A 144,179-nucleotide genomic window follows, 5' to 3' on the forward strand; every position below is an offset into this window, starting at 1 on the left:
GATGGTTAGATTTAGAGATGATGACTTGATGCCTAATATTGTTGATAGGGAAAGGGATAAGAGAACCATGCTAACAGCATTTTTTGATCAGAATAGAAACGATGAAACAGCAAGGGTACATTTGTATAAAGATTTTCCAAAACACTATACTTGGAATGGAAGCACACGCCGTTGGAGTCGTCGTTTCGGTAAAAAACAAAGAGGTCGTATCGTTTCCGCTAATCCAGCCGAAGGAGAAAGGTACTACTTACGCCTACTTTTGTCAAATGTCAGAGGGCCTACTTCTTTCGAACATCTTTGCACAGTTAATGGTCAACGGTGTGCGACATTTCGGAAAGCAGCTCTTGAGTTAGGCTTAATAGAAGACGATGAATATCTATCACAATGTCTCGAAGAAGCCTCTACGTTTCAGTTTCCCAATGCTCTTAGAAGGTTATTTGCGACCATAATGATTTTTTGCGAACCTGGAGATGTTCGAAAGTTATGGAATGACCACTTTGATTCACTATCTGAAGATCATCGGTTACACTGTCAAAGTATAGAACGAGTTCAAAATATGGTTCTTACCGAAATAAGTGTCTTGGTACAATCCATGGGTAAAAATTTCAATGAATTCGACCTTCCTAAGATAACTGACGATGTTAACTTACAAGATGCAGGTTATCGTGAGTTACAAGAAGAGTATGGGATTGTTTTGGAACCTGAACACTTGAGTGCCAAACATTCACTTAATCCGGACCAAAAAAATGTGTTTGATGAGATCATGATGCATGTTGATAATGATCTTCCAGGCGTGTTCTTTATTGATGGTCCAGGTGGAACTGGAAAAACATTTTTGTACATTGCCTTGCTTGCTGAAATTCGGTCACGTGGTCTTATTGCTCTCGCAACAGCTTCATCAGGTGCAGCGGCTAATAATATGCCAGGAGGTAGAACGGCTCACTCGAGATTCAAGATTCCTCTTAATCTTGAAAATAATTCAATGTGCAATATTAAAAAACAGAGTGGGGCCGCTAAACTGATTCGCTCTGCCAAAATAATCATATGGGATGAAGCGTCGATGGCTAAACGACAAGCGATAGAGGCAGTCGATCGTACATTCCAAGACATTATAGGTGTTAGTCTCCCATTTGGTGGAAAGATAATGGTTATGGGAGGTGACTTCAGACAGGTGTTGCCGGTTATCAAACGTGGCACTCGAGCACAGATTGTAGACTCCAGCGTACGAATGTCACCTCTTTGGTCTTTGACTAAGAAGATGCGGTTGACCATAAATATGAGAGCGCTGAAAGATCCATGGTTTTCTAAATTTCTTTTAAGAGTCGGCGATGGAACTGAAGAACCAATCGAAGGAAACTATATCCGCATACCCGATGACATGACAATTCAGTGCAACAACAAAGAAAACGCTATAAAAGAATTGATCCATGCCATCTTTCCATCAATTGAAGATAATGTATATTCTTCAGATTATATAATCTCTAGAGCAATATTGTCCACTAAAAATGATAGTGTTGACGAGATTAATAATCAAATGATTGAAATTTTTCAAGGGGAGGAAAAAGTTTATTACAGTTTTGATGAAGCTGAAGACGATCAGCGCAACTTCTATCCGGTCGAGTTCTTAAATTCGCTAAATGTTAGTGGATTGCCGCCTCATAAGCTTCATTTAAAAATTGGATGCCCAATAATATTGTTACGTAATATCGATCCATCACATGGCCTGTGTAATGGCACGCGGTTGATATGTAAGGGTTTCATGCGAAATGTTATTGATGCGGAAATTGCAGTTGGTCAACATGCCGGAAAAAGAGTTTTTTTGCCAAGAATCCCTATAACCCTTTCTGAAGATGACATGTTCCCATTCAAGCTGAAAAGAAAACAATTTCCAATTCGACTTAGCTTTTCCATGACGATTAATAAAGCTCAAGGTCAAACAATTCCGAACGTTGGTATTTATCTACCGGATTCTGTATTTTCACATGGACAACTTTATGTCGCGTTATCAAGAGGGATTTCAAGACAAAGTACGAAGGTGTTGGTACATCTCGCCAAAGAATTCAAACAACGCGGAGTTTACACATCAAATGTTGTCTACCAGGAAGTGTTGCGTGATTAATTAATCGCATCCTTATCAAAAAGAAGGTAAGTTAGTAGATGTTGTGCCTTATTTGCTTCCAGAAATTACCTTTTAATTACTATTTTAAATCACTGTAAGTGTCTAACATTTTTTTTATGTGTTGAAATCTGGTACAGTAGAGGAGAAGATGCAAGAAAGTCATAAGCGAACGGATGTATTGGTAAAACAGGAAGAGATACAAGAGACTCCCCACATTTTGTTTTTATTGTTTTGTCCAGCTACTTGACTATTTTGAACTCTTCTTGTTTTTAATTACATCTACTTCCTTGTTTTGTACTCTTCTTGTAGAAGATCACCAAAGAATCGATAAACTAACAGAAAAACCAGTGCCATCATATCACGAATAAGAAAACTAACTTAAGTACTATACAATATATTACGAGACGACGGATAAACTAACGGTAAACAATTATACTATTGTAAATTGCCACTCCCGCCGCATCGCGCGGGTACGTGACTAGTATGTATATATATATATATATATATATTTAAAATAGCTCAGAAGTTATACCCAAGATTCTACCAGGAGGCTTTCTAGTTGAACCCTAAAGTTACAAAGTGAGTAATTCTCCTTTTTTATCACCTTTTTGTGATACAAATATATTGAAAAATGCTTTCCAAAATCCTAAATGTTTACCAGTTATACTTACAGTGATTAAATTTTTATATTCTGTAATAACTGCCGGTATGGGAGGTTTTATATATTACTTGACCCTCGTTACTATTGGTCAAAAAGTTAGCCAATAGTAGCATGACCACAAGCACAGGGGAACTGTGCCCCAATAGCCCTATAACTAATATTATTTTTACATTGCTATATTAAATCATTGAATATATCTTATAAATTTATATAAGATATGTTGAATGGGCAATATGAATTTTGTAATAATAATATAATATATTTATGTAATAACTATATTAAATTAGAGAATATAGTAATATATTCAATATGCTATCACGTAACTAAATTTATTATTGTCTAAACTTTACACATATTGAATATATTACTAAATATCATATTGAATATCTACATTATCATTGAAATATACAACGGGAATACCGTTATTTTTGTATTTTATATGTAAATGAGAATATTTCAACTACAAGTAACAAGGTGAGATATTTGGGTGGCAACCGATTGGTGGGTCTTTGGGGTTGACCGAATGGTTATGGGTTGGGTATAAATGGTATTATTGACTGCATGGATCAATGTGTGTATAACCCTTTCTGTGTAAATGTGTCATGCATGCATGGTTATCATATTTGTCTAAAAGGATAAGTTCAAATATGAGTGGTTAATGCCATATTTGATTTATCCTCCATATACATAAACCATCACATTCATACATACGTATGTATTTGAGTAAATGAAAATGATAATAATTTTAATGGAGCTATTTGTACCTAAAAGCCATTATTTAAACGTCATATTTTATAAATCTTGTAGCTTCAATGTAACTTACTTGAATATATACTACTACATTACTTTTAGTTGAACTATTTCTACAAATATAATATGTAATATACTAAATTATTACATGTTATATTTGACATAAATGTATATCGTAATAAAATATGTCAAATATAATATATTCTACTTTTAATATATTAAGATTATATTTTAAATCTTAGTCATGTTAAATATATTAAATAATAATATCAAAATTATTTAATTAGTATATTATATTTGATAAAGTTATAGCTATTAATTTGATAGAAAATGATATATTTCATTTTCTGGGCTGATTGGTTTTGTGCTACAGAAAATATATTTGACCAAGTAATGTCATGAGACACTACTAAGTTCAGAGTCACTAGTTGAGAGAATGATCAACAGTGTGAAATGGCCAGAGTCACTAGTTGAGAGAATGATCAACAGTGACATAACCAAAGTTACAAGTTGAAAGAATGATCAACAGTAATATGACCACAATTACTAGTTGAGAGAGTGATCAACAGTAATATGACCCGAGTCACTAGTTGAAAGAATCATCAACAGTGATATGAACACAATTACTAGTTAAGAGAATGATCAACAGTAATATGACCCGAGTCACTAGTTGAAAGAATGATCAACAGTGATTTGACCACCGTCACATGAATCGCCTAGTGACCAATATAATAGTAAGATATACTATATATCTATTACTTGATAAATTCACTATTGGACGAAAGTGAGCCAATGAGTGATATGACCACTGTCACATCGGAACTGCCACCATGTGACAAATACTGATTGAGTTTTGGGTAAATATAAACAAATATAAACACTCTTAATGCTGTAAAGTAAAACAATATATTTTATAAAAAAATAGAATGAACTCGCCAGTATTTATTACTGATAAAATGTTTTCAAAACACGTTTCAGGTAATTTGCTGTAAAGATAATAGAAGCCAGCTATGGAGCACTGAAGGCTTAAATAAAGTGGCTATAAATACCTGATTAAAAGAAGAAATTATATTTTATTTATTGGGGTTTATCCCTATAAAAACAATTGAATGAAATATGGGTTTTAGCCCATTTGTTTAATATTAAAAGTTCGGTGTTTTACAAACTCTGAAATCATTTCCTAACTACGATCCTGATGAAAATTTTTCCGCTCGTAATTAATAAACACCCATACCATCTGACTGGTTCACGGCTCCCGCTCCCAGGGTGGGGTCGGGGGCTGTGACAGAAGGTGGTATCAGAACCACTTGTTTAAGCTATTTATGTGTTAGGAAATTAATACAAAGTAACCTATGCGTTATTTTTGTATATTTAAATATATGTATATATACATGCACATATGATTCTTGAAAGTATTGTTTTGTTTTAATTATTCTGTGATATTAATAATTGAAAATGTTTGCAATTCAGATGTCGAATGAAGTATCACATAATCCAGAAATTCATGCTAATAATGAAAATCCTTTGGATAAAAATGCTATAGAAAATCCAATAGCCCAAGGAATAGCTAATGTTTTACCTTTGATAATTAAAGCTGTTAAAAACCCCGTAGAACCCACCAAAGTTGTGAGTAGCAAGCACACTCGTGACGACAGTTTTAGCCATAGTTTCAATGGAGGCAATGATAATATTATCAAAACCCCATTTCCCATGAAAATGAAGGCGATGACTCTCGGGTGTACCTAAAAAGAATTTCTAGCTTGTAAACCAACTGAGTTCACGGGAAGTGAAGGAGCCACGGCTGCTCTGCGATGGTTGGAAAAGACGGAAGCTGTTCTTAAAATCAGCAAATGTGCCGAAGAAGATAAGGTAATGTATGCTTCCAAACTCCTTAAGGAAGAAGCCTTAGAATGCTGGAATACAACTCTTCAGGCAAAAGGAAGTGACATGGCGTATGACATGAACTGGGAAAAGTTCAAGGAAATGGCAGAAAGGAAATTTTGTCCTCCTTACGAAAAGGAGCGAATGGCTAACAAGTTCCTAAATCATAAAATGATAGATGTAAATTGTTGGGAGTATACGACGACGTTCTTCGAATAGACAAGAATGGTACCAACTCTGGCTTCGCCAGAACCCGTACTAATTTCTCGTTATATTTGGGGATTAGTTAGTGAAATCCGAGACATGTTCAAGGCCGCTAGAGCACAGACTATTGAAGAAACAGTTGAACTAGCTAACATCCTGACAGATGGACTAATCCGCACAAGAGAAGAAGACAAGAAGAAAGAGTTAGCCCAGAAAATTTCTCAAGAATTCAAGAAGAAAGGAACTGAACCATCATTGGAGCAACCTACCTGTAGAAGCTCTAACAAAAAGCATTCAGGAAGATATCGTTTTAGGAGAACGCCCTACTGTGATTTCTGCAAGATGACCGGGCATATAGAGAAAGAGTGTAGAAGGAAAACTAATATTTGTTTCAATTGCGGAGAAACGGGACACATCAAACCATATTGCCCAAAACTGACTAAAGCACCCGACAACCAGGCAAAAACAACAGACGGAGCTAAGAGGAGAGCGCGAGCATTCATACTTACTACGCAAGAAGCAGAAAGGATTCCAGACGTAATCGCTGATACGTGATATCTAAGTTAAGTTATTATTTGGCCCTAGTATAAATCAAAGTTATTAAATAAATTCATCTTGTCAAGTACTTCATCTATTCAGAACCATAATAGACTTGTTTGGTCTTTACTTTCATTAAATCATTTACTTGGTTACGACACCTTGTGGTGGCGTTTTCTTTAATTTGAAACTTGAGCTAAACTCATTTTCACATCTGATGTACGGATATATTTAAATAATTTATGTTGGTTCATTATCTTAAAACAGTCTTAATACAATTATGTGTTAAGATAAGAGTACACACATTCGTATTATATTCTTGTGTTCCTCTAAATATTCTTTCATCATTGATCAAAAATTCTATAATATTCATTTGGTCTTTCATGAACAATTGAAAATCCTATTCGAAATGAATACCCAAATTTATTTCATTAAAACTTTCAGTTGATTAAGAAAACGGTGAATTTATTCGGTGACCGTAATTATTGAACTATTTCGATCATTACGACACCTTACAGCGTCAGTATAAACTTGTAGCTTGGGCTAGTCATAATCATACAAATCATTCAAAACCACGTATGTCTTTCCTTTGATTCATCATTCAAAAGTAGTCTTGATACAATTATGTATTAAGACAACGATACACTAAACTCTATTGTATTTTGGTGTATCCTTGCAATTCAAAATTCAATAAATGTCAACACACTGATTTTTCTCTTGTTATGGTACGATAGTTGACAAATCATTTTCGTGCTTTTATTTCATTTTGAGCTTGTTGATTATGAGTCTTCCACAGTTGACAATCAAATTAAATTTTCCTTTGACAATGAATTCTGTTGATTCTAAAAGTCATTCACAACTTGTAAACATTCAATTTAGATATCTATTGATCATATATCTCTTTTGACTTGAACCTAGTCACCTTGGAAAATTATATCATTTCACCTTGTTCATTTGACATCGATTCCTAGAAATAATTCAGTTGAACTATCGAGCCCTGTTTATTGTAAAACACGTATTCATTTGAACATGTCAAGATTCTGTGTCATTTACATTAAATACTGTTCTTATCGACTAAGACGTGACATAACTTTAAGAAAACATGGTAGCCCAAATCTCGATGACGAGATTTAAAACAAGGTGGGGAGGATGTAACGTTTCATATAAGAATTATAGATTGTTTAAATTTATTAACCACTAGTAACTAGTTTTATTTTTAATATAAGTAGTTATTTTTATCCCGCGCGTTGCGGCGGGACCCAATGACTACAAAAGGCGTGTCAACAACGGCAAACAGATACCGAATATCAAAACATAAATAAAATGACGTGGTAAGGATAGTCACTCCGTCGTAAAAAAAAAGCGATTTTAAATAACCTAATATATAATAACAGGACCCGCACGTCATACACGTTGGAAATTCGGTTGTTTTCAGTTCAGTTATTACGGTGCTAACACGTTAAAATATGGATGAGCTCGGTACCGGTAACGACAGCGAAAGTACCGATCCGGAAAATCATCAAAATTAGGTACCGGCACCGAAAATGCTTGGTACAATAAAGTATGGTATTTGAAGGTAAAAATCAATAAATACAGGTATGGTGCTAGACCGGTGTCGAACCGAAAGTAACGATTCTGAAAACGCCAAAAAGTGGGTACCAAATTGGTACCGAAAATGATTTGGTATAGTAAATTTGGTACCGATACGATACCGGTTCGTTTACAGGATTTGATACGATTTGCTCATCAATATTCTAAATATCCAAGTTAATTTTACATGCTACAATTCATTCATTACAGAAAAAAGACAAAAAAGAAAGCAAAATAAGTTGTTGTGTATATAAAACCTCATTCAAACGAAATACAGTTTACTTACTGTGTGTATGAAAAGTAATCTAAAGGGTGCAATTACTTGCATTGCTCCGTTGCTACAGGATTTTATGAGCTCGTTACCAACCGGTACCGAAAATACCGTTACCGAAATCCCCAAAAGTGGGTACCAGTACCAAATATACCTAGTATGGTACGGTTCGGTACCTGTCGGTACTGGTACGACATCGGTATTTGAGGGTAAAAACCAGTGAATACCTGTGCAGAACCGGTACCGAAAATACACTGGTTTGGTAAATTTGAGACTGGTACCTATACCCGATACCATTTGCTCATCTCTTAATAATGTTACTATTTATTCCATTCTAATTTTAAATAATTCTAATTCTAATTCTAATTTTAATTTAATAATAAGAAATCACTATTCATTCCGTTTGTTTATTATCATATATAAATTATTCGACCCAAATAGTTTTAAAAACTATTTTATATATAGTTGGTTGGAATGTTATACTAATTAATTGGCCTGTATATGGGTGACCTTTCTATTAAAATAAAAGTATATAATTAGACAGGTAGATTACGGGTAAGTTGACTGTTAGAAATATGAAGTACCTAGACGGGCCTAGGAGCCGTTAATAATTAAATTATAAAAATACATGATATTTAAACTTACTCTGTTTTTAATGAAATTTGGTTCAAAATGTAGATAAGAATATTCTCGTTTTCTAATGACATATTCATTGTTTTATAAAACGTCATATTTTAGAAGTTATAAGCGTCAAATAAATGAAGCAGTTGAATTAATTATAATATATATATGTAGATATATTAATAAAATAAAAATAATTAAAAAAAATACAAACCAATGCATGAAATGTGAAGTCCACGTATCCATGTTGCATTAAATTCAAGGGTGTAGGTGTATTACTTTTCCTTCACTCCAAATCTAAATTGTAGTATAAATATAGATACATGCCTTCTTTGCATTCTCCACATCCTCTATCGCCTATCGCCAACTTTCCCTGTCACTTTCTAGATAATATTCAATTTTTGTTGGTATTACACCCCTAAATACTACAAAGCCTTGCCCTGTTTTAAGTGTTTTAACTCCCGATCACTGATACCCTTTCCGATTGATCTGGATGTCACACCCCGACCACGTAAAACAACAAAACGTGGCGGAAACGTCGGGGAGTGTTGTAACAGAATCATTGTTTCACAACCATGGAATAAATAGTTTCGTTTTATTGAATTATTGAACTAAATGTTTTGATACAAATTAGATAAATACAACTATTATCCTCCAAGTTTTAAAGTCACTAAGGCCTTGTCCATTCCTATGTGAGAATACACCAATATCATCATCAAGCATCATCAACTATTGTACCTGAAACACATGTGAAAATAGGTACGTCAGCATAAAAATGCCGGCGAGTACATAGGTTTTGTATGAGTTTCAGATTCATGGCCCGTTTTACATGTTGCAATACTTATTTAAAAAATCCTTGTTTTGAAATGTATAGTATTGCGACATAATTAACCAACTCAAATCAAATTGGTTACAGTTTATAAAATCCCATAGCCATGATTCTTAACTTCAAAACATTTGTTTAGTTAAATCCAGATTGTAAATCGTTTTTGGAATAAAAACTCGAAAAGTATATATATATATCGTGGGAAAAATACCTTGTAATATAACTTTGTTTTGTTAACCATTGCCCAAGTGATCTAGATTACGCAACGATATATAGTGTTAAAAGCACTTATATATAGGAAGTACCAAAGGCTGGTCAAACTGATAGTCAAACACTTGTTTGACTATTTAGACTAGAAAGCAAATAAAAGAATGAAAGAAGGCTCACCCAAGTCCTTGCTATCTTTTCTACAAAGAAGACAAGTCCCAAACTCAGTTGAGAGAGCTCGAAAGCAGATGTAAAGAAGAGAAGGGAGGAATGAGCAAAGAATTGAGGAGGTTGGCTTGCTATTTATACTTGTAGTGAACTCACAAGATCATTTCAAGTATTTGTGTGGCCAAAAAGGATTAAATCATGGCCATACAAGTGTTACAAGCTGATTAAAAGCCTTGGAGAGGTGTTAACTTGCTCATCACACCAAGAAATTACCAAAACAGCCCCTGAATTTGCAACAGAATGCTAAAAATCAACTTTCTGGTCGCTGGGCTGTTCAGGCGCCCCGCGTAAGAAATGGGGGAGGGCTTATGCGCCCCGCCTGAGCTCCCCAGATCAGCAAAAGTTTCAAATTTGGCAGTTTTAGTCCCTGCATGCATTCGAGTCCATTTCAGGCCTTTTTGACCCTCGTTAAGCCATTTTCAAGGCTCTACCAGGTCAATAAAGTTTAGAGGACACAAAATGTGCTTGGAACACTCTCGGATGTCGGCTCGTTTGGTCGTACGGTCGCGTTGTTCGTTAAATTACGACGAAACTCGAACGGACGCGAAAATGAACCAAATTAAGCGATGAGTGGAATTTTTGCATGCCGATCACTAACATAAAAATATTTTAGTGTGTTCAAAAGTTTTGGATGTCCAGATGTGGCCAGAACGTAAGATATGCGCGAAAATGCAAACTTACGCCGTTTTTGACACTTTTAGTCCCTGTAAGATCATGTAAGCATGTTTTTGCACACCGAACCTATCAAAGCTTATTTCTAAGCCATGTTTAGGTTATATATGGTATGTTTAACTTATGATCAAGTCCCAGACTGTACGTTTCCTTACGAAACGGCAGACTTTTGCAAGTTGATGCAAATAGTTCTGTAAGCGAATAAACTTGATTTCGGCATATCAAACCATCCAAAACTTACTTCTAAGTTATGTAATGGTTATTTAAGGTGTGTTAAGCCTATGTCACTATTCCAGAGTGTTTGTTGCATTAAACTGGTTATATTTACGCATCGGATCGTGTATAACCTCCCAGAAAGCGATTTAAAGCCCGAAATTGAACAAGAATTGATGTGTACAAATAATACACATATTTTCGCAAATACCAAGTATGGAACAAAAAATTTCATTGGTTTGGTATTTGTTTGACGGTCATAGTGACACAGGTGTCACAGTCTCCCCTACTTTAGGAAATTTCGTCCCGAAATTTATTCGTAGGAGTCTGTCTATGACTTTGTGTCAAATAACCACCAGAGATATGCAAGGCATAAACCTGTCATTTCCTTAACAGACATTCTACAGAATTGAAAATGAACGGACGGAGTCATTTTCAACAGATGCTTTATCAGAAACGGAAATGAAGGAAAATCAAACGGATATTCATTTCCTCAACAGATAATCTTCAGAAACGGAAATGAACAAACATAGTCATTTCCAACGGTTGCTTCCTCAGACACAGAAATGAAAAAGGATAATCAAACGGATATTCATTTCCTCATCGGATAATCTTCAGAAACGAAAATGAACAGACGGAGTCATTTCCAACGGTTGCTTCCTCAGAAACGGAAATGAAAAGGATAAACAAACGGATATTCATTTCCTTCAACGGATATTCTTCAGAAGCGAAAATGAATGGATGATCCATTTTCCTCAACGGATTCTTCATCAGAACGGAAATGAAGGATTAAACAAACAGATATTCATTTCCATTAACGGATATTCTTTCAGAAGTGAAAAATGAGTGGATGATCCATTTTCCTCAACGGATTCTTCATCAGAACGGAAATGAAGGATTAAACAAACGGATATTCATTTCCATCAACGGATATTCTTTCAGAAGTGAAAAATGAATAGCTAGTTCATTTTTCTTTAACGGGTGCTTCATCAGAATCGAAAATGAACAGGGTTTACTATGGACACATGACAAAACTCGCTGTGATTTCTGTGCACTAAATTCAATAATTATGTAGGCCTCCATAATTGCGTAATTCCTTGCACAGTCTGCACAGTTTGTTTTGTAATGTGAAAGGGATTGAATTTGAACAAGCTTAAGACAGCATTGATTGGATCAACACATAAACGCATAAATGTTTTTCTTGGATTTGTTATTATCTTGTTATTGATTGCTATAAACTTGACGTCGATTTGAATATGGGCATTCGAGGTATACCAGGAACCCAGTCGATGGACTTCAACGTCCTCAAACATTTATCTGAAAAGATAGGATGATCTTCCAAAAATTCGATTTTTGATTACAAAAAAATCACCACATTCGAATTAATGTATACAACAATTGAGGACTTACGGAAATACCCTTAGGTATCCTATCAAGGATTGGGTATTCGACCAGAGTTGTAACTTGCGCCTTGTACTTCGTTTCCTAGAAGGAAACGTGTACTTAGGATTTTCGTGGAAGACGCAAGAGATCATGAAATGGAATAAAATTGGGGGTACGTCTGTTTTTTAAGGAATGCGACTCCTTGATTGTCGGTGTTGTAGGGGATATGTTGTTTATACATGCAACCATAACAATATATTGAGATGTATAATAAAAAGCTTTATTTATAAACAACAACAACTGTTTCTTAGACCTTGACAACAAAAGAAAATAATACAAAAAGCTTGATTATTTCCAAACAGTGTTGTCTTTCCGTCGGTCAGATGCTCATCCCTGCGCTGGATTTGCATTAGCAAGCCTTAGGCAATTTCTTTGGAAATGGCCATCTCGCCACAGTTGAAGCAAGAACCTGGTGGAAAACGACCCTGAGCAGGATTGTTGCCAGCTTGATTTGGTGCAGCTGCAGCTGGGCAAACTCTTGCTGTATGGCCTATGAGTCCACAAACTTGGCATGTGCGGCACTTCACACCAACATGATGATGTAGGCTACATTGGTTGCACAAAGGTGCAGTTCCGTTGTAGGGCTTCCTAGTAGGGGGTTGAGCTGGTTGGTTGGGAATGGCTTGATCATTGTGAGCAACCACGGCGAAGTTCTAAGAAGCCTTTCGCTTCTTTGACTTCTTGGAGGATTCAGTCTGTTCATCCCTTGGTTTCGATTCCTCAACCGGTTTCTTGTCACTTTTTCGGAAAAGTTTACCTTTCCTGATCTGAGATTCAGTCAAGGTAGCGGATAGCTCAATGGCCTGTCTAACTGTAGTGGGATTACTACCAGTCACAATGTCCTGTACTGAGTCAGGGAGGCCATCAATGTACTTTTCGATTGCCTTATCCAAAGGATTGACCATGTTTGGGCATAACAGACTTAATTCCTCATAACGGTCCGTGTAGGCTCGATGCTCACCGCTTTCTTGCTTAAGATCGTCAAATTCCCTTTCCAAGACCCTGATCTCATGACGAGGACAGAATTCCTTCATCATCAGAGCTCGAAGCTCTTCCCACGTTTGAGCCAGTGCCACATTGGCACCCCTATCTCTCACCACACCGTTCCACCACGTCAAAGCTCGTTTCTCAAAGACACTAGAGAAATCTACCTTTCGCTCATTTGGACATTGAAATGTCTGAAGGTGCTCTCTAAACTCTCGAACCACTGCAGAAGTGCAGTTGCTCCTCGGGACCCAGAAAACTTTGATGTCTTAGCTGAGTTGAATGTCTTAAAGGTGCACTGAACATTGTTATTGTTATTGTTTGCCTGATTTATCTGGGTGATAAGGTTCGGGAGTACAGCAGCGATTTGCTGAGTGATTAAGGCTGCCAAGGCGGCATCCTGAGCTTGATCACGCCATGGAGGCATATTCTAAAAGGGTAAAGAAACATGAGGGAAAATTAGTGAGATGTCATTGGATATTCAAAACTGGATGTGAAGAATATCGACAAGGCATAATGATTGTGATCATTTGTTCGTTACTTAAAACAAACAAACGACACTGAGTCAAATCAAAGTAAGTAGGTCAATATAATGTATCACTGAAGACATGCTCGCCTATAAGTGAACACTCACCCCAAGAGTTCCCAGGTAAGAGTGACTGGTCCGATACTGCGGATTTGTACGAACACTATAGCCTTAGACAGAAAACTCAGGGTACAGGCATTCACTCTTCCAGTTCGCACGTGTTCACATTATTTAGACCCAAACTTTGACGAGATTTTGAAAACTCAAAAAACAAAACCCAAAGATGAATCAAACCGGAAGGGTTCAAAACCATATAACAGAGGGTTCAAAACCTTATAACAGAAGGTTCAGAACCTAGTAATTAATCATCCAAGAATAGATGATTAATTTTCGAAGCGGATTCGTTATTATGTTCTCGTTGTGGTTATCACCTAAGGATAGGTGACGGTATTGTTTTATGACTAAACGCAAGTAAACTCGCGTTAGGGTCCTAGGAAGGTTATAGTCTAGGTCAAAGCATTACTAATTGTCACACCCTGGCTTTGCGGAAGCGTGGTTAATTTGGTGTGACTTCTTAATACCATAGCTTAATCATAACAAGCTATATGAATTAAAATATGCAAGATCATCCATTGATAATAAAATAGTAAAACATTATCTTAACGGGTTAACACCCAACAATCATAACTTGTCTAAACATTACAAATGCAAACTTAACATAAACATGATCCAAGGACTGTGACTTGTCCAGGAAAGAGTCACAAGCCTCGAACCCTGGATGACCTCGGGCCTAATGCAGCGGAAAACAAGCCATACCGCGCCAGATCGTTAATTTCCTGAAATACATGTAAGTTGAAAAATCAACAATAATGTTGAGCGAGTTCATGCGATAGTGAGTAAATAAACCTTTATCTTCATCAAAAACCTGGTATGTAGCAAATAAGGAAAAAGAGATCACCAATGGTTTGCAAGGCCATTGATATGTGTGAAGTGCAAGTAGGGATGACTCAAACCTAGCGGATTTATGCGTCGGGCACTAAGTCACCCCGAGGTCCGTTATGCTGGACCTGGGGCTGGGCTCGCTACACCCAGATAGATCTACCGCTCCTGTCCCTCGGTCCTACTACGAGGATTAATGGCCTCAAGTTGTGCCTACCCACTCACATGATCTAAGTAGTAAACCTCCTTACGCTAACCATACCATGTATCAAGTATTCAAAATCATAGTAACATGTATTTCACCCCCGCAGTTTATAAAACTGAAAACAGTTAAGAGAAAAGGGGGACATGAACTCACAGTGAGTGCGTCACAATACCAAGTAATCCAAATATCCAACTGCTGCGCAACGACCTACATGTGCTAATTCTATTAGACGGATGGCCGTGCTTTAGCTTTATAGTTTACATTTTCGGGAAACAGTTAGACAACCGTTCCGCGTATATACTTGGTAGAAAATCTCCTTCCCAAGGATGGTGGAATTAATACATGCGTGTTTATAATATTAAGTCTCACTTAATATACTTTATTTCTCATTCCAAAATATAATTATTTTTCTCAAAAATAATATATTTTCTCTTTATATAATACTTTCCAAAATAATATGTTGACGATATCTGCATTTATGAATATTTCCGGATAATGCGTAAGTTACGTTTTGGCGATTAAGTGGTAATAGTAATTACCGTTGTAACTTATATGTTTGTCGTATAAGCGTTTGTATTATTTTGGGTTCGACAAAGTTAGTAAATATTATTTTTACTCTAAAAATAATATTTATACATTTTCACAAAATAATCATAAACAGTGTTGTGAAAAATATATTTACCGAATATATATTTATCACGTTTAGTTTTTGTGAAAACCCCACCTTCGAATATTTGTAAATAAAGTCATGGCGAAATATATTTGAAAATATGTCAAAAGTAGTCTAACACTTGTAAATAATTCTAAGTGTTATATTTTAGAAAATTTCGCCAGAGTTTCCCCTGTAACTGGAGGTGGCCACGCTTTCAAGCGTATCATTTTCTTTTACAAAATCATTCCAATACTTCTTTAAATCAACCAATCAATTTCCGATACTTCAAACTAGTTCCAACACATTAAACTTGTAGACTAGTATGTAAAATCACATTATTACATGAACTTGTAATTTTTCTAAAACTATTGTGTAGATCTCGTTATATTTAGTGAATCTCTGTATAAAATAGTTTAGTCTTGCAAAAACCCCGTTTTTGGAACAAATCACTCTTTACAACTTCCCGACAATTTTTATAAAAAATTTGTTATTTTGTCGGATCTTTCGTTTCACAAGTTTCTATACACTTGTAGTTTTAAAAATCACCTGTGTTAGCATATTATCCAACTTATATAAAACATGATTTTCTCGACACCTGGTTCTACGAATGTACCACTTATACATACGTAGATCGGCTCGTTTTAAATACTATTTTACATGTCAAAACACTTTTACACAAGTTCATGTTTCCCGTGTGGTGGAGTTTCACCTTTTAACCCTTGTACCAAAAGAAACAAGTGTATGTCAAGATTCATGATCTTAACAAAGTCGGGTTAAACGATGATAAGAGCCACCACATCGTAGATCGGGTCTCTACAACCAACATATTCGAATACTACGACTTTTACACGCGTTATATGCTTTTAACCAACAATATTCGAGTTTTAGTAGCCTTTAAAGATTCAAAAGATGGGTTACCGACTTTTAACCGTTAAAAATCCTTTTAACCACTTTAGATACGATCAAGAACAAGTTTTAAATGTTATACCTCTAGCTCGGGGCTAGGGAAGAATCTAGTCGGAAAAGGCGTGGATAAAAGCAAATGAACGTGGTCCTTTAGCTCCCGCTTGCTTCAAGCTTCCTCGTACGTGATCCCCGACACTTGTGTGCACTTGGAATGGCAAGACAAGAACCGAAAGTATGATGGATGGATGTGGGTGCTCTCGGCCGAGAAGAGAGGGAGCAAGAGAGAGTGAAAGTTGGGTGTTTAGTGTGTGTGAACTTGTGTGTGAGAGAGAGGTATTTATAGAGAAATTTAGCGCTATCGTCCATCGGATTCAAGTCGTCTAGATATCCACGTAATCTATTAAAATAATAAAAAGGTGTACCCTCTAGTTCCATTAGAATGGAACCGGCCTAAAGGGGGTGGGGTCACCCGGTTGGATCTTGATCGTTCAGTTAGAGTTTAGTTTGGTTAAGTCGGTTAACTTTAGGGATTAACCCCGTTAGTTGTTTAATGCGTTATAAAGCGGGTGTTAGGGTAATCAGGGACCCTAACTGGCTTAGAAAAATACCAATAATATTTCTGGCAATATTTTTATGTTCCGGGTATAGTCCGGTCGGATAGTAATCCGTTAAAGTGCTTAAGTAATCCTTTAAGCGTTGTAAATAATATTTTTAGCGACACAATTTATTCTGCAAACTGTCAGAAATAATTCCTCATGTTTTGGCACTTTATTAGTTAGCTAGAAGCTAGTATGTAAATAAAAGTGCTGTGTTTTGTGCTTAGAGTACGTTTTAGGCACATCCAATCTCTGTATCTTATTCCTAGAGACGCAATTATACAACCCTTGTATCCCTACACACACTATGGGTGTAGTAAAATATTTCTGGCTCATTCAGGCCTTTAGAGGCAGTGTCTGCCTGATGCTGGCTATATCAGCATGTTCAATAGGTTATCCGTTCAAGTGCTACTTTGCTTTTGTGCATCATGTTTGTCACTAGAGTTCAGTAAGTAAATAATGCAGTGACGGAAAAATCAAAGTATGATGCAGATATGTACAACTATCAACAATCAAGTAGCAGTTTATCAGATATCTCAGTTAAGCACAGTAATTAGGCAACAATTAATAGTTAATTAAGTCGTACGGATACCTGGTTTAGTGAGGGTTGTCACATTCTCCCCCCGTTAAATAAATTTCGTCCCGAAATTTTAAATTCTGCTTGTAGAAGCAGGGTTCTCAGGAAATAAGTGGGGATATTTCTCTTTAATTCGGTCTTCACGCTCCCAGGTGAACTCAGGACCATGTCTAGCATTCCAGCGAACTTTGACGAGCTTGACACTGCTCCGGCGGGTCTTGTTCACTTTCCAATCCGTGACCTCGACAGGTTCTTCAACGAAGTGGAGCGTGTCATCAATATGAATTTCGTCGGTAGGAATGGAAACGTTAACTTGAGTTGGACTTCTCTTCAGATTGGATACATGAAATGTATCGTGAACATTATTCAGTTCGGCAGGTAGATCCAACTTGTATGCTACGGTCCCAATTCTTTCCAAAACCTTGAAAGGGCCAATGTAGCGTGGATTCAACTTCCCACGCTTCCCAAAGCGTGCCACACCCTTCCAGGGTGATACCTTCAACAAAACCATATCCCCAACCTCAAACTCCTGAGGTTTCCTTTTCAGGTCTGCGTAGGTCTTCTGACGGTCACGAGCCGCGCTAATGCGTTCTCGAATCTGCGCAATCTTATCTGTAGTTTCCTGAACTACATCGGGACCTACCAATTGTCTATCACCTGCGTCAGACCAACAGAGCGGCGACCTGCACTTGCGCCCATATAACGCTTCGAATGGCGCGGCACCAATACTGGTGTGGTAGCTGTTGTTATATGAAAATTCAACCAGAGGTAAATGCTTATCCCAGCTACCGCCTAAATCCATCACACATGCTCTCAGCATGTCTTCCAACATCTGAATCGTCCGCTCACTTTGGCCGTCGGTCTGCGGGTGAAAAGCTGTGCTCATATTCAGCTTTGAGCCAAAAGCTTCCTGGAAGGATTGCCATATCCTCGATACGAACCTCCCGTCTCTATCAGAAATAATCGAGAGAGGTACTCCATGGCGTGTAACAATCTCTCTCATATAGATTTCAGCCAATTTGCTTGTATGATCCTTCTCGCGGATAGGCAAGAAGTGTGCTGACTTCGTTAAGCGATCCACTATCACCCAGATAGTGTCATGGCCTTTTGGCGTTCTTGGCAACTTCGTAATAAAATCCATGGAGATTTCTTCCCACTTCCACTGGGGAATTTTTGGTTGCTGCAGAAGTCCCGAAGGCTTCTGGTATTCCGCCTTAACTTTGGCGCAAGTTAAACATTTGCTCACGTAAATAGCAACATCGCCTTTCATCCTAGGCCACCAGTAATAATCTTTAAGATCCTGGTACATCTTATCCGCTCCAGGGTGGATAGAGTACCGCGACGTGTGAGCTTCATCAAAAATAACCTCTCTTAAACCACCAAACAGAGGAACCCAAATCCTTTTCCCAAAACACAACGTTCCTTCCCTGTTTGGCACCAAAATCTTCTCCATCCCACGGAGATATTCTTCCTCAAGGTTTCCCTCCTTGAGAGCTTCCTTCTGTGTTGCACGAACGCGTGAGGAAAGGTCGGTCTGAATTATCATTTCCATAGCCCTAACCCTTATGGGCTTGATCCTTTCCTTACGACTTAGGGCATCGGCGACCACATTCGCCTTCCCTGGATGATACTTGATCTCGCAGTCGTAATCGTTCAACAACTCGACCCATCGTCTTTGCCTCATGTTCAACTCCTTCTGGTTGAATATATGCTGGAGGCTCTTGTGATCTGTGAAGATCGTACACTTTGTACCGTAAAGGTAGTGTCTCCAGATCTTTAAGGCAAAAACCACTGCGCCTAACTCCAAATCATGAGTGGTATAGTTCTTTTCGTGCACTTTCAGTTGGCGTGATGCGTAGGCGATAACCTTTTGACGTTGCATCAGCACACAACCCAATCCTTGACGCGATGCGTCGCAGTATACCACGAAATCATCAGTGCCTTCCGGTAGAGCTAAGATCGGTGCGTTACAAAGCTTATCTTTCAATATCTGAAACGCCTCATCCTGTTTGATTCCCCAATCAAACTTCTTATCCTTCTGCGTGAGGAGCGTCAACGGTTGAGCGATCTTTGAAAAGTTCTCGATGAACCTTCGATAATAGCCAGCCAAACCCAAGAATTGCCGAATCTCGGTTGGCGTCTTTGGCGTTTCCCAATCCTTGATCGCCTCGATCTTGGTGGGATCCACGTGGATTCCATCTCCATTCACCACGTGCCCAAGGAATTGCACCTCACGTAGCCAAAACTCACACTTAGAGAACTTGGCGTACAACTGTTCTTTCTTTAGCAGCTCCAAAATGGCTCTAAGATGCTGCTCATGCTCAGCCTTCGTCTTTGAATAAATCAAAATATCATCGATGAATACGATCACGAACTTATCCAAGTATGGCTTACAAACTCGGTTCATCAAATCCATGAACACTGCAGGTGCGTTTGTCAAACCAAACGGCATAACCAGAAACTCGTAGTGCCCATATCGAGTTCTGAAAGCTGTCTTCGGAATACTCTCTTCCTGTATCCGTAGCTGATGGTATCCAGATCGAAGATCGATCTTTGAATAAAAGCTTGAACCTTGAAGCTGGTCGAACAGATCATCGATTCTTGGCAGGGGATACCTATTCTTGATTGTCAGCTTGTTCAACTCCCTGTAGTCAATGCACATACGGAAACTACCGTCCTTCTTCTTCACAAACAAAACTGGAGCTCCCCAAGGCGAGAAGCTTGGTCGGATAAAACCCTTGTCTAACAACTCTTGAAGTTGTGTCGACAGTTCTTGCATCTCAGACGGAGCGAGTCTATAAGGTGCCTTAGCCACAGGCGCAGCGCCTGGAACTAAGTCGATGCGAAACTCCACTTGCCTTTGAGGTGGCAAGCCAGGCAAGTCTTCTGGAAAGACTTCCGGGTATTCCCTCACGACAGGGATGTCTTCGATCTTTGGCTCAGCAGCCTTCTTATCTACAATGTGTGCTAGAAAAGCAACACATCCTTTCTGCAAACACTTCCTTGCTTTCAGGCAGCTAATCATCCTTAACGGCGTCTCACGCTTTTCCCCATGAACAACAATGGTCTCACCATCGCCGGTCGGGATACGAATAATCTTCTCGTGACAAACTATCTCTGCCTTGTTACTCGATAACCAATCCATCCCTACTACCACGTCGAAGCTTCCCAACTGGACTGGTAGTAGATCGAGAGCAAACTCACGCTCTCCCAGCTCGATTACGCAACCTCGAATCACCTCGTTAGCTTCTACTAACTTCCCATTCGCTAATTCGATCGAGTATGGAATATCTAACTTACTAGCGGCTAAACCAAGCATGTTTCTAAATTCTAACGATACGAAGCTATAATCGGCACCAGTATCAAACAAAACGGATGCATAGCGTTGGTTTACAGGGAACGTACCAGTGACAACATTGGGATCCTGGCGCGCTTCCCTGGCTTCCATGTTAAACACTCTTCCGCGTGCCTGGTTTAACTCTGGGCAATTCTTCTTGAAATGCCCTTGATCTCCACAATTAAAACATCCGGGCCTCTGCCCGTTTCCACCATTGTTTCCAGCTTGATGGTTTCCCTGGTTCCGATTCATGGCGCCTGCTGGGTTAGCAAGATTGGCACGGTTCCCATCACCTCCCAGGTTTCCTTGTGGGCGGTTCCCAGCACCACCACGGTTGTTCCTATTCCCATTTCCTCCTTGGCCTCCCCGGCCAGCACTAGCCCAACAAAAATCCTTCGTATGACCAGTCTTCCCACATGATTCACAAACTCTCAGGCTGCAACGACCAGAGTGATGTTTTTGGCATGAGTTGCACTTGGGGTCTGCACCCATGTATCCCTTCCCTTTCTTTCTACCACCAGCTGAATCTTGAGCTGGCGCACTCGATTCTCCCTTCTTAACCACCATCCCGATGCTTTGCTTGAAACTTGAAAACTTTCGCTTATTACCACCAGATGACTCCACATGAGTCTCCTTCTTCTTGGGCTCAACCCCATCAAACTTGTTCAACCGAATTGCCTCTTCGGTGAGGGCCACACTCAGATCAATGGCTTCTGTGATAGTCGCTGGTTTGGAAGAGGTCACCATGCTGATTATCTGAGGAGCCAATCCCCAGATGAAGCGTTCAATCCTTTTGAACTCAGGCATAACCATGTAGGGTACCACGTGCGACAAATTATGGAACCTCTGAACATACTCAGCTATCTTCGAACCTTCCATCTTTAGGTGCCAGAATTCGGTCTCTAACCTCTGGATTTCAGCGCGAGAACAGTACTTCTTGCACATAAGTTCTTTCAACTCTGTCCAGGTCAGTGCGTAAGCTGCGGCTTCGCCAAGGGTCTGGACCTGTAGATTCCACCAGGATAGGGCTCCATCCACAAATAGCCCTGAGATGTAGGTGACTTGCTGATCCAATGCGCACTTGCTGATGCGAAGTACGGACTCGGTCTTCTCTGCCCAGCGGACGAAAGCAACAGCACCACCTGTGCCGTCGAAGTTTATGGGCTTACAGTCCAAAAATTGTTGTAAGTACACCCATGCGGTGGATTGTTGTTGTTGCCCGTGTTGCCAGAGTTGCTTCCGCTCATTCCTCCCTAAGAGGCAGCATATTGAGCAATAGCAGCAGCAATGACTTGCTGTAATTCGTCCTGAGTAGTAGGCATCGGCTGAGGTTGTCGTCTTGGCGCCATCTTCTAAAGATGTATACGTCGGTCAGGCCATAATAAAGCGTACGTATATAGTAATAATAATAGCACATAACATCTCATGTTATCAACATATCACACACAACATCCCATGTCCCAACATCCCATGTCACAAATATCATACATACAACATCCCATGTCCCAACATCCCATGTTGCAAATATCATACATACAACATCCCATGTCCCAACATCCCATGTTGCAAATATCATACATACAACATCCCATGTCCCAACATCCCATGTTGCAAATATCATACATTCAACATCCCATGTCCCAACATCCCATGTCACAAAAATATAAATAAGAAATCAAGTGCATCAGATATGGTGAGAATACCGCGATTGCTACATATATCGAGACCATAAAGTGTAGTAAGTGTGTCATACAACCATCAATCAAATAGGGGCTACATCACCCCTGTACAAAACTATATCACATCAGTATCACATACATCCAGTACATCAACAAATATCAACAAAAATCAGTATCGTCAGATGGTCTCCAAAAGGCTGTGCAGTCACAATCGCGGTCGTCTCACCTACGTCTACCACTATGGCAATGAGCTCTATGCGGATGGGGGTGGAGGAGGGGGAAAGTGAGCGTAGAGTAAGCGGCGTAAATGAAGCCAATCCTCCTCCATCGCCTGCTGAGTGCGAATAACAGATGCAATCTGCTGCTCCAAGGTCAAAAGTCGGGCAGCAAAGTCAGGAGGTAATGATCGAAAAGGCTGAAAAGATGAGGATGTCTGACCAAGATATGGACCTAGTGATAACTGAGCTCTCTCGAGCTCCTGGAGTCGTTGTGTATGGGAGTCATGCTGATGGACAAAGGACATCAAGACGTCCTCTATGGTATGTCCCATATGGAATGGATGATATGGATCAGTGGGTGGCATCGGTGAGGAAGATGACCAAAGCAGTGGCGTGCTGGTGGGATCGAATGGTGCTACATGAACAGAAGATGGAACAGGTGTCATCTGAGGTACGAAAGGCATAGGCATCGGTATGTGCCCAAAAGGGTGGGCTGAAGAGCCCTCTCCAGGCCCTGCTGGAGGTACAAACGGTGGGATCTGAAATGAAAAATCAGTATGCTGTGCCTCAGTGTGGTGTGGTGGAAGCGGTGGAACATCCTCGTCAGCCGGTATCCAACCGTGCTGAGCCTCCTCATCGGGTGGATCCATATGCTCTGCAAATAGAGCGTGCTCAGGCTCAATGGGTACAGGATCAAAAGGAGCAATGACAGGATCAACATGATCAATATGATGGTCAACAGGGACGTCAGCAATCAAAGGTGGGTCAACAAAAGGATCAACAGCATGATCAGCAACTAACAAAGGGACATCATCAACAGGAAGATCGCCAACTGGTGGGTCAGCCAAAACGGGCTCAATAGGAACGTCAGCATGTACCAAGTCATGCTCATGCACAGGATCGAAAGCAGCTGCCTGCTCTGGGGCTACGGCAGGCTCCGGGTCATCGAAAGCCATGTCAAAATCAAACTCTGGATCAAAGGGATCGATAGGATCGACGGGATCAACAGGGTCCTCCATATGCTGGTCCATAGGAATATACTCAATATCGCGGTCAGGATCAAATCCTGGAGGAAAAACGGGATCGGAATCCTCAATATTGTCGTGCTCGAACACAAAGCTCGGAATGGGGGCGGCAGAAGATGCCTGATCGGGGTCCGAGTCATGAACAAAATGCTGCGTGCTCACCTCGTGAGACGGTACAGATGCCACAGACTCAAAGGAGTCTGGGACTGGTGAGTGGACGGGCGAGTCTCCAGCTGGGGCATCAGCGATCATCAAGAGACCGCCAGCGGGTAAAGGGGCTGCATCAGGAACCACGTCCTCAAAAGGCTCGTCCTCGTAGAGATCAATGTCGCCGTCAGCCTCGGCATCTGGTAATAACTCGTGTGCTGGGTATGAAGCAAGGGGAATCGGAGCTGGAATCACAACAAGGGGAAGATACTCAGCAGGTGGGTCATCGATAGGCTCATAAGCACCCTCGGGTAGAGCGAAGGGCAAGGAGTCATCAGTATGCTCATCAGCGAAAGGTATGGGTGCCGGAATCTCTGCCAGACGGCGCTGAAGGTCGTCATCGTCCGTGCTCGTGTAGTCTGAGGTATGCACCTCATTCTCCGATGACACAATGTCATCCGACACTATGGGTAGAGGTCCAGTGGTATCTGAGTCTCCGGTGCCTGATGTATCCATGTGTCTGTAACACAATCACAAGTATGCACAAATAATCAGTAAATCAGGTAATCACATAAGTTACCACATAATAATCACATAATCCTCCTAGTCCCACTAGCCTCCCAGCCTCCCAGACTGTCCTTCCTAGTCCCACTAGCCAACTTTCCCAGCCTCCCAGACTGACTCCCTAGTCCCACTAGCAAACTTTCCCAGCCTCCCAGACTGACTCCCTAGTCCCACTAGCAAATTCTCCCAGCCTCCCAGACTGACTCCCTAGTCCCACTAGCAAATTCTCCCAGCCTCCCAGACTGACTCCCTAGTCCCACTAGACAACTACCTCGATCCATTAGATCGAGCCTCGGCCTCCCAGACCGAGCCTCAGTCTCCCAGACCGAGCCTCAGCCTCCCAGACTGAGCCTAAAAATAATAAATAAAATATGCTCAACATTTGTTTATAAAAACGTTTTGGATCTGGACTTAAGTGGTATGCAGTGAAAATGTTTTCGTGAGAGCCCTAGTGATCATAGTCTAGACTCGAGAAGGAATCCTAGTTCGCTATGATCAGAGCTCTGATACCAAGCTGTCACACCCTGGCTTTGCGGAAGCGTGGTTAATTTGGTGTGACTTCTTAATACCATAGCTTAATCATAACAAGCTATATGAATTAAAATATGCAAGATCATCCATTGATAATAAAATAGTAAAACATTGTCTTAACGGGTTAACACCCAACAATCATAACTTGTCTAAACATTACAAATGCAAACTTAACATAAACATGATCCAAGGACTGTGACTTGTCCAGGAAAGAGTCACAAGCCTCGAACCCTGGATGACCTCGGGCCTAATGCAGCGGAAAACAAGCCATACCGCGCCAGATCGTTAATTTCCTGAAATACATGTAAGTTGAAAAATCAACAATAATGTTGAGCGAGTTCATGCGATAGTGAGTAAATAAACCTTTATCTTCATAAAAAACCTGGTATGTAGCAAATAAGGAAAAAGAGATCACCAATGGTTTGCAAGGCCATTGATATGTGTGAAGTGCAAGTAGGGATGACTCAAACCTAGCGGATTTATGCGTCGGGCACTAAGTCACCCCGAGGTCCGTTATGCTGGACCTGGGGCTGGGCTCGCTACACCCAGATAGATCTACCGCTCCTGTCCCTCGGTCCTACTACGAGGATTAATGGCCTCAAGTTGTGCCTACCCACTCACATGATCTAAGTAGTAAACCTCCTTACGCTAACCATACCATGTATCAAGTATTCAAAATCATAGTAACATGTATTTCACCCCCGCAGTTTATAAAACTGAAAACAGTTAAGAGAAAAGGGGGACATGAACTCACAGTGAGTGCGTCACAATACCAAGTAATCCAAATATCCAACTGCTGCGCAACGACCTACATGTGCTAATTCTATTAGACGGATGGCCGTGCTTTAGCTTTATAGTTTACATTTTCGGGAAACAGTTAGACAACCGTTCCGCGTATATACTTGGTAGAAAATCTCCTTCCCAAGGATGGGGGAATTAATACATGCGTGTTTATAATATTAAGTCTCACTTAATATACTTTATTTCTCATTCCAAAATATAATTATTTTTCTCAAAAATAATATATTTTCTCTTTATATAATACTTTCCAAAATAATATGTTGACGATATCTGCATTTATGAATATTTCCGGATAATGCGTAAGTTACGTTTTGGCGATTAAGTGGTAATAGTAATTACCGTTGTAACTTATATGTTTGTCGTATAAGCGTTTGTATTATTTTGGGTTCGACAAAGTTAGTAAATATTATTTTTACTCTAAAAATAATATTTATACATTTTCACAAAATAATCATAAACAGTGTTGTGAAAAATATATTTACCGAATATATATTTATCACGTTTAGTTTTTGTGAAAACCCCACCTCCGAATATTTGTAAATAAAGTCATGGCGAAATATATTTGAAAATATGTCAAAAGTAGTCTAACACTTGTAAATAATTCTAAGTGTTATATTTTAGAAAATTTCGCCAGAGTTTCCCCTGTAACTGGAGGTGGCCACGCTTTCAAGCGTATCATTTTCTTTTACAAAATCATTCCAATACTTCTTTAAATCAACCAATCAATTTCCGATACTTCAAACTAGTTCCAACACATTAAACTTGTAGACTAGTATGTAAAATCACATTATTACATGAACTTGTAATTTTTCTAAAACTATTGTGTAGATCTCGTTATATTTAGTGGATCTATGTATAAAATAGTTTAGTCTTGCAAAAACCCCGTTTTTGGAATAAATCACTCTTTACAACTTCCCGACAATTTTTATAAAAAATTTGTTATTTTGTCGGATCTTTCGTTTCACAAGTTTCTATACACTTGTAGTTTTAAAAATCACCTTTGTTAGCATATTATCCAACTTATATAAAACATGATTTTCTCGACACCTGGTTCTACGAATGTACCACTTATACATACGTAGATCGGCTCGTTTTAAATACTATTTTACATGTCAAAACACTTTTACACAAGTTCATGTTTCCCGTGTGGTGGAGTTTCACCTTTTAACCCTTGTACCAAAAGAAACAAGTGTATGTCAAGATTCATGATCTTAACAAAGTCGGGTTAAACGATGATAAGAGCCACCACATCGTAGATCGGGTCTCTACAACCAACATATTCGAATACTACGACTTTTACACGCGTTATATGCTTTTAACCAACAATATTCGAGTTTTAGTAGCCTTTAAAGATTCAAAAGATGGGTTACCGACTTTTAACCGTTAAAAATCCTTTTAACCACTTTAGATACGATCAAGAACAAGTTTTAAATGTTATACCTCTAGCTCGGGTCTAGGGAAGAATCTAGTCGGAAAAGGCGTGGATAAAAGCAAATGAACGTGGTCCTTTAGCTTCCGCTTGCTTCAAGCTTCCTCGTACGTGATCCCCGACACTTGTGTGCACTTGGAATGGCAAGACAAGAACCGAAAGTATGATGGATGGATGTGGGTGCTCTCGGCCGAGAAGAGAGGGAGCAAGAGAGAGTGAAAGTTGGGTGTTTAGTGTGTGTGAACTTGTGTGTGAGAGAGAGGTATTTATAGAGAAATTTAGCGCTATCGTCCATCGGATTCAAGTCGTCTAGATATCCACATAATCTATTAAAATAATAAAAAGGTGTACCCTCTAGTTCCATTAGAATGGAACCGGCCTAAAGGGGGTGGGGTCACCCGGTTGGATCTTGATCGTTCAGTTAGAGTTTAGTTTGGTTAAGTCGGTTAACTTTAGGGATTAACCCCGTTAGTTGTTTAATGCGTTATAAAGCGGGTGTTAGGGTAATCAGGGACCCTAACTGGCTTAGAAAAATACCAATAATATTTCTGGCAATATTTTTATGTTCCGGGTATAGTCCGGTTGTTCGGTCGGATAGTAATCCGTTAAAGTGCTTAAGTAATCCTTTAAGCGTTGTAAATAATATTTTTAGCGACACAATTTATTCTGCAAAGTGTCAGAAATAATTCCTCATGTTTTGGCACTTTATTAGTTAGCTAGAAGCTAGTATGTAAATAAAAGTGCTGTGTTTTGTGCGTAGAGTACGTTTTAGGCACATCCAATCTCTGTATCTTATTCCTAGAGACGCAATTATACAACCCTTGTATCCCTACACACACTATGGGTGTAGTAAAATATTTCTGGCTCATTCAGGCCTTTAAAGGCAGTGTCTGCCTGATGCTGGCTATATCAGCATGTTCAATAGGTTATCCGTTCAAGTGCTACTGTGCTTTTGTGCATCATGTTTGTCACTAGAGTTCAGTAAGTAAATAATGCAGTGACGGAAAAATCAAAGTATGATGCAGATATGTACAAGTATCAACAATCAAGTAGCAGTTTATCAGATATCTCAGTTAAGCACAGTAATTAGGCAACAATTAATAGTTAATTAAGTCGTACGGATACCTGGTTTAGTGAGGGTTGTCACACTAATAACCTAATTCCCTATAACCATTGGCTCTGATACCAGCTTTTTTGTCACACCCCGACCACGTAAAACAACAAAACGTGGCGGAAACGTCGGGGAGTGTTGTAACAGAATCATTGTTTCACAACCATGGAATATATAGTTTCGTTTTATTGAATTATTGAACTAAATGTTTTGATACAAATTAGATAAATACAACTATTAACCTCCAAGTTTTAAAGTCGCTAAGGCCTTGTCCATTCCTATGTGAGAATACACCAATATCATCATCAAGCATCATCAACTATTGTACCTGAAACACATGTGAAAATAGGTACGTCAGCATAAAAATGCCCGCGAGTACATAGGTTTTGTATGAGTTTCAGATTCATGGCCCGTTTTACATGTTGCAATACTTATTTAAAAAAACCTTGTTTTGAAAAGTATAGTATTGTGACATAATTAACCAACTCAAATCAAATTGGTTACAGTTTATAAAATCCTGTAGCCATGATTCTTAACTTCAAAACATTTGTTTAATTAAATCCAGATTGTAAATCGTTTTTGGAATAAAAACTCGAAAAGTATATATATATATATATATATATATATATATATATATATATATATAGTGGGAAAAATACCTTTGTAATATAACTTTGTTTTGTTAACCATTGCCCAAGTGATCTAGATAACGCAACGATATATAATGTGTTAAAAGCACTTATATATAGGAAGTACCAGCGGCGTATCCACTATGCTTTTAACACATTACACCTGCCCCATTACCTAATCACTTCCCTAACCCAACGGTTCAAACAGATTTCAAACGGTTCATGTCAATCAATGGTTACAAACGGTTATCATAATCCAATGGTTACAAACGGTTCACATAGTCAAGTGATCACAAACGGTTCACAGGATCAAACGGTTACAACGGTTTACAATGTAAAACAATGTGTCCATATGCTGGATGAGCATATGCGACGAAATGTAATATACGGAAATCAATATGCTAGCATGTTAAGTGAACATACATAGCAAAACATAATGAAATCATGTACGGATAGTGTACTATTGAACATAGTAAGTATATGATATAAAAACATGGGAAACATGAAAGTATCAAGTAGGCACATGTGTTCCACCCCAACACAGTTTGAAAACAGTAAAAGAGGGGACTATGTACTCACCTGAGGGTGCTTAGAAGTCTTGAACAACAACCAAGCAAAGCTAGAGTGATCAGGGAAACAAACGGCACCCTATATAGGTAACTATGTAAATAACCGGACCTAAATCGGGAGATAGGATAGAATGAGGTGTAGGATCGTTTCGTGACCCGAACGAGTCGTTCAGAGGCTTTCTCCTTGGTTTCAGGTGCGGAATAACAAGAAACTAAGGTAGAAACAGCACAAATATCACTTTAACTACTTGTTGTATAGATTTGACGCTGGTTACAACTTAAATCTCGCACCGGCAGAACCTCGGCACGATTTCACCAAAACGTTACAACTACTCTCAAGTCAGATCGCTCATAGGTATTTATAGACAGCTGAGACCGCTTATTGGACAGGCCCAATAAGCGGTCCATGTAGTTGACACATAAGCGGTCCAACTAACATGCAACTCGAGCGGTCCAGCAACTAACCTTTTGAGCGGTTCAGACCTTTGTCACTCGAGCGGACCAACATGTCCGTTCGAGCGGCCCATGTTCCTAAGAGCGATCCAATCATTATACAACTATACAATTTCACTTTCTCATATTTACAATCATTTACAATCATTCTTATTCTAAAACTCTAAGACTCGAACGAAGATGTAGTCGACAGACAACTGCACCAACAGACTCCCCCTTGAATGTTGACGGAATCTTCAGTGAGAGTCTTCAACAAGACATTCTCGGATATAGTTCGGTGTTCTTCAAGAATTCTGCCTGGATCTAACTTTCTTTGGCTATAACCTTCATCAGACTCCCCCTATCACTCTGCTAGGATAGACGTCTGGGATTTTGTTACCACCATCGAAATTATATCCTGGCTTCTCTCTGTTCAGCTCATCATCTCTGGTTCTGATATATTTTCTAGCTCTCTGTAGCAACAGGATCAGAAACCTGCAAAACTCAACCATACTATTACAAACTAATACACTTTGAAATTCAACTTAATGAATCAACAAATCATATAAGAAAAATTATGAAGATCAAACTGTAGGTTACCATTCAACTTATTCATCAAGTTAATGAACCAAATTTGCATTTCAAATCTTCACAATTTAACACTCTCTCCCAAACCAAACTGACTGTTCATCAAGTTTAGTCTTTGAGATTTTGAAAATCAGCTCTTCACCATCAGTTGTCGAAAATCTTTTTGGATTTTTTTTTTAAAAATATGAAACATAAATGCAAAAATAGAAATTAAATGCAGAAAATGAAATATGTACAAACATATTTTTGTGAGTTTGTGTAAGAGGATCATATCAGTTTTTGAGACATAACACAAGCACCGTTAAGCTTTTAATCGTTTTAAGTTCTACACGATTCACATTGATTGACGATATTGTTGTCCACTTAAGCTCAATCTAACAACTTTCGAAATGCTTACCGATACGTTTAAGATATATTAATTATGCACTAAGTTCTTATGGACCCCACGATCTCAGCATATCCCCTCATCATGCAATACACTAACTCAAGTAATGCCTTTAAACTTTCATCAACTGTGATATGTGCGAAAACAAAGCAGAATGTTTAAACATTAACAATCAGGTCGATACTTCCGTATACGCAGAGAAAGTCCAATGTTTAAACAAAATAAGAAAATAAAACAAGTTGAAGTTGTTTAGGCTTTAACCACCAGGTCGATACTTCCGTATACGCAGAGGAGGTCCAAAGCTTAAACGAAACACCAAAGAAAATAAAGCAGAACGTTTAGGCAACAACATCCAGGTCGATACTCACGTATACGCAGAGGATGTCCGATGCTTAAACAAAATAAAGAAATCAAACAAGTTTAAATCTTTGCAAAATGAAATGCACAATCACAGCGACTTTTCAGCAAAGTTGTGAAAGTTCACAAACTCAACCAGTTTTATGCTTTTTGGCATTCAGCGATTACCGAGTAGGCACACAGTCAAGAAGGACAAAACTAAGTACTATGCTTTCAACCATGTTTCCCACTAGAACTAGGCTTTTACATTTAAGTTTGTATCGTTATCGCAAATCTACTAGTCTAGCTGAGCCTATCGTCACATCATCAGTGAGACCGTTTATCACATTTTACATTACATCTCTTTAGCATGCTGTGATAGTCCACTGATTTACAATCATTTCCTCTTTTTCACAACAAAACTCATTTTTAAATTTTTAAATGTTTTTGAAATTTTCAAATTTTCTAATTTTTTTTAAAATTTTTCTCCCCCTAAAATCAAAATATGTTTCAATTTTGATTTTCTGGGAAAATTTGAAACAAACTGTACAAACTTGACAACATGATGAGAATCACTTCAATTCTCCATCCACCTGGCATAAACAATCAGAACTCCCCCTCACAACAAACTATTTTCCCATTGTGATTTCAAAACACTTAAGTTTGTTTTAATCAAAATGGTTTTTCCGGAGAATATAAGTTTGTTTACCAAACAATTTAGGTACGGGGTTACTTCATCATCTCGTTTTCTACACAAAAGTAGGAAAATCCAAGTACAAGTTAATGTCCTTGATTTACCATATGCAGTCCAGAATCCTCTGTACCACTTGTAAAACATTCACAAACACAACCAAACCTCTTTACCGTTTGCATGATTGACGTTACCGAATAAAATTCAAGAAAGATGCCGATTCATGATCCACGATACCATCTTGGGATCTCCGGCAATTCCTGCAAAAACTTCAAACACAGATTTTTAAAAAAATGCCGATTCATGCTCCACGCTTACAAACCTGGGAGCTCCGGCAAGTCAGGTTTTTCTATTTGAAAAGTTTCACCCAAGCCTGACCAGCCTTGGGTGATTTTGAATTCTTATTCAACAATGGTGGAAAATTTTCCTCATCCATTGTTAAATTAGAATTCTCGACCTTTACCTCAACACATGGCTCCTCTGGCTTTACCATTCCAGAATCATTGCCTGAATGTGGCTTGTCTGACTTTAATGAGTCAGATTCATCGCCGACATGTGGCTCCTTTGTTTTTGAAGAAACAGATTCATCGCCAGGAAGTGAAAATTTCACTTTCTTCTTTTTCTCCTCTTTTGTCCTCAGATTTGCATCTGATGAATTCGACTTGCTTGACTTTGTAGTTGAGGGAGTTGATTCATCAGAACTCTTCTTCGATCTGTCGGATGAACCCGAGGACAAAATTTTCTCGAGATATTCTCTCGCTTTCTTTCTCTTCTTTCTCAGTCGGTCTTTCTGCCCTTGAGACAGCTTCACTTTTGTTTCTTGAACTTTAGATTCTTTGACCTTCTGTTCTTTGACATTTTGGCCCGAAGCTTTCAATTCTCTAGGCTTGACAACGACTGGTTTCTTCTTTGCCATTTTCTGAGAATTGGCCCTCAATCTTTCATGCGATCTCCTTGGGCAATCTCTGGCAATGTGACCTCTGATATTGCAATTATAGCACTTCCTGGTCTCATAGTTCCAATATTGGCAGTTAACAGCAATATGCCCCTGATATCCGCAGCTGTAGCACACCCTGTTATCATACCAGTTACCACCTTTTTCACACCAAACGCTCAGATCATAGCATTGTCTGGCTTGGTGATATTCCTTCCTCAAATGTGCTGGTTTTGACGCTTTAGCACTGTAGTTCGTCCTGCACACAACAAATTTTGAATTTTCATTTTCTATTTTTTGTAATTTTTTCTTTTGATTGGATGATCGCACTGATGAGTTTTTCCCTTCATTTTTAAAGTTTTGATTCTGTTTTACAATCTTCTTCACAGGTTTTTGCTTAGAGCATTCACCTTTTTCAGTTGATTGCAGAACAGTTTTCCGAAATTTTTCTTTCAACTTTAAAAACAATTTTTGTTTTTCTTTCTTAACATTTTCATCATCAGACTCTGTCACAGACTCATCTGCTGAATAAAAATTCTCATTTTCCTCATCAGTTTTATCATCACAATCTTTGACTTTGACTTTGTCAAAGTTCGTAGCCTTTTCACTCATCGGAACTGAATTGATCGGTTTTGGACAAGGAATATTCAACTTGTCAGATTTAGTCGCAAAACTGATCAATTTCTTCTCAAGTTTATCTATCTTGGTCCTGGAATTCTTAGCTTCTTCCTCAAGCTGAGATATTCTCTCAAGATGAGACTTGATGGAATTTTCATTTTCAACCTTCAAATTTTCAAGAACAGACTTTTCATTTATCAAAATTTTGATATGTTCCTGAAATTTTGATTCATTGGCTTTTAGATTCTTGTTTTCAAGCTTTATCCAGAAATCCTCATCTTCTGACGATTTCTTTTTGCTTTCAATCTCTTTCACTAACTCTTTGATTCTCTTTTGAGCGCTTTCACCTTCTTTTTCAAGTTCGACAATCTTCTGAAGATGGGAATTTATCATCTTTTGTTTTTCAATGTTGTTTTTACTAAACACATTTTTCCCATCTTCAAGAATTTTCACTTGCCCCTCAAATTCTTGATTTTTCAAAGTCAAGCTGTTAAAATCAATCAACAGTTTGTCGTTTTCGGCTTTCAACTTCTCACAATCTTTTTCCAAAGAAAGAATCTGTTTTTCAGCAACGTGCTTTTCGTCTTTCAACTTTTTGACTTCAGATGCCAAACTTTCTATGTCTCTCACGAGTTTGTCATTATCAGTCTTAAAGTTATCGCATGTTGAGCACATTGTTTCATTCTTCACCGATTCTTCAGCTTTTGGAGATTTTTCTCCATTTTCCATAAATTTACCTGCACAAAAGAGTTTAACGAAATCAAGAGGATTACCAACATTATCAATATAACAACCTCGTTTGAAATCGTATTTTAGCACGTTTTTTGCTCTGACACATTTAGCAACTCTTTTGTACATTTCCTCAATCACATATGTATCCAAATCTAGCATGTTATACTCCAAAACCTTAATCATCTCTTTCTTTTTTTTTACTGACTTCAAGTTCATGAGCTTTAAGTTTGCTGATGAATTGATTTAGAGGTAGTTTTGAAAAATTTGAGTCCTCTCTTAAATTTTTCAAACATTCACTCCATTCAATTGGTAATGCATCTGCAAATTTCTCCAATTTTTCAGCAGTTGACGGATATATCTCATGATCTTTCAGATAATTCAGTAAAACATCATATCGGTCTTTAAGATCATCCAACATTTCGTCTTTCAGACACACGAAATATTTGAACCTTTTTGCCCAACCATCTTTGCTCACTTTTCTATACCCCTCATCTAGAAATCCGTTATTCCAGTTATTAAATCTTTCGAAATAATAATTCTCCTGTTCATCAAACATCATTGCCATATTTCGCAAAACAGAACGACACGTGTTTGTTGACGAATACGCGATCTAAATGTGATAGAAAAGCGAATCAAACAGCAGTTATGCCAAATAAGCGGTCCAAATAAGCTCTATAAGCGATCCAAATTAGTTCGAATAAGCGATCCAGAAACAATTCGACCGGATGAGCGATTCTAACCGACCGGATAAGCGGTTCCAAACTATGTTCGAATAAGCGATTTACTATCCGTCCGGATGAGCGGTCCACACTCGTCCAGATGAGTGATTCACAATGTCCGGAAAAGCGATTCAAGGTCGATCCGACCGAATGAGCGGTTCCTAATTCGTCCGGATAAGCGGTCCAAGATGTCACACCCCCAAAATTACCACCTAGGGAGTGTCCCTGTTAGGCGTGTGACGACTAGCAATGAGCCACCAATTACATTGAATCACAAGTTTGAAATAAAACTTCATTATTTAAAGATACTAAAATCCCAACATACGTTATTCAAAACCATACGTTTAGCGGAAGCGTTAATGTAGCGTAATATAAACGTTATCCAAACAAACATAGTAAGTAAAAGTCTGATAATATATCCCTCGAGCAACCATGACCACTCGCGCCCTCCAGCCAGCAAGTTCCTGCTTTCAAAGTACCTAAGGACCTGCGAGCATGTAACACACGTATCAGACAAAGCTGGCGAGTTCACAGTTTTAGAAACGTTTGTTACCCGGTGTATGTAAAACAGTTTAATACCCAATGCAAGTAATATTGTTAATATCTCATTTCCAAACACGGACGGCTCACGGACTGCCCTTCCCACGTACTCCTATCTAGTACTGGGCCAGACTGGGTCATTAGTTCACCTCCGTCCTCTACAGGCACGGGGTGAGGGTGCCAAACCTAAGTAGCGCTACTAACTAATACCCGATGAGGGACTTACAAAAGATGATAGGTGAGAATATTAACCAATATACCCGTTTTTACCCAAAGACTTATCCCCCCATGGGATACCCACTGACTGTCCCCAACCACTGGGACGCATGCTCGAATGTAGTGAACTCACCTTTGGTTTGCTCGGTAAGATTGATAATTACTTGTTCAACAATGTTGGTCAATCAAGCCCTATGATGGTTACGTATAACAATCAGTTCACGTACACATAACTTGCATGATAAACACCTTGAATATTATGCATAAGATCTCAATATACGCCCTAGTCATTTAGTGCACGTAATGGTTCACAACTCAGATTCATGTTCCCAACTATCAACTAACAATGGTATGATCCGACGCTCATCACATATTATGTCACAATCAATGTTTGGGGTTACGCATAACACATCGATCACATATTCTTCGTTCACATTCCACGAGTTACATACCGGTAAAACATATAGCCACATTCGTATTCTAATTACCAATATAGGTAAGCAGGTTTCATGTGTTACATAAACAATAATCCATCAAACATGCAATGCCTATTGTGTACGGCTCATCAGTTCAAATCCCATCAAGTGTGTGATCAACTCATGTGTTCGGCCCAACACCTGAAACCCAAATCATAAAATAGTTTTCACTCGGCCCCCCTACACTAATCGGTTTACATATATCCTCAAACAAGTACTAAATCGAAGAGCCAATGCACCCCCCGAATTTCCGGCCCAACCCATATCGTCCTGGCCCAGCCTAGACAGAAGGCGGCCTGTCGGGTGTGTGCGTGAGACCATATTTGCGGTTCAAGGGCAATCCATTGAAATGTGTCCCTAACTATTATTTATTTCTTGCAAGCACACCTTTCATATTTTCAGGATACATCAGCAGTGGGATCGAATTTCATGTCAGAATTATTTGGCAATTTAGTCTAGTGTGCATGTATTCCACAAGTGTAAGGATCTAAACCATAACTGTACGTGCCGCCATTTATCATTCAAGTCTTATGAAATTTCCATCCCATTGGACCTCTAATTCCACTAGTACATCAAGTTTTATTTTATAGATCACTTCAATCCTATTAGGCCTTTAACTCCACTAGTACATCACATCAAGTTTTTATTATATAAATCACTTCAATCCCATTGGACCTTTAAGCCTCAAAATCATCCACTTAACAATACAACAGTAGCCCACATGTTACCATCATTAGTTCATGCAATTTTCAATACAAACATGTATCATTATCATGACAATCAAGAATAGTCAAACCTATTCTATCACATATAACATAAACATATATTATCACATAAAATCACATGTTCATGCCATCGATAAAACCTCCAAGAAATTAATACAAACGTTTAGTATACTAACCGATGACAAAGGCACAGGTTTGGTTTCGAGCGTGAAGAAGGGGGTGTCTCCTGTTGCCGCAACTCCAAGGAAATTAGGGTTGATACATTGATATTGTGGGTTCACGTATTCTAATTTAATACTAACATCAAGTGGGCCGGTGGTCAAGGTAAGACAATCTAATAATATGTCAATAAACAAGGTGGGCCGAGATTAATATTGTATGCGCAAGTTCACATATCCTAATCTAATATTAACAATCCAGAGTGGGCCGGTCATGCTTACTAAATAAAACAATGATTTGGGCCGGTTGACACAGAAATATGGATCAGTATTTGGGCCAAGTCCAACAGTTATTGATTGGCGTTACACGTTATGCTTGGGTCGAGTTCGCTCAAGTATGCTACGCGTGCCGTTTCTTAATCAAACAAACACACACACAATGCACAACGACTAAATATGTTAGCACGTTTAACAAAGTCACGATCGAATAGATAAATCAGAACAAGAACGGAGAAGTTACAAAACCGAGGATATACTAACCTTGAAACTTCAAGTTGTCACACAAGAGCTTGTTCAAACGAGCGGTTCAACTTCAGTTCTAATTTTGATCCACTAAAACTTTGAATTTAGATCTGAAACTTTCTAGGGTTTATCTCGATACTATTTCGCACAACCTGTGAAAAATTGAGCAAATTCCGACCGTGAAATCTTCTCGAATCAGAAAAAGAAGGTGTAGAAGTAAGAAAAAGTGATGAAATCCGGCTAATTTCTGCAGAGAACCTCCTCCTGAGCTCTGATACCACTTGTAGGATCGTTTCGTGACCCGAACGAGTCGTTAAGAGGCTTTCTCCTTGGTTTCAGGTGCGGAATAACAAGAAACTAAGGTAGAAACAGCACAAATATCACTTTAACTACTTGTTGTATAGATTTGACGCTGGTTACAACTTAAATCTCGCACCGGCAGAACCTCGGCACGATTTCACCAAAACGTTACAACTACTCTCAAGTCAGATCGCTCATAGGTATTTATAGACAGCTGAGACCGCTTATTGGACAGGCCCAATAAGCGGTCCATGTAGTTGACACATAAGCGGTCCAAGTAACATGCAACTCGAGCGGTCCAGCAACTAACCTTTCGAGTCCGTTCGAGCGGCCCATGTTCCTAAGAGCGATCCAATCATTATACAACTATACAATTTCACTTTCTCATATTTACAATCATTTACAATCATTCTTATTCTAAAACTCTAAGACTCGAACGAAGATGTAGTCGACAGAAAACTGCACCAACATGAGGTTCTATAAATCAAACGAGTAATTAAACTCATATGGTATGATTTAATAGACCTTACATTCTGATTGGAAAGTCTACCTAAGTGTTTTTGACCCGTTTCGACACATTATTGTAACATAAGCTACTATAAGGCGTCGTTAGCGTAAAACTATGTTCGGATGGTTAACTATGTGCTATGCCAAGTCTTACATGCCCAATTATCCCTAAACATGTTACTAAATCAGATTATATGTCAAAAATAAGTTCACATAGGCAAAATACGGATTTTAGCTTCAAAAGGGCATTTTGGTCATTTTCCTATGGGCATACAAGCTAACTAGCAAATGACTAACCAATCCTATGTGATCATAAGGTATAACCTCAGTGGTTATTCCCAGAAGCAACTATGATCACTAACTAAGCTTGGTCGGATCCTAAAGATCGACCAACCGGGTCGGGTTCGAAAGTCTAAGCGGTTGTTTAGACCGCTTACCTTACGACCCTAAACAAGCACTAAACTAATAGTGTCGAGCTAAACATGTTAAAACATGTTTAACCTATTGATTTGGTATCAAAACAAAGTGTTTTGATACACTAAAGTAGTTCCGTTGCAAAATGCGTGCTAAAACGCATTTTGACCTAAACTTTGACTCGACACTACACCTAGCGAACGTGGTAATCAGCGGGTATAATCACTAAGGATTATAACCAACGTGATTACAATCACGTTGCAAAGTTCAAACGAACTTTGCGTTGACCAAAGGCTGGTCAAACTGATAGTCAAACACTTGTTTGACTATTTAGACTAGAAAGCAAATAAAAGAATGAAAGAAGGCTCACCCAAGTCCTTGCTATCTTTTCTACAAAGAAGATAAGTCCCAAACTCAGTTGAGAGAGCTCCAAAGCAGATGTAAAGAAGAGAAGAGGGGAATGAGCAAAGAATTGAGGAGGTTGGCTTGCTATTTATACTTGTAGTGAACTCACAAGATCATTACAAGTATTTGTGTGGCCAACAAGGATTAAATCATGGCCATACAAGTGTTACAAGCTGATTAAAAGCCTTGGAGAGGTGTTAACTTGCTCATCACACCAAGAAATTACCAAAACAGCCCCTGAATTTGCAACAGAATGCTAAAATTCAACTTTCTGGTCGCTGGGCTGTTCAGGCGCCACGCAAAAGTTTCAAATTTGACAGTTTTAGTCCCTGCATGCATTCGAGTCCATTTCAGGCCTTTTTGACCCTCGTTAAGCCATTTTCAAGGCTCTACCAGGTCAATAAAGTTTAGAGGACTCAAAATGTGCTTGGAACACTCTCGGATGTCGGCTCGTTTGGTCGTACGGTCGCGTTGTTCGTTAAATTACGACGAAACTCAAACGGACGCGAAAATGAAACAAATTAAGCGACGAGTGGAATTTTTGCATGCCGATCACTAAAATAAAAATATTTTATTGTGTACAAAAATTTTGGATGTCCAGATGTGGCCAGAACGTAAGATATGCGCGAAAATGCAAACTTACGCCGTTTTTGACACTTTTAGTACCTGTAAGATCATGTAAGCATGTTTTTGCACACCGAACCTATCAAAGCTTATTTCTAAGCCATGTTTAGGTTATATATGGTATGTTTAACTTATGATCAAGTCCCGGACTGTACGTTTCCTTATGAAACGACAGACTTTTGCAAGTTGACGCAAATAGTCCCTGTAAGTGAATAAACTTGATTTCGGCAGACGAAACCATCCAAAACTTACTTCTAAGTTATGTAATGGTTATTTAAGGTATGTTAAGCCTATGCCACTATTCCGGAGTGTTTGTTGCATTAAACTGCTTATATTTACGCATCGGATCGCGTATAACCTTCCAGAAAGCGATTTAAAGCCCGAAATTGAACAAGAATTGATGTGTACAAATAATACACATATTTTCACAAATCCCAAGTATGGAACACAAAATTTCATTGGTTTGGTGTTTGTTTGAAGGTCATAGTGACACAGGTGTCACACTGGAGCCCCATAACGCATGTCAAGGCTCTGCCCGACTAAGTTCGTTGGGTTCTATCTCGTGAAATAGGGATAAGGTTGAATTAGGGTTACTATACTTAACACGGGTGCAAATATATATATATTTAAAATAGCTCAGAAGTTATACCCAAGATTCTACCAGGAGGCTTTCTAGTTGAACCCTAAAGTTACAAAGTGGGTCATTCTCCCTTTTTATCACCTTTTTGTGATACAATTATATTTAAAAATGCTTTCCAAAATCCTAAATGTTTACCAGTTATACTTATAGTGATTAAATTTTTATATTCTGTAATAACTGCCGGTATGGGAGGTTTTATAAATTACTTGACCCTCGTTACTATTGGTCAAAAAGTTAACCAATAGTAGCATGACTACAAGCACAGGGGAACTGTGCCCCAATAGCCATAGCCTATAACTAATATTATTTTTACATTGCTATATTAAATCATTGAATATATCTGATAAATTTATATAAGATATGCTGAATGGGCAATATGAATTTTGTAATAATAATATAATATATTTATGTAATAAGTATATTAAATTATAGAATATAGTAATATATTCAATATGTTATCACATAAATAAATTTATTATTGTCTAAACATTAGACATATTGAATATATTACTAAATATCATATTGAATATCTATATTATCATTGAAATATACAACGAAAATACCGTTATTTTTGTATTTTATATGTAAATGAGAATATTTCAACTACAAGTAACAAGGTGAGATATTTGGGTGGCAACCGATTGGTGGGTCTTTGGGGTTGACCGAATAGTTATGGGTTGGGTATAAATGGTATTATTGACTGCATTGATCAATGTGTGTATAACCCTTTCTGTGTAAATGTGTCATGCATGCATGGTTATCATATTTGTTTAAAAGGATAAGTTCAAATATGGGTGGTTAATGCCATATTTCATTTATCCTCCATCTACATAAACCATCACATTCATACATACGTATGTATTTGAGTAAATGAAAATGATAATAATTTTAAATGAGCTATTTGTACCTAAAAGCCATTATTTAAACGTCATATTTTATAAATCTTGTAGCTTCACTGTAACTTACTTGAATATATACTACTAGATTACTTTTTGTTGAACTATTTCTACAAATATAATATATAATATACTAAATTATTACATGTTATATTTGATATAAATGTATATCGTAATATAATATGTCAAATATAATATATTCTACTTTTAATATATTAAGATTATATTTTAGATCTTAGTCATGTTAAATATATTAAATAGTAATATCAAAATTATTTAATTAGTATATTATATTTGATAAAGTTATAGCTATTAATTTGACAGAAAATGATATATTTCATTTTCTGGGCTAATTGGTTTTGTGCTATAGAAAATATATTTGACCAAATAATGTCATGAGACACTACTAAGTTTAGAGTCACTAGTTCAGAGAATGATCAACGGTGAAATGGCCAGAGTCACTAGTTGAGAGAATGATCAACTGTGACATAACCAAAGTTACTAGTTGTAAAGTGTGCGGGTCGCCAAGTTGTAAAGTGTGCAGGAAAGGGCATAAGGGCGAGTGTCGCTTCAAGGATAAACCATGCCCTATATGCGGGAAGACGGGGCATACGGCTTCACTATGCCCAGGAAAAGTTTCGGTTTGCTACAAATGCTACCAGCTGGGCCACAAGAAATTCGAATGCCCGGACTTGGTCGGAAAGAAAGATGGCAAAGAATCGCAAACAGAGGCTCAAAAGGCAAAGGCCAGATCTTTCCAACTAACCGTGACTGAAGAAAGATAGAACCCGATGTGGTCTCAGGTATATTCGCAATAAACTCAATTCCTGCATGTGTGTTATTTGATACGGGTGCGAATAATCCTTTGTTTCACATGGATTTATTCGACATCCTTCTTTTCTATTAACGAAATTACCTATGCCCATAGAAGTTGAAATAGGAAATAACAAGAGCTTTATAGTATGTGATGCATGTCAAAACTGCAAATTGAGTATCGATGGCGAAGAATACTCAATAGACTTAATCTCGATGTCGATGGGAGAATTCCAGGTGGTTGTCGGGATGGATTGGTTATCCCGACATCACGCAAAAGTCGTGTGTTTCCGTAAGGAGATAAAGTTAATGGCTCCGAGCAGAAAGCATGTTATTATCTATGGTGAGAAAGGAGGTAATCCCGTGATATGTTCGATGTTAAAGGCTCACAAGCTTTTGATGTGCGGATGTAGAGCATTCATGATATACGCAAGTGAACCGGAGAAAGAATCGCCGAAAGTTGGAGATGTACCAGTGGTGCGAGACTATGAAGATGTGTTTCTGGAAGATTTACCGGGAATACCACCCGAACGGGAAGTAGAATTCGGAATCGAATTGGTTCCGGGCACAAAACCTGTAGCTAAGGCGCCATATCGACTCGCGCCATCAGAGCTACAATAGTTGATGTCTCAGATTCAAGATTTGCTTGACAAAGGGTTTATAAGGCCGAGTGTGTCTCCGTGGGGCGCACCGGTATTGTTCGTAAAGAAGAAGGACAGGAGTATGCGAATGTGTATCGATTACCGGGAGTTGAACAAACTCACGATGAAGAATCGATACACGTTCCCGAGAACTGACAATTTATTTGACCAACTACAAGGCGCAAGTTGGTTTTCGAAAATTGACCTTAGATTGGGATACCATCAACTAAGGGTCAAGGAAGAGGATGCACCAAAAACGGCCTTTCGTACATGGTACGGGCATTACGAGTTCCTCATGATGTCCTTTCGGTTGACAAATGCACCCGCGGCTTTCATGGACCTCATGAACCGGGTTTGCAAACCGATGTTGGATAAGTCGGTAATTGTATTTATCGACGACATTTTGGTATACTCGAAGAGTGAAGCCGAACACGCGCGTCATCTACACGAAGTATTAGAGACGCTCAGAAAAGGAAAGTTATATGCAAAGTTTTCAAAAGGTGCCTTTTGGTTACGGGAGGTGCAATTCCTCAGGCACATTATCAGCTGGTTTTGAATTTAGGTGATCGAATTATGCACTCGGATGAAGATCAAGCATGGAATAAGAACCGAACACACTACTTTTGATGCTTCCGCCGTGATCTGTTTTTTTTAGACTATGTGAATCTTGTAAACACTAATTACTTCTTTTTGAATGTTTTAAACTAGTTGTGAAGTTAACTTGAATATAACAATCATGTATTTTGTTATCTTAACCAAGTTTTTATAATGACGCATATTTCATTAAAAATGTGTTGTTTAATATTAAAATCTTATTTTAATGAGACGGGTCTTACATCTAGCCAATTTCTCGACCTTGAAATATTCACGAATGGGAAGGAAATGAGCTGATTTGGTCAATCGATCAACGATCACCCAAATACTGTCATGACCAGAAGAAGTACGAGGGAGCTTAGTGATAAAATCCATAGCGATGCTCTCCCATTTCCAGACAGGAATTTCTGGTTGTTCGAGCAAGCCAGAGGGACGTTGGTGTTCAGCTTTAAACTTCGAACAAGTGAGACATTTCGCAACGAAGGTGGTGATATCTTTCTTCATTCCAGGCCACCAATAGGACATACGCATATCTTGATACATCTTGTCAGCACCATGATGAATAGAATATCTCGATTTGTGTGCCTCCTTTATCAGAAAGTCTTAAAGGTTATCACAATTAGGAATCTAGATTCGATTGAGATAGTATAGGATACCATCGGATTTAGACTTAAGATCTTCTTCAACACCACCTCGTATCTCGAGGGAGAGACTTCCCTCGACAACGGAGGCGTATTGAGCTTCACGAATGCAATTTTGAAGATCATTAACGAGTTGGAGATAATGAATACCCTTTACATGAGTTTTACGACTAAGCGCGTTGGCCACTACATTCGCTTTACCTGGATGGTAGCGAATTTTGCATTCGTAGTCGTTTAAAAATTCCACCCAACGACGTTGACGCATGTTCAATTCCTTTTGGTTGAAGATATGTTGAAGGCTCTTATTGTCGGTGAAGACCACACACTTGGTACCATAAAGGTAGTGTCGTTAAATCTTCAAGGCAAAAACAACTACGCCAAGTTCAAGGTCGTGAGTAGTGTAGTTCTTCTCATGTATTTTGAGTTGCCTCGACGCGTAAGCGATAACTTTGTCTTGTTACCATCAGGAAGCGCGAGAATAGGAGCGTTGCAAAGCATGTCCTTGAGCGTTTAAAAAGATTCCTCTTGTTCGAGACCCCAAACAAAAGGTTTCTCTTTTTGAGTCAAGGAGGTTAAAGGAACGGCGATTTTCAAAAAGTTGGAAATAAAACGACAATAATAACCAACAAGACCAAGAAACGAGCGAATTTCAGACGGAAACTTAGGTGCGATCCAATTCTTCACAACTTTGATTTTAGCGGGATCAATGTGAATACCAAGTTCCTTGACAGTATGACCAAGGAATTGAACTTCTTTTATCCAAAATTCACATTTAGAGAATTTAGCATAAAGACGTTTAGTACGCAAAAGCTGAAGGATAAGACGCAAGTGTTGCTTGTGCTCTTCTTGAGTCTTGGAGTAGATAAGAATATCATCGATGAAGACGATCACGAAACGGTCCAAGTACGCTTTGCACATGCGGTTCATCAAATCCATGAAAACAGCAAGTGCGTTAGTCAAACTAAAGGGCATGACCACGAACTCGTAATGACCATATCGTGTACGAAAGGCGGTTTTGGGTATGTCTTCTTCGAGAACTCGAAGTTGATTATACCCAGAACGAAGATCGATCTTTGAAAAGCAGGTCGCGCCTTGCAATTGGTCGAAGAGATCGTCAATGCGAGGAAGAGGGTATCGGTTTTTTATAGTAAGCTTATTGAGCTCACGATAGTCAATACACATATGGAAAGACCCATCTTTCTTTTTGACGAATAGAACGGGAGCGCCCCAAGGAGAAGTACCAGGGCGTATAAAGCCTTTATCAAGAAGCTCCTCAAGTTGGCTTGAAAGCTCTTGCATCTCAGAGGGCGGTAAACAATAAGGAGACTTAGCGATAGGCATAGCGCCAGGCACTAAATCGATGCGAAAATCGACAGAACGAGCAGAAGCCGGACCAAGAAAATCGTCGGGAAAAACGTCAGGGAAATCATGTATAACAGGAACGTCACTCATGCTAGGGCCTTTGTCCTTCTTTTCCACAATGTGGGCGAGAAAGGAGAAGGTACCCTTGCATAAGCGTTTGTTCGCTTGAATACACGACATAAGCTTGAGACCTTGAGAAGGTTTCTCGCCATAGACGTGAAGTGAATCACCGTTTGAACGAGGAAGGCGAATGAACTTTTCAGAACGAACAACTTCAGCACGAACTTGCCTAAGCCAGTCCATACCTACCATGATGTCAAAACTACCCATTTGAATAGGTATGAGGTCAATGCGAAACGTATGATCGTTAAGAATCAAGGAACACTTAGAAAGGACAAAATCGACAACGACGGATTTACCATCAGCGACTTCGACAGCGAAGGATCTTGGCAACTTAGAGCGTTCCACTTAAGCAATGGTTCGAATTCTACCGACACAAAACTCTTATCGACGCCAGTATCAAATAAACACGAAGCATAAACATGGTTCACAAGGAACGTCCCAGTAATGACTTTGTTTGCATTTTGTGCCTGAGCGGTATTAAGAAGAAAAGTTCTGCCTCGAGCTGGTTGTTGTGCATGTTGCTACTGCTGCTATTGCTGTTGTTGCGGTGGTGGCTGATTGCGTTGAGGGTACACATTGGCGAGATGATTGAGGTCGCCACATTTAAAACATGCTCGCATAGGAGCAACTTGAGCTTGGTTTGGAGCATGGTTTTGGGCTACAACTGCTTAGTTCTGATTGGCCATGGGTGGTGTGTTGCAGTGTTGAGAAAAGTGCCCATATCGATTACAATTGGCGCACTTGCGGCATGGAACGTTGGCAGGGTGATGGTATTAGCATTAGCCACACTTGGGTTGAGTCCTAGTGTAACCTTTGCATGGAGTTTCAGTGTTGAATACAGCAAGCATGGATTGCAAGGGTTTAGGGTTTGGCGGAGTGATGACCGCACAGTTTTTGCTTGAAGCTTTCCGCTTCTTGCCTCGGTTTTTCTTGGTGGTAGACGGTGTTTCGGTGGGTTCAGTGATGGCTTGGTGTGCATTTTTCAATGAAGCTTTCGCGGCATTTCTACGCATGACATGGTTACTGTTAAGGCGAGGGGCTAAACGAAAGGTTTCCTTGATAGTTGTTGGGCAAGCAGCTTCCACGAGGTTCATGAAAGAATCGGGTAGGCAGTGGATGTATTTGTTGATGGATTTCTCAAGGGTATCAACTTGGCTGGGATAAAGGATGCTATGTTGTTTGAAGTGGAGGGTTAAACCATCATTGTCATCCTCGATTTGCTTAAGGTGCCAAAACTCATGCTCTAACTTCCTATGCTCGTGAGGCGGACATAATTGTTCTCTCATAATCTTCTTCGGTTCAGCCCATGGTAAAGCGTGGGCGACATCCTCACCTCTTGTGCTTCGCTCAAAGGTCCACCAATCAAGACCTCTTTATCAGAACACCCCTGTAGCGTTTTGGGTGCGCAAGTCATCAGGATAACCACTCTGATGGAATGTGATCTACATAGCGTCAAACCAAGTTAGTAGTGCGGTGGCACCATCCTTTCCTTTAAACTCCAAAGGTTTACAAGCCATGAATTACTTGAAAAGGAATGGTGTCTTTAGTTTCTCCACCTTGGAATCAACAGAACCATGGGGCGAATCCGAGTTGGTTTGGATTCAGCTCGAGGTATCACTCGGGCCATCTGATCGGCCATTTGTTCAGCAATTTTGAAATAAAACTCGAATGGTTTATATTGTTAGAGAAACCTTGTAATATAACTTTGTTTTGAAAGCACTTGCCCAAGTGATCTAGATAATGCAACGAAATATAATGTGTTAAAAGCACTTATATATAGGAAGTACCAGCGGCGTATCCACCATGCTTTTATCACATTACACCCGCCCCGTTACCTAATCACTTCCCTAACCCAATGGTTCAAACATAGATCAAACAGTTCCAAATGGTCCAAACAGTTCAAAAAATTCACATAGATCAAACAGTTCCAAACGGTTCAAACAGTTCAGATAATTTTTCACACCCTGACTTTTGCGGAAGCGTGATTTTGGTGTGACTTTCTTAATACCATTGCATTCAATCATAACAACACTATATGATAAAACCATTAGATGTTTATCCATAAATTATGTTTGAAAATACCTCAGCCTAATTGTTTAGAACGTCAACTTCAAATTTAAATTACAACCATACAACATGTTTGAAAGAGTTCACGAGGACTCGACAAAAGACCTTAAATAAAACCGAGCTTAGAGACATGTATCTCGTCCAGGATTAAGATACACATCCTAAACCCATTGACTCCGGATGACATCTCTTTATTCATAACGCAGCTTGGAACATGCATACACCCGCCAGATCCACTTAATTCCCTGAAATACATGTAGTTTGAAAACATCAACAAAAGTTGAGCGAGTTCATGTGTTGTGTATGTATATGAATAACCTTTAAAGTATGTCTGTATGTATGTAGAACCATGGTATGAAAGCAACAAGGAAAAACAGATCACCAATGGTTTGCAAGGCCAATGGTATATGTGAAATGGTGCAGGAAAACTCAAACCTAGCAGATTTGTCTCCAGGAATAAGACATAGTCACCACATGGGCCACGTTGGTCCGCATGGGTGTGGGCTCGCTACACCCAAATAGATTTATCACTCATGTCCTCGGTCCTACAACGAGGATTAATGGCCTTAAGTGTTAAACCCACCACTCACATGATCAAGCAGTACCCTTCCTTAGCTGACCATACCACATAAAATGTTCGTAAACAGTTTGTAACATGTATTTCACCCTCGAAGTTATAAAACAGAAAACAGTTAAAAGAAAAGGGGGTCATGAACTCACAGTTTTGCGTCTTCGGTACTCGTAACCCAAATCTCTTCAGCAAACACGACTCCCTACAATGTACTAGGGTCTATTAGACGAACGAGCCGTGCCTTGCCTTAGTATTTACGTTTTTGAGTTACGTTTCTTTCGATATTATCCCAAGTTATAATTTCTTGTCAAAATAATGATTATTTTAACTTTAAATTATATTTAATTTTAGAATAATTTGTTAAACAATATTTCTGTAACAATACTTCTCAATTATTTATACTTATATTTCCTTCCCAAGGATGGGGGTATCTCATACATGTATCTCCGTATTCTTGTATTTTGTTAAGTATACTTATACTTAATTTTTAAATGATTATTCCGGAATAAATGCCCAAATTAATGTATTTTCAAGTCTAACTTGGAAAATATATTTAAACTTATTGTAGGATCGTTTTCACGACCAAATGAGTCGATCAGAGGCAATACACAACTGTTTGAGAGGCGGAAACAGACAAACAGTCTAGAATCAGTGAAGAATTGAGTAGAAACAGAGTATTTCACTTTAAAACAAGCTTCTCTTTCAAAATAGACTTGATTACACGGTGGAATTACAGAAGCACTTCGTGACACTCTGACTAATTCCGTGCCAAATGAGAAACTAGGACACCCTATTTATCGACTTGTAATTCTGCATGGAATTACATGTTCTGGTTCAAACGAAATTGTAATTCCGCATGGAATTACACATTCCATTCAAACGGAATTACTTAATGTAATTTCGTGCAGAATTACATTACAACCTTTTCATGCGAAATTACATTAAACACCCCTAAACTTTACATATTTGACATATTTGACCCCTATACATTATGACCTAGACTTAAGACGTAGGCTATAGACATCGTGCACCAACAAACTCCCCCTTGGATATTGCCGGAGTCTTCAGTCTTGGTCTTCAGCATTTTCCTTCACAATGACCTGAACTTCTCTTCCCTTGGCTTAGGCTTTTTCATCAGCAGTTTCCTAAGCTTTTCGTTCTCATCAACCTTTTTCTTCTCTTCAGCAGCCATTCTTTGATATACTGTATGCCTCAGCATGTTGTCTCTGTCTTCACGAGCCTTTCGTTCTATCTCAGCTTTCAACTTTTCTTCTTTCTCAATCTTCCACCATTTTGACGACCATTTGCTATCAGCATTAATTCCCTTCTGAAAGCAAATAGACACAACTCTCTGAAATTGCATCGCCTGATCTCTATCTTCAGCTTTGAACCAGATTTTGTTTACAAACAAACATTCTATGTCTTTAGCATAGCAGTTCACCAACCATAGCGGATCATATACAAAGATTTCTCTAATTTCATTCTCTGCTCTGTATGTAATCACAGCTTTAGTCGTTATACAACTGTATACCCAACACACAAAACCTTTATAGAACTCTTCTTCCATCTTTGGCACTGGAATATTCTTCATCACGCTTGGTTTCTTCACATGCAGGATTGTCTCTTCAACTCTAGTCACTGGATCTACCCTCTTTACTTTCTTCGGGTAGTGAGGCTTCCAGTGTTTGAATCCCTTTAAGGCTTCAAATTTCATCAGACCCCACATGGGTACATCAAGCTTTCTAACAGGATAATCCAGCGTTCTAACTTTCGACAATTCTTCCACATCCCACCAGGGTAATGATATGATATCATAAAGATATGCAAAATGTTGCACACCATATTCCCTTCTGATCGCATATGCATTCACTTGTGGCAAGAAACCCCAGCTGATGATGTCACCAAGTGATACATCTCTATCTCTCTTGTAAAACTTCAAAGGACGCTTCAACTTTCTTTCAGTGTCTTCACAGAACCATTTCTTGCATTCTTCTCGTTGTGGATCTTTCGTAGTACCATCAAAATTCTTATCTTTCAAACATTCTGCAACTTTTCTCCTCAGTTCATCTCTGTTCTCTTGACTGAAGAATTCAACAAGAATTGGAAAGTTGGAAGTGTCTTCAGTCACACTTTCTTCTTCACTACAATCTTCAACCTCAACCCTATCATAGACGTCTGCCTCTTCAACATACTTGTACTCATAGTCAGGTTGTTGGTTGATATCAAATGCATTCAATTCTTCTTCAAAGTCAAACTTAAAATCAGGATCATCAATTTTCGCAAACTCAATAATCTCAGCCATTGTATACATGTGCCTGATTTCACCTTCCTCTACTTCAGGCTCTAGACGCAAGATTAACTTTTCAACTTTATCAACATTTTGATCCTCAACATTCTCCCCCTCACCTATAACATCCTCAGCCTCTTCATTCGCATCATCATGCATATAATCATCGACATTCTGTTCATTTGACGCTTCAGTGACTTTAATACCAACACCACCTTGATCATCGTCATCATCATTACCATCATCACTAAGACTACTTGCAGAAAATACATCATCTGCATCATCAACTTTATCTTCATCATCATCCTCTTCGCCATCTACTTCATCATTAATAACATCTTATAGTAACACATCTTCCTCAAAGATAGCTGACACAGCAGATATAGGACGAGGATTCTAAATAGGAGATTCAAGAATGGTAGATGGAACAATTGATCTTTCAGAAGTTTCAATAACACCTTCAACACCCTTGCCTTTGTTCTTCATTTGAGCATCGATTTCAGCTTGACGCTTAGCCCAAAACTTCTTCAACTTCAATTTCTTCAAATCTCTGCTCAATCGACTTTCCAAGCATATTTTCTAGTACTTTATTCATCATGTAAATCTCATGTTCTTTCATAGCTTTGGCAGCTTCCAATTCTTTGTTTTTCAACTCAAAGTACTTATTCTGCTCATCTCGGCGTGCTTTCTTATCTTCTAACTCAGCAATTTTCACTTTCATTATATCTATCTCGGTCTGATCAGCTTTGACTTTCTTTAGCAATGACTTATTCTCAGATTCAACCTTCTTGACACGCATCTCAAGTATCTTTTCACGATCTGTCAACCTCTTATTCTCAACCAAAACCTCCTCAACTTTCTTTTCTAACTTTTTCACTTGTGCATTATTCGCAATGTCAAAATCTCCAATTTCTTCAAGAGTAATACCCTCAGGAATATTTGGAAAAGTTTTGTAACTAGCAGAACCAGGTGTGGATTAAACATGTGGTTGTGAAGATGGTGGTGTTTGAAAGATTTGTTGTGAAGTAAGCACAGGTTGTTCTTGGATAGGTGTTTGATGTGGTGGTGATACATGTGGTGGTGATAAATGTAGTGGTGAAAAATGTGGTGGAGATTGGATTGGTGATGGTTGTCTTGGTGGTGATTGATGAAGTGGTGAATGAATTGGTGATGGTTGATGTTGTGTTTCTGGTGGAGGTGATGGTGGTTTACTCGGTTTTTGGACAGGTTTCTTCTTCAACAGAATTTTCAAACCCTTTGCCCTTGGAGTAGCAACTTTCTTTCTAGCAGATTGCTTCTTCCTCCCAACAGATGATGGAGGTGTTTGAGATTCTATCACATGTTCAGGAGAAGGTTTATACAACTTATCATCTTTATCTTCTTTCCTCTTTCTTTTAAGGTGTTTTTCTTTCTCAATTTCAGCTTTGATCCTCCTTGCACGTTCTGTTTCGTCGATTTCATCATCAGACGAACTTGATGAGCTTTCATCACCATCATCTCCTTCTACATCACCAGCTGCCTATTCTTTTGTCAAATCTTTAGTAAGATATCTTAATAACTTTGCAGAATCAGGAGACATATGAATATCTCCTTCAACATTAACTTCTACTTTAGTTTCAGCTTCAGCTTCATCTTCTTCCGGTTCATCAACAAGCATGGTTTCAACCTTTTTCTTTTGACGCTTTCGTTTAGGTTGAGAAGATGAGCCTTCTTCCTCTTGAACTGTCGGAGTTGCTTTTCTGATTTTCTTCTTTTTCTCTTCTTTTAAGAACCACTCGTTTCGAGATTCTCTGAAATCTTTAAGTACTTTCAGCTCATCAGCATAACTCTTTTCTTTCATTTCTTCTTCATTCCTCCAGTTCTGATGATTGACTGGATCTGGATCTTGATAATTCTTGTCTTTGATGAAGCCAAAGAATTCAACTTTCAACGATGGCTCTGGATGGTTTGGATGATATCTACCCAACTGCTTCAAGGACTCATTATCCATATGAAATATTACCAACAGATCATTATTTTCATTTCTTTCCAAATCAGGATACGCAAGATCTATCATCATCTGAATAAAACGAAGATACACCCAAGTCTTGCTCTTTGAAGTGATATTCTCCACCATATAATGAAACACAATCTTCGAAAAATTATACTTCTTGTTAAGCACTAGAGCTGTCACCATGTTCATTTGATAGTCTCTCATCAGATCGTAACCACCTTTCCTGTGACTGAGAGCAAGCAGTACAGAATGAATAAGAAGCTTGTACAGCCTTGGAAAACACGCCTTCAAGTAGTTTGCTTTGTTCAGAGGACCATTGTAGCCCAACCTCAACATGCATCCCTTTACCATCCTTTTCGGAAACTTCGTAAGAGAATCCTCATCATCAGGAAAGTTTATCACCTCTCTAACAAGCTGCTCTGTTATAATTATCGGATTGTCTTGGCCATTTACACTCACAATTGAATTGATTGTCTTGTTTGCCTCATCATATGTTGCCTTCTCCCAAAAACGTTTAATATGAGATCTGAATACCAAGTGTTGGTTCGTCAAAACTTTCTGAATCGGCAATCTTTCCATAAACTCCAGAATTCCTGTGAATCCAGCCATCTTTGGAATCTCTTTATCATAAACATGACATGTGTTGTGTAGTGGATCAAACAGCACATTCGAAGCCTGAAAAACAACAATATACAGTCAATTCCAGCACTTTGAAAAAATTTCACAAAACAACCACACATTCAAACGCAATCACCATACAAGCGAAATCACACTTTATGCGAAATTACAGTTACAAATGAAATCACATTGCAAGCTGAATGACAGATTCAAACGAAATCACAAATGATAGTTTGAAGCGGAATAACACTTTGAAACGAAATCATACTTCATGTTGAATTACCGTTTCAAATGAAATCATATCTTCAAACGGAATACCATTTTCAAACAAAATTACAAACTGAATGACATTTTGATGCGAAATTATCTTTTGACACGAAATCACCAGTTGAAACGGAATACTTATTTCGTTTGAAATCCACTTCTAATTTCGTGTGAAACTGACAATACCAACAAAAAAATTTTCATGAACTGATGAACAAATTGATGATATTGGCTTGTTAATCAGTTAATTCCGAGCACAAAGACATGTTTATTGTTCAATTTTCACCACACAATCTTCCTAGATCTAACTTCAAACATACAGATCTACCGACTTCAAACGGAATCAAGTTATTTACATCAAATTGAAACCCTATCTTAGATCTATATCAAATTCTGAGTTCAATGAAGTTTTAGTCAGTCATTTTTATCTACAATCAAACCCTATATCTATGTTTTAAGTCTGTTCATCGCTGACTAAACGAAATAAGGTCAGATCTGTGCCAAATCAACAAACTCTCTCACCTTTCCCACGATAATAGTTGAGCAAACCAACTAAAATCAAGATTTTTAGCAACAATCGGGCAGAATAACGGCTTAGAATCGATGGTTTCGTGATTTTGTTCGAAATCGCCTTGACAGACACTCTTGAAGCGGAATTACAGAAATGACCCGTTCAAACGAAATCATACCCCTATTTATAGACGGGGTAATTTCGTTTGAAATAGGCACCGATGAGTTTCAAGCGAAATGACCCGTTCAAATGAAATCATACCCCTATAAACTGTACATACAATATTTTTGGTGAGCGTGTTAGGGGATCATATCAGCTTCCGACAAGATACGAGTACCGTTAAGCTTAGATTTCATACACAGTGTCACACCCCAACCGATGGCGGAATCATCGGGGCATGGCACTGAGCGAAATAGATTGTCCAGAAGTTTCCATAACACTATCATTACTATTTAATTTATATAATACGTCCCATACCGTACCTCAAATAGCATACAAATTATTACAGATAACATCTAGTCAAATATTCTGTTCCGACAACTCAGATTAAAATATAAATATTGTTTATCTATGTCTAGAGGCTCAAGCTGCAAGATCTACAGACAACTATACTCTAGACTTTTATTCTAGCTTCGCCTTCCTAGCAGATAAGCGTCTTAAACACCTGTCACATACGTTAAAATAAAGTCAATACATAAAATGTAAAGGTGAGCATACAAGTTTGATAATAGCATACTAGAGTTCGAATAGTTTACGCATAACCAACATGTACACATAGGGAAACGAAGCATCTTAATTATCGACATGGATCTATCGATACCAATAACTGCGGGTTGACTGCCCGAAGCAGTTCCCAATACATGATTACCTCCGTAATCCATGCAAGTAATTGTCCTTAACAAACCCCGTGTGAACGGGTGCTGAGTCCAAACTATAGTACTATCGTCGTTAAGGCAGGTAGACAGCATTCCACATGTAAACATAAAAACAAGCATTCATTTAGTCACGTAATACATGCGGTAACGGTTAGCGTTTAAAGTAATTGAGTAGTGTGTTCGATTGTGATTTAGAATAAGTAACGTATGTAACACCCAAAAGTGCTGAAAGCAAAAAAGGGATCGAGTATACTCACAATGATTGATGGATTGAAGGGAGCACTTGAGAGTTGGGTTAGCCTGAATAGTTTGATAGCATAACGATAAGCAACGCATAAAACGGATAAACAAGTGTTGGAGGGTCGGACAACTGGTCGATCGGACGGTTGTCCGATCGAACGGCTTGACCGTTCGGATTGGCACTCCGTTCGGACAGTCTGTCCGGTTGGTCGGTAGGCCGATCGGATGGCTGTTCGAGTGGATTGTTCCTTCCTTTGAGAAGGATGTGTTTGCGTATGATGGTTTGACTTTTGAAGTTTTCATTGCAGCATTTGAAAACATTGAAGTATCCTTACCTTTCAGGTCGATCGATCGAACGGTCCGTTCGATCGGCCGACTAACCGATCGGTTAGGTACTTCAGCAAACAAGTTCTAATCAGGGTGTCACTTGATCGGACGGCTGTTCGATCGGGGGGCACTCCAACGCGTTGAACATGTTGAAAACCGACTAAGTGTTGAAGCATAGTATCTCATGATCCGAAGAGTAATTCAAATCGGACGATAGTCCGATCGACCAGCAGTTCGTTCAATACTAGACTTCATGGAATCGTTCAAGTGTGGGGCCAGGTGCTAGCCGATCGGCTGGCCTGGTCGATCGGCTGATTGTCCGATCGGCTGGGCTGTCCGTTCGGACAGCTGTCCGATCGGTCAGCTTCCTGACCTGGTCGGCTTGTTCGTCTAACACTTGGATGTTCTGATTGTTTGTCGTTATATCGACTTGTTTTGACCACAAGCTGAACCATAGAACCCTCGCTCTTACTTGTTTCTCCTGATCGGACAGGAATCACCCAAATCCAGCCGATGAACTGTTCGGAACAGAGTTTAACGTTCAACCTGAAATCGGTGAACCTCGTGGATAGAATCCAGATCTTGAGTCATGCAACCACCGGAATGATTTGCAAGTCGGCACAAGTTCCGTTTCTATCAATTTTTGAAGGCATTGAGTGTAAAAGAGTTGAAAGAAAGTTGAAAAACCATCTTTCAATCCTTTTCACCCTGTAATTGTTTAGATCTATCATAGATCTTTGTTTGTTTATGTGGAAATCGGCTAGATCCAAGTTATTCCTGGTGGATTGAGGACAAAACATGAAGTTCTTCAAGAACACCATGATGACATCATCCTAGAACACTTGAATCTTGATGATTTCACGGTTAAAAGTTAAGATTTGAAAGACAGAAAGGTGTAGGAGTGTGTATAGATCAAGAAAGTACAAGATTTAGGATGAAATCTTACCGGAATCGAGAGAAATCTGAGGAAAAAGGATGAGAGCACGAGCTGGTCGGTCAGAGCTTTCCAAAAGTGGTAAAGATGACAATGACAGGGGTATTTATATGCTGCCAAAAGAGGAAAGGGCTGACCGATCGGCCAGGCATCCCGATCGGACAGCCTGTCCGATCGGACAGCGGTCCGATTGGCTGGGCTGTTCGATCGGCCAAGAGCCTGATCGTTCAACTGCCTGATTCGAGTGTTCGGTGCGACAATTTTTGATATTTCGATTTCGATTGAGGGCGATGCGAGTACGATGGAGTTCCTATTCAAATTACTTTAAATCCCAACCACTATATCTAACTTACAATCATCTATATCTCGCGCTATCTCTTCTCCACTAATTATCATGATTCGATTTTGATTGGGTTCGATTGAGTTCGAATGAGTTTTGATTTCGAGTCGAGTTTCGATTGATTACCACACATAACATAAAGTAGACACGCACAAGTAACACATAAGGCACACACACACACATGTATATTAACACCAAAATTCGCGTAATTCGAGTCTCGAGTTCGATGATGATTGGATTAGCTCGATTATTGATTAATTGACTTTATCGCATTGTTACTTCCTACTATTCACAGTCGTAAAGCGGTTCGCGTCGATAAATAAACTTCGATTAATTCGATTGTAATTAATTACTCCACATAATACATCTAACGTAACATAAACACAAAATAGATTAACTACGGTCAAAGGAGTCAATCTTGACTTTGACTTTGACTTTCGGTAACACGGGGTGTCACACACAGCATTAAACAATTTGCTTTGATTATCGATATATTGATCCTCATAAATTTTCACCCAATTTTCAATCTATTCGAGATACGGATTTAGTGTTTTAAGGTCTTGACTTTTACACGTGTACCACCTCAGAATATACTCCCGTATCCAGATCACTATATTCAGTCTTACAGGTGAATGTACACTAATGATATTTGTAATGGGGTGAATGCGAGACCGTGAGAGCTCAGGCTAGAACTTCCGTTCGTACAGAGAGATGACGGCTCGACTTTCGGTGGGTTCCCTTTAGGGAATCTTTTTTACAACAGCACATGATTAACATTTTGCAATGATTCATCATTTTTTATGTTGAGGGGAGGCTTTACAAGTAAAGTTTGTGCAGAGTATTATACGAGGACTAGGCTATTGCTTCCGCAAAATCAGAAGTCCTGGTATAATACCCCAGATATCATCACGTATAAAGACCTAGTATGTCATAAATAGAACCTTTCAAACGAGATTTCAGGGGTTACCTATATATCCTGGAGATGTTCCCCACGTAAAAGCAAGTTATTATTTTTGTTTATATCCCAAACAAATCTACTAAATGTGTAAAAACCTATCGACACATCATTTGCAAGACTGTTTAACACATATTTACAATACAATTCTTTAGCGGATTATATCTGTCTAGCTGATGTACTATCATTTCCCCTTTTTACACAAACTCTTTTTTAGTTTTTCAATGTTTTTGGATTTTTCAGATTTTCTAATGTTTTTGGATTTTGAAATTTTATCATGTTTTTGTATTTTTCTGCAAACTTTCTCCCCCTAAAAATAAAGACATATTTTTGTGTTTTTCTTTTTATCTAAAGCAGACAATAAACTGTAGAAAAACTTGACAACATGACGCGGATCACATCAGATCGCCGCCCTCCTCGGCTTCACATTCAACAACCCTCCCAGAAAGCAAATTTTTCATTCCATTTAATTTCAAAAGATAGTTAAATCTCTTTTTGTCAAACGGTTTGGTGTAAAAATCAGCCCTCTGTTCATCGGTGTGTATGTGTTCTATCCAAATCAATTTCTTCTCGTGACAATCACGAATGAAATTTCTTCTTGAATATAAAATGAATTTATGTACCATTGTCCTAACACAAAACTGTGTTAAGACTACTTTAATCGTGATAAAACAAAACGGATTTAGACTAAATCAATAAACAAACAATTAAATCCTTGTATGAGGTGCGTAACCCAATTAGCGCAAGCTTCAATTCCGTTAAAATATCACGCAAGGTATCGAAACCAACAAACGATTTAGTGGAGTCGTAGACCAATCAAGTCTACTTTGGCTCGAAACAAAAGAACCTTTGCAAAAATATTTGAATATGATGCTCCCAATACATCATATGACATTTTAAATTGAATATGCGAAACGGACAAGTTCAAGAAATTGAACTTGGTTTTAGCGTAATCTGACAATAAACATATGTATGAATCAAGGGAATCTCAGCATGTTTACAAAGATAAACCATGAATGTAACTTGAAATTAAAGAAGTTTCAAGAAAATGTGTTGACTTGATAACAAAGGAGCCAACAATTACAATAATGTAGGTTATTCGAATCATAAACCAATAGTTAGTTTTAGCAAAATAATATTTGAACCTCAATGAAGCGTTTATTCGAACGAAACTACATGCATAACAAATGGTGCATGCGTGACATATAAGTTTTCGAGTAATGAAACAATGAGTATTTGCTAATAATGAAGAAATGACCAAGTATCGAGACAATGGAGTGTTTGATTTAATAAAGAAAATAGAGGTGATGCAACTACCATCAAGAGGAGTAGAGATATAAAAAAAATTAATTGCTAGAAGCAAAAGTGGGAAATCTCCATAAAAGGAATTTGAGTACTCTATCTATTTGGTTAACCGAGATGGCACATTTGGCAAATTAATGATGTTTGCCCAAGTTAATAGGCGTAGTTCTTAAGTGATAACCCTTAACAAGTTTCGACCTACACTCCTGGTAGTTGATGCACGTACGAAAACTATCGTCCTCCTTCTTAACGAGCAAAACTAGAATTTTCCGAAAACGTGAGACTTGGTCTGTTAGCTTCCTTCTCTAGCAACTCCTGAAGCTGCGCTGGCAATCCTTGCATCTCTGGAAGGGTAAGTTGATAAGGTGTCATAGGTACAGGCATGGTGCCTGGAACCAAAGCGATGTGGAATTCGACTTGTCGCTAAGGGGGTAACTCCTGGCGAGTCTTTGAAGAAGACTTCAGGATATCCCCTTACCACAGGGACATCTTCGAGCTTCGGTTCGTCGGTTTCTTTGCCCACAACATGGGCTATGAAGGCGACACATTCTTTACGCAAAACTTCCGTGGCTTCAAATAGCCAGTAACTCGTAGTAGCATACCCTGCTTCTTTTCCAGGAATCACGATCATCTCTTCACTCGCCATCGTGATGCGGATAATCTTTTCATGGTGAACAATTTCTTCACGAATATTCGACAACCATTCCATCCCAACAACAACGCCGAAGCTTCTCAACTCTGCTGGCAGAAGATCTATCGAGAAATCACGCTCTCTAAGTTCTATCATGCAGTTTTTAATTACTTTATTGGCATCCCACTAGCTTCTCATTAGTCAATTCTATTGGATACGGGGCATCTAACTTACTGCTACTAAACCAAGTATATTCTTAAACTATAGAAATACGAAGCTATGGTCGACATTGGTCTCAAACAACATAAGAGCAAAATTTTTGGTTGATAGAGAACGTACCAGCAACCACATCTGGATCCTGGCATGCTTCACGAGCTTCGATGTTGCTCGCCCTTCCACGGTCCTAGTCATCCTTTAGGCATTCCTTCCTAAAGTGCCCCACGTCCCTGCATTTGTAGCATCCTGGAGTTCTACCATCATCGTCTCCGTCTTGGTCGTCGGTATTATTTCCTTCTTGTCTGGGATACTTCGTTCGGCAGGCGTACTTGTTGTGTCCTTCCCTTCCACACCTATCGCACCAAGGCTTCTGACATCGACCTTCATGGTGGAACTTGCACTTATCACATCTCGGCTTAGTCCCCAAGTAAACTCTCGGGAAACGCCCTACGCTACCACAACCTTGACCCGGTTCTTGATTATTACTGTTTCCGTCCTGGTAACCGTTGTTGCTATTTTCTCCGCGATTTCCGCTGCCATCTTGACCTTCATTCCTATGTCCAGTACCGTACCAACATGTCTCCTTAGGGTGGTCAACCTTTCCACAAGTTCCACATTTCTCATACCTGCATTGCCCGTTATGATAACGTAGACAGTTGTTGCACTTAGGTGGGATACCCATGTGCTTTTTCCCCTTTTTGGTCCTGATCTTGTTATCTGCTTGAGTGCCCTTCTTGAACTTTGTGAATTTCCTCTTGTTATCTCCTGATGGCTCCACATGAGTCTCCTTCTTCTTGTCAGGAGTTGCAAGTTTTTCCAGTCTAAGTGCTTCCTTAGCGAGCGCCAAACTCAAGATATTCGCATCAATAGTTGTTGGAGGCGTTGGCGCTGTGATCAAGCTTAGAGTCCGAGGCGCCAATTCCCAGATGCATCGTTCTATTTTCTTAATCTCTGGTGTTCCACCAGGTGTGGAACAACTCGCGCTAAATCATGAAGTCTCTGCACGTACTCCACCACTTTTGGACCTTCCATCTTTAGCTTCCAGAATTCGAATTCCAGCTTCTGGATCTCCATCAACAATTCTCCCCACACATCATTTCCTTCAGCTCACCCCATGTCAACGCATATGCTGCAGTCTCGCCCATTATTCGAACTCGAAGGTTCCACCATATCAGAGCCTCATCTTGAAGTAATCCAGAAACGTATGGGACTTGTTGCTCTAGCGTACAACTACTCATTCGTACAACAGCATCCACATTCTTAACCCATTTCACAAAAGCTATGGCACCCCCAGTGCCGCCAAAGTTCAGGGGCTTGCAGTCTAAAAACTGTTTGTAGGTACAACTTGTACCCCAGCAATCATCATCACAGTAAGTATTAGCAAAGCACACTGGGAATTTTCCAAACGTGTTGTAATGTGTCTTGGATGACTAAAACATTACCGTTAGGTGGGTTATTCCTTGAGGTACTTTCGCTGCGTTTGTAGTGAAGAACCTCGTGCCGAGCTACGACCCGTGAGGCCTGCGCTTGCCATTCTGCCTCGGTCAGTCGAATGATCTCTTGATGAGACATCTTCTAGGAAGAAGTTCGGGTTAGTTAGGTCTTGTTTGTTCAGGGAATGTATATAGTTGTCTAGGGGTCGTATGTACACATATATAACTAACCATCATATCAAACAATCAAGCCACAACAGAGTCATAACATGGACAAGTAAATGGGAGCATATTTAACGAGAACGTAACAAGCATGCATGTAGTATCATATCACAAACATGTATGTTAACAACGTGCTTAATGAGAACATGAGGATTGAGCTTTCATTAATCATCGATCACCAAATATTGTTACATGTTTTACAAAGTGCATTATATCAAAAGGGAACACAGGGTCACACTACCCTTGTCCAATAAGTCTACCATTCTACAAAGGTTATACGGTCAATTGGTGGTCTCCAAAAGGCTTCGCAAGCTAGGCTCAATAGCGGTGCTCTCAACAAAGGTAAGTTATCTATATAAAACCAAAAACCGACTATGCTGATGGCGGGGGAGGAGGAGACGGAGGAACATGAAGCAAGTTGCGCACATGCGTGAGCTCCTCCTCAAGGTCATAAACGTGACGCAACAGATAACTGATCTGCTGCTCCATGGTGAGATATCGAACATCAGAATCCGGATAAGGCAAAAGAGGAGCATGTGGAGTCGCAAAAGGTGACTGACATGAACAAAGTGGAGGACGTGGAATCCTCTCTATTTCCATAACTCTACGACGCAGGATCTCCTGCTGAAGCTGCAACAACAGGAGTAACTCATCCCTTGTCACACCCCGACCGCGAAAAACAACAAATCGCGGCAGAATCGTTGGGGAGTGTTGTAACAGAATCATTGATTCAAAACACACGGAAATTTGAAGTTTCATTTTATTAAACATTTACATCATCTTGAAATCTAAACAAACAAGTTAAACATAGTCAATCATTGTTATTAAGTCACTAAGGCCTCGTCCAGTCCTATGTGAGCATGCATCCTAGCAATCAACATCAATCAACAACACCTAAAACATATGTAAAAACAAAGTCAGCAAAGAAATGCTAGCGAGTACATAGGTTTATGAGAGTGTCGGATTCATGGTTAGTTTACATGTTGCAATACTTAATTAAAAACCTTGTTTTGAAAAAAATAGTATTGCGACATAATTAACCAACTCAAATCAAGTTGGTTATAATTTATAAAATCTCGTAGCCATGATTCTTAACCCGAAAACATTTATTTTATTAAATCAAATTGTAAAACATCTCGTAAAAACTTGTTAATTAAACTCGTATGGTTTATATTATTCAGAAAACATCATTGTGTGACACGGTATGTAATATGATGAAAACACTTATATATAAGAAGTACCAGCGGCGATCTACCATGTTTTCGTCACATTACACCCGTCCCGTTATCTAAACACTAACCAAAAACCAATCGTTTACCCAAATCGTTTAACTCGTTAAAATCGCTTCAGTCGTTTAAATCATTCTCGGTTTAATTGTGAAAACTACTTTTGGTTGTCTCGCTAATAACATCCAAACCTTCATGACTCAACTATCTCGAAACTCGCATTAATAAACCACCAAAGGGTAAATTAACAATCACAGATTCAGTCGTTACCTACATAACCATGGGTGTAGTCTGATAACGGGATTTTTCAGATCCTATGGTACCATAACCTAATACTGGTCGGTTCGGCCAAAATTAATGAATGTTATTCATTATGTAATTACAACCAACAAGTTTGTTCAATTTATCGAAATCGTTATTAATTTAATATAAATCATTTTAATCATTTTCGAAACCATTGTTAAAAACATCGAAATCATTTAACACATATGAATCACCCCAAAACATTTGAAAACAGTAAAATAGGGGAACTATGTACTCACTTGAGAATGCTTAGAAGTCTTGAATAACTACGAAGCAAAGCTAGAGGGATCACGGAAATCAATCGGCACCTAATATAAGTAACTACGTAAATAAACCGGACCTAAATCGGAAGATCGGATAGGATGAGGTTTCGTAAACCAAATGAGTATTGGAACTCATATGATATGGTTTAACAAAGCCTACATACTAAATCGAAACCTAACCTGTCACACCCCCAAAATCCACCTGCGGAGTATCACCGCTTGGGAGCGTGACTGACCAGGATCAAGCCACCAATCATACAGAACATTGTATAAAATAAAAGTAAATGCAATATAATCCAAACCATTTCCATATGAAAGGTGTTTCCAAAACATAAGTAAGTTGTCATTGTTTAGCGGAAGCGTATTATTGTAAAACCCATAGCAATTAAGTATCAAATATCAAAAGTGTTCAATAAAATAATCAAGATCCAAGCCCCACAACGACCAGCTCCTCCGTGTGCAAGCTCCATTATGTACCTAAGGTCCTGCAAGGCATGCAGCAGATAATCAACAAACTAGTTGAGCGAGTTCACAGTTTATAGTTTAGTTTGGGTAATAGTGCGTTTGTTCAATTAAGTTTCGTATCGTATCAGTTCCATCGCGGCCTCACAGGCATGTGTGCGAAAATTATGTTCGTTAGTTCGCGACCATAGTCTTTACCGACCAGGGTGTGTGCGAAGGCAGTTCATCAGTTCGTCCGCGACCATAGTCTTTACCGACCAGGGTGGGTGCGAAGGCAGTTGAGTAGTTCGTAAGCATCAACAGTTTAATCGTTCGTTACAGTATCAAAGTATGCACAAGTAATCATCCAACCCATTCCCACCCTGGGAACCCATGCCTTGGCTGTGTGAACTCACCTTGGTTTGCTCGGTATGCTAGGTTATGCACTCACAAGTAATTAATCACGTCCTATTGTATGCACGTATAACAAATCAGTTCATGTTCGCAATGATACGCGTGCAATTTAATGTTCACATAACAGTCAGTTTGCATATCGGCACAACACGTATTGTTTCACATCAAACCATCAGCTAGTGTACACGAATACCAATGTTAACATTCATCACTAATCATGGCATGCCAAATCAATCAAACATACATTCCAACATTAAAATATGTTCATAATTATATATCTTTCGATCCACCCTTATCTTTCGGTACATTAGTGATCTTTCGATACACAGTTATCACAGTTATCCTTCGGACCGAAAGTTATGTTTCGAACCAATGCCATCTTTCGACCAACTGTCATCTTTCGGTCAACTTAATTATGTTTCGGTCAATGCTATCCTTCGGTCAATGCTCCTATGGTTCGGTCAAAGCTATCCTTCGGTCAACACTACTATGGTTCGACTAACAAGCATCTTTCGACCACAACTATGTTTCGAGTAGCAATATCTTTCGACAATTAACAGTTACGTTTGATCACAATCAGTTACGGATATCATGCAGTCAATTACAGAAACAGAAACCCTAATCATCTACAGCCGTCATCATCATTAACAAGCACATTTCATATATTCAATCTCAAGAACCCTAACCGAAATCATGAACAATAACCATATTCATTCGGATTACTATCAAGACATAACAACCTCATGTAAACTGATTTCATAATAACCCGATTTCACTAATATATCAACAAGTTATCAATCCGGAGCATACATCGTCACAGTAACATAACAAGCACCATTGAATCGATTTAAACTTATTATCATGCCATACAACTACAAGATCATCTTTATACGATTCCTATCATTCAACATACAATCAATTCGAGTCGTTCTTAATCAAAGCATGTAATAATAATAACATCATGTCATCAACGATGATAGTGAAACACTAACCGGATTAGGGGATTGAAACTAGTGGGGTTTCGGGTGCACAAGAACTTTCAGCCGACTCCAAGACTTCGAGAGAGAGGGAAAGGTATTAGGGTTTTTAGAAACTAACTGCCGGTTACATGCATCACGTATTTAAACGTATTACAGAAATGGGCCAAGCCCATTAGAAAGGCTGGGCCGAAAGATGTCGAAGGATGGAGTCTTTGGTCGAAGGATATGTTTCGAGATCCTTCGAACCGGAAGCTGATCCTTCGAGTCGAAGGATATGTTTCGAGATCCTTCGAACTGTGTGCCATGCTTCGTGATCTAGACTAAGTGTTTTTAATAATAAATCTAATATTATATTCTACCACAGCAAGTAATCACATATGACAAAACGACAATACGTTTCATTAAAATACATCGCGTACAATTTCAAGTCCACAATCCAAACAACTAAACAGTCAAAGTCAACGCGCATTTAATGCGAAAGTGAAAGTCAGAAACTCGAGTTGTCACATTATCCCCAACTTAAAAGAAATTTCGTCCCGAAATTTGGTACGCACTCACTGAGGAAGCTAGGCAAGTTACATCGTTCACTGGTTTTTCCTGGGGTGTCACATCATCCCCCCGTTGATTTGGAATTTCGTCCCGAAATTCAGTAGTAGTAGCTTCAGCCTCAGAAGTGGATGCATTGGTTTCGAATAGCTGGGGGTACTTTTCTTTCATCTGATCTTCGCGTTCCCAGGTATACTCTGGACCACGCTGGGAGTTCCAACGAACTCGAACAAGAGGGATTCTCTTGTGTTTGAGGACCTTAACATCCCGGTCCGTGATTTCAACTGGTTCCTCGACGAACTGCAACCGCTCGTCGATAGTGAGTTCCTTAAAAGGAATGATGAGGTTTTCATCTGATAGGCATTTCTTCAGATTCGACACGTGGAATACATTGTGAACTGCACCGAGTTCAGCTGGTAGGTTCAACTTGTAGGCTACCTTGCCAATCTTTTCTGTAATTTCGAATGGTCCGACGTACCGCGGATTTAGTTTGCCCCGTTTGCCAAAACGTACCACACCCTTCCAGGGTGAAACTTTCAATAAAACCCGGTCCCCGACCTCAAATTCCAATGGTTTTCTACGCTTGTCCGCGTAGGCTTTCTGACGGTCGCGTGCTGCCGCCATGCGTTGTCGTATCTGTGCTATCTTTTCTGTGGCGTCCACTACAATCTCTGGACCCGTAATTTGACTATCCCCCACCTCTGCCCAACAGAGAGGTGACCGGCATTTACGTCCGTACAATGCCTCAAATGGAGCGGCTTGAATGCTGGTATGGTAACTGTTATTGTATGAAAACTCCACTAAAGGGAGGTGCTTTTCCCAGCCGTTGCCGAAATCGATAACACACGCTCGAAGCATGTCTTCTAAAGTTTGGATAGTTCGCTCAGACTGCCCATCCGTCTGAGGATGGTATGCTGTGCTCATGTCTAATCGTGAGCCGAAAGATTTGTGCATCGCTTGCCAAAGCTCTGACGTGAATCGTGCATCGCGATCCGAAATAATAGAAGTGGGCACTCCGTGCCTCGAAACAACTTCTTTCATGTAGATGTCTGCTAGGGTAGAAAACTTATCCGTTTCTTTGATAGCCAAGAAGTGAGCAGACTTTGTGAGCCGATCAACGATCACCCAAATAGTGTCATTCCCACGCTGGGATCTAGGTAAGCCCGTAACAAAATCCATGGAGATTTCTTCCCATTTCCATTGCGGTATCTTAGGCTGCTGAAGCAGGCCTGATGGTTTCTGGTACTCGCTTTTAACCCTTGCACAAGTTAAACACTTGCCGACGTAAGTTGCGATAAGAGCTTTCATGTTTGGCCACCAATAAGTTGTTCTGATATCGTGGTACATCTTATCCGACCCTGGATGTACCGAGTAGCGAGACTTGTGCGCTTCATCCATCACAAGTTCGCGTAAGCCGCCATAAAGTGGGACCCAAATACGCCCCGTTACATAGTAGGCGCCGTCTTCCTTTTGTTCCATTTGTTGCCTCGAACCGCGCAAGGCTTCAGCCTTGACGTTTTCGGGTTTCAGTGCTTCTAACTGAGCAGCTCGTATCTGTGCAGGAAGACTGGACTGAATGGTAAGCTGTAGCGCTCGCACGCGCTTAGGTAGAGTGTCTTTCCGGCTGAGGGCATCAGCCACAACATTGGCCTTGCCTGGATGATACTTGATGGCGCATTCGTAGTCGTTCAGAAGTTCAACCCATCTTCGTTGACGCATATTCAAATCCTTTTGCTTAAGGATATGCTCGAGACTCCTGTGATCGGTGTAAATCGTGCACCTGGTACCGTACAGGTAGTGTCGCCATATCTTAAGCGCGAAAACAACAGCTCCCAGCTCTAAATCGTGCGTCGTGTAGTTCCGTTCATGAACCTTGAGTTGCCGAGAAGCGTAGGCTATCACTTTATCACGTTGCATCAATACACAACCAAGCCCCTGTATCGATGCGTCACAATAAACCACGAAGTCATCCGTGCCCTCGGGCAGTGAGAGAATAGGCGCGCTGCAAAGCCTATCCTTTAAGTACTGGAAAGCGGTCTCTTGCGTATTACCCCATCTGTAAACGACACCTTTCTGTGTAAGCATAGTGAGTGGTTGCGCGATCTTGGAGAAGTCTTTAATAAATCGCCTGTAGTAACCTGCCAAACCCAAGAATTGGCGTATTTCTGTCGGTGTACGCGGTGCTGGCCAGTTTCTGATCGAATCAACCTTGGATGGATCGACATGAATCCCATCCTTGTTCACCACATGGCCTAAGAAGTGGACTTCACGAAGCCAGAAGTCGCATTTTGAAAACTTTGCGTACAGTTGCTCTTTTCGAAGAAGTTCCAAAATAATACGTAGATGCTGTTCGTGCTCCTCCTGACTCTTGGAGTAAATCAAAATGTCGTCGATGAAAACGATGACGAACTTGTCGAGATACGGTTTGCACACCCTGTTCATGAGATCCATGAAGACTGCAGGTGCGTTTGTAAGCCCGAATGGCATGACCAGAAACTCGTAGTGACCGTAGCGAGTTCTGAAAGCAGTTTTGGAGACGTCCTCATCCCGGACTCTCAGCTGATGATACCCTGACCTCAAATCGATCTTGGAATAGTAACACGACCCTTGCAACTGGTCGAATAAGTCATCTATGCGTGGAAGAGGATAACGGTTCTTCACCGTCACCTTGTTGAGTTCACGGTAGTCGATACACATCCTGAACGTACCGTCTTTCTTCTTCACAAATAACACTGGAGCTCCCCAAGGCGAAGAGCTTGGACGAATAAAGCCCTTTTCCAAGAGCTCTTGTAGCTGCTTCGACAGTTCTTCCAGTTCGGTTGGAGCTAAACGATACGGTGCGCGGGCTATTGGTGCTGCTCCAGGAGCTAACTCAATCTGAAACTCGACTTGACGATGAGGAGGTAAACCAGGTAAATCTTCAGGAAACACTTGAGGAAAATCACGCACAACTGGTATATCCTCCAGCTTCTTTTCCTTTGCTGATGCGTCAGTGACAAGTGCCAGAATGGCAGTATGTCCCTTTCGTAAACATTTCTGCGCCTTTAAGAATGAAATGATGCCAACCACAGCACCACTCTTGTCACCTTGTACTTCGAGAGGTTCCTGACTGGAGCGAGGAATACGAATAACTTTTTCTTTGCATAAGATCTCTGCGTGATGTTGAGATAACCAATCCATGCCGATGACGACGTCGAAGCTACCCAAGACTATGGGTATAAGATCAATCGTGAAAGTCTGACCCGCTAGAACAATGCTACAACCCTTGACTACATGAGCGGCTTCTACACTTTTACCGTTTGCTAGTTCTACGACGTGTTTAGTGTCTAAAGGTATTGGTGTACGTTTTAATAATTTACTCATTTTCAATGACATATAACTTGTATCAGCACCCGAATCAAATAAGACAGTAACGTAAATATCGTCGAGAAGAAACTTACCCATAACCACATTGGGATCATTCACTGCATCTCCTCGACCCAACACAAAAGCACGACCACGAGCTTCATTGCCGTTGTTGTTGTTGTTTCCCCCATTGTTGTTGTTACCATTACCCTGATTGTTGTTATTCCCGTTGCCCTGGTTGTTGTTATTGCGATTCTGGTTCAACTGGGGACAATCGCGTTTGTAGTGACCTTCAGCCCCACACTGGAAACACCCCCGGTTTCCACGCTGTGGCTGCTGCTGCTGATTCTGTGGAGCTGGCGGTGGAAGTTGCTGGTTCTGATTCACTGGTCGCGCGCTTCTACAATCTTTGGCCTCATGGCCCATCTTGTGGCATCTTTGACATTGACTCCTGCGACATCTTCCACTGTGGTGTTTGTTGCACCTGTTACACCACGGGTGATTTCCCTTATAACCACTATGTCCCTGACTGCCCGATGACTGCTGACTCGGACTCTGGTAATCGTTGGTGCGACGTTGCTGAGTTTGGGACTGAACAGACGCTGATCCCCTGCTGGAATCCCCGTCCCACTTTCTTTTATTCTCGCTGGGTGTGACAGAAGTAGCAGCTGTTGGAGTGACTGAAGTAACAGCTGTAGCAGTAGCGCCGACACGTTTTGGCAGTTTGCCCTGGTCTACTGCCTGATCTGTGATGCGATGAGCGAGGCGCTGAATTTCTTGGATGTTGTTGAGGTTAGCCGACGTAACGTGGCTCTGTATTTCTGGTGCCAAACCTTTGAGATACAACTCAATTCGCTTGTATGGTGGGTCTACCATGGTTGGACATAGCACAGCCAACTCGTTCGACCTCTTGGTGTAAGCTTCAATCTCTGAACCCACCATCTTCAAGTTGTACAACTCATCCTCCAACTTGTGAATGTCTTCTCTAGTGCAGTATTCCCTCTTGATCAGTTCTTTGAATTCATTCCAGGGTGTGGCGTTAGCAGCTGCCAACCCTAAAATCTGCACTTGTGCGTTCCACCAAGTGAGCGCAATCCCTTCAAGTGTGCCAGTGGCGAACTTCACCCTGCGAGCCTCAGGGCATTCACACATTTCGAAAACCGACTCGATCTTTTCAAACCAGTGGAGGAGTCCGACTGCCCCCTCCGTGCCACTGAACGAGCTAGGACGACAGTCCATGAAAGTCTTGAAGGTACACGCAGGTTGTTGCTGAGCGGGTTGACCTATTGTGTACGAATAGGGCAAAGTTAAGTACGAGAATTAATGTAGGATCTAAAGATCCTAGTGTTTATACTGCAGGGCACACTACCTGCTTGGGCGGCTGCAACTGCCGCAGCAACGAGAGCCTCTAGCTGGGCTTGAGTCATGGTAATTCGTGCGGCCATTGATCTTCACATCAAAGGCAACATAAGTGAGAAAGGTTCGCGAATAGTGCGATGACAGAAGAGTGTAAGCACATAAGTATTCTCATGCAATGACAAGTTGTGAGCAAGTAATGTAAGCATACTATGAGCAAAGTTCTATGCAAATTCTAGCATGTAGGCAATAAACATAAACCTTATTACCTAGGAAGTTGAGTCTTGCACGTGGAGCGAAGCGTCGTTGTGGATCGTTGAGAGCACTGTTCTGGTTATAGTCTGGTTTTAATAAAAACGTTTTTCACATATTAAAACCAAGTTCTCTATAACCAATGGCTCTGATACCAATCTGTCACACCCCCAAAATCCACCTGCGGAGTATCACCGCTTGGGAGCGTGACTGACCAGGATCAAGCCACCAATCATACAGAACATTGTATAAAATAAAAGTAAATGCAATATAATCCAAACCATTTCCATATGAAAGGTGTTTCCAAAACATAAGTAAGTTGTCATTGTTTAGCGGAAGCGTATTATTGTAAAACCCATAGCAATTAAGTATCAAATATCAAAAGTGTTCAATAAAATAATCAAGATCCAAGCCCCACAACGACCAGCTCCTCCGTGTGCAAGCTCCATTATGTACCTAAGGTCCTGCAAGGCATGCAGCAGATAATCAACAAACTAGTTGAGCGAGTTCACAGTTTATAGTTTAGTTTGGGTAATAGTGCGTTTGTTCAATTAAGTTTCGTATCGTATCAGTTCCATCGCGGCCTCACAGGCATGTGTGCGAAAATTATGTTCGTTAGTTCGCGACCATAGTCTTTACCGACCAGGGTGTGTGCGAAGGCAGTTCATCAGTTCGTCCGCGACCATAGTCTTTACCGACCAGGGTGGGTGCGAAGGCAGTTGAGTAGTTCGTAAGCATCAACAGTTTAATCGTTCGTTACAGTATCAAAGTATGCACAAGTAATCATCCAACCCATTCCCACCCTGGGAACCCATGCCTTGGCTGTGTGAACTCACCTTGGTTTGCTCGGTATGCTAGGTTATGCACTCACAAGTAATTAATCACGTCCTATTGTATGCACGTATAACAAATCAGTTCATGTTCGCAATGATACGCGTGCAATTTAATGTTCACATAACAGTCAGTTTGCATATCGGCACAACACGTATTGTTTCACATCAAACCATCAGCTAGTGTACACGAATACCAATGTTAACATTCATCACTAATCATGGCATGCCAAATCAATCAAACATACATTCCAACATTAAAATATGTTCATAATTATATATCTTTCGATCCACCCTTATCTTTCGGTACATTAGTGATCTTTCGATACACAGTTATCCTTCGGACCGAAAGTTATGTTTCGAACCAATGCCATCTTTCGACCAACTGTCATCTTTCGGTCAACTTAATTATGTTTCGGTCAATGCTATCCTTCGGTCAATGCTCCTATGGTTCGGTCAAAGCTATCCTTCGGTCAACACTACTATGGTTCGACTAACAAGCATCTTTCGACCACAACTATGTTTCGAGTAGCAATATCTTTCGACAATTAACAGTTACGTTTGATCACAATCAGTTACGGATATCATGCAGTCAATTACAGAAACAGAAACCCTAATCATCTACAGCCGTCATCATCATTAACAAGCACATTTCATATATTCAATCTCAAGAACCCTAACCGAAATCATGAACAATAACCATATTCATTCGGATTACTATCAAGACATAACAACCTCATGTAAACTGATTTCATAATAACCCGATTTCACTAATATATCAACAAGTTATCAATCCGGAGCATACATCGTCACAGTAACATAACAAGCACCATTGAATCGATTTAAACTTATTATCATGCCATACAACTACAAGATCATCTTTATACGATTCCTATCATTCAACATACAATCAATTCGAGTCGTTCTTAATCAAAGCATGTAATAATAATAACATCATGTCATCAACGATGATAGTGAAACACTAACCGGATTAGGGGATTGAAACTAGTGGGGTTTCGGGTGCACAAGAACTTTCAGCCGACTCCAAGACTTCGAGAGAGAGGGAAAGGTATTAGGGTTTTTAGAAACTAACTGCCGGTTACATGCATCACGTATTTAAACGTATTACAGAAATGGGCCAAGCCCATTAGAAAGGCTGGGCCGAAAGATGTCGAAGGATGGAGTCTTTGGTCGAAGGATATGTTTCGAGATCCTTCGAACCGGAAGCTGATCCTTCGAGTCGAAGGATATGTTTCGAGATCCTTCGAACTGTGTGCCATGCTTCGTGATCTAGACTAAGTGTTTTTAATAATAAATCTAATATTATATTCTACCACAGCAAGTAATCACATATGACAAAACGACAATACGTTTCATTAAAATACATCGCGTACAATTTCAAGTCCACAATCCAAACAACTAAACAGTCAAAGTCAACGCGCATTTAATGCGAAAGTGAAAGTCAGAAACTCGAGTTGTCACATAACCTAAGTGCTTACGACCCATTACGACCCGTAGAGGCAGCTTACGCTACTTTAACGCGTCATTCGCGTAAAACGCTTTCGGACCGCCTAACTAGTCCTATGACAAGAATTATATGCCGTAACATGTCTAATAATGTTACCTAATCAGTTTAGATATAAAAAATTAGGTTATATATGCTTAAAATGAATTTATACGTAAAAAGGGCATTTTGGTCATTTTCCTAAGGCATATAAACTACCTATCATACAACTAACTAAACGAATTGACCATAAGATATAACCTCTGAAGGTTATTCCCTATACAACTATGGTCACTAAACATGCTTGGTCGGATCCTAATGATCGACCAAACGGGTCTACTTCGAAAGTCTAAGCGGTTGATAAGACCGCTTGACTTACGACTCTATACAAGCACTATACTAAAAGTGACGAGCTAAACATGTTAAAACATGTTTAGTTAAGTTAGAAAACAGGTTTTGATATCAAAACAAAGGGTTTTGATACCCAAGAGTAGTTTGGTTACAAAATACGCATTTTGGCCGAAACTACGACTCATCACTACGCCTAATCAACGTGGTAATCAGTAGGTTTAGTCACACGGGACTAAAACCATTTTGATTACGCTCACGCTACGAATTTCAAATGAACTTCGTGTTGATCATAGACTGGTCAAAGCAGAAAGTCAAACACTATTTGACTTTTACGCTTAAAACGCATAAAAGCACGAAAGAATACTTACAAAGGGTCCAAGCTAGAAGATCTTGATTCAAATTGCTTAGGTATGAAGTGTTAAACCCCAACTTAGAGCTATTTGAATCAGATTATGAGGAAAGAGAATGAAGGTGTTGGGTTTATATAGATTTCGGTAAGCCGTTAGGATCGTTTCTCGCATTTCGTGCTTTGATCTTGGCCCTCCACTTGGGCACATGGTTTTTCAAAACCATACGAATACTTAAAACCATCAAATTCCATCCCATAGAGTGCAAAACCTTGGGTTAAAACCATCAAAACCTCAAAAATGGACCAAGTTCAATGTATCTGCCAGAAATTTCAAAAATGGTCCCTTCACTTGTAAAACTTGATTTTTGGCACTTTTAAGCCCCGTTAACCCCATTTCAAGGCTCTAAAATAAATTTAAAGTATAGGAAACTTGAAATGTGCTCAAAAATATCTCGGATGTCGGTTCGTTTGGTCGTACGGTTGCGTTGTTTGGTTAATTACGACGGAAATCGTAACGAACGCAAAAACAATCCAAATTACGCGACGAATGGAATTTTTTCATGCCAATCACTAAAATGAAATATTTTAATGATTACATAAATTTTTGGATGTCCGGATATATTCAGAACGTAAGATATGACGCTTTTAGTCCCTGTTGATCAAATAAGTTTATTTTTGCGCACCAAACACCTCAAAGCCTATTTCTAAGCTATGTAAAGGATATTTAGGGCATGTTTAACTTATGATCATATTCTGGAATGTTCGTTATAGTACGATTTGGCATACTTTCGCAGTTTATCGAAATTAGTCCCTATAAGAGAATAAACTTGATTTCGACACACCAAACCCTCCACAACTTATTTCTAAGTTATGTAAAGGTTATTTAAGGTATGTTAAGCCTATGTCACTGTTCTGGAGTGTTTTTCACGTTAAACTAATTACATTTACGCATCAGTTCGCGTATAGCTTTCCAGAAAGCGATTTAGAGCTCGAAATCGAACAAGAATTGATATGTGCAAATGATACACATATTTATACAAATACCAAGATTGAAACACAATATTTCATTGATTTGGTATTTGTTTGATGGCCGTGGAGGCACAGATGTCACAGTCTCCCCTACTTCAGGAAATTTCGTCCCGCAATTTATTTAGAGGAAACTTGTCAGAGCTCGAAACATGAAGTCGAAAAGATAAGACAACACTGGTTAGGGTTCTGAACTTCTAGTAACTTTAAATAACTTCATGCTTGCAATGTAAGAGGGACACTTATATACAAGTATATGAAGCGCCATTGGTGCGTCCACCGTACCTCCATTACATTGTTCACGTTTCGTTATTGTTGTCACTATAGGTTCTTACACATGATAAATCTTACTGGGGCTCTTGTGCACTGAATTTCATAATTATTGTTTTGGTCAAAAATTACCAAAGCAATTAAGTGATCAAATTAGTTAAGTGAGGTAGTGTGCTAAAAAGTGTGTTGAAAATATGCTGGTTATGTTGTTTGGAAAAACAGTGTTCAGGATACGGCTCAGGATATTGAGCTGTATCTACGATCAAACAATGAGCAAGAAAGTAAAGTAAATGACACGAGATGTACGAGGAAAGCCCTTGATCAATCTAGATCGCCGGCATAAAACCTCGGGAGCTGACAATCGTAGCTGCCTTGTTCTTCTTATTGCTTTAAACTTCAGGATACAGTGCAGGATATAGATCAGATCGCTAAGTGTTACAATGAATTTGTGTGAAAGTTGCGAGAGAGCAAGTGTCAGAGTGTAGCAAGTGTGGTTGTGATGTCCTAGTTGATCTGATATACCCACCTATTTATAGTAACGAATTACAAACAATAATCCCTACAAATATGGGCTACTCCGAATATTCCATTATGAACGTTATGGACCGAGTAATACGGCTTCAACGTCTTCCCTTGAACGACTTGGACCGAGTCTTCCGTGGAATAGGTCTTGTTAACGTTGCTAGTTTCTAACCCACGTGCCTGCACATAATCCATTAGTAATCCCGAGGATACCATTCAGGATGTTACCAATATCCTGAACTAGCATCCCGGATGTAAACAGATACAGCATAAACAAGATATATATCAAGATATTTCCCAGGATATGGGCTCAGAATTTCACCCATAACAATTGTCCCCAAAAATGTTACCGTTTGATATCCTAACGGTTACATTTTTTCACAATGGCCGAGGCAATTAAGAGATAAGACTATTGATGTGACAGCCTTCAACCACCCGGCCTATATTTACTCATCATACCCTATATCTTCTCATCCTCATCTTCATTTAACCTTTACCGAAGAGAAAAAGGTAAACATTTCTCTCCCAACTTCACTTTTCATTCTTCCCAATATTCCGGTAATAATATGGCAAGGCAGACAAGATCTAGCTCCGGCGACTCTGCTCCCACGTTCATCCATCAAAATATTCTGCAGGATCCGGAGAAAGAAATATGCACCTTTGACGGTGCACACTTGTCAGCCCTTAAAACCTCCGGCATCTTCCCGAAAGGGACGGTGTTCCGGCCGTTTGATCGGGAAATCCGATCATATATGGTTTCCGACGAGTGGTTGTGTTTTAATGCCTTTCCCTTCACCTTAGGGTTGCAATTTCCTTTCTCGGATTTCATCACCGAGTTCTTTAATGTCACCAAAATCTGCTTCAGCCAGACAATGCCAATGCTTTGGCGGGTCTTGTCTGTTCTTGATCAAATCAAGAACAACCATATCCCTGATCTTTCTGTTCATGACCTTCCTTTAGCATACCGACTTAGGTGCCACGGCTCTTGTCGATTCTTATTTTACTCTACTTCCAGTGACCCATTAATCCTCCGAGCCACCAGGAATGAAGAGGAATGGAAATCCAAATTCTTTTTTGTAAAAAGAGATTCAATCCCTGGTGGAGCGGATTATCCGGTGAATTGGTTGAAGAAGGGTAGGATTTAGGGTTTAAAGATGATCCTGCCTGTTATCCTGCTTTATATCCTGAACTGACTTTGTCGTTTTCTTGTACAACTGATTTTAGGAAGCTAGCACCTCCCCTTGCAGATTCTCAAAAAAGAATAGACGCCATCAGACTCCTTCCAGAGGCAGAGAGAAGTTTCAACCCATCTCCACCAACTCCAAGCCCTCTTTCAAGCGTAAACATGTCTGGTAAGAATCCTGCAAGATATCCTGTACATACATGTTTTTATTTGATATTTTTAGGAGAGGTTTAGAATTTTACTCCCTGTGTGCAGATTCCAGCAAAGTTCCAGTCTATCTAGATCTCGATGAACTTGACAGTTACCCCACTCCAACCATAGTCAAGAAGGAGGCTCCTGCTGCTACCAGCTCCAAGCCACTTCCAGCTCCCAAGGCCAACCCAAGGACTCGTGCTTCCACAGCGAAAAAGAGGAAGGGTCTCGAAGTCAGTGCTCCAAGCTCAGAAGGGTTCTCCTATGACGAACTCAGCTTCACTGATTCCTTAGAGCCAATGACATCCTTCCTTAACAAGGTAATATTCTGACACATATCTTGCATGTATATCCTGCACATATATCCTAACAGGATATCCTGATAGGATATCTTAGTCATTAGACACGTATATTCTAACTTGTACCTGTTATTGATGTGCAGGGCCTCCAGCATTTGCTCCACTTGTATAATGATGCATGTGGCACTGTTTCACTCCATGAAGCCAGGATCAAACAGCTTGAGAGCACCGTTGCTGACCAGGGTGCCATTGCTGAAGCGAAGAGCCGGCACTACGAAAGCCTGCTGAAGAAGGTCACCCAAGAAGCTGAGGTCAAACTTGCCACCGTTCAAATGGATCATGATCAAGCCATGATCAATTTCCGGGAGGGAATCAAGACTTCCGCTATCGTCTCCCTGTTACAAGCACGCATCAAGATGGCCTACGAGGCCAAGGAGACGGGTCTTGTTTGTCCATCTTGGCCAATTGAATCCTGGGTGGCCAAGTTGAAGGAGCTCGGAGGCAAAGCTGTGCCATTTCCATCTGAAGCCGGTGAGTCTTCTAAGTCAGCAGAGGTGGTGGATCAGGCTGGAGACAAGAAGGATGCTGGAGCGGATGCTGGTGAGGATGCTGGACAGGATGCTGGTGAGGATGCTGGTGCTGAGAAGTCGGGGAAGGCTGGAGAGGATGCCGCTGTGTGAGGGCATCTGAGTGGGCGATGATGGATGTTGATGCTTAGGCCGGAGCCCACTTTTTTTTAGATTTGATGTTGGTCTGTAATCCTTAAACAATTTACTTTTCTGCACTTTACTTTTCTGCACCTGAACAATTTACATTTCCTGCATGGCTTTTGAACAATACAACAGTTGGAGGTGGATGGGTCTCGGTTTGAGATGAAGCCTTCAACTGTTGGGTAAATATGGTAACGGACTATTAGTGCTCTTAGTGGATGGGCCTTGTTTTTAGGTGAAACTAAGAGCACATCTTTTGATATGTTAATAATATAACTCCTCTTTTGACTTTATTATTGTTGTTATAGATTTTACTTGTGAAAATTGTTTTGTTTGAACATTTTTGAGAATATATTATAAACATATCCCGGTAGATATCCTGAAAGATATTCTGATAAGGATATTAAAATACAACCTATTAGTTGTCTAAATAAAAAGGAGAGATCATACCAGAGACTCTTAGAGAATCAATTTCAATTTTCCATTATAAGCTTGTCCCCAGTGCATACTTATAAATCTGAATCCATCCTTCGAATAGTATAATGTATGTCCCCTGTGCTTGACACAGAAACACAAATGTATTCATATTTTGACTCGAATGAATTCCAAATACCCCAGGGCAAAACCCTTGATATCTTGAAATAAACCCTTAGTATACTGGGGATAAACCCTGAGTTTCATGCGCTACAGGCGGGAGTGTATAAACTCCAAGACTTAGAAAGGTGAAAACCTTTAAACCTTAGAGAGTATGAAAATACCCTTTCGCGAGAGAGGGTGATCAATCCTCATATACCTTTAGGATTCAAGATATAGCCAACAGTAACGAAATTATCAGCCACTTTTACATGGACTGGTCCCGCCACCTTGAACTATCCCTGAATAACTTGCGCTCCGGGCGGGGTGTTTAAACCCAATTCGGGATAAAGGTGAATACCTTTAAACCTGTGAAGGGATCAGTATCCCTTAAACGTGAGAGAGGGGGCCAATCCTCTAATCTTCCGAGTTATCCTGAGTACACATCCTAGAGCTATATCCTGGAGCTATATCCTGGAGCATATGCTGCAAAACAATTGTAAATTAAGGTGGGTGTTAGCTTGGCTAACACCCCTCCGATGCCTAAGTCAGTATTGGGTTCAAGATAATAAACAAATATATTTAAAAGAGATAGAATACATACCATTCTGGGATAGAAATTAAATTCTATTCTTACTTGAAATAGAGCTTTAAGTGTATAGCATTCCAAGACCTTGGTAGCATATCCCCTTCCATATTCTTGAGTCTGTATGCTCCTTTCCCTGCTTCTGATTCAACTTCGTATGGTCCTTCCCATTTCGGAGCCAACTTGCCATCGGCAGGATTAGTAGTATTCTGAAAAGCCTTTCTTAGCACCCAATCACCAACTTGAAATCTCCTAGTCCTTATGTTCTTGTTATATGCTCTGGATATTCTTTGTTGATATGCTGCCATCCTTAGCCTTGCTGCGTCTCTTTTTTCGTCTATGGTATCCAAATCTTGACATAAGGTTTCAGGATTCTGCTCAGGATTCTGTAGGATAGATCTTGCAGTAGGTATCCCCATTTCCGTTGGAATTACTGCTTCTGCTCCGAATACTAAGGAGAATGGAGTTTGGCCGGTTGCATTTTTTACCGTTGTCCTGTCAGCCCATAACACAAAGGGTAATTCCTCTGCCCATCTTCCTTTTTTGGCTCCAAGTCTCTTCTTCAAGTTATTCACTATTATCTTGTTTGAAGATTCAGCTTGTCCATTCGCTTGAGGATGTACCGGAGTAGACGTTATCATTTTGATTCCCCAACTCTTGCAAAACTCAGTAGTCCTTCTGCTTATAAACTGGGACCCATTGTCACAAATGATTTCAGCTGGTACTCCAAACCTGGTTAGGATATTCCTCTTTATGAAGGATACTACTTCTTGGTCTCTAACTTGAACAAATGCTTCAGCTTCAACCCACTTAGAGAAATAATCCGTTATTGCCAGCATAAAGACTTTTCCTCCCGGAGCCTTTGGTAACTTCCCTACTATATCCATCCCCCATTTCATGAACGGCCAAGGGGACGCTACAGGATATAGTGGTTGTTAGGGCTGGATTTTTATTATAGGTGATTCTTACACGTGATCCTAACCAGTGATCCTTGTTTCTTTGGCAGACAGCGATCCTCAGGAGGACTTCAGGATCAGGATCATGGGACATTATAGGATCCTCATACTAACGATCATCTTCGCTTAATGCAATGTTATTTTTGCAGGAATATCTAGCAGGATATGCTCTAGGCATCATGATCCAGGGACGCGTCTTCACAATTATGGCAAGAGCTTAATTGAAGAAAGACGTTGCACAGGATATGGAAACATGGCTTGATTCATGGGCAGCAATTTAGGCTAGATTGTCTTTATTTCTAAAGGGGTAATGAGCTGATAATTAGTCATTTTACCTAAAATAAGTCACCTACACTTGTATAAATACCCCTCTTCCTCATTCGGAAGAATAGACACGACATACAACGCAACTCTCACACACTTAGACACAAAAAGCAATAGTGATCCTTGTACTCAGCTCATTATCATCCGAAGTTGTAATCATTTTGTTCTTATATTGAAGTTTGGTGATCGGTAGTTGCCATCACCCGAGGTTTTTTATGCCGGAGATCATATATTGATCAAGGGCTTTTTCCTCGTATAAATCATTGTGTCTTTGCATCTTTATCACAGAAGTGATCTTTTACTTTCATAATTAACCAAGCATCATACCCCGTTTATATAAAGTTTGGTTACATTATCCTTGTGTGATTTTTGACCAAAACAGTTTGGCGCCCACCGTGGGGCAATTGGTGCTTCATTCATAAGAAAATCTTTTGTTCGAAATCATTTTGAAAGAGTTACATGGCTTCATCATTGAAGAACACGTCCACGGCGATGTCTGCAGTCACCTCATCACAGATCACCTTGCCTCCTCCACCGGCAGGATCTCAGAAAAATACTGAGAAGAGATCAACTCCCACTTTCTCTAAACCTCTATCTTCTTCTTCTATGAATTCTTCTATTCCCAGTACTAGTGATGTATTTGCTTTAATTTTGCATATGAAGGATCGTATGCAGCGGCAAGATGAAACTAACGAGAGGATCCTCAGGGAAATTGGAGATCTCAAAAGACAAAAGAAAGCGGCAGAGGATCATTCTCCACTGATGCCCAAATCCTTGAGTTTTGATACTCCAATGATCACCTCCCAGCCATCAGGGATCCCGGACGTGCAAATCATAGGGGAGTCAAGAGGATCACATCTCAACTCGGCAGCAATGACTCAGACATCAGGCTCACATTTTCAGCCAATAGGATCCTATCCTCAATACATGGGATCCTTCATGAATCCAGGAGCCTATCCGGGGGCACAGCAGTTTCAAGGATCCTACTTTGTTCCAGGATCATTACAGGGCCGAGGACCCTCCTTCGTTCCAGGACCATCCCAGGTTCAAGGATCCTCCTTTGTTCCAGGATCGTCCCAGGTTCAAGGATCCTCCTTCGTTCCAGGATCATCCCAGATGCCAGGATCCCTAAAAAGTTTGCAAACAGGAAGTCTAGATGTCCATCAAGGGGACTTCATTCCAATGCAGACCATTGCTTCCACTGGTCCCTCCGTTGTTCCAGAATCCCAGCAATATGGATTTCCTAACTTGAACCCAATGGGAGGTAACACTTTAAATAATTATCCTACCACTAACCATGGATTCATGCAGGATACAGGTACCAATCATGCTATGGCCAGAGAATTACAGAAACTAAAGGACATGATCTCAAGTGTTCCAGGGGTAGTCAAGCCTATCCCAGAGATTGCAGATGGAAGCCACAAGGTATCTCGCTTTGCACCACCAATTTGTGATGCAGAGGTACCCAAAAGGTTCCATATCCCCACCATGAAGCTGTATGATGGCACAACGGATCCAGAGGAGCATATAGCACAATACAGGGAAAGGATGGAGATCAATCCTATCCCAGAAAAGTTAAAGGAAGCATGCCTATGTAAAGGATTTGGATCCACTCTTACTGGATCAGCTCTTAAGTGGCTGCTAAGTCTTCCCCCTTACTCTATTACTTCATTTGCCAATTTAGTTAATTTATTCAATAACCAATTCTCTTGTAGCAGAAAATTTGAAAAATTAACTAGTGATTTGTACAGGATAACTCAAAATCATAATGAATCATTAAGGGATTATATAACTAAATTTAGTAAAGAATCCTTGGACATTCCCAACTTGGATATGGCTACGGCTATTGAAGCCTTCAAAATGGGACTGCTTAAGGATTCATTATTCTATGATGATCTTGTTATGACACCATGCAGGAATTTAGATGAAGTAAGAACTCGAGCACTCAGGATTATCCGGCTAGAGGATGACAAGAGGATCCAGGAGAGACAAGTAGGATCCTCAAAACAAGATAAGCAAGGATCCTCCTTCAAGAGCAACAAGTTCAAATCCTACCATAGAAATGAGAACAAGAATGTGCATGCTGTTGACCAAGAAGAGGATGATGAAGGATATCCTCCAATCTCAGAATATTGTTTTTCCGTTGATAATCATGAACTAATCCTTGCAATGCAGAATCTAGGTGAAAAAGCTAGGTGGCCCAGGAAGAATGATAAACCATCCGGGACTAAAGACAAGTCAAAATGGTGTGCATACCATGAGGATTTCGGGCATCTAACTGAAGATTGCATAGCCTTAAGAAAAGAAATCGGATACCTGCTAAGCAAGGGGCATCTAAAAGAGTTATTGGGGAGAAAAAAGCAAAGGACCCAGGATCCTGAAAGGATCCCCGAAAAAGCTCCAACACCTCCGGCAAATGCACAAGTGATCAACTTTATATCCGGAGGATCAGACATCTGTGGTACATCCTTCTCGGCGGCCAAAAGACATGCAAAAGAATCAAAAATGGATAATGGAGAAAGGCCTATTAGAACATCAAGTGTCTCAGAAGGGAAGATGATAACATTTGACGAGGATGATCGCATCAACATTCAGGATCCTCACCATGATAGTTTAGTTATCACTCTCTTTATCTCTAACCATTTTGTCCGCAGGATCCTTATTGACGGAGGGAGCTCAGTGAACATTATCCAGCTTGATGTCCTGAAGAAGATGGGAATCCCAGAATCAGACATCACACCAAGATCCTCCGTGCTTGTAGGATTCAGTGGGGAGACGAAGAAAACTCTGGGGGACATCAAACTCCCAATCTACGTGGAAGGATTACATAATTACCAAAAATTTTGTGTTATTGACTGTTTATCTTGTTGCAACGTTATCCTTGGCAGGCCTTGGATACATGATATGAAAGCAGTCCCATCTACCTACCATCAATGTGTGAAGCTCCCTAGCCCATGGGGAATAATCAAGATCGATAGTGACCAGCAGGAGGCTAAGGATTGTTATACCTCATCTATGAAGCCAACCTCGAAGCCAAGGGAGCAATAGCAATTACAGTATCCTCCAAGGAATGTCTTGGAGGCAAGGGAACAAGATGTAGATGAAATCCTCTTGGATCCTAGTGATCCTGAATCAAAAATCTATATCGGATCAGGGATCCTTGGCAAGATGAAAGAAGACATGATATCCTTCCTCAAAAGAAGAAAATCTACCTTTGCTTGGAAACATGAAGATATGACAGGTATATCTAAGGATATTATTACTCACAAACTTGGCATTGACAGGTCTATCAAACCAATCCATCAAAAAAGGAGGAAGTTTGCACCAGAAAGGAATGCCATTATCCAAGAAGAAGTAGAGAGACTACTTCGAGCAGGTATGATCAGAGAGGTAAAGTATCCAAAATGGTTAGCCAATGTGGTTGTTGTCCAAAAGAAAAACGGAAAGTGGAGGGTATGTGTCGATTTCACTGATTTGAATAAGGCATGTCCCAAGGATCCTTTCCCATTACCCCACATTGACTCCATGGTGGATGCAACGGCGGGGCATGAACTGCTGACCTTTATGGATGCATCATCTGGATTCCAACAAATTCAGATGGAACCATCTGACCAAGAGGATACAGCCTTTATGACCCCAACCGGTTTATATTGTTATATTGCCATGCCTTTTGGACTAAGAAATGCAGGTGCAACATATCAAAGGCTGGTAAATATGATGTTCAAAGATCAAATTGGAAAAACTATGGAGGTGTACATAGATGATATGGTGGTCAAGTCAAAGAAAGCTGAGGATCACCTAAGGGACTTGGAAGAAGCATTCGATATCCTGGATAATTACAACATGAAGCTTAATCCTTCAAAATGCCATTTTGGTGTTAAGGCAGGAAAGTTCTTAGGATACATGGTAACCCAGAGGGGCATTGAAGCAAGCCCGGAACAAATCAAAGCATTGATAAATATTAAATCTCCTGCCAATGCCAAGGATGTTCAAAGACTGACAGGCAGGATAGCAGCCTTAAACAGGTTCATATCGAAATCCTCAGAAAAATGCAAAGAATTCTACGATATCCTAAGGAAGAATAAGAAGTTTGAGTGGACTGAGAAACATGAGAACGCTTTACAAGCCCTTAAAGAATATATGTCCTCAGCACCAGCATTAGCAAAACCGGAAAAAGGAGATGTGTTATCCTTATACCTGGCGGTATCCTCAACCGCCGTAAGTGCTGTCCTTGTCAAGGATCACGAAGGTACACAATATCCTATCTACTATGTAAGTAAAAGTCTACTTGATGCCGAATCCAGGTACTCACACCTCGAAAAACTTATCCTTGCATTAATCATGGCATCGACTAAGTTAAGACATTATTTTGAAACCCATACTATTGTCGTTAGAACTAATTTTCCAATTAAGAATGTCCTCAGGAAACCAGATATGTCAGGGAGAATGGCTAAGTGGGCAGTAAAGCTTAGTGCCCATGATATAAGATACGAACCAAGAACAGCTATTAAATCTCAAGCACTAGCTGACTTTGTGGCTGATTTCAGTAGTGATCTACAAATAGAAGCGGAATTGGAGGTTCAGCAGCTGGATGAGACCAAGGATCCTTGGATACTACATACTGACGGATCCTCAAATATCAAAGGCACAGGGCTATGGATCCTACTAAAATCGCCACAGGGGGACATAATACCCCACTCCATAGCCTGTGAGTTCCAAGCAACTAACAATGAGGCTGAATATGAAGCCTTAATTGCTGGCTTACAGATTGCTAAGGATATGGGGGTAAGATATCTCGAAGTATATGTAGATTCATTATTGATCACCAATCACTTTAATGGATCCTATGTTGTTAAAGGAGAAAAACTAACCAAATATTTAGAGATAGTCAAAGAATTGGCACTCTCTTTTGTTTCTTTTAGCTTAACACAGGTACCAAGGGAGGATAACACGGAAGCTGATGCATTGGCCAACCTAGGATCATCCTTAAAAATTCCAGAAGATATAAGTATCCCTATCATCCATATCCTGGCTCCTGCTATTGAAAATCAAGTAGCCATGGAAATAGAAGAGGATACTGCAGTAATCCCTAGTGAAGAAGCTCAATCTTATTCAGGATCATGGATCCCACCAATCATGAAATACTTGCAAAACGGAGAGATCCCAATGGGAGAAAATCCTAGAGCTTTCAGGATCAAGGTATCTCAATTTACAATCTTAAATAATATGCTATATAAACGATCCCTTGCAGGACCATATTTAAGATGTATTGAGGATCCTGAAATTGAAGAAGTGTTGAGAGACTTCCATGAAGGAGATTGTGGAAACCACACTGGGGGCAGGGCATTATTCTCAAGGATCCTTAGAACAGGATACTACTGGCCAACCATGAAAAGGGATGCTGTAGAGTATGCTAAGAGATGTGATCCTTGCCAAAGACATAGCAATATCCTTCACCAACCAGCTGAATTACTACACCCCATACCATCCTCTTGGCCATTCATGAGATGGGGAATGGATATAGTTGGCAAGCTCCCTAAAGCACCTGGTGGAAAAGTATTTATGCTTGCCATGACTGACTATTTTTCCAAGTGGATAGAAGCTGAAGCCTTCGCTCAAGTCAGAGAAAAGGAAGTCATATCCTTCATTAAAAGAAACATTATAACTAGATTTGGCATTCCCTCTGAAATTGTATGTGATAATGGCTCCCAATTCATTGGAAGCAGAACCACTAACTTTTGTGACAGTTGGGGAATCAAGATGATAACATCAACACCAGTTCATCCACAAGCCAATGGTCAAGCAGAATCATCCAACAAGATCATCATCAACAATCTGAAGAAGAAGCTAGGATCCAAGAAAGGAAAATGGGCAGAAGAATTACCTTATGTGCTATGGGCTGATAGGACAACTCCCAAGAATGCCACTGGTCAAACACCTTTCTCTTTAGTATTTGGGGCAGAAGCAGTGATCCCAACAGAAATGGTGATCCCAACTGCTAGAACAAGTGCTCGTGATTCTGAAGAAAATGCTACAATCCTAGCTCAGGATTTGGATACTATTGAGGAAAACAGGGATCTAGCTAGGATAAGGATGGCTAGCTACCAACGAAGAATGGCTGGTGCCTACAACAAAAATGTCAGAATAATGAAGTTCCAAGTCGGAGACATGGTGTTGAGAAAAGCATTTCAAAATACTATCAATCCTGCTGACGGGAAGTTAGCACCAAAATGGGAAGGCCCCTACTTGATTGAAGCTGAAGCAGGAAAGGGGGCATACAGGTTGCTAACCATGGAAGGAAACTTGTTACCAAGAGCCTGGAATGCTGTTCACTTAAAGAGATATTTCATGTGAACATGATCCTTCAATGTGATCCTTACATTGAAGTATCCTTGAAGGATCCCGGAGATATCAGTGATCCTTACTCTGGTAATATGCTTATCCTGAAACTATTGCATTTTCTTACTTTTTACCTAAGGATAAGGATCATGTATCCTTCATCCTCTACTCACAAACCATTTGAGTTATGATAAGTTCAGGTATCTTCAGCATATCGTCAAGGATCTTCAAAAGCACCGCAGATCCTTGGGTCTAACCCCAGTTATCCTTGGGATTATCCCCAGTTTCCGCCAGCAGCGCACGATGATCCTGGTATAGTTCACGTCTTTGGGACCAGTACCCACTTTCGGGGCTGACAACCTCATCGTACTGGCTATACTTAGGATCCTACGTATAATGGTAGACGTACCATACATCCGTTCCTAAGGTTTCTAACGTTTTCACGTTAGCTAAGGTTTTGACATTTTCATGTCACTAAGTTTGGATAGTTGCCAGAAAGGGCCATACTCCAGTTTACATACGATCCTTTGGGCTTGTCCCCAGTTATCCTTTGGGCTTGTCCCCAGTTATCCTATGGGCTTGTCCCCAGTGATCCTCTGGGATCATTCTCAGTTATCCTTTGGGCATGTCCCCAGTTACTAATTTATCTTTTACATTGGCTTAGTCCCAAGTTATATCTCACCTTTCAGGTTTTGGAAGTCTAAACATATAAGGATCCTTAATCCTTATTAACTATCAAAGTCTTATCTATGATTGTCTTGATTGAAGGTTAGGATCCTAACGTGGATCCTCAGGTATGATCCTTGACTATTTATACTCTTTATCCTAACCAACCCTTATACTTTGACAACCAAACCTATGATCCTTGAACTAAAACACTTTGAATATTTTCAATATCAGGATATTTGATCTAGGATCATATCCTAAATTTATTAAATATATTTTCAACTCTTGCAAACATATTACAAAGACAACTAAGAAACAAGAAGATAAGGATAACAACACGAGATAAGCCAGAAAAGTTAAGTTATACTATTAACAAAAGGATCATTAACCCTTTCAAAAAGTTGTCAAAATTGCCAACCCACATTTCTACCAGCAAAACGTGGCCCGTCCACATGGGTTGGCAAAGGGTGTCCATTGTCTATGCGGTCTTAGCATTTTGCAGGAAAATTAAAGCGGCAGGATCACAAAGGCTTCATCCCCCAAACAGAGGATCCCTCCACCTTTTGCAATCCTACCCATTGTTCAAAGGATCCAGGATCCTTAACCCTAAAAACTATTGTTCGAAGATTACAGACCATAATTGTTTCAAACACCACAAACTACTATCAAAATTTAAAAAATTGGGCTCCGGCTATGTCTAGAAGTTTCCATCATTGCCCAATCTTGCAGCTCAAACCTTCGCTGCACCATCACCACCAGCTCCACTCGCCTCCCCCTGATCCTTACCGGCGTCTCCACCTTCAAGCATAGGGATATCCTCAACATCATCGTCATCCTCCAGCTCTGCTAGCCTTGCCTTCCAGCCTTCAATGTCCCATGTGCTCCTATCAAAGGAAGGATCCTGAGCCTCCGTGGCCATCTGCAGTTGTATCTTGTACATAGCTATCGCGGCAGAGACTTTAGCATCCTGAGTAATGTCATGCTTCTCATAATCGAACTTGATCAATGCTTTGACAGCCTCATCCTTAACGGCCCGGATCTTCTTCTCAAGATCAGTGATCTTGAGATCCTTCAGCACACCCATTTGATGAAGGTCGGCAATCTGGCGATCCTGATCTTCAACGTGGCCAACATAAGATTCTATTTCAGTAAGTTTCTGCAAAAACAACAGGATATAACGTCAGACACGGGTGATCCTCAAAAACCATCAGGATAACCAACAGGGGCAGTGATCCTGACCTCGTTGACAGAATCAAGAAATTGCTGACGGAGGAGGGGGAATCCTTGAAGATCCTCAGAAACTTTCCTCTTCTTTCCCTTACCCCTAATGGGTAATTTAGGGGCTGAAGCAGAAGGACTAGCAACCGAAGTCTTCTTCTTCGAAGACGTGACCTTGGCAAGATCATCAATCCCAAACAAGGAGGCAGTTTTGGCAGACTTAGCAGATTTTCCAGCACCTACGCAATTCAGAAACAAGATAAGTTCCCTTGTTAAATTAAATACTCTTACATAAAGCTTACTTTCTATGAGGATACTTACTTGACATCGTGGCAGATGCAGAGGATATCTCTTGAGAATCTTGAAAAGTGACTTGGAAGCTTCTAACTTCAGGATCAAGCTTTTTAAAGCTAGGACTCTCTCTTTTGCAGCAGGGCTTAACTTCAGATGAGTAATGGATATAGCTGCACAAAAAATAAAAAGAAATATTAGTGATCTTCATCAAATGAGACAGGACTGATGGTGATCCTTCGAGGATCCTCTACCCTACCATGAGTGGCCCACTCCTTGGGCAGATCATTCCCATTAGGGAGGGAATCCCTTCTCACGAAGAAAAAACGACGCTTCCAATTTGTGTCATTTTTGGTAACTTTCAAAACAGGATGATCCTCCCCGGCCTTCCTTTTCAACAAATATCGATGAGAACCAAACGTGGTAAGATCATAAAGTGCGGCCAGCTCTGCCATCCCTAAATCAATCCCCTCCTGCCCGATGATCCTCTCGAAGGTATACAAGACCCTCCAGATCATCGGCATAGCTTGGATATAAGATATGCCGGTCAGAGAAAAGAAAGATTGGGTGAAGGCCGGAAAAGGATACGAATATCCTATGATAAATGGAGTTGCAGGAAAGATCACCCAGGTGTCTGAAATAAAATCACTCAAGGCAGTGGATGTGAAGGATTTGAAAACGGCATCCGCCGGAAAGCAATGACGAATCCTATCTACATGAGCATCGGTAAAGCAACATCGCTCCGTAGGGAAATCCTTGATAATCCCCTGGCTTTTTAGGGGACTATCCTTCTTGGAATCCTTGTGTGGAGAGTTCCGGAGCAACATGTTCGTGACGGAACAGAAACAGAGCTAAGAGAAGGAAGAAAGGAAAGAGAGAAGAAGAGGATACCTGATCAGTCTTCGGTAGCGATTATAAAGGGAAGATATCTCGAATTTAAATGCAGAGTGATCCTAACCCTATCTCCTATTTATAATCATGATTTGCAGGGATTGTCACATCTATGACGTAATGATCACAACGGCTAGTCCATGTGTAACGGCTAGTTATTCGGAGTCGCCCGTTGGAGATAAGAACAAAACAAAATATAACTCGTCTATTTACAATTAACTCCTTATATTTTGGGGGCAATTGTTAGGGCTGGATTTTTATTATAGGTGATTCTTACACGTGATCCTAACCAGTGATCCTTGTTTCTTTGGCAGACAGCGATCCTCAGGAGGACTTCAGGATCAGGATCATGGGACATTATAGGATCCTCATACTAACGATCATCTTCGCTTAATGCAATGTTATTTTTGCAGGAATATCTAGCAGGATATGCTCTAGGCATCATGATCCAGGGACGCGTCTTCACAATTATGGCAAGAGCTTAATTGAAGAAAGACGTTGCACAGGATATGGAAACATGGCTTGATTCATGGGCAGCAATTTAGGCTAGATTGTCTTTATTTCTAAAGGGGTAATGAGCTGATAATTAGTCATTTTACCTAAAATAAGTCACCTACACTTGTATAAATACCCCTCTTCCTCATTCGGAAGAATAGACACGACATACAACGCAACTCTCACACACTTAGACACAAAAAGCAATAGTGATCCTTGTACTCAGCTCATTATCATCCGAAGTTGTAATCATTTTGTTCTTATATTGAAGTTTGGTGATCGGTAGTTGCCATCACCCGAGGTTTTTTATGCCGGAGATCATATATTGATCAAGGGCTTTTTCCTCGTATAAATCATTGTGTCTTTGCATCTTTATCACAGAAGTGATCTTTTACTTTCATAATTAACCAAGCATCATACCCCGTTTACATAAAGTTTGGTTACATTATCCTTGTGTGATTTTTGACCAAAACAGTGGTTCAGCTGGTTGATGCAATATGTTACTATGCCTCTGACATGCATCACATCTTCGAGCATATTCTGCGGCATCTTTCCTCATTTTTGGCCAATAATAACCTGTCCTTAGCACTTTTGAAAATAATGACTTGCCCCAAGTATGGTTACCACAATCCCCTTCATGTATATCCTGAAGTACTTCTTTGGCTTCAGGATCCTCCAAGCATCTCAAGTATGGTCCTGCAAGAGATTTCTTGTATAGAATATTATTTATGATAGTGAATCGTGATACCTTCATCCTAAATGCCTTAGGATTTTCATCTTCGGGGATATGTCCTTCCTTGAGATATCTCATAATTGGAGTTGTCCAGGATTTAGGATCCTCTTCAGGATACACCACTTCAGGATCTTGAATACTTGCTACTTCCTTATGCTGAGGATCCGTTGCAGGATACAGGATATGTAATATCGGTATTGGGATTCCTTCTGGTATCCTGATTGATGATCCCAAATTTGCCAGTGCGTCTGCTTCAGCATTATCCTCTCTTGGTACCTGTTCAAGTGTAAAAACATCGAAATATCCTGCTAATTTTTTAAGAATACCGAGGTATTCAATTAGTTTCTCACCCTTGACTGCATAAGATCCATTAAAATGATTAGTAATTAACAAGGAATCAACATATACTTGCAACTTCTTGATATTCATATTCTTAGCCAATTCTAATCCTGCGATTAAAGCTTCGTATTCTGCCTCATTATTAGTAGCAGGGAATTCACATCTAACAGCCTGGGGTATTATGTCCCCCTGTGGCGATTTTAGTAGTATACCTAAGCCTACACCCCTTACATTAGATGCACCATCAGTATATAGTATCCAGGATTCTAAGTTTTCTCCTAATTGTTGTACTTCTAGGTCTACTTCATTTTGAATATCACTACTGAAATCAGCCACAAAGTCTGCTAGAGCCTGAGACTTTATTGCATTTCTAGGTTCATATATTAAATCATAGGCACTTAATTTTACTAACCACTTGGCCATTCTACCCGACATCTCCGGTTTTCTAAGCACATTCTTAACAGGATAATTAGTCTTAACATGAATCCTATGTGTTTCAAAATAATGTCTAAGCTTTGTTGATGCCATTACTAGAGCCAATATTAGTTTTTCTAGGTGAGAATATCTAGTTTCAGCATTTAACAAACTTTTGCTAACATAATAAACAGGATACTGCTGACCTTCGTGATCCTTTACGAGTACTGCACTTACTGCATTCCCTGATACTGCCAGATACAAGGATAATGGTTCACCATCCTCAGGCTTCATCAATAGAGGTGCGGTTGAGAGATACTGCTTCAAATCCTACAAGGCTGCTTCATGCTTCTCACCCCATTCAAACTTTTTATTCTTTTTCAGGATATCATAGAATTCTTTACACTTTTCCGAGGACTTGATATAAATCTATTTAAGGCTGCCACTCGTCCTGTTAACCGTTGAACATCCTTCATGTTTGAGGGTGACTTTATATCCAAGATAGCTTTTATCTGCTCCGGGCTTGCCTCTATCCCTCTTTTTGTCACCATGTATCCTAAAAACTTTCCTGCCCCCACTCCAAAATGACACTTTGCAGGATTAAGTTTCATATTATACTGGTCTAGGATATCGAATGCTCCTTTAATATCCTGAAGATGATCCTCAGCTTTCTTGGATTTGACCACCATATCGTCAATGTACACCTCCATGGTGTCCCCCAGTTTGTCTTTAAACATCATATTCACCAATCTCTGGTACGTTGCACCTGCATTTTTTAAACCGAAAGGCATAGCAATAAATACCTGTTGGTGTCATGAAAGCAGTATCCTCCTGGTCCGAAGGTTCCATTTGAATCTGCTGGAATCCTGAGGATGCATCCATGAAGGTCAACATTTCATGACCGGCAGTGGCATCCACCATCGAGTCTATATGAGGCAGAGGGAATGGGTCTTTTGGACAAGCTTTGTTCAGGTCTGTGTAGTCTACATAGACTCTCCACTTCCCATTCTTCTTTTAAACCACTACCACATTTGCTAGCCATCTAGGGAATTTGACTTCTCTAATCATCCTGGACTTCAATAATCTCTCAACTTCCTCTTGGATAATTGCATTCCGCTCAGGGGCGAATTTCCTTCTCTTTTGTTGTATAGGCTTGAATGACCTGTCAATTCCAAGCTTGGGAGTAATAATGTCTTTAGATATACCTGTCATATCCTCATGCTTCCATGCAAACGTTGACATCCTGCATTTCAAAAAGTTAATTAATTGTTCTTCAATATCCTGAGGGATATTGGTTCCCACGAGCACCGAAATATCGGGATTATCCTGGTCTAGGATAATTTTCTTCACATCCTGCTCCGGATCATCCATGATATCCTGGGCCCGCGTCTTTAATTGCTATGCTGCACTAGGTTTGGTTGAGGATTTCATCGAGGATGAGTAGCATTCTTTCGCCTCCTGCTGATCGCTGTCGATCTTGACAACCCCCCAAGGGGTAGGGATCTTGATGCATTGGTGATATGTTGATGGCACGGCCTTCATATCGTGGATCCATGGTCTTCCTAGGATAATGTTATAGCAGGATAGAGAATCCATCACACAGAAACGTTGCATCTTGTTGACTCCTTCGACATATACGGGCAACTTTATCTCTCCCACTGTGTTTCTAGCTTCTCCACTGAAACCAACGAGCATAGTAGACTTTGAAGTGATATCCATCGGAGACACATTCATTCTCTTCAGAGTCTCCAGTTGTATTATGTTGACGGAGCTACCATTATCAACCAGTATCCTGCGTACAAAATGGTTAGCCACATATAAGGTTATTACCAGAGCATCATGGTGAGGATCCTGGACAGTATCCCTGTCATCTGCATCAAAAGTGATCACTTTGTCAGTTGTGAGGGTAGTCATCCTGACAGGTTTGTCTCCCCTCTCGGCTTTAGCTTCCTTTGCATGTCTCTTTGCTGCCGAATATGAAGTTCCACAAATGTCGGATCCCCCTGAAATGAAGTTGATTATCTTGGCATCGGCGGGAGGTGATGCCGCTCGCTCAGGATCCTTCTCAGTATCCTGACCCTTATCCTTCTTCCTTCCCAAGAGATCTTTCAAATACCCCTTGCTTAGAAGATAGCTTATTTCTTTCCTTAGAGCGATGCAATCTTCGGTCATATGTCCAAAAAATCTTCGTGGAAAGCACACCATTTCGATTTGTCTTTCCAATCTGCTTTTTGCTGATTTTTTCTAGGCCATCTTGCCTTGTCTCCCAAACCCTGCATAGCATACATTAGTTCAGGTATATTAACAGAAAAACAATATTCAGATAATTCAGGATATTCTTCAGGATCCTCGTCTTCAACAGCATTTACTCTCTTGTTATCATTTCTGCTATATGGCTTAGAGGGATATGGCTTATATGAGGATTCCGATTTCCTGTTAGTCGACTCATATGTTGAGGATGCATTCATCCTTTCTTGCATCTTTTTGTCATCCTCCAACCGAATATATCTTAGAGCCCTGTTCCGGGCTTCATCCAGGTTCCTGCATGGGTTCATTACAAGGTCTTGATAAAATTGAGAATCCTTTTGCAGTCCCATCTTGAAAGCTTGCACAGCTGTTGCTACATCAAGATGGGGAATGTCTAGTGATTCCCGGCTGAACTTGTTCACATAATCCCTGAGGGATTCCTGAGGCCCTTGTGTTATCCTGTAGAGATCACTTGTTAATTTTTCAAAACTTCTACTACAAGAAAACTGACTATTAAATAAATTTACTAAGTGAGCAAAAGATGTAATCGAATGTGGAGGAACATTCAGGAGCCATTTTAAAGCTGATCCTGTCAAGGTTGAACCAAAACCCTTGCACAAGCACGCTTCCTTGAGATCTGGAGGGATAGGGTTGATCTCCATCCTTTCCCTATACTGGGCAACATGCTCTTCAGGATCCGTGGTTCCGTCGTAAAGCTTCATGTTCAGAGTCTGAAATCTTTTTGGGATTTCAGCATCACATATAGGATGCGCGAACCGAGATATCCTGTGGCTATCCTGGGATACTGTCACACCCTGGCTTTGCGGAAGCGTGGTTAATTTGGTGTGACTTCTTAATACCATAGCTTAATCATAACCAAGCTATATGAATTAAAAATATGCAAGATCATCCATTAAAATAAAAATACCATAACATTGTCTTTACGGGATAACACCCTAACAACCATAAACTTGTTCACCAAACATTACAAATTCAATCTTAACATAAACATGATTCAAGGACTATGACTTGTCCAGGAAAGAGTCACATTTCCCGAACCCTGGATGACCTCGGTGACTAATGCAGCGGGAAAACATGCCATACCGTGACAGATCTTTAATTCCCTGAAATACATGTAAGTTGAAAAATCAACAATAATGTTGAGCGAGTTCATGTGTAAGTGAGTAAATAAACCTTTGTCTTTATCAAAAATCCTGGTATGTAGCAAATAAGGAAAAAGAGATCACCAATGGTTTGCAAGGCCATTGATATGTGTGAAGTGCAAGTAGGAAGACTCAAACCTAGCGGATTTATGCGTCGGGCACTAAGTCACCCCGAGGTCTGTTATGCTGGACCTGGGGCTGGGCTCGCTACACCCAGATAGATCTACCGCTCCTGTCCCTCGGTCCTACCATGAGGATTAATGGCCTCAAGTTTCCGCCTACCCACTCACATGATCTAAGTAACAAACCTCCTTACGCTAACCATACCATGTATAAAATAATCATAAACATAGTAACATGTATTTCACCCCCGCAGTTTAGAAAACTGAAAACAGTTAAGAGAAAAGGGGACATGAACTCACAGTCAGTGCGTCGCTATACCAAGTACTCCGAATGTCAGGCAGCTGTGCAACGACCTACATGTGCTAATTCTATTAGACGGATGGCCGTGCCTTAGCTTTATAGTTTAAGTTTTTGGGAAATAGTTAGACAACTATTTCGTGTTTATATTTTGCATGTACTTGGTAGTTAATCTCCTTCCCAAGGATGGGGGATTTAATATATGTGCGTTCAATTTATAATATTAAGTCTCACTTAATATATTTTTACTTCTACTTCCAAAATATAAATATTTTTCTCAAAAATATTATATTTTCACTTCACATAATACTTCCAAAATAATGCGTTGACAAAATACGCGTTCATGAATATTTCCGTATATTGTGTAAGTTACGTTTTAGTAATCGTGTGGTAATAATAATTACCGTTGTAACTTATATGTTTATCGTGAAAGCGTTTGTATTATTTTGGAGCTGTTATCGTTCGAAATATTATTTTTACTTTAAAAATAATATTTATGTATTTTCACAAAATAATCATAAACAATGTAGTGAAAAATATATTTACTAAGTATATATTTATCACGTTTAGTTTTGTGAAAATCCCACCTCCGAATATTAGTAAATAAGTCGTCGCGAAATATATTTGGAAATCATATCAAAAATAGCTCTAACACTTGTAAATAATTCTAAGTGTTAGATTTTAGAAAAATTTCGCCAGAGTTTCCCCTGTAACTGGAGGTGGCCACGCTTTCAAGCGTATCGTTTTCTTTTACAAAATCATTTCAACACTTCTTTAATCAATCAATCAATTTCCGACACATCAAACTAGTCGACAAGTACGTAAATCGCATAATCACATGAACTTGTGGTTTTTCCGAAAACTATAGTGTAGATCCCGTTATATTTTGTGGATCTATGTGTAAAATACTAAATCTTGTAAGAACCTCATTTTTAGAATAAATCTATCTTTACATCTTCCCGTCATCTTTTACAAAAATTGTTATTTTGCCGGATCTTTCATTTCACAAGTGTTTATACACTTGTGGTTTGCAAAAATCATATTTGTTAGTGTGTCATCTGACTTTTATAAAACATGATTTTCTCGACACTTGGTTCTACGAAAATACCACTTGTACATACGTAGATCCGCTAGTTTTAAATACTATTTTACAAGTAAAAATACTTTTACACAAGTTCATGTTTCTCGTGTGGTAGAGTTTCACCTTTTAACCCTTGTACCGATAGAAACAAGCTTATGTCAAGATCTATGATCTTAACAAAGTCGGGTTAAACGATGATCCGAGCTACCACAATGTAGATCGGGCCTAAATAATCACCACTTTCAAATATTACAACTTTTACACAAGTATTAAGCTTTTATCCAACAATATTCATGTTTAAGTAGACTTTAAAGATTCAAAATGTAAGTTTCCGAGTTTTAACCGTTACAAATCTTATTAACCACTTTAGAATGATCCGAGTATGAGTTTTAAGTGTTATACCTCTAGCTCGAGGCTAGGGAAGAATCTAGGCGGAAATGTGGTGGATAAAAGCAAGATAACGAGGTCCTTCCACTTCCGTTAGCTCCAAGACTCCTTATGCGAGATCCCTAACACTTGTATGATGTTGGAATGGAATGAACAAGAGCCGAAAATGGATGGAGGGGGATGGGGTGCTCTCGGTCGTGAGCTAGGGGAGAGGGAGAGAGTGTTTGGTTGTGATGTGTGGTGAGTTATGATCTCTTGTGTTTAAGCAAGGTATTTATAGGCAAACTCTTGATCATCGTCCATTGGATTACATGTCATCTAGATACTAGACAACACACAAATAAAATAATCAAAGGTGTACTCTTGTTGTCCCCTCTAGTTGGCCGATCTCAATGGGGGGGTCTAGTTCGATTTCAATCACATGGTTAGAGTTTAGTTATGTTAAACCAAGTTAGGTTTAGGGGTTAACTCTGTTAGTGGTGTGATGTGTTATAATGCGGGTGTTAGGGTAATCAGGGACCCTAACTGGCTCAAAAAAAGACCAATAATATTTTTGTCAATATTTTCATGTTCCGGGTATAGTCCTGGTTGTTCGGTTGGATAGTAATCCGTTAAAGTGCTTAAGTAAGCTTTTAAGTGTCGTAAATAACATTTTTAGTGACACATCTTATTCTACAAAGTGTCAAGAATATTTTCCTCATGTTTTGGCACTTTATTAGTTACCCAGAAGCTAGTATGTTATTAAAAGTGTTGTGGCTTGTGCTTAGAGTACGTTTTAGGCACATCCAGTCATTATATCTTATTCCTAGAGACGCAGTTCTACAACCCTTGTATCCCTACACTCACTATGGGTGTAGTAAAATATTTCTGGCTCATACAGGCCCTTAGAGGCAGTGTCTGCCTGATGCTGGCTTTATCAGCATGTTCAATAGGTTATCCGTTCTAATGCTACTGTGCTTTAGTGCATCATGTTTGTCACTAAGGTTCAACTTGTAAATAATGTAGTGACGGAAATCAAAGTATGATGCAGGAATATACAAGTATTAGAAATCAAGTAGCAGTTCGTCAGCAATTTCAGTTAAGCACAGTAATTAAGCAGCAATTAATTATTAATTAAATCGTACGGATACCTGGTTTAGTGAGGGTTGTCACATTCCCCCCCCCCCCCCCCCGTTAGAAAAATTTTGTCCCGAAATTTTAAGCTCTGCTTGTAGAAGCAGGGTTCTCAGGAAATAAGTGGGGGTATTTCTCTTTCATTCGGTCCTCACGCTCCCAGGTGAATTCAGGACCATGTCTAGCATTCCAACGAACTTTGACGAGCTTGACACTGCTCCGGCGGGTCTTGTTAACTTTCCAATCCGTGACCTCGACAGGTTCTTCAACGAAATGGAGCGTGTCGTCAACATGAATTTCGTCGGTAGGAATGGCAACGGTATCTTGAGTTGGACTTCTCTTCAGATTGGATACATGGAATGTATCGTGAACACCATTCAGTTCGGCAGGTAAATCCAACTTGTAAGCTACTAACCCGATTCTCTCCAAGATCTTGAACGGTCCAATATACCTCGGATTCAACTTTCCACGCTTCCCAAAGCGTGCCACCCCCTTCCAGGGTGATACCTTCAACAAAACCATCTCACCAACCTCAAACTCTAGAGGTTTCCTGCTTCGATCCGCGTAGGCTTTCTGCCTGTCACGTGCCGCACTGATGCGGTCTCGTATCTGTGCGATCTTATCTGTGGTTTCCTGTACCACTTCAGGACCAACCAACTGTCTATCACCTGCGTCAGCCCAACAAAGCGGTGATCTGCACTTGCGCCCATATAAAGCTTCGAATGGCGCGGCACCAATACTCGTGTGGTAGCTGTTGTTGTATGAGAACCAAAGGCAAATGCTTATCCCAGCTACCGCCCAAATCCATCACACATGCTCTCAGCATGTCCTCCAATGTCTGTATCGTCCGCTCACTTTGGCCGTCGGTCTGCGGGTGAAAAGCAGTGCTCAGATTCAACTTTGATCCAAAAGCTTCCTGGAAGGATTGCCATATCCTTGACACGAACCTTTCGTCTCTATCAGAGATAATCGAGAGAGGTACTCCATGGCGTGTAACAATCTCTCTCATGTAAATTTCGGCCAGTTTGCTTGTATTATCCTTCTCTCGGATAGGTAGGAAGTGTGCTGACTTCGTTAAGCGATCCACTATTACCCAAATAGTGTCATGGCCTCTTGGCGTTCTTGGCAACTTCGTAATAAAATCCATAGAGATTTGTTCCCACTTCCACTTGGGAATCTCTGGTTGCTGCAGAAGTCCCGAAGGCTTCTGTTATTCCGCTTTAACCTTAGCGTAAGTTAAACATTGGCTCACATAAACAGCAACATCGCCTTTCATCCTCGGCCACCAATAGTATTCTTAAGATCCTGGTACATCTTATCCGCTCCAGGGTGGATAGAGTATCGCGATTTGTGAGCTTCATCGAAAATAACCTTCCTTAAACCACCAAACAGAGGAACCCAAATCCTTTTCTCAAAACACAACGTCCCTTCCCTGTTTGGTACCAATAACTTCTCCATCCCACGGAGATACTCTTCTTCAAGGTTTCCTTCCTTGAGAGCTTCTTTCTGCGCGGCACGAATGCGCAGAGGAAAGTCGGTTCGAATAACCATCTCCAAAGCCCTAACCCTTATGGGCTTGATCCTCTCTTTTCGACTTAGGGCATCGGCGACCACATTCGCCTTCCCTGGATGATACTTAATTTCGCAGTCGTAATCATTCAACAGTTCTACCCATCGTCTTTGCCTCATGTTCAACTCCTTCTGGTTGAATATGTGCTGGAGGCTCTTGTGATCTGTGAAGATTGTGCACTTCGTACCATAAAGGTAGTGTCTCCAGATCTTTAAAGCAAAAACTACTGCGCCTAGCTCCAAATCGTGTGTGGTATAGTTCTTTTCGTGTACCTTCAGTTGGCGTGACGCGTAGGCAATAACCTTTTGGCGTTGCATCAACACACAACCCAATCCTTGACGCGATGCGTCGCAGTATACCACAAAATCATTTGTACCTTCCGGTAGGGCTAAGATTGGCGCGTTGCAAAGCTTATCTTTCAATATCTGAAATGCTTCCTCCTGTTTGATTCCCCAATCAAACTTCTTGTCTTTCTGAGTGAGGAGCGTCAATGGTTGGGCGATCTTTGAAAAGTTCTCGATGAACCTTCGATAATAGCCAGCCAAACCCAAGAATTGCCGAATCTCGGTTGGCGTCTTTGGCGTTTCCCAATCCTTGATCGCCTCGATCTTGGTTGGATCCACGTGGATTCCATCTCCGTTTACCACGTGCCCAAGGAACTGCACTTCTCGTAGCCAAAACTCGCACTTAGAGAACCTGGCGTACAACTGTTCCTTCTTTAGCAGCTCCAGAATAGCTCTTAAATGTTGCTCGTGCTCAGCCTTCGTCTTTGAATAAATCAAAATATCATCGATGAATACAATCACGAACTTGTCCAAGTACGGCTTACAAACTCGATTCATCAAATCCATGAACACTGCAGGTGCGTTTGTCAAACCAAATGGCATAACGAGAAACTCGTAATGTCCATATCGAGTTCTGAAGGCTGTCTTTGGGATACTCTCCGTAGTCAATACACATACGGAAACTACCGTCCTTCTTCTTGACAAACAAAACTGGAGCTCCCCAAGGCGAGAAGCTTGGTCGGATAAATCCCTTGTCTAACAACTCTTGAAGTTGTGTCGACAGTTCTTGCATCTCAGACGGAGCAAGTCTGTAGGGTGCCTTAGCCACAGGCGCGGCGCCTGGAACTAAGTCAATGCGAAACTCCACTTGCCTTTGTGGCGGCAAGCCAGGCAAATCTTCTGGGAAGACTTCTGGGTACTCCCTCACGACAGGGATGTCTTCGATCTTTGGCTCAGCAGCCTTCTTATCTACAATGTGTGCCAGAAAGGCAGCACATCCCTTCTGCAAACACTTTCTTGCCTTCAGGCAGCTAATAATCCTCAACGGCGTCTCACGCTTCTCTCCGTGAACAACAATGGTCTCACCATCATCGGTCGGGATACGAACGACCTTCTCATGACAAACTATCTCGGCCTTGTTACTCGATAACCAATCCATTCCTACTACCACGTCGAAGCTTCCCAACTGGACTGGTAGTAGATCTAGAGCGAACTCACGCTTTCCCAATTCGATTACGCAGCCTCGAATCACTTCATTAGCCTCTACTAACTTCCCATTCGCTAATTCGATCGAGTACGGAGTATCTAACTTACTAGTGGCTAAACCAAGCATATCCTTAAATTCTAACGACACGAAGCTATAATCGGTGCCAGTATCAAATAAAACGGATGCATAGCGTTGGTTTACAGGGAACGTACCAGTGACAACATTGGGGTCCTGGCGCGCTTCCCTTGCTTCTATGTTGAAAACCCGTCCGCGGGCTTGGTTCAATTCCGGGCAATTCCTCTTGTAATGCCCAACATCACCGCAGTTGAAACATCCGGGCATCTGCCCGTTCCCACCATTGTTTTCCACTTGGTTGTTTCTCTGATTACGATTCATGGCGCCCGCTTGGTTTGCGTTGTTGACTCGGTTTCCATCACCTCCATTGTTCCCTTGGGGGCGATTTCCATTCCCGCCCCGGTTGGTGTTTCTGTTTCCAAATCCTCTCTGGCCTCCCTAGCCAGCAGTAGCCCAACAAGTCTCCTTCAGGTGGCCAGTCTTTCCACATGCTTCACAAACCTTCAACCCACAACGGCCAGAATGATGGCGCTGGCAGTTATTACACTTGGGCTGGGCGCCCATGTATCCCTTTCCTTTCTTCCTACTACCAGCTGTATCTTGTGCTGGCGCATTTGATTCCCCTTTCTTAACCACCACCCCGGTGCCCTGCTTGAAGTTTGAAAACTTCCTCTTGTTTCCTCCAGATGACTCCACATGAGTCTCCTTCTTCTTTGGCTCCGCTTCATCAAACTTGTTCAAACGAATTGCCTCCTCGGTAAGAGCCACGCTTAAATCAATGGCTTCGGTGATAGTCGCAGGTTTGGAGGAGGTCACCATGCTTATGATTTGAGGAGCTAATCCCCAAATGAAACGCTCAATTCGCTTGAACTCAGGAGTGACCATGTAAGGTACCACATGCGACAAGTCGTGGAATCTCTGAACATACTCTGCTATCTTAGGACCTTCCATTTTTAGATGCCAGAACTCGGTCTCCAATCTCTGGATTTCGGCGCGAGAACAGTACTTTTTGCGCATGAGTTCTTTCAGTTCAGCCCAAGTCAGCGCGTAAGCAGCAGCTTCGCCAAGTGTCTGTACTTGTAGATTCCACCATGATAGGGCTCCATCCAAAAATAGCCCTGAGATATAAGTGACTTGTTGATCTGGCGCGCATTTGCTCATGCGAAGTACGGATTCGGTTTTCTCAGCCCAGCGGACGAAGGAGACAGCACCACCTGTGCCATCGAAGTTCATGGGCTTGCAGTCTAAGAACTGCTTGTAGGTGCACCCTGCACATACATTTTAACATATGATTGGCATTAGCATTTCTGCTAAGAAAATCCATTTAGGTCATGGTATGTCTTAATGACTTAGGGTTACCATGAGGTGGATTATTGTTGTTGCCAGTGTTGCCAGAGTTGCTTCCACTCATCCCTCCTTGAGAGGCAGCATATTGAGCATTGGCAGCAACAATGACTTGCTGTAGTTCGTCCTGAGTCGTAGGCATCTGCTGTTGTTGACGTCTTGGCGGCATCTTCTAAAGATGTGTTTACGTCGGTCAGGCCATAGTAACGCGTACGTATATAGTAATAGTAATAGCACATAACATCTCATGTTATCAATATATCACAAATACCAATTACACAACATCCCATGTCACAAGTATTATAAACACAACATCCCATGTCATAAATATTATACACACAACATCCCATGTCATAATAATGTAAATAAGCAATCAAGCGAATCAAATATGATGAGAATACTGCGATTGCCATATATATCGAGACCACAACGTAAGTGTATCAGTACATCACTGTGTCATACAATCATCAATCAACTAGCGGCTACATCACCCCTGTCCAAAAGCTATATCAAATCAGTGTCAAATACATCAAATACATCAAGTATGTGTCAAAAGTCAGTATCATCATGTAGTCTCCAAAATGCTATGCAACCAAAAAGCAATCGCGGTCCTCTCACCAATGTCTACACAAGCAGTACTGATGAGCTCTATACAGATGGCGGTGGAGGAGGGGGAAAGTAAGTGTAAAGCAAGCGACGTAACTGGAGCCAGTCCTCCTCCATAGCTTGCTGAGTACGGATGACAGAAGCAACCTGCTGCTCTAGTGTAAAGAGACGAGCAGCATAATCTGGGGGTAATGATCGACATGGCTGAAGAGGAGAGTGCATCTGACCATGGCATGAACATGGTGGCAGCTGAGCTCTCTCGAGCTCCTGGAGACGCTGCGTGTGTGACTCGTGCTGATGAACGAAGGACATCAAGACGTCCTCTATAGTGTGTCCCACATGAAACGGATGGTATGGATCAGTAGGTGGCATGACTGGCGGTGTCGACCAAAGCAAAGGCTCACTGGTGGGGTCAAATGGTGCCACATGAGACGGTGAAGTAGAGTGTGGAACAGATGACATCTGGGGCGTGAAGGGAATAGACATCGGTACGTGCCCAAAAGGATGGGCTGAAGAGCCCTCTCCAGGCCTCGCTGGAGGTACAAACTGAGGAACCTGAAAAGTGAAATCAACAGGTCGTGTAACAGGGATCTGAGGGGGCAAAGGTGGAACGTCCTCATCAGCAGGTATCCAACCATGCTGTGCATGCTCATCCGGGGGATCCATGTGGTCTGTAAACAGTGCGTGCTCAGGCTCAAGTGGAATGGGATCAAATGGGGGAGCAACAATAGGATCAACCGGTGCAACGTGATCAACAGGATGGTCAACAGGTATATCAGCAACAAAAGGTGGAGGAACAACAGGATCGACAGCAACAACATGATCACCCTCCAGATGATCATCAACGGGCGTGTCAGCTAGAACAGGCTCAACTGGGATGCCAGCATGTACGGGGTCATGCTCGGGCATAGGATCTAGAGCAGCTGCCTGCTCAGGAGCCAAGGCAGGCTCATGGTCATCAAAAGCCATCTCGAAATCAAAATCGGGATCAATAGGATCAACTGGATCAGCGGGATCCTCCATGGGCTGGTCCATCGGGATAAACTCAATATCATGATCCGGGTCGAATCCCGGAGGAAAAATGGGATCAGAACCTCTATGTCGTCATGGTCAAATGCGAAGCTAGGAATAGGTGCAGCAGAGGATGCCTGGTCAGGATCCGAATCGTGTGCAAAGTGCTGTGCGCTCACCTCGTGAGAAGGTGCGGATGCCACAGACTCAAAGGAGTCTGGGACCGGTGAATGTGCGGGTGAGTCCTCGGCAGGGGCATCAGCGATCATCAGAAGATCGCCAGCAGGAAGTAGGGCTGCGTCCGGGATCTCATCCTCGATAGGCTCATCCTCAAACAGATCGATATCGCCGTCAGCCTCGGCGTCAAGTAGTAAGTCATATGCGGGATAAACAGCTAAAGGTATAGGAGCCGGAATCACAACTAGAGGTAAGTACTCAGCAGGGGGGCCATCCGCAGGCTCATCAGCACCCTCGGGTAGTGCGAAGGGCTGGAAATCATCGTCGTCCGTGCTGGTGGAATCAGATGTATGCACCTCATGCTCCGAAGATGGGAGGTCATCAGATACGATAGGTAGGGGTCCGGTGGTGTCCGAGTCACCTGTGCCGGGTGAGTCCATGTGTCTGTAACACCAACACAAATATGCACAAATAATCAGTCATACAATCAGGTAATCACATAAGTCACCAAGTAAAAATCACACAATTCTCCTAGTCCCACTAGCCTCCCAGCCTCCCAGACTGTTCTTCCTAGTCCCACTAGCCAATTCTTCCAGCCTCCCAGACTGACTCCCTAGTCCCACTAGCCAAATCTCCCAGCCTCCCAGACTGACTCCCTAGTCCCACTAGCCAAATCTCCCAGCCTCCCAGACTGACTCCCTAGTCCCACTAGACAACTACCTCGATCCATTGGATCGAGCCTCGGCCTCCCAGACCGAGCCTCAGCCTCCCAAACTGAGCCTAAAATAATAAATAAAATGCGCTCAACATTTGTTTATAAAAAGGTTTTGGATCTGGGCTTAAGTGGTATGCAGTAAAAATGTTTTCGTGAGAGCCCTAGTGATCATAGTCTAGACTCGAGAAGGAATCCTAGTTCGCTATGATCAGAGCTCTGATACCAAGCTGTCACACCCTGGCTTTGCGGAAGCGTGGTTAATTTGGTGTGACTTCTTAATACCATAGCTTAATCATAACCAAGCTATATGAATTAAAAATATGCAAGATCATCCATTAAAATAAAAATACCATAACATTGTCTTAACGGGATAACACCCTAACAACCATAAACTTGTTCACCAAACATTACAAATTCAATCTTAACATAAACATGATTCAAGGACTGTGACTTGTCCAGGAAAGAGTCACATTTCCCGAACCCTGGATGACCTCGGTGACTAATGCAGTGGGAAAACATGCCATACTGTGCCAGATCTTTAATTCCCTGAAATACATGTAAGTTGAAAAATCAACAATAATGTTGAGCGAGTTCATGTGCAAGTGAGTAAATAAACCTTTGTCTTTATCAAAAATCCTGGTATGTAGCAAATAAGGAAAAAGAGATCACCAATGGTTTGCAAGGCCATTGATATGTGTGAAGTGCAAGTAGGAAGACTCAAACCTAGCGGATTTATGCGTCGGGCACTAAGTCACCCCGAGGTCCGTTATGCTGGACCTGGGGCTGGGCTCGCTACACCCAGATAGATCTACCGCTCCTGTCCCTCGGTCCTACCATGAGGATTAATGGCCTCAAGTTTCCGCCTACCCACTCACATGATCTAAGTAACAAACCTCCTTACGCTAACCATACCATGTATAAAATAATCATAAACATAGTAACATGTATTTCACCCCCGCAGTTTAGAAAACTGAAAACAGTTTAGAGAAAAGGGGGACATGAACTCACAGTCTGTGCGTCGCTATACCAAGTACTCCGAATGTCAGGCAGCTGTGCAACGACCTACATGTGCTAATTCTATTAGACGGATGGTCGTGCCTTAGCTTTATAGTTTAAGTTTTTGGGAAATAGTTAGACAACTATTTTGTGTTTATATTTTGCATGTACTTGGTAGTTAATCTCCTTCCCAAGGATGGGGGATTTAATACATGTGCGTTCAATTTATAATATTAAGTCTCACTTAATATATTTTTACTTCTACTTCCAAAATATAAATATTTTTCTCAAAAATATTATATTTTCACTTCACATAATACTTCCAAAATAATGCGTTGACAAAATACGCGTTCATGAATATTTCCGTATATTGCGTAAGTTACGTTTTAGTAATCGTGTGGTAATAATAATTACCGTTGTAACTTATATGTTTATCGTGAAAGCGTTTGTATTATTTTGGAGCTGTTATCGTTCGAAATATTATTTTTACTTAAAAAATAATATTTATATATTTTCACAAAATAATCATAAACAGTGTGGTGAAAAATATATTTACTAAGTATATATTTATCACGTTTAGTTTTGTGAAAATCCCACCTCCGAATATTAGTAAATAAGTCGTGGCGAAATATATTTGGAAATCATATCAAAAATAGCTCTAACACTTGTAAATAATTCTAAGTGTTAGATTTTAGAAAAATTTCGCCAGAGTTTCCCCTGTAACTGGAGGTGGCCACGCTTTCAAGCGTATCATTTTCTTTTACAAAATCATTTCAACACTTCTTTAATCAATCAATCAATTTCCGACACATCAAACTAGTCGACAAGTATGTAAATCGCATAATCACATGAACTTGTGGTTTTTCCGAAAACTATAGTGTAGATCCCGTTATATTTTGTGGATCTATGTGTAAAATACTAAATCTTGTAAAAACCTCGTTTTTAGAATAAATCTATCTTTACATCTTCCCGTCATCTTTTACAAAAATTGTTATTTTGCCGGATCTTTCATTTCACAAGTGTTTATACACTTGTGGTTTGCAAAAATCATATTTGTTAGTGTGTCATCCGACTTTTATAAAACATGATTTTCTCGACACTTGGTTCTACGAAAATACCACTTGTACATACGTAGATCCGCTAGTTTTAAATACTATTTTACAAGTAAAAATACTTTTACACAAGTTCATGTTTCTCGTGTGGTAGAGTTTCACCTTTTAACCCTTGTACCGATAGAAACAAGCTTATGTCAAGATCTATGATCTTAACAAAGTCGGGTTAAACGATGATCCGAGCTACCACAACGTAGATCGGGCCTAAATAATCACCACTTTCAAATATTACAACTTTTACACAAGTATTAAGCTTTTATCCAACAATATTCATGTTTTAGTAGACTTTAAAGATTCAAAATGTAAGTTTCCGAGTTTTAACCATTACAAATCTTATTAACCACTTTAGAATGATCCGAGTATGAGTTTTAAGTGTTATACCTCTAGCTCGAGGCTAGGGAAGAATCTGGGCGAAAATGTGGTGGATAAAAGCAAGATAACGAGGTCCTTCCACTTCCGTTAGCTCCAAGACTCCTTATGCGAGATCCCTAACACTTGTATGATGTTGGAATGGAATGAACAAGAGCCGAAAATGGATGGAGGGGGTGGGGTGCTCTCGGCCGTGAGCTAGGGGAGAGGGAGAGAGTGTTTGGTTGTGATGTGTGGTGAGTTATGATCTCTTGTGTTTAAGCAAGGTATTTATAGGCAAACTCTTGATCATCGTCCATTGGATTACATGTCATCTAGATACTAGACAACACACAAATAAAATAATCAAAGGTGTACTCTTGTTGTCCCCTCTAGTTGGCCGATCTCAATGGGGGGGGGGGTCTAGTTCGATTTCAATCACATGGTTAGAGTTTAGTTATGTTAAACCAAGTTAGGTTTAGGGGTTAACTCGGTTAGTGGTGTGATGTGTTATAATGCGGGTGTTAGGGTAATCAGGGACCCTAACTGGCTCAGAAAAAGACCAATAATATAATGTTCCGGGTATAGTCCTGGTTGTTCGGTTGGATAGTAATCCGTTAAAGTGCTTAAGTAAGCTTTTAAGTGTCGTAAATAACATTTTTAGTGACACGTCTTATTCTACAAAGTGTCAGGAATATTTTCCTCATGTTTTGGCACTTTATTAGTTAGCCAGAAGCTAGTATGTTATTAAAAGTGCTGTGGCTTGTGCTTAGAGTACGTTTTAGGCACATCCAGTCATTATATCTTATTCCTAGAGACGCAGTTCTACAACCCTTGTATCCCTACACTCACTATGGGTGTAGTAAAATATTTCTGGCTCATACAGGCCCTTAGAGGCAGTGTCTGCCTGATGTTGGCTTTATCAGCATGTTCAATAGATTATCCGTTCTAATGCTAATGTGCTTTAGTGCATCATGTTTGTCACTAAGGTTCAACTTGTAAATAATGTAGTGACGGAAATCAAAGTATGATGCAGGAATATACAAGTATTAGAAATCAAGTAGCAGTTCGTCAGCAATTTCAGTTAAGCACAGTAATTAAGCAGCAATTAATTATTAATTAAATCGTACGGATACCTGGTTTAGTGAGGGTTGTCACAGATACTTCAGGGATTGGCTGCACCACCCCAGGTACACTGGATATCATATCCTTTAATTTCTGAAGCTCCCTGGATAATTCTGACGTTACAGTTGTATCCTGCAAAGATCCAACACTGTTAGTGGTAATAGCATTATTATTATTTGATACGTTACCCGTTAGAGGATTTTGCCCATATCCTGAAGCATATCCTGAGCTCCTCATGGTTGATATCCTGACCGAGGAGGGTATTTCAGGAGTATGGTTCTGAGGAAGGCTGGCCACAATATTCCCCCTGTTATCCTCAGTATACACAGCTGAACTAAAGTTCAACGCTCTAGGGTGTAATGGAGTGACATTATCCTCAGCAGATCTGCTCGAGCCAGACTTCAGGAGTTGTATTTCCCTTAAAAGCATTTGGTTCGTTTCCTGTTGCTGCCTCATTTGTTCCTACACACTTCCAAACAAGGTTAGAATTTCATCGTTAGAAGCTAAAACAGGAGCAGATCCCTGGACACTCCGAGTGGGGATAACGTCTTGAGGTTGTGTAGAGGCTGGTATCCTTGGAGGAGGTGGTGGGAGCACCGAACCAACTGTTGCAGAAGTTGTAGCAGACACAGTAGAAGAGCTCATGTTTGATCTTGAGGCCATTGTAAACAATGTGGCAAAAAGTTTTGAAAACAAAAAACCGATTAGCGATTTCACAAAGATTTTTAGTAAAGAGAGCACCACTTGCCCCACGGTGGGCGCCGAATTGTTTTGGTCAAAAATTACCGAAGCAATTAAGTGATCAAATTAGTTAAGTGAGGTAGTGTGCTAAAAAGTGTGTTGAAAATATGCTGGTTATGTTGTTTGGAAAAACAGTGTTCAGGATACGGCTCAGGATATTGAGCTGTATCTACGATCAAACAATGAGCAAGAAAGTAAAGTAAATGACACGAGATGTACGAGGAAAGCCCTTGATCAATCTAGATCGCCGGCATAAAACCTCGGGAGCTGACAATCGCAGCTGCCTTGTTCTTCTTATTGCTTTAAACTTCAGGATACAGTGCAGGATATAGATCAGATCGCTAAGTGTTACAATGAATTTGTGTGAAAGTTGCGAGAGAGCAAGTGTCAGAGTGTAGCAAGTGTGGTTGTGATGTCCTAGTTGATCTGATATACCCACCTATTTATAGTAACGAATTACAAACAATAATCCCTACAAATATGGGCTACTCCGAATATTCCATTATGAACGTTATGGACCGAGTAATACGGCTTCAACGTCTTCCCTTGAACGACTTGGACCGAGTCTTCCGTGGAATAGGTCTTGTTAACGTTGCTAGCTTCTAACCCACGTGCCTGCACATAATCCATTAGTAATCCCGAGGATACCATTCAGGATGTTACCAATATCCTGAACTAGCATCCCGGATGTAAACAGATACAGCATAAACAAGATATATATCAAGATATTTCCCAGGATATGGGCTCAGAATTTCACCCATAACAATTATGTACGTGTCCATAATTACGTAATTCCTTGCATAGTCTGCACAGTGCATTTTATAATGTGTAGGGGAAAACCAAATGAACAAACATGTGATGAGCATGACTAGACCATCCTAAGGTCCTTTTTAATTAAATCAATAAATGATCTTTTTAAATAGACCACCAAGGAGTCTTTTCATTTATATCATCACATGCCAATCTTAACCAGATTCTGAATCAATCTTTTAACTAGACCACTCAAGGGGTCTCCTTCGAATTATGGAATGGTACTATATAATCCAAGGGTCTTAACTATCACGTAGAAGCCCATTAATGATTTGAGGTAGTACCTCTGGATATCCTACTATGAATCCCTCATACGAAGATATGGAAGATTCTACGAGGATTTGGATAACGAAAATTCGGATTACACAAAAACATAAAAGAAAACACATAAACACATAATCACATAATTGCATAATCGCATAATCGTTTAACTTGGCCTTTAATTTGTTATCTTTGGACACGGGTATTTAAGCACACCAGGAATCCAATCCATGGATTTCATTTGGCACTTTATACATTTTCAAGAATCTAACTATGGAGATAGGAAGATTTTAATAGGAATTCGGCTTTGTCCTTATTGAATTGTAATGTACATATTAAGGCGTACGAATAATTCAATTAAGGGCTCCGATTTGAGCAATAATCATCCACAAGGATCTAATTGTGAAGATAAGAAGATCCTATATGGATTTTGGAATTCGAAGAGTGGGAAACGCTTCAAAACCTTGCACTAGACGTGCTTAAGTCGATACACGAGGCAGAATGCTTATGAAGTTGAGGTGCTAGATATGCCAAGGCGACATATGAAGCAGAATTTGAAGGTTGGGTAATACAAGCAGAATGCTTTTCGAAAACTATGCATGGGGTTCTTTTTAGAAATGTGTTTAATGTTTTTGAAATCCTACATAATACTTTTGAAATCATGAAGTAGGTGTATATTTATAAAATATTTTAAATTCATGCGAGATAAATTTTGAAATTATAAGGGTTTTTGAAAACATGAATAGTGCTTTTCGAAATCATGCACTTGATATATTAAGTAAATATACTGTGTTAAAAATCGTTTTCAAACTATATGAAATATTTTGAAATCATGAAGGTAGTTTTGAAAACTTATACTATGTATATTGTTATGAAAAACCAGAATGAAATGGTATGAGATTGAAGAGAGGTATCCTTAGTTATCTAACCAAGGATTTAAAGTGATTACTCAAGATATCACTTATTTTCTGTACTTCGTTTCTTAGAATGAAACGAGCACTTAGAATTTTCGAGGAGATCATGAGCGATCATATGAACGAGAGAATTACAAATATGGTTCTTTGGTGTAGGTATCGTAGGAGTATGCCATACACACATATGCAACTATATTTGTACATCAGAATTGAGAACAACTATTTATAGTTATAAACCAAACAAGTTGTTTCGGAGTTCAAGAAAAACAAAAGAAACAAAAGCATGAGATTTAAACTAACTCAAAGCTGCAACGTCTTCTAACCAGCCAGATGCTCATTCATGGGTTGGATTGGCATTGACAAGCTTTGATCATTGGTTCCTGAAATAACCCGTTTCGCCATAGTTGTAGCAAATACCAGGCGAGAAACGAGTTTGAGCAAGGTTGCCTTGGGTTTGGTTTGGACCACCTTGGCTTGGGTTGAACCGACAAGCATTTGCCAGATGACCGATTTGCCCACATGATGCACACAGAGGACACCGTAGGTAAGCTAGGTGAAGTGCATTACATTTGTTGCACATCGACGCAATACCGGTATAAGGTTCCCTTGCAGGAGGTTGAGCAGCAGCAGGATTCGTAACAGCTTTGTTTTTATAGCAAAGCGGCACATTTTAATCAAATGTCCCCATCGTCCACAATGGGTACATTTGAAGCAGGGTGTTAGATTCGGATGATGGCCCTTGCATTGATTGGAGAAAGTAGCAGTTCCCAAGTACGGCTTCTTGGCTGGTGGTGCTTCCACCTGGCTAGGTTCTGCTTGATTTGGTGCAATGACTGGAGGATTCTTTGAGGCTTTACGCTTCCTTGACCTTTTCGAAGGCTTGGCTTCTGATTCTTTCGATGCTTCTTGGGTGGCTTCCTTGTTGAGACGAGACATGGCGACACCTAAATCAACAGACTTTAGGATTACTTCGCCTATTCGCTTGGCAAATTTGGCAGTTTGCTCGGACATTTGAGTGTCGCTGCGATGAAGAGACATTCTGGAGGAAATGAAAGACATAGGAGGAAACAAGTGAAATGTTACCGGATAATCAAAACAGAACGACAACGCATAGAAATTGCGATCATTTGTTTGTTACCTAAGGCAAACAAATGAGATGGTGACTAATCAAAGTAAACGGGTCATATTAATATATCACTAAAGACATGCTCGCCTATAAGTGAATACTCACCCCAAGAGTTCCCAGGTAAGATTGACTGGTCCGATACTGTGGATTTGTACGAACACTATAGCCTTAGACTGAAAATTCAGGGTACAGGCATTCACCCTTCCAGTTTGCACGTATTCACATTATAAAACCCATACTTTGATAAGATTTTGAAAACTTAGAGGGTTCAAAACCTTATAATAAATCATCCTAGAACAGATGATTGGTTTTCAATGTGGAATTGAAATTCATGTTCTTGTTGTGGTTGTCACCTAAGGATAAGTGACGGTATTGTTTTAAGATCTAAACACAAGAATCTTATGTTAGGGTCTAATTTGTGTTAGGTGTAATATAATTTAGGTATATATTTTAAGCCCTTTTACACTTTTTTAGCCAAGTTTTAAATTTATAAAACACGATATTTACTAACACTAAACACACATATGGGCAAGTGCACCCATCGTGAGCGTAGTATAGTGTTGGTAAGATACCGAGGCCGTCCAAGGACACAAGAGCTTTTAGTACCGGTTTATCCTCAACGTCTAATCAAATCAAAATGTTAGAAAAAGGTTTTTAAACTAGAAAAAATAAAACTAACTAAAATGCTGAAAATAAAAATAAAAGTAAAAACAGATAGACAAGATGAATCACTTGGATCCGACTCGTGTGTAGTGTAACCTTTGATTATTTTCGCACTTTTGCACTTGTTTAAGAGATTATCTTAGTTATTGTAGTAGGCCCCTCTTTTGAAGGTGACGTTACCCTCAACCCAGTAGTTTGAGTCAGCAAGGATACAATCCTAAAGGGTCGGATTATTGAAAGATAATTAATTAAGTTATTAATGCATAACGTGGTAGGCCCCTCTTTTAAAGGTGACGTTACCCTCGGCTAAGTAGTTTGAGTCAGCAGGGATACAGTCCTAAGTAGCCGGGTTAAAGTTTTAATAGTAGTTTAACTTATGAGGGGATCAAAGAGTTTGGACACCCGCCATCCAATACCGGTGGGTATTGAAGGAGGTCCTACTAAATTTGACCCAGGTCCTTTGCAGGATCTATACACTGAACAATGGCAAGACTCTTACCAAACCGTTCCATTAACCCCCGACCAGGTAGCCAACATACCTCCATATAGACCGTGGAGATATGAATGGTGAAAATCTTTTATTTTATATAGACAGTAAAATAATGCCAAGACACCACGGACAAACGATAAGGAAGAATCACCTTCAACATAAGAAACTAGTTATTAAATTCATTAATACATAACCAATTAAAAAGTGCAAAAGATTACAAATAAAAAGTATTACACTAAACACTTGTCTTCACCAAGTGATGTAAGAGACTTAGGCAAACATGGCCTTTAATTGTCAAGAACTCTTACGATCAATCTTGGATCCCGAGACGACTCACACACTCTATGATGGACAATGGATGATGCTGGTGGATGATGGTGTTGTGATGGTGGTAGGTGGTGGGTGAAGTGTGAGAGAGGTGGTGTGCCAAGGGATGAGTAGCAAGAGCTCCAAGCACTCCTATTTATAGGCTGAACAGAAGCTCGGGCACGGCCCAGTGTCCATTGGGCACTGCCCCGTATCCATCCACCTCTCTTTCTTCATTAAATGCAGTTTGTCTGCATTAGTTGACCACGCCCCCGTGTCCGTTGAGCACGACCCCGTGTGCAGAAGCGTTTCTGTACTATCAAGATTTGCCTGGATTCTGCGAATCTTATAGTTGACCACGGCCCCGTGTCCGCTGAGCATGGCCCCGTGGTGGGCAATAGAAGCTTCTACAACTTTGTCTTTTCTGCTGACACTTGGGCACGCCCCCGTGCTCATTGAGCACGGGGCGTGTTCAGCCCTCAGTTTCCTTGTTTTGCTTGGGATGATGCTGTCGGGAGGCCGGGTATGCCACGTTTGTTCCTTTTCTTGTATTTATGTTAGATTTAGCTGCCTTTTTGCTTCTTTTCTTTATTTGAGCTCATTTAATCCTGAAAATACAAAAGGAAGACAAAAGCACACTTTTTCCAACATTAGTACTAAAAAAAGGGTTAGTTTTATGCCACAATTGATGTAATTTATATGTTGCATTTTGTGCACATCAGGGTCCTAGGAAGGTTATAGACTATGTCAAAGCATTTCTAGTAACCTAATTCCCTATAACCATGAGCTCTGATACCAAATTTTCTGTCACACCCCGACCGCGTAAAACAACAAATCGCGGCGGAATCGTCGGGGAGTGTTGTAACGGAATCATTGTTTCAAAACACACGGAAATTTGAAGTTTCGTTTAATTAAACATTAAACAGTTACATCATCTTGAAATCTAAACAAACAAGTTAAACATAATCTATCATTGTCATTAAGTCACTAAGGCCTCGTCCAGTCCTATGTGAGCATGCATCCTAGCAATCAACATCATTCAACAACACCTGAAACATATGTAAAAACAAAGTCAGCAAAGAAATGCTGGCAAGTACATAGGTTTATGAGAGTGTCGGATTCATGGCTAGTTTACATGTTGCAATACTTAATTAAAAACCTTGTTTTGAAAAATATAGTATTGCGACATAATTAACCAACTCAAATCAAGTTAGTTATAATTTATAAAATCTCGTAGCCATGATTCTTAACCCCAAAACATTTATTTTATTAAATCAAATTGTAAAACATCTCGTAAAAACTCATTAATAAAACTCGTATGGTTTATATTATTCAGAAAACATCATTGTGTGACATCGTTTCAAAATCGTTTACCCAATTGAATTAAATAGCGCCACGATATGTAATATGATGAAAAAACTTATATATAAGAAGTACCACCGACGTATCTACCATGTTTTCGTCACATTACACCCGTCCCGTTATCTAAACACTAACTAAAAACCAATCGTTTACCCAAATCGTTTAACTCGTTAAAAACGCTTCAGTCGTTTAAATCATTCTCGTTTTAATTGTGAAAACTACTTTTGGTCGTCTCGCTAAAAACATCCAAACCTTCGTGACTCGACTATCTCGAAACTCACATTAATAAACCACCAAAGAGTAAAATAACAATCACAGATTCAGTCGTTACCCACCTAACCCACACATAACCATGGGTGCAGTCTGATAACGGGATTTGTTAGATCCTATGGTAGCATAACCTAATACTGGTCGGTTCAGCCAAAATTAATGAATGTTATTCGTTATGTAATTACAACCAACAAGTTTGTTCACTTTATCAAAATAGTTATTAATTTAATATAAATCATTTTAATCATTTTCGAAACCATCGCTAAAAACATCGAAATCATTTAACACATATGAATCACCCCAAAACATTTGAAAACAGTAAAATAGGGGAACTATGTACTCACTTGAGAATGCTTAGAAGTCTTGAATAACTACCAAGCAAAGCAAGAGGGATCACGGAAATCAATCGGCACCTAATATAAGTAACTACGTAAATAAACCGGACCTAAATCGGAAGATCGGATAGGATGAGGTTTCGTAAACCAAATGAGTATTGGAACTCATATGATATGGTTTAACAACGCCTACATACTAAATCGAAACCTAACCTAAGTGCTTACGACCCATTACGACCCGTTTAGGTAGCTTACGCTACTTTAACGCGTCGTTCGCGTAAAACGCGTTCGGACCACATAACTAGTCCTATGACAAGTATTATATGCCTTAACATGTCTAATAATGTTACCTAATCAGTTTAGATATAAAAATTTAGGTTACATATGCCTAAAAGGAATTTATGCGTAAAAAGGGCATTTTGGTCATTTTCCTAAGGCATATAAACTACCTATCATACAACTAACTAAACGAAGTGACCATAAGGTATAAACTCGGAAGGTTATTCCCTATACAACTATGGTCACTAAACATGCTTGGTCGGATCCTAATGATCGACCAAACGGGTCTAGTTCGAAAGTTTAAGCGGTTGATAAGACCGCTTGACTTAGGACTCTATACAAGCACTATACTAAAAGTGACGAGCTAAAAATGTTAAAACATGTTTAGTTAAGTTAGAAAACAGGTTTTGATATCAAAACAAAGGGTTTTGATACCCAAGAGTAGTTTGGTTACAAAATACGCATGAATACGTATTTTGGCCGAAACTACGACTCGGCACTACGCCTAATCAACGTGATAATCAGTAGGTTTAGTCACACGAGACTAAAACCATTGTGATTACGCTCATGTTACGAAGTTCAAACGAACTTCTTGTTGACCATAGACTGGTCAAAGCAGAAAGTCAAACACTATTTGACTTTTACGCTTAAAAGGCATAAAAGCACGAAAGAATACTTACAAAGGGTCCAAGCTAGAAGATATTGATTCAAATTGCTTAGGTATGAAGTGTTAAACCCCAACTTAGAGCTATTTGAATCAGATTGTGAGGAAAGAGAATGAAGGTGTTGGGTTTATATAGATTTCGGTAAACCGTCAGGATCGTTTCTCGCATTTCGTGCTTCGATCTTGGCCCTCCACTTGGGCACATGGTTTTTCAAAACCATGGGAATACTTAAAACCATCAAATTCCAGCCCATAGAGTGCAAAACCTTGGGTTAAAACCATCAAAACCGCAAAAATGGACCAAGTTCAATGTATATGCAAGAAATTTCAAAAATGGTCCCTGCACTTGTAAAACTTGATTTTTGGCACTTTTAAGCCCCGTTAACCCCATTTCAATGCTCTAAAATAAAGTAAAATATAGGGAACTTGAAATGTGCTCAAAAATATCTCGGATGTCGGTTCGTTTGGTCGTACGGTTGCGTTGTTCGGTTAATTACGACGGAAATCGTAACGAACGCAAAAACAATCCAAATTACGCGACGAATGGAATTTTATCATGCCAATCACTAAAATAAGATATTTTAATGATTACATAAAGTTTTGGATGTCCGGATATATTCAGAACGTAAGATATGCGCGAAAATGCAAACTTATGCACTTTTTGACGCTTTTAGTCCCTGTTGATCAAATAAGTTTATTTTTGCGCACCAAACACCCCAAAGCCTATTTCTAAGCTATGTAAAGGATATTTAGGGCATGTTTAACTTATGATCGTATTCCGAAATGTTCGTTACAGTACGAATCGGCATACTTTTGCAGTTTGTCGAAATTAGTCCCTGTAAGCGAATAAACTTGATTTCGACACACCAAACCCTCCACAACTTATTTCTAAGTTATGTAAAGGTTATTTAAGGTATGTTAAGCCTATGTCACTGTTCCGGAGTGTTTGTCGCGTTAAACTGATTACGTTCACGCATCAGTTCGCGTATAGCTTTCCAGAAAGCGATTTCGAGCTCGAAATCGAACAAGAATTGATATGTGCAAACGATACACATATTTTCATTGATTTGATATTTGTTTGATGGCCATGGAGGCACAGATGTCACATCCCTCGTGTAACCGGTGTAGTGTGAAGGATGGTAGGGATCAGAAACTGGCATAGTATTTGGCGGAAACCATATGAGTGGCTCGCCTGGCAGTGTAGAAGAAAAATGAGAAGCATGTGTAAACTGTGGCATGCAAGGAAATGCGGCTGACTCGTGAGAAACATGGCCAGGCTGCTGGCTGGACGGACCTTCTCCTGGACGGGGTGGAGGGATATCCTGCAAGATTGTGATAGGCAGGTCAGTGCGGTGAATATCAGACACTTGTGGGTGAAACGGGGCAACGTCAACAGGTGCATGTGTAGGTGCAGGTGGGGGAGAAACACGCCCAACAAAAGGGGTCATATCATCATCGTCCTCTATCCACCCATTGCTGGTGAATGCGTATATGGGGTCTATCTGATCAGCAAAAGCAGCCTGGTTAGCGGGTGCAGGGATCGGATCAGGTACAAGTGGTGCAACAACAGGTATGTCAACAGGTACACGGTTATGGTCAGGCAGAGGATCAGGGGCAGGTATAGGCTCGGGTGCAAGCATAGGCTCAGGTTCAGCCGGTGCCAGCTCAGGATCAGCAGGTATCAGCTCGAGGTTAGCGGGTGCATCAAAAGGCTGATCGTCGGGAACAAAGTCAAGCTCATGTCCAGGCTCATCATCAAACTCAAAATCCTGTGGAGGAATAGGTGCGGCAGACATAGCCGTGTCAGAATCAGAATCAGTGGGGTAACGCTGCAATCCCAGTGCATGCAAAGTAGCGGATGACACAGACTCGAAAGAACCAGGACCAGAATGATAAGATGAAATCTCAATGATAGGAATCTCAATAAGTGGAACAACAACAACATCATCGACTGGAACTCCATCACCCTAGGCATCCTTAGGGGGACCATCAACGAAAAGATCGGCATCATCGTCAGACATGGCATCAAAAGGCAAGTCCTCGAAAGGAAAAGTCGCAAGAGGCAAAGGGGCGAGGATCGGGACCACGACATGCCCATCATCGGGATGTCCAAGGATGATAAGATCCTGGTCAAGAATATGAATAAGAAATGGATCCTCGTCGGGTAAACCATCAGCATGCGGTACTTCGTCGCCAAATCAGGTAATGCGAAAGGCTGGAAATCATCGTCATCGTCACTCTCGGTGTCGGAGGTAAAAATCTCAGGGTCTGGGACAATGTCATCGTCCGAAACAATGGTCATGGGGGTCTATGGTATCTGACAGCTCACTCTCAGATGAGGACATGGTGTCTGTAATCAAAATAATCACAACATATGCACATATATCAACAATCATCAAATAAGCATGTATTCATCCTAGTCTTCCCAGACTATCCCATCTAGCCTCTCAGACTGAACTACCTAGCCTCTCAAACTAAACCTCCCCAGTTTCTCAAACTGAACTACCCGGTTTCTCAGACTAAATTTCCCCAGTCTCTTAGACTCAATTTCCCCAGTCTCTTAGACTGAACCATAAACATAACCTTGTAATGTGTTTTGTGCCCTTTGTTTGTAAAAATGTTTGTTCCCTGGATCTGGACATTTTGTGTATGCAATGTAAACATGTTTGAAAACATTTTCGTGAGAGCCCTAATGATCGTAGTCAAGACTCGAGAAAGAATCCAAGTTCGCTACGATCGAAGCTCTGATACCAAGCTGTCACACCCTGACTTTTGCAGAAGCGTGATTTTGGTGTGACTTTCTTAATACCATTGCATTCAATCATAACAACACAATATGATAAAACCATTAGATGTTCATCAGTAAATTAAGTTTGAAAATACCCCAGCCTAATTGTTTAGAATGTCGACTTCAAATTTAAATTACAACCATACACCATGTTTGAAAGAGTTCACGAGGACTCGACAAAAGACCTTAAATAAAACCGAGCTTAGAGACATGTATCTGGTCCAGGATTAAGATACACATCCTAAACCCATTGACTCTGGATGACATCTCTTTATTCATAACGCAGCTTGGAACATGCATACACCCGCCAGATCCACTTAATTCCCTGAAATACATGTAGTTTGAAAACATCAACAAAAGTTGAGCGAGTTCATGTGTTGTGTATGTATATGAATAACCTTTAAAGTATATATGTATGTAGAACCCTGGTATGAAAGCAACAAGGAAAAACAGATCACCAATGGTTTGCAAGGCCAATGGTATGTGTGAAATGGTGCAGGAAAACTCAAACCTAGCAGATTTGTCTCCAGGAATAAGACATAGTCACCACATGGGCCACCCTGGTCCGCATGGGTGTGGGCTCGCTACACCCAAATAGATCTATCACTCGTGTCCTTCGGTCCTACAACAAGGATTAATGGCCTTAAGTGTGATACCCACCACTCACATGATCAAGCAGTACCCTTCCTTATCTAACCATACCACATAAAATGTTCGTAAACAGTTTGTAACATGTATTTCACCCCCGAAGTTATAAAACAGAAAACAGTTAAAAGAAAAGGGGGTCAAGAACTCACAGTTTTGTGTCTTTGGTACTCGTAACAACACGACTCCCTACAATGTACTAGGGTCTATTAGACGAACGGGCCGTGCCTTGCCTTAGTATTTACATTTTTGAGTTACGTTTCTTTTGATATTATCCCAAGTTATAATTTCTTGTTAAAATAATGATTATTTTAACTTTAAATTATATTTAATTTTGGATTAATTTGTTAAACAATATTTCTGTAACAATACTTCTCAAGTATTTATACTTATATTTCCTTCCAAAGGATGGGGGTATCTCATACATGTATCTTCGTATTCTTGTATTTTGTTAAGTATACTTATACTTAATTTTTAATTGATTATTCCGGAATAAATGCCCAAATTAATGTATTTTCAAGTCTAACATGGAAAATATATTTAAACTTATTTTTTCCAAAAATAATGTATTTCAAGAAAATATATATTTTTTTTCCCAAAAATCACATATCTTCTAAATATACTAAGAAAATATATTTTTACTTCCAAAAATAATATATTTTCTTTTTGTCGAAAATATGATATACTTTGTAATAAATAAAAATCATATTTTCATTTCTTCCGTATCCCAAAATAGTATTTACCAAAAATATATTTATAACGGTATCTTCCGGAATATTTTGTAAGTTACGTTTTTGCGTTCGGTTTCACAATATTAAGTGTGTAACTTATATATTTATTCCTTGTGATTTTTGGTATTATTTTGGATTGTAAATTCTTGGTATTTTGTTAAGTTATATTACTTTAACCCTAAAATAATATAACTAATACACAAAGTATACAAATAATCACACACAATATGTCTTCTAAATATATATCTTTCAAATACATATTTAGTTATTTTTATTTACAAAAACCAACCTCCAATACTTGTATTTTTGTAACAAAATCTATGGCAAAATTTATATTGAAAGCCATAGTTAAAACACACTTGTTAATATTTGTTTAGAAAATATTTTTCCAAGTGTTTAGATTTCTAGAAAATTTTGCCATAGTTTCCCCTAAAAATGGAGGTATCCATGCTATCAAAGCATATCGTTTTCTTTTCGAAATCATCACAAACAATCAACAATCAATCTACACTTACCGAGTGCCAAAACCATGCTATCTATATAATAATCATGAACTTGAACTTTCATAAAAACTTGTAGTAACTTGGTAGTGTGTTAAGTAGGTTTAGTTACCCTTTAAAGTGTGTTTACTTCTTTAAAAATCTCATTCTTGAAAGATTTAAGTGTTTACAACTTACTAAATGATTTTTCCAAAAATCATTCTCTTGAATTTTTCTTATAAACAATGTATTCTTATACTTGTTTCACCACTAGAAACATGATTAGTTTCTTTTAAAACAATGTTCATGTAAATCTTGTGATTTAACATGGTTTCTTTGGAAAACTATTTTTGAAATCATTCAAGTTTATGTCTAGTAACATATTACATGTTCCATCATTTATAAAATCATGTTCATTTTTCAAGTTCATGAAAACATAAAGCATGATGATCTTGGTCTTTCACAAGATCATCACCTTAACTTACTAGATCATGTGTTTATTCACAATCTAGTAGGTTCCTTATGATGTCTAACATCACTAACACTAATCATCAATCATCAAGAAGCAAATAAACACAAATCAACATGATTTCATATGTTAATAAGCTTATGTTAGAGATTTATGATTATGTTCCTTAGTGTTCATCAAGATTAACAATGTTCATCATCTATTAACCAACAATATATGAAGTAAGATCAAGTGATATGAAGCTTACTACTAGCACAAAGGCTAGGGAAGAACACTTGAAGTTGATGATGGCAAATGTGATGGAAAAAAGCAATCGGGAGAGGTCCTTCAAGATCCACAAGCTCCAAACCTCCTTAAACACCTTCTTGCACCTTAGGATGGACTTGGAAATAGATGGAACTAGTTGAAGATGGTAGTGGTGTAGTGGATGTGGGTCGGCCGAGAGTGAGAATAGGAGAGGGGAAAAGATGGAGGGTGAAGTGTGGTGATGAGAATGAGGGCCTATTCTTCTTATAACCATGCCATTCTTTTATCCAAGGGTCAATGTGTCTTCAAAGTACATGACATATCCTTCACTAAATCTTTGGGAGATCAGGCAAGATCATACAAGATCAAAGGTGGGGCCACTAAGGTGACCGTACACCATGGGGGGGGGTCTTGGTTAGTGTTGAATGTTAAGTTAAGTTATTAAGTTAGATTTCAAGTGTGAAGTTTAGTGTTTAAGTGTATTATGTGTTATATAGTGTGTTAGGGTGTTCGGGGATCATAACTAGCTCAGAAATAATAAAACAATGCTTTTAGTGTAATTCGGGTAGTGTCCAGTTGTTCGGTTAGATACCGGTTCGTTTAAGTATTCAGTTTAGTGATCTTTAAGTACCCTTTTGTGACACTTTTAATTCCCGACACTTAGGAAAGCATTCAGGACCATTTAGTCATGTTTTTGCATGGTACAAACTTGTTAAATTGCTGATTTTTGCTGAAAAAATGTTGAATTCAGCACTTTAAGTGGGTTTTAGGCACTTTCCGGCACTTAAACTATCACCTAGTGAAGCAGTTTTGTGATCCTCACTTTCCTACACCCCATACTACTGTAGTACCTTGTCTATGGCTGTTACGGGGTCTCAAAACACTGTCTGTCTATGTACTGAACATCGTCAGCATTTTTCTGAGTTATCCGCTAATGGTGCTAACTGTGCTTTCTGCATCATGTATGTCAATATTGTTTGTATGTGATAATGAAGTGTCATCATGCAATATGTGATGCACATGTGTATGTAAAGCAATGATCAGAAAGCTGTTCAAGTCATCAATTGTAATTTAACACAGTCATTAAACATTAATGAAGATTAATTAATTGTACGGATGCATGCAAATTTGGCAGTTGTCACATAATTCACATAGACCAAACAGTTCCAAACGGTTCAAACAATTCAAAATGTAAAACAATGTGTCCATATTTTGGATGAACATATGCAACAAAATGTAATATATGAAAATCAATGTGCTAGTATGCTAAGTGAACATACCTAGCAAAACATAATGAAATCATGTACTATATGCGTACTAATGAACATAGCAAGTATATGATATAAAAGCATGAAAGTAACAAGTAGGCACATGTGTTTCACCCCAAAATGTTTGAAAACAATAAAAGAGGGGACTATGTACTCACCTGAGGATGCTTAGAAGTCTTGAATAACAACCAAGCAAAGCTAGAGGGATCACGGAATCAAACGGCACCTAATATAGGTAACTATGTTGATAAACCGGACCTAAATCGGAAGATCGGATAGGACGAGGTTTTGTAAACCAAATGAGTATTGGAACTCATGTGATATGGTTTAACAAAGCCTACATACTAAATCAAAACCTATCCTAAGTGCTTACGACCCATTACGACCCGTTTAGGTAGCTTACGCTACTTTAACGCGTCGTTCGCGTAAAACGCCTTCGGAACGCCTAACTAGTCCTATGACAAGTATTATATGCCTAAACATGTTTAAATATGTTGCATAATCAGTTAAGTGACAAAATTTTAAGTTACATATGCTTAAATACCAATTATGAAAGGACATTTTGGTCATTTTACCTAAGGCATATTAACAACCTATCATACAACTAATTAAACTAAGTGACCATAAGGTATAACCTCAGAAGGTTATTCCCTATACATCTATGGTCACTAAACATGCTTGGTCAGATCCTAATGATCGACCAAACGGGTCAGTTTGAAAGCCTAAGCGGTTGTTTAGACCGCTTATCTTACGACCCTCTATAAGCACTAGACTAAAAGTGACGAGTTAAACATGTTAAAACATGTTTAACGAAGTTAGAAAACATATTTGATATCAAATCAAAGGGTTTTAATACCCAAGAATAGTTTGGTTGCAAATACGCATAAACGCGTATTTTGACCGAAACTATGACTCGTCACTACACCTAATCAATGTGGTAATCAGTAGGTATAGTCACAAAGGACTATGACCATCGTGATTACGCTCACGTTACGAAGTTCAAACGAACTTCGTGTTGACCATTGACTGGTCAAAGCAGAAAGTCAAACACTGTTTGACTTTCACGCTTAAAAAGTACGAAAGAAGCTTACAAGAGGTCCAAGCGATGAAGATTTGATCTAAAAACTCTCAGGTATGAAGTGTAGAAACTCCAACTTAGAGAAATAATCAGATCAAGTGTGAGTTTGCAAATGAAAACATGGGGGTATTTATAGATTTCGGGCCACCGTTAGGATCGTTCCTCGATAAACGAGCTTCAATCTGAGCCTTACATGTGTACCCACTGTTTTGGTAATCTATGGGTGCCCAAAACAAGCCCATAGATTGATAAAAACCATGGACAAACCCAGAAACCAGCTGCAGAATTCAATAAACTGGTTTTTGCAGGTCTGATGGGCTCTCATGCCCCGCGTAGGCTCAGCCTACATCTTACGCGGCCCGCGACCGCAGACAGTTCAGCAAACAGTTTTAATAATTACAACTTTGGTCCCTGCAAGTGTTTAAGGCCATTTTTGACCCGTTTATGGCCCGTTAAGCCATTTTCAAGGCTCTACAATGATACCAAAGTGTAGAGGACATGAAATATGCTCAAAAACATCTCGGATGTCGGTTCGTTTGGCCGTACGGTTGCGTTGTTCGGTTAATTACAACGAAACACGAACGGACGCGAAAAACGATCCAAATTACGCGACGAATGGAATTTTATCATGCCAATCACTAAAATAAATTTTTTTAATGATTACATAAATTTTTGGATGTCCGAATGTATTCAGAACGTAAGATATGCGCGAAAAATGCAAACTTATGCACTTTTTGACACTTTTAGTCCCTGTTTGATCTAAAAGTTTATTTTTGCGCACCAAATACCTCAAAGCCTATTTCTAAGCTATGTAAAGGATATTTAGGGCATTTTTAACTTATGATCAAGTTTCAGAATGTTCGTTACCGTTCGATTCGGTATACTTTTGCAGTTTGACGCAAATAGTCGCTGCGATCGAATAAACTTGATTTCGACACACCAAACCCTCCAAAGCTTATTTCTAAGTTATGTAAAGGTTATTTAAGGTATGTTAAGCCTATGTCATTGTTCCGGAGTGTTTGTTGCATTAAACTGATCACGTTTATGCATCAGTTTGCGTATAACCTACCAGAAAGTGATTTAAAGCTCGAAATCAAACAAGAATTGATATGTGCAAATGATACACATATTTATACAAATCCCAAGTATGAAACATAATATTTCATTGATTTGGTATTTGTTTGATAGTCGAAGAGACACAGATGTCACACCCGATCGAATGGCCACTCGATCGATCAGCCACCCGATCCGTGCACACCGCCTTAGTCTTCCCCTCACACTATAAATAGGCCTGTCACATCACTTTATTCCCTGATGTGACAATCCTGTTCGACCATACGCACACACACTACATTTCTTCACTTTCTCGGTAATTTCAGTACGTTTTAGGCTAGATCCTTGTACTTTCTTGATCTACACTTCATTCTCTACGTGATTTCCCTTTGAAATCACACTTTTCACCGTAAAATCTCTCAGATCTGAGTCCTTGAGTGTGATGTCATCATGGGGGTTTGTACAAACTACCATATGATGTCATTCCTGGCAAGATCTAGCTCGGATCTAAGGAATTTCATACGTTTTTACACTAAATCTAAGTTAAATCTAAACTTTTTCACATAAAACTTAAGTTTCTTCATCTTTTCTTCAATCTTCTACTTTAAATGGTGAGATCCGATTCTGAACGGACTATAGACTTGATTATTAGTCTAGAGTCAACTTAAAAATGGATTTCTATCGGAGAATGACGGCCGGAATATGGATTTTAACAAAAATGTTATCGCGGACAGTTAACTGATCGGACTGGGATGGTTCCCACCCGATCAGAACGGCTGTGTGCCGATGAGTTTACCATTGTCTCAATACGTACCATGCCGTCATCGTTAAACTTAGAAATTTTACAAAATGGTAAACGGAACAAGGATCGCCCGATCGAGCGGCAATCCGATCGGACAGCCGTCCGATCGGACGACCACCTGATCAAGTGACACTTGTCTCGCAGCCTTGAAACTTTGAAACCTTCCAACACTTAGAAACTTTTTCAGAAACTTGAAGCTTGAAACTCGGAACCTTTGATCGAATGGCAACCCGATCTGATAGCCATCCGATCGTGCAGCCACCCAATCAGAGGAACCAAAGCACTAAACATTTGAAACGAGTGACGATCCGATCGGACATCCATCTGATCGGACAGCCACCCGTCCCATCTACTCACCAGTCACCCGACCGATTGGCAATCCGATCAGACAGCCGTTCGATCCACTGACTTACCCAACACTTTGCGCAATCTCATTATTCTGCCCGACTTTTATCCTATTGTAATCTAATCAGGCTAATTCTAAAAAGAGCTCCCTTTGATCCAATAAAAGTTGCGGCTGTTAAGCACTCACTATGAGTATACTCGATCCCCTTTTTACTTTAAAACTTTGGGGAGTAACATGTATTCTATATAAACTTGAGCCTTTTGAAATCAAACTATATCCTATGTGTATGTGAAAACTTGTGCATTCTAGTATTCTATTTGTGCTATGTGACGTTTAATCCAGGGTGTGTAGTTCTGCCTTAACAATAGTAGCGCTATAGGAGGTGCACCTCTCCCATTATTCTCAGGGGTATTGTTAGGAGGATTCTAATTTACCTTGAGTCTTGGGTAAACATTAAAGCATCGGAATACTTGGGCAATCACTGCGTGGACTGCGACACTAGCATTGTGACAACCGGTAATTAACGGCTTCTAATTACGCGATTAACAAATTTTTAGGCGATTACAAATAGTGTTTAAGACACATATTAACTTAATTACGCCTTTGGAGTGCCTAGGAACGTACATCCGACTTTACAGTGCGCGAATGGTGGTTTACGGAGAAACCAGTTAAATGTTAAACGACAACGAATTGAAACCGAACAAAATACTGACAACGCCGACAAGTACAAATCTTATGCGAGTATTTTATACTTATAAATTTAGTTTTCGAATTTTTCGTAATTTCAAAAGATTACAAACGCATGACGATCGAAAAACGCGACTTTGACCGTGATTGGTGAGCGAACGCGCAAACGCGATTACCGACACTAAATTACGTCTTTTGATTATAAAACAATAATTTATGATGTTATGAAGTGTTCGGGTTTTGAAAATGAGTTCATAGAAATCTACGGGCCGCTTGAACGCACGAGATTTGGCTTGTGGGCCTTGGGCCCAAGCCCACTAAATAAACCCTACCTATTTAAGACTAGAGATCACCCTAATTTTCATTTGTTGTCAGCCGCTACATGTTACTTTCCCTCTCAACTCATTTTCTGCAGCATGATCTTCAAAGCAAAAAAAAACAAACCCTTGATCTACTCTCCATCTTTCAATTACACACACTTCCACAAGCCCAAACACCCCTCTCGGTCACCCCTCCCCCTCGACAGAAGGCCGACCGGCTGCCAGTGGTTCGGTGGTTTGGTTAACCGACAAGACACCCCTTTCCTCTCCGATTAAACCTGCTAACACACACACACACACACACACACCCGGTTAGGGTGTGACTCGAGGAGAGAGAATCGGAGATCGGAGGTTGGAGTAGGGTGGCGCACGACGGCGAATTACAACAGAGAGAGAGAACAGAGAGCGAGGCCGGCGTCAGTCGGGAACCGGCGAGGTGTCCGGCGGTCGGCGACTACGAGAACGGCGGCAGTGGCCGTAACGGAAGATGAAGACATCTTCCGACATGTTTCGTATCTCGGTAAGTGCTGGTGTTCCATTTCTCCTCTTTTTGTTTTTTTTCTTTTAATTTCTGACCGATAATGGTGATGTTGTCGACTGTCGTTGATGATGATGCTGATGCGGTTGAAGACGAAGATGATATTGTTGATGGAGGGGGTGTCGTGTTGGCCGACGGCGGCGTTCACCGCCGGAGCCAGGCCGTCTACGGTAGTGGCGGTATTGGTGGTGATTTTGTTCAGGTTTCAAGTTTGTGGTTCAGTTCAAGGTTTGGTTTCAGGTTTTGGTTCGAGTCAACCCGGTTAAACCGAGTTAGCTCGGTTTGGGTCTAAGTCAAACAGTTAAGTCAGTCAACTGGTCAAAGCGAGTCAACCTCAGCCAACAGTAAACACTCGGGTCAACAACAGGTTCTCAGGTCAAGCGCGGTCAACCCAGACCCGGTAAATTTTAATGACCCGAAATTTAGTTTAACTCGATATAGATTTCAGATTTTAGTAGTTTACGGGACCGAGCTCGACCTGTTTCGTTTTGGTATTAGTTATATTTATTATACTCGACGAAAACTTTATATAGATTGTTTACATTATTTAATTGTTGGATTGAATTGTAGAATTTTGACAAGTTAATGACAACTTTTATTGTCGGGTTATTCGAAAAACAGGGGAAACTCTCCCCGATTTTTGTTAAAAACCCGGTTTACTAAACATCTATTGTTATAATAAAAAAACTACACTTGTTGAAAAATACGAGTTTTTATCATAAAGTAAATATATAAATATACTTATCTTGTTGACACTTTACGCATTACAAAAACGACGTTATAATATTCCTACAAACTTAACTTATTACTTAACGGAACTCGAAGATTTCTATAGAACAAAAATAATTAGTTATATTATTTCCAACGATTAGAAACCTCGAAACTCGATATTTATATAGAATAAACATGAATATTTATGTTCTATTCAAAACGTCAATAATCGAAATACGTTAATATTTTCATAAAATAAATATGAAATATCTATTTATTTTAAGTGTCGAGATTTCTGAACACGTTTATAAAGTAAATATAATGTTCTATGTTCGTTTCAACGTCGTTATACGCATAATTTTTATACCATAAATATATTTGCTTATAGTTATTTCGAACGACTATTATTCGACGATTATTAAACAATCTATAATTAGTTATATTTATTATAACCGTTGTTAGTTCGAATAATCTTATAAAATGAATATATTTGTTTATATTCATTCAAACGTCAAGTTTTTCGAATATATATATGTATATATATTTATCTACTTCCATCCTATGAAAACTTGTAACACCTCGAAAATTTACGTCCAATAGTGCATTGACACGTGTCATAGGCTTTGCATATGCGAAAACATACTTTAGAGGGACTAAAGTTGACAAAAGGTGAAAACTATGGAACGTAAGGGTCCAAAGTGTCAACAATGGATAAATAGACTCTATAATAACCCTACATGGTGTTTATAACCCTAAACGGATAGATCGTAGATCATACGAAGCGGAAATTGCACGAAAGTGAGGAATTACAAACTATAGGGACTAAAAGTGTCAACATGTTGAATTTATACCTCTAAGTGATCTTTTGGCAGCCCTGAAGCTTTGTAATGCTAGAATATACTCACTAGAATATGTGGTAAAAATTTCATGAAGTTTCGTTATCGTATGAGAAAGTTATGGCCAAAACCGTACTTGAGGGGTTAAAAGCGTCAACGTCGAATTTCATGACTTTTCGGGTGAGCGCAAAGTTAACCGAGGACATTACCATGTTGGTAAATGTCCCAAGGTTCCTAAAAATCAAGTTTGAGGGTTTACGAGTCAAGATAAGCAGCAAAAATCTCGTTTACGAAGACCAGGGACTAAACTGCAATAATTATCAAACTTTGTTGGACCAGCAGACCCAGGCGGCCCGCCTGGGCAGACTTACGCGGGCCGCGACCCAAGCCCAGGTGCAGAAATTCGCGAACAGTGCCATTTTGGTCCGATTTTTGAATGGTTTACAGCTATCAACGCCTCCAAAACTCACCAATCATCTTGCATGCAAGTATGGACACCTGTTGCACTCTTATAACATCAGAAACTCCATAAAATCAGATCAATTCTCCATTTTTGTGAGGTCTTGAGTAGTAACCAAGAACACCACAACTTTCAAAAACTCACAAGGCATCTCTCGGAGCATTCTGATCGACAAGGCTACTACCAAGTGCTATCTAAGCTTCATTAGGACTCTTGTAAGCATCCATAACTTCCTCTAATTCGTTCTAGCATAGATTATTAGCCAAAAGTCAATCCGTAGTGAAAATAGTTTGACTTTTCGATTAAACGAAATTGGCTCAGTCATTTCTCAAATTGAAAGTACCTATAAGTTGGTATTTATGTGGGAAACAAACCCTCAAAAGGGTATTCTCTGATTCCCATTCTAAGCATGCTATTTGTCGAGTCAAAGTTGTTCTTAAAAAGTCAACAGGAAGTGTTTTTGCGAAATATAGCATAAATGGTAATGTAGATGACATGCAATCAGTTTGATCATCAAAAATAACTTTATAATGAATATAAGAATATGTTTTATCATGATCAACTCGACAATCTTTAGTATAAACTCGGATCGGAACCGAAAGTCTTATAGAACGACTTTTTCGTTGACTCTCGATTCGGATCCGTGTATGCATGTTTGAGATCTGTATTAGAGTTTATTTTTGACCATTTTTATTTATGTTTAACTCTCTGGAATTTTTGCAACTTGAGTCTATGCTTAACCGATTCATATGCATGTTTCCGATTTATGCTTAAAGTTGACTATTTTGCCCTTTTTGATATAAAACGTGATTTTTGGAAAAGTGAAATAGTAGAAATCTTTATTACTGATTTATAAACTTGCACCGAAAATTTGAGATCAGTTGGAGGTCCAGATTTTGACTTATGGCCGATATCGTAAAACTATAGCTTTATGTTAAATAAACGGCGCATTTAGCGTATAAGCTATTTAAGGCCACTTTTTGATATAAAACTTTTTACCCACTGATGTTATATAATATTTTGGGATTTTTGAAGATTTTTATTTAATTTTTGGTTGATCGTATCATAGGTCGCTAAGTTGATTCGGTTAATGCCGGTTTTGACCGTTTAAGCCATAAAATGAGTTTTATAAATCCTTTTGACCCCAAACCTTTTTCTACTGATTTTATTTGTTAAAATAAATTATTTTGAGCATTCTGGAAATATAAAAATCTCAGCTTTCCTTTAAAAACCCGGAAACGGCTCTAAATCGCCTTTCTAAGCGTTTTTACCGCATAGTATGCGTTATACCCATATTTAACATATAAGGATTATACCTACTGATGTATTTAGCATATTTTTATAAAATAACAGTAAGTATAAGTTTTTGAACTCAGATTTCCAGTTTTGACATTTTTAGCCCTTGTGAAATTACCAAAATACCCCTAAGGTGCATAGTTTGATTTTAGATGATAAGTTTTGTATATGGGTCATACCCTACTGTTATAGTATGTCAAATTAAGTATATTTACTGTATAAATCAGACCTGTAACTCAGATTTCCAATTTAAACCTTTTATAATCTTTTAAATGACCAAAATGCCCTTATAAGGCATAAATTGAGTTTAAATTCATTCGGGGCATAATGGAACATAACTTGCTGATATTATATCATATTTAAAGCATATTATCTTAGGGAACTTGCATATGACTCTTTTGGCTACCCGTAACGCTCTTTTAGCGCTCGGTTCGGTTTATGTAACTAGTTTGCATAAATTGACCGAAACGGGTCAAACGTTATCATTTTTGTCTCAAAATCTAGAATGTATTTAGTATACCCATATTATACAAGTATTCAAACTTGTCGGGTCTAAATCACATTCTATCCGGTTTTCGCTTAATCGTGCGCTTGAACCGTATCGCCCTTAAACTAACCGGTCTAAGCTTAGGCTTAAATAAAAGAGCCGTTAGGAATCTAATAGGTTATTATAAACCTTTGTTCCAGAATAAGAGGCCCAGTAAAAGCTACCCTCACTTGCCAATTGTGATTCATACTTACTCAGGTAAATACTTTTAACTTGTTTTCCCTATACAGGCTTGGGTTACGGTATATAGAATACCGCTTGATTGAGCGTACAAAATCTTGCCCCCTTTGGTGTTCAATTGAATAATTTTGATCGGCTCGTTTAAACAGTCTTGTTTTACTTTAAGCCTTTGGGGGGTTAATGACCATGTCCCGGATATCCTTGACATTATCTTACGAGATGGCCACGACCAGAGCACGGGGTGTAGGCGTACACCCGTCGTGTATAACTCTTTAATGTGGTGTGTCTATTAATCTTTAACCCGGACAAGATCCTGGGCTACTGAACGCACGAGTAACATGTAATTCGTTCACAAGATTATATTGCATTTAAATCAATTTTCAATCATTTTCAAAATGAGTCAGTTAATTTGTATTTACCAGTGTAAACTGACGTATTTTCCCAAAAGGTTAAGTGCAGGTACTACACGTACTAGGCTGGCTGTCTCCTAGAGCGTCCACAATAGTCTCGCAAGCTCGGACGACAATAAAACTGTTGAACAATTATCTTATTTTATTTGATCCGCCTGTGGATCCGTTTCAACTACTCGTGATATTTAATATTACATTTTATTTAAAGTTGAAATGAATCTATTTCTGCTTCCGCTGTGCATTATTATATTGTGTTGTTTGTCTATGATGATGCCAACTACGTCACCATACCCTCCACCGGGCCCACCGGTGACACGTGGAAATTGGGGGTGTGACAGGTTGGTATCAGAGCCAACGCTGAGTGAATTAAACACTAGTCTTTTGTGTTTAATCTCAGTTACACAATTGCACATTCCTCGATTTTTGAGTCTAGACAAAGAACTTAGGAAATGTTCAAATTTCTTTTATTTTCTAACTTTGTCTTATATATATTTTGTTGTGCCACTTGTTTGATTTTTGACAGGTTCAAGATGCCGCCACGTGTACGAGGAAGGGGACGAGGAGCATTCGCCACCTCTCATGATCATGAAGCAGGGCCTTCGCATAGGCGAACCCCATCAGCATCCCATAACACTGATGCCTGAGATCTTTGGAGATCGTTCGCTGAACCCGCCAGGCACTCAGCATCCCTGAGTACCACACCTTCCCCACCACACTCTTTTGGGCCTCATTCTGAAAATGAGCCCCATAACTCCCACCAATCCTACATTCCTCTTCACCAGTCACCTTATGATTACCCAGCACCTGTCTATCAGGGCCTGTACAACCCTGATGATTACTTGGGAGAACCAGTGGGTCATAACCCACTTGGACCTGAAGACCACTTCCCGGGTGGCAACGGGATGGAGGTCGATGAGGACACCGATCCTTCCATGCCACCGTCCGGTACACCGAACCACCCCATTGAGATTTCAGATGGGTCACCGTTCAGGGGATCACCTTACAATGGGCCCGACAATTTCGAGGAGAGATTCAAGCAGCACGACTGGGTTTATACCCCTAGTTACCATAACTCTCCCATGCACCAGTCCTACCACAGCTCTCCCGTGCACTCCCAGCATCATTCTCAGCAGCAGCTTCAGCAGCAGCCTCAGCAGCAGGATCCTTCAGAGGGTTTCTGGCGCGCCGTAGTAACTCCGCCGCCGCCACCACCTCCGGTTCTGCCTCCTCCGCCTCCGAGGCGAAGGGGAAGGAACGCCCGGATGTCCACACGAGGAGGGATACGCATCGGCACCCCTCCACATTCGGGTAGCAGCCGATACTCGCCCCTTCATGAGGAGCCAGAGATGGGAGAGTCTTCGCATCCCGCCTCAGAAGTTACTTCTGCGCCTATCGCGCCACCACCACCACAGGATTTTGGGAACCCAATCCCCGCTTATGCTAGCGCAGCCGCATTTAATCCCTTTGAGCCGACTTTTCCCCCAGGTTATGACTATACAGGGGATCCCTACTGGATAGCTTCGGGCTACAACCCCCTCAATCAGGAGGGTGCTTTTGGAGGTCCCTGGGCTACGGGACAATCAGCTTTTGGATACTTATCGTATGGATACCAGCAGCCGCAGCCTCCTCAACCACCGCAGTATCCGCCACCGCCGCAGGCGCCGATGATGTCGCCACCGCAAGTTCAAGAAATCCTTCAGGGGATAAACGATGTGCGACATGAATTGCGACATGAAATGCGGGAAGATCGCCGACATAACCGCGGAATGTTTAAGAAGATGGTTGACTTGATCAAAGGAAAGAGCAAGAAGGATTATTAAATCCTTTGTTTGTTAGCTTATTTACTCATGTCCGTGCGAGGACATTTATTCCTGTATTCTACCCCTGCGTGGGTATGTTTGTTTCTGTTTAACCCCTGCGTGGGTTTGTTTGTTTGTTTGTTTTGTTTGTTATTTGCTTAGCTCCTGCGTGGGCATGTTATTTGAGTAAAAGTCCCGTTTAGGGCAAAGTTGTACTAGTCTACTTTTATTTAAAAATGGTTAATTTAAGTTTTTCATTTTATCTATATGCATGAACATAATATACAAATAAATGAAAAATATCAATTATTAATTTAATTTACCATTTTAATAAGAATCTTAAAAAGGTAAAACCTAGCTTGAATGTCTTATTAAAAGGCCTGGCCAATATGGTAAAACCTGGTTAAAAAGATTCAAATCTCTGTTAACATCTGTAAACATGTTAACATTCTTGGTTAGCGTGATCTGTAAAATCACACATGGCACCCTTTTTAATAAATTGTCCGAATTTATATTGTATACATGTCTGATTATGACTTGATGCCTACGGGTTATGACTAATGTCATATAAAACAAAAAGGCAGCCGTGGGTTATATACTCCCTGCCAAGCAAAGGATTATTTGTTTTAATTATACAATCCTAATCCTATAAAAAAAAATTCTAAATTTAAAATTTAGAAGTTTGTCCAAGTGACTAGGCCTATTGTGCCAATATATATATTTCATTCTATGATAAAGTTGCTAATAAAAGTGCTGAATGAAATTAAATAAATTAACTAATATGGCTTTTATTACCATGGTTAATAAATCGTCAAGAACGATAATACTGTTAGGTTTCTAAATAGACCTTGTCCTTACTTTTATGTAGCTCCTAAAGCTACATGGCCAAGTCGGAAGAAACAAACAGTCATTCTGAGGAAAACCCGGATAATACTAAGATTCATGTAACTGGTGCGGAGCTACAAGCACTGGTAGAAAATGCTGTCGCCAGGGCCATTGATAGGCAATTCAGGGAATCAAGCGGGACTCGAAGTAGGACCCGAACCGTACCACGTTCCAAATCCAAGAATCATTCAGAGGCTCATAGCAAGCCGCCCTCTAAGAATGATGTATCAAAGAAAGATGAGCCGAAGAAGAATGATGAGGATAATCACTCCTCCAACCACAGCAGTATCCCAAAACAGGAGATCAAGCAGAAGCATGAAACGCACAGCAAGTCCTGTACGTATAAATATTTCGTCTCATGCAAACCCAGAGATTTTACTAGGGAGAAAGGAGCGGTCGACTGTATGACCTGGTTAGATGAGATGGATACGGTTGTAGATATCAGCGGGTGTGCTGATCGGGACGTAGTGAAGTACGTGTCCCAATCATTCAAAGGGGACGCTCTAGCGTGGTGGAAATCTCTTTTGCAAGCTGCCGGTAAGGCCACCCTTTACAGTATGTCATGGGATCAGTTTGTAGCCCTGATCAAAGAAAATTTCTGCCCACAACACGAAGTCGAAAGGATCGAATCAGATTTCGTATCCCTAGTGATGAAGAACCTCGACTGCCAGGCATACCTTACCACTTTCAACACTCTATCTCGACTAGTGCCATACCTGGTAACCCCAGAGCCGAGAAGGATCGCCCGTTTTATTGGGGGTTTGGCACCAGAGATCAAGGCAAGTGTTAAGGTATCGAGGCCTACGACGTTCAGATCAGTAGCTGATCTATCTCTCTCACTCACCCAGGATGTAGTCAGGTTGAGAGCTCTTAAGAACTCGGAGGAAAACAAGAGGAAACGTGAGGATGACACCTCACGAAGATCAGAGAAAAGACACCGAGGGAACAACGACCACAGGAAAGGGTCGGGATCTAAGAGAGATTGGCAACCATCCGGGGATAAGCCCCGATGCAAGACCTGCAAGAAACACCATTTTGTGAAGTGTCGTTTAGAATCGAAATCCCAGTCTCACGCAAAACGATGTGGAATCTGCAAATCCACCGACCATACGGCCTTGGAATGCAAGAAGCTAAAGGATGCGACTTGTTATGGTTGCAATGAGAAAGGGCACATCCGACCTAATTGCCCAAAGAACGCTAAGAAGACCGATGATGGAAAGAAGACCAATGCGAGAGTCTTCAAGATGGACGCTAAGGAAGCAGTTCAGGATGACAACGTCATTACAGGTACTTTTCTTGTAAATGATGTTTTTGCTAGAGTACTATTTGATTCAGGAGCAGATAAGTCATTTGTAGATGATAAGTTCTGTAAGTTGTTAAACCTACCTGTTAAAACCTTAAGTGTGAAGTATGAGGTGGAATTAGCCGATGGAACCATAGAAACCGCCTCGACTGTTCTAGATGGATGTGTTATATCCATTAGGAATCATTCTTTCCCATTATCCTTGCTTCCCTTTAAGCTAGCTGGATTTGATATAGTGATAGGCATGGATTGGTTATCGCGTAACCAAGCCCAGATTGTGTGCAACAGAAAGCAAGTGGTAGTTAAGACTCCGTCTGGTGAGTCACTCACTATCCAGGGAGATACCCAGCATGGATTTCCTGAGCAAGTGTCTATGCTCAAGGCATCCAGATGTCTGCAGAAGGGATGTGTCATTTATATGGCACAAGTTACTATTGATGAACCAAAGCCGAAGATCGAAGACATCCCTGTCATCTCAGAATACCCTGAAGTATTTCCTAAAGAACTCCCCGGTTTGCCACCGGATAGGCAAGTGGAGTTTCGAATAGACATCATTCCAGGTGCAGCGCCAGTAGCAAGAGCACCATATAGGTTGGCACCAACGGAGATGAAGGAGTTGAGGACGCAATTGGATGATCTGTTAGCTAAGGGTTTTATTAGACCTAGCTCGTCTCCTTAGGGAGCGCCAATCTTGTTCGTTAAAAAGAAGGATGGATCGATGCGTCTGTGCATCGATTACCGTGAGCTTAACAAGGTCACTATCAAGAATAGGTATCCTTTACCTAGGATCGACGATCTGTTCGATCAGTTGCAAGGAGCAAGCTACTTTTCGAAGATCGACTTGAGGTCAGGCTATCACCAGTTGAAGGTCAAGGACGAAGATGTGCACAAGACAGCGTTTAGGACTCGTTATGGACATTACGAGTTCCTAGTGATGCCATTTGGGCTCACTAACACACCAGCCGCATTCATGGATCTCATGAATCGTGTCTGCAAGCCTTATCTAGATAAATTCGTTATCGTCTTCATTGACGACATCCTTATCTACTCAAAGAACCAAGCTGACCACGAGAAACACCTTCGTTGTATTCTCAGACTTCTACAGCATGAGAAACTCTATGCCAAATTCTCAAAGTGTGAATTTTGGCTTCGAGAGGTCCAGTTTCTTGGACATGTGGTAAGCGAGCGTGGTATCCAAGTGGATCCCGCTAAGGTAGAAGCAGTTATGAATTGGCAGGAGCCAAAGACTCCTACCGAAATTCGCGGTTTCCTAGGATTAGCAGGATACTATAGGCGATTCATTGAAAACTTTTCAAGGATTGCTGCGCCCCTAACTTCGTTGACTCGTAAGAAGATTAAGTTTGATTGGGGCCCTAAGCAGCAGGAATCCTTTGATGTTCTGAAGAAGAAGTTGAGCAATGCACCAGTGTTAACACTGCCCGATGGTATAGAAGAATTCGTGGTGTATTGCGATGCGTCACACACTGGTATGGGCTGTGTACTCATGCAGAGAGGCAAGGTCATTGCCTACGCTTCGTGTCAATTAAAGGTGCATGAAAAGAACTACACCACCCACGACTTGGAATTGGGTGCCGTTGTATTTGCATTGAAACTGTGGAGACACTACTTGTACGGAACCAAGTGCGTGATTTATTCGGATCACAAGAGCCTTCAACATTTGTTCAATCAGAAGGACTTGAACATGCGACAAAGGCGATGGATGGAAACTTTAAATGATTACGACTGTGAGATAAGATACCATCCAGGCAAGGCAAATGTAGTTGCCGACGCCTTAAGCAGAAAAGAAAGGGTGAAACCGATCAGAATCAATGCCAAGCACATTGAAATAAGGAATAATTTGAACGAAAGGGTGTTAGCTGCACAGAAGGAAGCTGTGTTGGAAGCTAACTATCCTGAAGAGAAGTTAGGAGTAACTGAGGAGCAGTTATCCTACGACAAAGATGGAATGCTAAGACTGAACGGACGAATATGGGTTCCAGTTTATGGAGGACTTCGGGATGTTATCCTCCAGGAAGCCCACAGCTCTAAATATTCCGTTCATCCTGGAGCTGATAAGATGTACCAGGATCTAAAGGCAAACTACTGGTGGATTGGTTTGAAGAAGTCTGTAGCCGAGCATGTAGCTAAATGTCTGACTTGTGCGCAAGTGAAAGCTGAGCACCAGAAGCCGTCAGGTTTGCTTCAACAACCTGAAATTCCCAAGTGGAAATGGGAAATGGTGACAATGGATTTCATCACCAAGTTACCAAAGACGAGAAAAGGAAATGATACCATATGGGTCATAGTAGATAGACTGACGAAGTCAGCTCATTTTCTACCCATCAAGGAGACGTATAGCTCCGATATGTTAGCTCAATTATACGTTGATAAGATTGTAGCGTTGCATGGTATACCTGTATCTATTATCTCTGATAGAGATACTAGATATACGTCACATTTTTGGAAGAGTTTCCAACAATCATTGGGCACTCGTTTGAATTTTAGTACGGCTTATCATCCTCAGACCGATGGTCAGAGTGAGCGTACTATTCAAACTTTGGAAGACATGCTGCGTGCATGTGCGATCGACTTGGGTGGTAGTTGGGATAAGAACCTACCACTGATCGAATTCTCCTACAACAATAGCTACCATTCCAGCATAAAAGCTGCGCCTTTTGAGGCCTTATATGGTAGAAAGTGTAGATCGCCCATCTGTTGGGCAGAAGTTGGAGATGTCCAACTATCAGGACCAGAAATCGTTTTTGAGACGACGGACAAGATCGTTCAGATTCGCGATCGTTTGAAAGCTGCCAGAGATAGGCAGAAGAGTTATGCGGATCCTAAGCGCAAAGATTTTCACTTCAAGGTAGGTGATAAAGTATTGCTTAAGGTATCGCCCTGGAAGGGGGTGATGCGATTTGGTAAGAAAGGCAAGCTAAGCCCGAGATACATAGGACCTTTCAAGATTGTCGAACGTGTCGGGTCAGTCGCTTATAAGTTAAACTTGCCTGAAGAACTTAGCGCTATTCATAATGTGTTCCACATCTATAATCTGAAGAAGTGTTTCGCTGACGAATCACTGGTCATACCGCATACAGACATACACATTGATGAAAGCTTGAAGTTTGTGGAAAAACCGTTGTCGATTGAGGATCGACAGGTTAAGAAGCTCCGAAGAAAATACATACCTATTGTTAAGGTCAAGTGGGATGCCCGTAGAGGTCCCGAATACACGTGGGAAGTGGAATCCACGATGAAGGAGAAATATCCTCATTTGTTCCAGTAAATCTCGAGGTCGAGATTTCTTTTAAGGGGGTGAGGATGTAACACCTCGAAAATTTACGTCCAATAGTGCATTGACACGTGTCATAGGCTTTGCATATGCGAAAACATACTTTAGAGGGACTAAAGTTGACAAAAGGTGAAAACTATGGAACGTAAGGGTCCAAAGTGTCAACAATGGATAAATAGACTCTATAATAACCCTACATGGTGTTTATAACCCTAAACGGATAGATCGTGGATCATACGAAGCGGAAATTGCACGAAAGTGAGGAATTACAAACTATAGGGACTAAAAGTGTCAACATGTTGAATTTATACCTCTGAGTGATCTTTTGGCAGCCCCGAAGCTTTGTAATGCTAGAATATACTCACTAGAATATGTGGTAAAAATTTCATGAAGTTTCGTTATCGTATGAGAAAGTTATGGCCAAAACCGTACTTGAGGTGTTAAAAGCGTCAACGTCGAATTTCATGACATTTCGGGTGAGCGCAAAGTTAACCGAGGACATTACCATGTTGGTAAATGTCCCAAGGTTCCTAAAAATCAAGTTTGAGGGTTTACGAGTCAAGATAAGCAGCAAAAATCTCGTTTACGAAGACCAGGGACTAAACTGCAATAATTATCAAACTTTGTTGGACCTGCAGAACCAGGCGGCCCGCCTGGGCAGACTTACGCGGGCCGCGACCCAAGCCCAGGTGCAGAAATTCGCGAACAGTGCCATTTTGGTCCGATTTTTGAATGGTTTACAGCTATCAACGCCTCCAAAACTCACCAATCATCTTACATGCAAGTATGGACACCTGTTGCACTCTTATAACATCAGAAACTCCATAAAATCAGATCAATTCTCCATTTTTGTGAGGTCTTGAGTAGTAACCAAGAACACCACAACTTTCAAAAACTCACAAGGCATCTCCAGGAGCATTCTGATCGACAAGGCTACTTCCAAGTGCTATCTAAGCTTCATTAGGACTCTTGTAAGCATCCATAACTTCCTCTAATTCGTTCTAGCATAGATTATTAGCCAAAAGTCAATCCGTAGTGAATATAGTTTGACTTTTCGATTAAACGAAATTGGCTCAGTCATTTCTCAAATTGAAAGTACCTATAAGTTGGTATTTATGTGGGAAACAAACCCTCAAAAAGGTATTCTCTGATTCCCATTCTAAGCATGCTATTTGTCGAGTCAAAGTTGTTCTTAAAAAGTCAACAGGAAGTGTTTTTGCGAAATATAGCATAAATGGTAATGTAGATGACATGCAATCAGTTTGATCATCAAAAATAACTTTATAATGAATATAAGAATATGTTTTATCATGATCAACTCCACAATCTTTAGTATAAACTCGGATCGGAACCGAAAGTCTTATAAAACGACTTTTTCGTTGACTCTCGATTCGGATCCGTGCATGCATGTTTGAGATCTGTATTAGAGTTTATTTTTGACCATTTTTATTTATGTTTAACTCTCTGGAATTTTTGCAACTTGAGTCTATGCTTAACCGATTCATATGCATGTTTCCGATTTATGCTTAAAGTTGACTATTTTGCCCTTTTTGATATAAAACGTGATTTTTGGAAAAGTGAAAGAGTAGAAAGATTTATTACTGATTTATAAACTTGCACCGAAAATTTGAGATCAGTTGGAGGTCCAGATTTTGACTTATGGCCGATATCGTAAAACTATAGCTTTGTGTTAAATAAACGGCGCATTTAGCGTATAACCTATTTAAGGCCACTTTTTGATATAAAACTTTTTACCCACTGATGTTATATAATATTTTGGGATTTTTGAAGATTTTTATTTAAATTTTGGCTGATCGTATCATAGGTCGCTAAGTTGATTCGGTTAATGCCGGTTTTGACCGTTTAAGCCATAAAATGAGTTTTATAAATCCTTTTGACCCCAAACCTTTTTCTACTGATTTTATTTGTTAAATAAATTATTTTGAGCATTCTGGAAATATAAAAATCTCAGCTTTCCTTTAAAAACCCGGAAACGGCTCTAAATCGCCTTTCTAAGCGTTTTTACCGCATAGTATGCGTTATACCCATATTTAACATATAAGGATCATACCTACTGATGTATTTAGCATATTTTTATAAAATAACAGTAAGTATAAGTTTTTGAACTCAGATTTCCAGTTTTGACATTTTTAGCCCTTGTGAAATTACCAAAATACCCCTAAGGTGCATAGTTTGATTTTAAATGATAAGTTTTGTATATGGGTCTTACCCTACTGTTATAGTATGTAAAATTAAGTATATTTACTGTATAAATCAGACCTGTAACTCAGATTTCCAATTTAAACCTTTTATAATCTTTTAAATGACCAAAATGCCCTTATAAGGCAAAAATTGAGTTTAAATTCATTCGGGGCATAATGGAACATAACTTGCTGATATTATATCATATTTAAAGCATATTATCTCAGGGAACTTGCATATGACTCTTTTGGCTACCCGTAACGCTCTTTTAGCGCTCGGTTCGGTTTATGTAACTAGTTTGCATAAATTGACCGAAACGGGTCAAACGTTATCATTTTTGTCTCAAAATCTAGAATGTATTTAGTATACCCATATTATACAAGTATTCAAACTTGTCGGGTCTAAATCACATTCTATCCGGTCTTCGCTTAATCGTGCGCTTGAACCGTATCGTCCTTAAACTAACCGGTCTAAGCTTAGGCTTAAATAAAAGACCCGTTAGGAATCTAATAGGTTATTATAAACCTTTGTTCCAGAATAGGAGGCCCAGTAAAAGCTACCCTCACTTGCCAATTGTGATTCATACTTACTCAGGTAAATACTTTTAACTTATTTTCCCTATACGGGCTTGGGTTACGGTATATAGAATACCGCTTGATCGAGCGTACAAAATCTTGCACCCTTGGGTGTTCAATTGAATAATTTTGATCGGCTTGTTTAAACAGTCTTGTTTTACTTTAAGCCTTTGGGGGGTTAATGACCATGTCCCGGATATCCTTGGCATTATCTTACGAGATGGCCACGACCAGAGCACGGGGTGTAGGCGTACACCCGTCGTGTATAACTCTTTAATGTGGTGTGTCTATTAATCTTTAACCCGGATAAGATCCCGGGCTACTGAACGCACGAGTAACATGTAATTCGTTCACAAGATTATATTGCATAATTAGCCCAAGTTATAAAAATATTTTTATGCCATGTGCATTTAAATCAATTTTCAATCATTTTCAAAATGAGTCAGTTAATTTGTATTTACCAGTGTAAACTGACGTATTTTCCCAAAAGGTTAAGTGCAGGTACTACACGTACTAGGCTGGCTGTCTCCTAGAGCGTCCACAATAGTCTCGCAAGCTCGGACGACAATAAAACTGTTGAACAATTATCTTATTTTATTTGATCCGCCTGTGGATCCGTTTCAACTACTCGTGATATTTAATATTACATTTTATTTAAAGTTGAAATGAATCTATTTCTGCTTCCGCTATGCATTATTATATTGTGTTGTTTGTCTATGATGATGCCAACTACGTCACCATACCCTCCACCGGGCCCACCGGTGACACGTGGAAATTGGAGGTGTGACAAAACTACAACGGTGTATTACCGTATCATTATCGATCTACGCCTTCTATTCGCGACGACTAACACGCCTTCGTACACACACATAAATAAATATATATGATTATATACATAATTGTATATATTTTCTAAAACACTCGAAAACTAAGTTGTTTTCGAGAATTAGTTTTATCCCGATTATCAATGGGATCAAATAACCATAGTTCGGTTATTTCAAAACAAAGTATTAACACCTTTGTAGAGTCGTCTTATTAACGACTCGGTAGAGCTCAGACACGTGGTTTAGCTAGGTTTAAATTAGAAAACTCATAAGTATTCATTCGTAGGGATGCCATAGTTGCACGCTAGCTAATCCACATTCTTGGAACGGCACTACGGAATCACACTAAGCTAGCTTTGCACAGGAATGTCAAGGTGAGTTCATAACCCCCACTTTTTACTGTTTTACATTTTTATAAATGTTTTCGGGGGTGGAAAGACATGCAAGTTTTTGCAAAAGAAAACACTATTTCAATGAACAAAAACACATATTTATAATCTATGTTGCAAATGAATTTCAACGAACTCAAAAAGTTTACGAACGAATTATACTAA

The 144,179-nt window shown here is 40.0% G+C and overlaps 1 protein-coding gene across 1 annotated transcript in view; it reads left to right on the forward strand.

Annotated features, from left to right (window-relative positions):
* The window catches only part of LOC110893272, a 4,915-nt gene extending 2,796 nt beyond the window's left edge, over nucleotides 1–2,119 (forward strand). The window contains exon 4 of the mRNA XM_022140383.1: nucleotides 1–2,119. This exon is cut by the window's left edge and continues 1,189 nt beyond it. Coding sequence (XP_021996075.1) covers nucleotides 1–2,119 — 2,119 coding nt within the window.
* Nucleotides 2,120–144,179: the final 142,060 nt, after the last annotated feature.

This window comes from Helianthus annuus, chromosome 12 (assembly GCF_002127325.2).
Source record: "Helianthus annuus cultivar XRQ/B chromosome 12, HanXRQr2.0-SUNRISE, whole genome shotgun sequence".
Lineage (NCBI taxonomy): Eukaryota > Viridiplantae > Streptophyta > Magnoliopsida > Asterales > Asteraceae > Helianthus > Helianthus annuus.